Here is a 126,883-nt window from a genome sequence, read left to right as displayed (position 1 = left end):
ACACATACATGCACACACACACAAGCTTGCACACACACATGCATGCATATGCACACACTTAAGTAGATACATATACACACATACACACCCACGTATATAAGTACACGTGTACACACCCACACATACACACATGTATACATAGATGCACACCCATACACATTTGCACGTGCACATGCACACACACATATGTATGTGCACATGCACACACATAGATAGAAAGATGCACACATGGACACATTCACATGCTCGCATACACATATGTACACACACTCACACATGGACACACATAAGCACAAACATACACACAGTCACATAGTCACACCATACACATAGACATGTGCACATACACACAATCAAGACACTTGCACAATGCATGCATGCATGAAGTTGACATTACACAATCATAGACACGTGTGTATGTACACACACAGTCACAGTGATGAGCGTGCAAGTGTGTGTGTGTGTGTGTGAGAGAGAGAGAGAGAGAGAGAGAGAGAGAGAGTTTCTATGTGTGTGTGAGGGGGTGTGTGAGAAGAGAGAGTGTATATGCATGTATATGCATGAGAGAGAGAGAGAGAGGGGGGTGCAATGTGTATATGTGTATGTGAGGATGTTTGTATGCACGTGCATGGGAGATTGAGTGTGTGTCTCTATGAGAGACACACACACACACATGCACACAAACATGCATACACATGCATACATGCACACACATGACACACACACATACACACTTGCACATATATGCACACACATGGCATGCACACACACTTAGAAGTAGACACACTCGCTCACATGTACACACATGTATACACATACATTCACCTACACAAACATATGCACAGAGTTGCATGTTTGTATATGCACACGCAACACTCACCTACACAATCGCACACACACTCACATGCATGGACACATGTGCACACACAAAGATATGCACACTCACACTCACACACACTCAAGCTTGCACATACACATACATGCATATGCATGCACATAAGCACAAACATATATACACTCACATACACAAGTACACATGCACACATATGTATACATAGACGCACACACATACACTTTGCCCGTGTACATGCACACACACACACACACACGTATGCACATACACATGCACACACATCTATATCTATACACAATAAAGCAAGGTTGCCTACCCTATAAACCTAGCCTTTATGTGGAGAAAGGAGAGGGAGAACTTTTGGAAAGGAGAAATGAGAAGAGAAGATAGTCTTTGGGCACACACATGCACAACACATAGACACACGCACATGCACATGATACACGCACACATGCACAGAAACATAGGCATACACACACACTCTCACGCATGGACATACGTGCACACATAGAGATATGCACATGTACACACTCAGACACACTCAAGCTTGCACATACACATACATGCGCATAAGCACATACATATACACATACATACACTCACCTACAAAAGTACATGTGCACACACATGTATACATAGATGTAAATGCATACATATTTGCACATGGTATGTGCACACTCACACACACACATATGCACGTGCACGTGTACACACATAGACAAAAAAAGATGTACACACGGATATCACATAGACATACATGCACACACTCGCATATGGATACACATAAACACAAACATACACACCACGTACACACACTCACACCATACACACACTAGCATATACGTAGAATCAAGACATTTGCACGATGCATACATGCATGTAGTTGACATCACAGAATCACACATAAGTGTGTATGTGTACACACAATCACACACATTAACGTGCAAAAGAAAAGACAAAAGACATTTTATGTAAGATACACTTATCTAAGAGTAAGGACACCTCACCATGCATCCCCACGTATTAAAATTTAATATTGATTAAAAATATATGTGTATGTGTGTTTATTTACTTTATAAAGACATATATAGGTATATGTCTTTAAATATAATAAAACATAATGTTATAGATAATATATATTTACATGTGTGTGTGAGAGAGAGTGCATGTGTGCATGAGAAAGAGAGTGTGTGTTTGTGTGTGTATGCGTGCGTGTGCATGTATGTATGTAAGAGAGAGAGAGAGAGAGAGTGTGTGTGTGTGTGTGACTGGAGGAGAGAGAGAGTGTGTGTGACTGGAGGAGAGTGTGTGTGTGTGTGTGACTGGAGGAGAGAGAGAGAGAGAGAGAGAGAGAGAGAGAGAGAGAGAGAGAATGGACATGGAGGTCTATGTGTGAGAGTGTGTGTTCGTGGGGGAAGAGTGTGTGTTTGCATTGGTGCATGTGCAAGTGTGTTCATGTGTGTGTGTGTGTGTGTGAGAGAGAGAGAGAGAGTTTCAACATTTGACAATGTGTGCGTGTGTATGAGAGAGAGAGAGAGAGAGAGGGTGTGCATGTGTGTGTGTGTGTGCGTGCGAGAGAGAGAGAGAGAGAGAGAGAGAGAGAGAGAGAGAGAGAGAGAGAGAGATTACATGTAAGATGCATTTATTTGAGAGTGAGAACACCTCACCATGCATCCCCACCATTAAAATTATTTGAGAGTGAGAACACCTCACCATACATCCCCACCATTAAAATTATGTGTGTGTGTGTGTGTGTGTGTGTGTATGAGAGAGAGAGAGAGAGAGAGAGAGAGAGAGAGAGAGAGAGAGTTTCTATGTGTGTGAGAGAGTGTGTGTAAAGAGAGAGGGAGTGTGTTTGTGCATGAGAGAGAGAGAGAGACAAAGAGAGAGAAAGAGAGAGAGAGAGAGAGAGAATTTCTATGTGAGATAGTGTGGGATAAGAGTGTGCGTTTACATTAGTGCATGTGTGTGTGTGTGTGTGTGTGTGAGAGAGAGAGAGAGAGAGAGAGAGAGAGAGAGTATGCATGCGTGTGTATACATCTGCATCTATGTTTGTGTGCTTGAGAGAGTGAATGAGTGTGTGTGTGAGAGAGAGAGAGAGAGAGAGAGAGAGGTGTAAAGAGGGAAAGAGTGAAAAGAGAGAGAAAGAGAGCGAGAGATATAGAATAAAAAGTAGCTTTTGATAAAATATAAATAAATTAAAATATATATGTATATGTGTATACATGTGTGTTTTTATTTACACATGTATGTATGTATGTATACACATATATATATACATATATATATGTGTGTGTGTGTGTGTAATATATCTATCTATATATTTAAAAGTGAGCACACCTTACCACCCATCTCCACACATAAAATTTCATCAAAATTAATTAAAATTATGTATATGTGCGTGTACTTATATTTACACATACATACATACATACGTATATATATATATATATATATATATATATATATATATATATATATGTATGTATGTATGTATGTATGTATGTATGTATGTATGTATGTATGTATATGTATGCACACATATATATATATATATGTGTGTGTGTGTGTGTGTGTGTGTGTCTATGTGTGTATGTATGTGTGTCTCTATGTATGTATGTGTGTCTCTATGTATGTGTATAATATATCTATCTATATATTTAAAAGTGAGCACACCTTACCACCCATCTCCACACGTTAAAATTTAATCAAAATTAATTAAAATTATGTATATGTGTGTGTATTTATATTTTTAAATACATGTATATATGTATGTATAAATAAATATACGTGTCTATGTATCTAAAACATAATATTATATATACTCATATTTACATGTGTGTGTGTGTGTGTGTGTGAGAGAGAGAGAGAGAGAGAGAGAGAGAGAGTTTCAACATTTGAGAGCGTGTGCGTATGTGTGTGCATGAGAGAGAAAGGGAGAGGGTCATGTGCATGTGCATGTGTGTGTGTGATGTGAGAGAGAGAGAGAGAGAGAGAGAGAGAGAGAGAGATGGTTGTAGAGAGGGAACCAATTCTTTTCTGGAACCTTGGTCGCTGCAGCAATGCGCGGGTCCAATACTAGTCTCTATTCTATTCTCAACTCTCCCACTCTCTCTCTCTCTCTCACACACACACACACACACACATCAAAGAGCAAAGAGCAAGTAGAAAACTAGAGGACATGTTTAGCACAAAGGGGGATTATGTCCATTTATTATGAGATATTGTGTTATATACAACTTGCCCTTATTCAAACATGGGTGCCCAAACTTCTAAGTTAACTAATTGAGTTTGGTGTGGCTAGATTTCTCACAACTATTATAACTTTTAACATTTATTTTCACTCTCATATACAGCTGGAGAGCGTCTAGTTAACCCAAAATGGGGTTAACATTTGGTTATGGTGATACCTTTAAATATATCTGCTCTTGTTTTAGGATTGATCAGAGTGTGAACTTCAACTCCATAGCTATAACTATGTTACCTTGGTTAGTGCCTTCTATTATATACATTGTTGATACTTGAATAGTTTCATGCACCTTCCCTAGTTTACTTTTACTTGGCCTGTTTAAAGAATGCTTACTTTTATTTGGCCTAGTTTACTTTTACTTGGCCTGTTTAAAGGATGTTTTTCGGTCCCTTGACTTGAGATCCTTGGTTTTTCCCCTATCAAATCTAACATTTCAAATGGAATGCATGGTCCTAGGCTTGGGGATCTTCTAGCACTCTCACTTTGAAAGAGATTGTTCCTTGTTCCATCAGCTCTTATACCTAAACTATCATTCCCTTGACCTCTTATGATGGAGAGAACCATCCATGGTACTCTCCTATGAACTTCATACAGGAGTACTATGGATGGTACTCTCCTATGAAGTTCCTTGAGATTGACTAAGGATTATCCTAGGATTAGTGTGAGATTAGCTCTCCCCTCACCTAGTGACCTTCTCTCATCGTGTCCATGTACCTCCGATACGGTTGACACTATATTGACTAAAGAAGGTGGTCAATCACTAGCTTTTGAGAGCAAAAAACTACTTAGTTACAACAAAAATTAGGCATCCTTATAAATTAAGGGCTGGTTCAATGGTTAGAGCATGTAGTTCCATCGAGAGGCACTCAACTTTGATGCTTTCTTGTCGCACTCACAAGACATGTTAGTGACAAAAAAGGCACTCATGAATTGGAATGATATGTTGTAAATCATGTGCTTAAAGTATGGACGTATTATATATATAGAACCTTTAACCAAGTTTAAAGTATATATAGATTATCATACATAGAAGTACCCATGTGTTACAGATTAGCCAATTAGATAAGTTAAGTGGGTAGATAATTTGCAAGAGTTTCATATGGTCTTTATAAATGTGATAAGGGGAATGTTATCTTATGTGCAATATCTTGGATAATGTTTCGCATAAGCTTTAATATCGTAGAGAATGAGAGCAATGGATAAAAGAAACTTGAAAAATTTATAGTTATGTAGAGTATATAAGGAGTAGGATTCTCTCTCCCCCCGCGACAAGCGAGTTGCAAATACCCATTAAATGCAAAAGGGTGTCCTACCACTATGCAATGTTTCAATTGTAAACAATAACTGTATCCATTTGCAAAAGGGTGTCCTACTACAATGTAGTGTTTTAATCGAAAACAATAACAATACTTTTATGAACAATAAATACTACTCAAAACTTATCTATACCAAAATCAAATTTATGACATAAATAATTATTCACCCTTGCTTTACTTGATGATTGATTTCTTATTGTGACAATAACTATACTTACACAAACAATAAATGCTAATCAAAACATATTTACACCAAATTTAAAAACAAAAAGTTTTTTTTTTCTCGATCACTTTGCACTCACTTCTCATGAAGCTAGACAAATAAAATTAGCGTCCATGGAAAGCCCCCTCATTTCTGCTCCAGCCCAATCAAGTACAATAATTAACGCTAATCAAAGTATGATTACTCAACCAAATTAAATATATATTTTCAGAAATCTTTTAAAATATTTTGTTCTGAGCACGAAAGTTAGAAAGTCAATTCGAGTGAGAATGCGCATTGAAAAGCTCCGTCGCACAAAACTTGGTACTTCACAGCTTCGAATCGACCGAAAAAGAAGAAAGCCATGGCAACTGCAGCTGCAGGTGAGAATCAAACCGCGCAGCCAGAAATCGGATGGGACAGGTACATCTATCCCCATTCTCTCCACACATCACTGTAATCTGAGCAATTCTCCATCAAGGAAGCCGGATTATCTCCGTTAGTAGCATTGATGGAACTCTGACTTGCAACACCTTTCCCTCATGTGATCTTGCACATGGATTATGACATGGGTTATCTCCACACATCCCTGACAACGCATTGTTATGTCCCTGACAAGCCACATGCCACATTGGCTTTAAAATACATGGAAAAATGACATGAACCCCCTCCACTCATCCTTGAAGGCCTTATTGATATGTTACTTACGTTAGTGTCATTGTTTAAACCCTAATTTGCACCATGGGTTATTGGAAGTCATGGAAAATTTAACTTAATTCTATCTTGACATATCGCAAGTCCTGCTTGCTGGCTTCACAAATCAATTTATGTTGTTTTTACATACCATACCGGAGACTAAAGGTGGTGTTGATATATGGCAATGTCTGCTTGCAGGCTTGACAAGACAAAATTTTATGTGGTGGGTGCTGGACTTTTCTCGGGTGTTTCCACACTTCTGTACCCAATTTCTGTGGTGAAGACTCGGATGCAGGTTGCAACAAAGGAGCAGATGAATCTCTCTGGTCCTGCTGTTTTCAGAAACATATTGAGGCACGATGGCATTCCGGGACTGTACAGAGGCTTTGGCACGGTCATAGTGGGGGCTATTCCTAGCAGGATGGTTCTCCTGACAAGTTTGGAGACCACTAAGTTAGCGACTTCAAAGCTTACAGACAAGCTGAACATCTCAGAAGCTATGCAGGCTGCACTGGCAAATGGGATAGCTGGCCTGGTCTCCTCCTTGCTCTCGCAAGCTGTTTTTGTGCCACTAGATGTGGTATGTATGTCTTCGTGTCATGTTTAAATGCCATTCCATGCAGATCCATTATGTGCATCACATGTGAAGTTAGTCTCAACCATCCACTTGTTTTTGATCTCCACCTTTCATCTTATTTTTAATCTCTCCCCTCCATGTGCATTTAGTCCTAGCCCTCCACTTTTATTCAAGCTCAGCCCTACACTTGTACTTAATCTCCACCTGACATGTGGCAAAGATCTCGACCTTCCACTTGCCTGTGACATCATGTTTACAAGTAGAAAAACATTTCATATCTTCTTCCGTCTTGTTCTCAGGTCATGGGAAGTTGCTCTAAAATCAAAGATATCGTTGGAGTTTGCTGATGATAAACCACACATTCTACAGGCTTCCAGAAATAGCCACATATCCTACATGTCATGGGGGTGACAGCTTGGCTTTAATCAAAGCCCCCCTAACAAAGTTCATGGAGGTGACAGCTTGGCTTTGGTCAAAGCCCCCCTTACATAGTTCATACCTTTCATTTCTTGGCTAAGTCCATTTTTCATTAGATGAGTTGAAGATATACTAGATTGGGGTGGGGATGACTCTCCCCTCCATAGTTCCAAAACAAGCATGAGAGATTTCACATGTATTGTCCCTAGCATGTGCCATGAATACTAGTGTCATACTAGGGAATTCAGGAGTGATTAGGAGAGTTTTCACCATTTGTGAGCCTTGTTTGAAGCGGGAGTAACTATGAGGTTTAGAGTTTGCGCACATTTCCTCCAATGCTGCTGACGTTGGACAGAGATTCTGGGGCTGGTTTAAGGGCTGAGGGCTGGAGGGTGCTGTATGCTTAAATGAGGGGTTAGGGTGTGAAATCTTCCCCGCCCCCCACCACAAACCAACAAAACTCCCCCCAACACCCCCCCCCTCCCGTCCTCGTCCCCGCGGCCCTTCTGCTAGCAGTCATCTCCTGTGTGTATATTTACACCAGGGCCTCTGTTGTGGATGTGCCCGCCCGATTTAGGTGTTTTCTCATTTTTCCCCACTCTCCATATTTTTCTCTATTTTTTTTCTATTTTTACCAGGTGTGGGAGGTTGTCTTGTGGTTCTTGGAGTGATCTAGGTGATGGCCGAATGGTTCTGCTGCTCCCTGCTTCTCTCTGCTGCTGGCCGACTTCACAAGTGTGATGGCCGACTCTCTGAAGCTGGCCGACTGGAGTTCAGCAGGTCGGGTGTTATTTTGTTGCTGTCGGTTGTCATTACGGCTGGCCGACTGGATCACAGGGGCCATATAAAATGGCCCCTTGCTCCCCCACTTGTATCATTTAGTTACCGGGATTTTCTTGTGTATATATAGTAGAGTTACATGCCTCTCTCTCTCTCCTTCTCTATTGCTGTATTTTTCTGCAGTGCACTTGCTCTTGTGTTCTCAAATTTTGTCTTCATCTCCGTTGCATATTCTGACATGGTATCAGAGCTCTAGGCTCTTGATAGATCTTGGGAATTGTGTGAGCAAGAGGGGGGCTGTTTTGTTGCTGATTGGTGGACTGTTTTGGACTGTTCGGGAAGAGGAGAAGCAAGAGGAAGGCGGACTGATTTGCTGGACAGCCACTTGCAGGTTTAAGTTCTTCTTTTTTCCCACCCAGCCACCCTTTTCAGTCACGTCCCCATAGTGGTAGATTTACTTGAGATGGCTGAGAAGCTTGTGAAGATCTCGACACTCCATGTTCCCAGAGTGGACCGTCAGTTGGACGGGAACAACTACGGCATATGAAAGGTAATGATGGAATCTGTTCTGGAGTCTCACGACCTTGGTGATTTCATTGTTGATGGGGTTCCAAGGCCGGAGTTAGAGGAAGGGGAGTTACTCTCGATTAGGAAGGAACGCGAGGTATAGGCACAGTTATGGGATCGTGTCAATGCCAAGGTCCGTTCTTTCATTTTCCTCAATTGCACACCGCAGGTAATCAATCATATGACGCTGGCCAGAGGTATATGGCAGCATTTGGCTTCTCTCTGCGGGTGATGAATCCTGCAAAGTCATCGACGATGCGGGAGCATATTAACAAGCTGCAGGCTCTTCAGCAAGAAGTTCTTCAGGCTCATTGGGACGCAGGATTGCGGATCTTGCGGTATCTGCAGGGTACGAAGGATCTTGGACTCTTCTACACAGGAGGGGGATTGATGGATGGAGTCAGACTCCAAGGATGGAGTGACTCAGATTGGGGAGGAGATCCAGACACGAGGAGATCAACATCAGGCTACAGTTTTACCCTCGGCTCAGGAGCGGTTTCATGGAGCAGTAAGCGGCAGCCAACTATTGCCTTATCATCGACAGAGACAGCGTACCGGGCTGCTTGTGGTGCTGCTTGCGAGGTTGTGTGGCTGCGGAGGTTGCTTTACGAGATTGGGTTTCCACAGAGGGAGCCCACAGTCATCTAGTGTGATAACCAGAGCTGTATAGCTATTGCTCGGAACCCGGTCTTCCATGTCCGCACCAAGCACATAGGGATACAATATCACGTTGTACATGAGAAGATCTTGGCTGGTGACATCTTGCTTCTTTATTGTTCGTTGATAGAGGACAATGCGGCGGACCTCTTCATGAAGTCTCTACCTCAGGCTATACACTGGCGGCACTCCATCTCCCTGGGGTTGGCTCCACATCATCCAGGAGCTGAGAGGGGGTGTTAGTAGTCATCTCTTGTCTGTATATTTACACCAGGGCCTCTGTTGTGGGTGTGCCCACCCCATTTAGGTGTTTTCTCATTTTTCCCCACTCCATATTTTTCCCTATTTTTACCAGGTGTGGGAGGCTGTCCTGTGGTTCTTGGAGTGATCCAGGTGATGGCCAACTGGTTCTACTGCTCCCTGCTTCTCTCTGCTGCTTGCAGACTTCACACGTGTGATGGCCGACTCTCTGAAGCTGGCCGACTGGAGTTCAGTAGATCGGGTGTTATTTTGTTGCTGTTGGTTGTCATTACTGCTGGCCGACTGGATCACAGGGGCCATATAAAATGGCCCCTTTCTCCCCCACTTATATCATTCAGTTACCGGGATTTTCTTGTGTATATATATAGTAGAGTTACACCTCTCTCTCTCTCCTTCTCTATTGCTGTATTTTTCTGCAGTGCACTTGCTCTTGTGTTCTTAGATTTTGTCTTCATCTCCGCTGCATATTGTGACACCTTCCCCTCCTTTCTCTCCTACTGCTGGTCTTCCTCTTGGGGGTCCCAAAAAGGAGGAAAATCCCTTTATTGGCCCTTTCACACGCCCAGCTCTTGGCCCGGCCTTGGGTGCTTGGCTGGTAATTTCATCATTTCCCATCTTGTAATTCTCAAGCATTGAAGCCTTATGGAGTGTTTCTCTGGAGATTGGGCTGGCCAAGGAGAACCTAGGCAGGAGTATTGGGCTGAGGCCACTGAGTATTGTGGTCAACATTTTCAGTCACATTCTGTACTTGAGAATTCAGTTGTAAACATCTTCTTGTACTTAATACAATACAATAGATTTAGAGCTTTTGTGTGTGTTGTTTATTTGAGTTTCGCTGCTCTCTTCTCTGAAAACCCTAGCACATAGGCACAAGAGCTCTATAGGTGGTGTCACAGCTAAGGGAACTAGCAATTTTTTTTGTCTAGCACCCATGTGCGTTGATTGCTTGGTTAGGGTAGAGCCCTAGTGTCCCGGAGTGCACAAAGTTGGGTTTGGGGAAAGATTTCATTTGGGATCTCTCACTGATTACTAGTTCTAGTTACTCATCCTGGATGCAAATGCACTCGTGTTTCCCACCTGGAGGAGTGGCTAGCTACTTGTATGGATGCGTGATTTGCTACCTTGACTACCATCTTGGCAGGATGGCTATGGCACCTCATCATCTTCTGTTTGCAGATTTGGTGTCTACATAGGCTTGTGCTTCTTAGCAAGGGCTAGGCGAATTTGAGGATGAGGTGGTGCAATGTCCCAGGGTAGAAGCGGCAGGTATGGATAAGCCGGATGAGCTTTGCTTGTGGTTTGATAGCCGTCATTTCGAGTGTGTGTGTGTGGATTTTTGTGCTTGGTTGCAGCATCTCTCCAACATTTGGTATCAGAGTCTTATGCTCTATGATTATGGGGACTCACATCTACAATAGGCAACAGTCCGTTTTTTAATGTGGTGGCAGTTTGCAGCTTCAACCACCTTCTCTCCCTACCTTGGTCTCTTCAGAAGACCCCTTGGGGTGCCTAAAGGCCTTTTCATTTGCAAGGAGGCAAAGCTCCATTGGAGCTAGGAGAAGCAGGAAAAATAGCCGCTACTCTACAGGCCAGCCTAAAGAAAACAAAGATTAGAAAACCATTAAAAAGAAAAAGTAGGATTTCTAGCTTACTTGAATTTCTGTGAGCTTTCCTTTGGCTTGATGGTTTGAGGGATCTACTCTTGTTTGCAACAAGAGTGGCCACCAATTCTTTTGAAGAGGGAAAGGTCAAAAACTAATGAATTATCAATAAATTCATTGTTTTTGGTTCTCTTCTTTTGCTAAAAGAGGATATGCAGTGAATTTTGAGGACGACATGTGCACAGCTAGAGACCATGAGAGTGGCTATGCATTAGTCACATCTGGCACATTGTACCATGGATTATACCAGCTTGATAGGTTTGACAGGAGAGCAACATGATACTCATGTGGTTTCCACTCTAACACTTGCCATGCAAGAGGCAGAATTGTGGCATGCCAGGTTTGGACGTGTGAAGTATGGCAGTTTGATGCGATTGCTAAGGCATCAAATGGTGCAGGACATGCCTCGTGTAGAGCTGCCACCAAAACATGTATGTGAAGGGCGTATATTGGGTAAAATGCACAGAAATGCATTCTCAAAAGATGGATCAACAAGGGTTGTCCGGAAATTATAGCTTGTGCACAGCGATGTGTGTTGTTCTATGCGGATACCATCGATTGGGAAGCATGTATACTTTGTAACCTTTATTGATGACTACTCCAGATTTGCTTGGGTATATCTTTTGAACGCAAAATCTGATGTATTTGCATGTTTTCAGCATTATATGGCTCAGGCTGAAAATCAAATGGGTTACAAAGTGCAATCCCTCTGTACAGATCGAGGAGGGGAATACATGTAATTAAAGCAGCCAACAGAGTCGTCAGCAGCCGACTGGCATTTAATGCAGTTGTGGGAAAAATCGAGTAGGCTGACAGCCTTCTCAGGCAGTCAACTAGCACGAGGAGGCCATATAAAATCAGGCACTTCAGGTAATTCCACACAAAAACATTCAGGTAATTCAGCAAAGCGCAGAAGCATACAACATCTAGTCGACTCTAGGCATCAAGGGAGCTCCTCTTCACATTCGGCCAGCATATGTGCAGTCCTACAGCTATCTGGACTTGCATCAGTGGCCAGAAGAGTCTTCAACAAAGCCTTGGATTAGGTGGATACTCAGCCGACGTACGATCTTCCTCGTCCTTGGGTTGGGCATTCACATCGCTTGTTTTCTCAAGCATTGTACATCATTCTCCAAAGAATAATATAAGCAAATACTCTTGCTTGCAGGGAGGGGGGGCCCTTTAGTGGGTATTTGGGACCCAATACTGTGTTGTCTTCTACATTCTCATTCTCTTCTCTCTCTATTCTCTAAATTGGATGCTAAAGATTCTCACCACATAAAGGTATAAAGAAGACCCTGTTGTGCGTTATCACGGTCAAGCTCAGTGCATGTAACATTGGTATCAGAGCATCAGACTGGTGACCGAACTCGGCTACCTAAAGAAGTGAGCATCCGGTGGATGGTAAAAATACGGTCTGGAAAAAACACCCAGGCCTCCACCATGTCAGGAGAGAAGTCACATCAAGCAGAAAGCCAACAAGAAGTGATGGAGGCACAAATCTTCCAAATAGAAAAAACGCTTCCACCAAGCACAGAAGAGCTCCTAAGAATAATGATGGGGCAGATAAGTTCTCTGAAGATGCAGCTTGCCGCTGAAAAAGAGAAGCCCAAAGAAGGCATCTCAGATCTGGCATAGGTCCTTCTCCATATGGAGAAACAAAGAAGAAAACACGAAGATCGACATGAAGAACAAAGAAGAAAAGATGAAGAAGCAAAAAGAAAAGCAGAAGAAGAGAAAGAAGTGAGATGTGTGGAGGAACAAAGGGATAAGGAAGCCACACACAAATATGAGGAAGACGAGCGCCATAGAGAAAAAGCCGACCGAGAGTTCCAGCAAAGACTTGACTGGGAGGTTGTGCAAATCCAGCATTAGCAAACGATGGCACAGATTCTGGCGGCCCTCCCTCAGTAGGCTCCAAATTCCTCGTCCTCCACCCCCCCTACCACCACCTGCTGATGGTAAGTGTGACCATGCTGCTATTACTCAATTTATTCATCAATTTGAAGCTTATTTTCCTTTAGCTAGAATTACAGATCCACAAGGCAAAGTCCATGTAGCAGCACCCTAACTCATTGCGGAAGTTGTTACCTGGTGGCAGCATTGGTCACAACTTCACACGGACCCCATCACAGGCCAATTCCGTTTTCATTGGACCACCTTTGTGGCTGACCTCAAAGCCCATTTTCTTCCACCACAGTACATGACCAATCTTGAGGACGAGTTTTACAAACTCACTTAGGGTGGTTGCCTTGTTTTGACCTATTCCAACAAGGTCATTACAATGGCCCAACAGTTGGGCATATCCGAAGAAGATAAGCTCAAGCAGTTTATTCGAGGTTTAGACACTACAATTAGGTACCCAATGAGGAATTTTGAGCCTCAGACCTATGCACGGGCACTAACCCTCACTTATAATCAGGAGCTGATGCTGAACGGAGGTAAGCTCAAGCAGGTACAATCTTTCCCAAATCCCTAACAACAGTCATCTACCTAGCAATCATCTACCCAGGGTAAGGGGACTCAGAACATCAAAGACCAAAAGGAAAAATTCTCTGGGTCAATCGGAAAATAGAAAAGATCCTACGTCCAAGAAGGCTCCTGAGGAAAAAGCTAAGGAGGGCATTAATGGAGGTTATCTCCAGCCAGATGAACAGACACGGTACATGATTGAGAACCATTGTTTCTTCTGTCGCACTGTGAGACACGAGAAGAAAGATTGCACAAAGTTTAAGGCTGAAAAGTCTGCTAAGGCATCCACTTCCACAGTAGCAACCGTAGCATCCTCATCCACACCTCTGCCATTAGCCTTGAAGGCCGTTCAACTTTTACCCTCTTTGAATTCAGTGTGCCACTAGTGGTATATGATAATAAGCAGGAGGGTGAGGCCGAGGGAAAGACAAAGGCTCTCATCCGTGCCTATGGCACAACAAAGGGAAAGCGATTCATTGTTCTCTTTGACATGGGCAGTTCTGAGGATGCCGTCTCTCCACAGTTGGCCACCAAGATGAGCTTTACGTTGGTTCCTTATCATCTAGATGTGGACGGGTTTACCCCTGGTCTACATATACACATTACTCATAAGGCTCAACAATTTGAGTTTCAGGTTCAGCGAGTCACATTCCAGCGGGATTTCATTGTCTCCCCTCTTTTAGGGTGTGATATGATCCTCGGGATCCAGTGGTTTAGATAGTATCCACCCATTCCTAGTTGGAGGCAGGACACTTTCACTATCGTTGAAGGTTTTCCTGAGCCTCTCATGATTTGCAGGGATCGGAGCATTCTCGGAATTCCACTCATTTCCCACATTTAGGCCCAACGAGCCATCCGAAAAGGAGCAGAGTTACAGCTACAGGATGATTGTACCCTTGAGGATGATGTTGCGCATTCACATTGTCATGGTACCTCTCCAGTTTTGAGGACTAGCCTTGGCTTTTCCCTGGAGAGGGAGAGAGGTAAGGTTTACATCGTCAGATTTTGCCTCCCTTACCTATGCGAGACGTACTTCTGCCTCTAAAGGGGGTCCTTCGTCGACCACGAGATCTGGTCGTTCCTACTCTGAGTCCTTATGAGGATTGTCTCTTGGAACACTCAGGGTCTTGGGGGTTTTTTTCCGCGTCGGCGGAAACAAATTGTAAAAACCCAGCTTCATTGTGCAGTCACAGGTGGACCTATGGATGTATTGCTCTTGCAAGAGCATAAACTGGATGCTATCCAGTGTGGGAGATCAGGCAAGCTTCTCTTAGGACACACCTTTTGGTCACTAGCTGTTGGTACCAAGGGTGGTGTCTGTATCTCTGTTTCAGCTTTGATCTTGCCTTGCATCATTGGACATGGTGTCATTTTGCCTGCGAGAGCGCAGTGGATCCTTCTTATGCAAGGCACTACACGCATTGGTATTCTCAACCTCTATGCTCCTAACCATAGAGGTGAGAGGGTTGCCTTTTGGAAATCTCTCACTACAGTGATGCCTCTTGCCGACCATTGGATTATTGATGGGGATTTTAACATGGTTGAGATGCCAACGGATAAAAGAGGTGGACATGAGGGCTTGGTGCATCCTCTTGAAAGAGTGTCTTGGGAGAGGTTTATACTCTCCATTCATGGCAGAGATTGTTGGCATGAGGATGACATTTCGAGGAGACCATCCACTCTTCCTTATTCATGGTCTAACAGGAGAAGGGATGCAGGATGTATTTATGCACGGTTAGACAGATTTTATGTGGATGATTGGGTGCTTGACAGAGGTAGGCATACTTTTATTGCTACAGGCACCTCTAAATCGGATCATTACCCAGTGGTTTTATGTATTAGAGATCCGAATTGCCATGGACCAGCACCCCATGTACACATCCCTGATCATTTTTTTCCAGATGCAGAGCTATCACGTCGTATGCTTGATATTTGGAGAGCTCATGATTTCTCACAGGCCTCTCAAAGCTTGGCCTCTGCTCTCTGTGATATTAGTGACTTTTATCACGCGTGCCCTGTCTAAGAGACAAGAGGCCTTGGATTTAGAAAGGGCTATTAGACGTAGATTGGTTGCCTTACAGAAAGAGCACGAGAAACATCCTCATGCTCAATGGGTTGCAGATTCTTTATGTATTGTTAGGGCAGAACTTCATCACTCTCTTGAGCAGCGCGCGGAGTACCATTTCCATGCCCAAGAATCCTTTTGGACCCAGATGGGTGGCGGATGTAACAAACATTTCTTTGCTACTCACGGCCCATCTCATGCCAGAGATAGTGTCAGGCAGTTGGAGGATTCACATGGCACTCTTCACTTAGATGCTCTTATGGCTAAAGAGATTGCCATTGATTTCTATCGCCATCTTCTTAGTGCTGAGCCGCACTCTGATTTGAGACACAGGGCACGGAGGAAGGTTTGGAAAGCATTGCCACATTTGATCACTGAGGAGATGTGTGTCGCTTTGGATGCCCCTTTTTCTATGCAGGAGTTCAGTCATGCTCTTCATGCCTTACCTCATGGTAAGTGTCCAGGGGAGGATGGTCTCTCCCCTGTTTTTTTCATTACTTTTTGGGATGAGATTGGGGCTGAGATCACATGGACTCTCCAGGAGATGTGGGACACAGGTTCTATGCCTTCTTCTCTCACTGAGGGGCTTATTTATCTTATTCCTACGAGTGGGGATAAGCCATTGATTGGCTAGTGGAGACCTATCACCTTACTTGGGACTGCATATAAGATTCTTGCTAAGACAGTGAGCATCAGATTGTAGCCAATTTTGCAGGATGCCGTTCATGATATTCAGAATGGATTCTTACACAGTAGGAGCATCTTTGATAACATTTTCTCATTTTGGGAGGCCGTCGAATGGGCTAAAGTGAGCAATCAGCCCTTAGCCATTCTGCTCTTCGATTTTGAGAAGGCCTATGATAGAGTGGATTGGGACTTCCTTGAGGGTACTCTTAGCCATATGGGCCTCTCTTAGAGATGGATCAAGGGAGTTTCATGCATGTATCGTGATGCCCACAATAGAGTGCTCGCTTGCGGTGATAGAGGAGAGCGGTTTGAGATTTCTCACTCAATACGGCAAGGTTGCTCTTTAGCCCCATTATTATATATCATAGTTGCAGAGGCCATGAGCTTCTTTCTCTGCTCCATTGCTGGTATTTCTAGATTGAGGTTGCCTCTTCGTAGTCAAGAGGAATTGGTTGACTCTGAGTTAGCTGATAACACAGCCATGTTCTTGGAGGCTTCACATATATGCTTATGTTCCTTCCGGGTAGCACTAGAGGAGTTATGTTTGGCAGTAGGGGCACTCACTAATTGGCACAAATTTGTTGGTTTTTGGGTTAGTGATTCACTGAGAGTTGCTTGGGGTGCAGAGCTTGGTTTTACTTGGATCAGTAGAGGATGCACTGCTAGATATTCGGGATGCCAGGTTGGGATTGATATTTCTCCTACACAATAGTTTGCTCCGGTACTTATGAGTATCTGTTAGAAGCTCCTCCATTGGAGCTCCAAGAGATTAGATTTAGCTTCCAGAGCGTTGGTGGCTAATCAGGTATTGCTTGCCTCAGCTTGGTTTATTGCCTCTTGTTGGTGCTTCTCTCGTGCGTGCATTGGTCAATTGCGGAGATTGATCCGCAATTTTCTCTGGCCGGGTTTGGATGGCACCTCAGACACTCATGCTAGGGTAGCTTGGCTCACAGCTATTCAGCCCAAACGAGAGGGGGGCTTGAATATTATCGATCTGGATGTTCAGTGCAGGGCGTTGCTCTGCAAACTTGTGGTCAGAGGTTTCCTACCAGGCACTTAGCCTTGGAAGGATTTTTTCTTGTCTCAGATTTCCGGATGTACACCCTGGGTCGGGAGAGATTGGATGTCCAGCACACGATTTTTGTTCACAGAGGCTGATATCAGGGCACCATCTTCCCCTCTTATTGCAGCCATTGTCAGAGCATGGAGAAGCATGAGATCTTTTTTGCGACAAAGGCTTCCTAGGTCTTTGGATGAGGCTGACCGACAACCTATTATGTGGAATGAGCTCATCAGGGATGAGGCCGGTCGGCCACTTGGTGCATCTCGTTATATGCAGTGGTCAGGATGGGAGAGATGTGTATACATAGTTCTTGCTTGGAAAACCTTTAAGAGTCTTCCGGAGGATCGGAGAGCTGCATCCATTCAGCATCTTAGGGGCTCTCGCATTCGTATTGATCAGATTGATGTAGCTATTCCGCATGAGTGGCTCTCTGGGACCTTTCATGGAGACTATCATCCGAGTTGGCTGGGAGTTTTTTGGAGGATAGGCATACCTTTGCAGGTCATTGCTCTCCCGGGCCAGGAGGCTACAGATTGCATCATTTACTCTATCATGCCTAGAGGGAGATTGAGGAGATGTATGGAGGAGATCATCCTAGATACTAGGCTTAGTCCAGTGAGGATTGTTGGTCGTTTCGGGGAAGCATTGGTTCATTGACCCTTCTCCTCAGATAGCGACTCATGGCTCTTGGTGTTTGTGGTTATATGGTGGTAGTCCTATCAGATATCTTCAGTGGGATCCAGGAGAGTGGGAGTGGATTGATGCCTTCGATCCTTTGAAAAGCCTTCCCTTTTTCAGTTTCATTGTTCGGAATGCTATTCTTCTCCTCACTCCACAGATGCATAGGATCCCTACTCTCAGGCCTCATTGTGGTATCAAAAGATTGATGTCTTCTTGTTTTCTCTTGGCTTTGAGAGGGCATATGCAGACAACAATCTCTGTGTGCTTCTTTCTGATGGGGATATTTGTGTCATTGTTTTGTATGTTGATGACCTCATTCTTTCTGGCTCTGATACTGAGTTGGTCACACAGGTTCAGTCCAAGATTTCAGCGACGTTTGAGATGACTGATCTTGGCCTTCTTCATTATTTTCTTGGGCTGGAGGTTTGTGGCAGAAAGCTGATTGTATCTTCATTTCTCAACAGAAGTATGTGAAGAAGCTGCTCTCACTTTATGATGGGTTGTCAGACTGTACACCTCTCAATTGTCCCATGGATCCCAATGCCAAGTTATCCAAGGAGGATGATACACCCTTGGTGGATTCCACAGAATACCGGTAGATTGTTGGCTCATTGCTTTACCTAGCCAACACCCGTCCAGATATCTCCCATGCTATGAGTGTTCTTAGCCAGTTCTCATCAGCCACTCGAAGGTCTCATTGACAGGCAGCCTTGAGAGTTCTTCGTTATCTTTGAGGTACTTCAGATTATGGCATCACCTATTCCAGTGGTGCTGATTTGGTTGGTTTCACAGATTCTGATTGGGCAGGCTGCATTGATATTCGGAGGTCTACATCTGGATATTGCTTCATGCTTGGTACTGGATTAGTTTCTTGGTTCTTCCACTGAGCCTGAGTACAAATCCTACCTTCTCTCCTCCACTAAGGCACTTTGGATTCATCAGATTCTGGAGCATTTGTGCTGTGTTGACACTTCCCCAGTTACCATCTTCTCGGATTCTTGGAGTGCTAATTCTCTAGCTTAGAATCTTGTGATACGGAAACGATCCAAACATATTGAAGTGCATTATCATTTTGTACATGACTGGATCGAGTTGGGACTTCTTCGGCTCGCCTACTATAATACTGTTCTACCAAGGACAGTGATACGGAAACGATCCAAACATATTGAAGTGCATTATCATTTTGTACATGACTGGATCGAGTTGGGACTTCTTCGGCTGGCCTACTATAATACTGTTCTACCAAGGACAATGTGGCTGATTTCTTCACCAAACCACTTCCGAGAGCTACTTTGGAGGTGTTACTTCAGCGTGCTGGTATTGGACCCATAGTCACAAGAAACAACCATTTCAGACCCTAGAAATGCGTTTCTCCATTTCAAGACCCCATCCGTTTCCATGGCCGTTTATCGTTTCCCAAGTGATATTGTCACAAGAAACGGCCGTTTCCACCCCTAAAAACACGTTTTCCCGTTTCCATTCCTCGAATGTTTCTGTTCCTGTTTCTCATTTTTGGTAACTATGATTGGATTGCCCCTCTGGCGCTGGCGCTGAAGAGGACGTGTTGGAATATATATCATCTCCAGAGGGTTTACATGTACCTTTTCATGCTTGTACTGGTATAACATGCAGTGGAAGTATTCGTAACTAAGGATCTTGTCACACAAGTCTCACACCGCCTTTTGTATCCTGAGTTTCGCGAGTTTAGCAATCCACTTTTATGACTTCATTTGAGAGAGAGAGAGAGAGAGAGAGAGAGAGAGAGAGAGAGAGAGAGATGAGATGAGATGAGATGAGATGAAATGATATATTAACGTCTTCAAAAGGCCAAAATGACCTATGAGACCAAAAAGGTTACAACAATTGGTGGATCTGATACAATGTCTGTGTAAGAAAAGCTAAAACAACTAAACAACTAATTGAAACTGAAACAACAACTATGAGGAAAAGTAAGGTACTAGGAGCTCCTAATGGATAACATATGGGAAGGAAAACTCCGGCAACAAAGGTAAGCATCATATACATCACTATCCAAAGATGTCTCTCATCGGTCGATGGCGGATATCCTCAATGTCCTCCATGGTGATAGAGTACTCTGACTGGACGTCTCCCATGCCGTGCTAGTATGGTCCTGATCCTCTGTTGTAGTCTCTGCCGGTGTCGAGATGGGCCTCTCATCTTGGGGCGCCTGGACCGCCCCAGCTCTATAGTCCGATCAATCAGTGTACCTCTGGTGCGGCTATACTCTGGGGCTAGCTGCAATGCCTGCTGGCGTAACTGCTCAATCTCTGGTCGAAAGAAGTCTGTAATCTGCCTCTGTAGGTGTCTCTCCCTCTTTGATCCCCTCCCTCTCAAGAGACCCTCTCTATGTCTACGCAGCTCCAACAAGTATAATTTGAGGCATCTCTAATCCTGATATCTCATGACTCTGGAAAGTGGTCCGAAACCCTCTCTGAACAGGTAGTGAAAACGGCCTCGTATCTCATAATATACTGGACAGTGGCATATGTAATGTAACTTTGTCTCTGGCTCCATCTGGCACAACTGACAAATCCTGGCCTCAGCTGGTACTCCTCTGAATCTGCCAATCTCAATCTCTAGCTGGTGTGAGGATGTGCGCATTTGACCAATAGCACACTGTACCCCATGAGAAAGATGAGTATCCATGTAGCTGGGTCTAATCACAAACCCATCCTCCGTGAGCTAGAGAAGATGATCTCTATAGAAAGCCATCTTTGTACCAAGCTCGTGTGTCGGTTGTGTCCATGTCCTCCTAGTGTCCAGCTGAGTCAAGTCCTGCCTCATAAGTCTGGTAATCTCTGCCCGTGTGAGAGAGAGGGAGGGTGCATCCAAGGAGTACTGAAATGGAGGTAGCCTGTCCATACTAAAGCCATGCAGTTGGAACCAAGCTGCCATCTGTGCATACCAACATGATCTGTCTCCTTGTGATGCCAACTGTCGTGAAGGCTAAGCGAGCATATCTGTCTCTAGGGAGAGCCCAAGTGCTATGTATAAAGGAGACTGATTGAGTGAGTGCCTCTACTACCAATGGGGGGGGCAGCCATCTCTGCACGGATAATATCATGTGGTACAGAGGCCTTGGCCCTAATCATCTGGGAAATCATAGAAACCAAGGGCCTCTCTATACATCTCTATCCATCAATGCTACCAGCTCGGCTGTGGTGATCCACTGAGGGTCCCCATATCTCCACTCCATACAGCATGGCTGACGTGACCAAAGTGTCAAAGAGCCAAAGCTTTGTTCAAGGTTCCTGAAACTGAACCTGCGAACACATCCTCTCTAGTCTCCCCAATGTTGCATAAGCTCTGGTCAATCTGGTCTCCGCTGCTCTCCTCAAGGAAAATAGTGGGCCACTAAAAACCACAACAAGGTAAGTATATGCATCTGTATACTCCACTGTCTCCTGACCATATGTAAAGGTGGGTGCTGACCTCCTAACTCACTGTGCTGTGGTGTTAAACACCATCACCTTGGTTTTACCAAGGTTAACAGACAATCCATTGTCCTGTGCAAACGTGTGCAATGCATCCAAATGACGCTGCATCCCCTCTGGAGAATTTGAGATCAACACAATATCATTAGCATACAATAACAGCGGAATCCATGTCCCTGCTAGCTGTGCTCCTCTGTCACCCTCCCGCTCTACATAGTCCGAAACCTCATCCACATACATCCCAAATAAGGTGGGAGAAAGGGGGCAGCCCTGTTTCACCCCAAAAGTGGAGTGAACCATCTCAGATATACCCTGAGTAGTACGTACTTGCCCCACAACTGTCCAGTATAAAGCCATGATTCCCCAAATCAGCTCTGTGGGCACTCCCATCTCCTGTAGTCTGCGCATCAGTTTGGCTCTCGGTACTGTGTCAAAAGCTTTGCGGAAATCCACAAAGCAACAATAAATCTTCCTGCCATATGATCTGCCCTCCTCAATAATAGCTCTGAGTGTCAAGATATGGTCAAGAGTGGAGAAACCTCTCTTGAACCTTGCCTGCCTTGATGCACGTATGCCCTCTCTCTCTGCCCATCTACTCAACTCTTGCTCAAGAATAGATGCATATAATCTAGCCAATGTGTGACCAATCATGATGGTACGATAATTCCCAGGAAGCATGGGATCCCCTGACTTGAAGATAGGCACAATCGTGGACATATTCCAAGTCTCAGGAAAACCCTCACACATGGCTCGGTTAAACATCATAGCAATAAGCTCTGCAAGCATATCTTTGGCATGAATAAAGTGCTCTACTACCAAACCATCATGATCATATGCTCTCCCAATCCTCATCCTGTCAATAGCTTTCCTTACCATCTCAGCAGTAAAGAAAGCACATGTCTCTGGGCATGGCTCCAATGGGTCTGGCAGGGGTGGCTGTCCTGGTGCTGTGTACAGGGATGCTGCATACTCACCCCAAATCTCTGTGGAGGTAATGGCTGGTGATGGTGAATGCTCATGGAATAGTCTCCATGCCTCGCCTGAGCCCTGACTCATAAATAACTGATACAAATCCCTCTCTAAATGAGCAAGATAAGCCCTCTTCTTCCGTCGCACTAGGCGCCGAAAGGTAATCCGTGACTGTCTGTGAGTGGTAACACCCATGAGCACCTCTCTCTGTAATCTGATCCTCATCTCTCTGCACTCCTCATCATACCAGTTGTTCTGGGGCATGTTCCCAGACCGTCTCCGTGTAGGTTGACTAAGGGGATATGCCTCTGATGCTGCAGCATGAAGCGTCTCTATCAATATCTGAGTGACCTCATCTAATGGCCGTCCCGGCTCCTCGGCACATAAGCGTCTGTATATCTCATCCATGTACACGGTGTCAGTCTCCCTCGTAAAGGTATAACGAGTGTGTGTGGAGACCTGTCCCGATGGAGCTGTACTAAACTGAAATGTCAGAGTGAAGGACAAGATAGCATGATCCATTGCTACTCCAACCGGCCTAGTGCCTACCATAAAATCCTGAAAAGAGGGAATGAGACTGGGCTGAGCCATAACATAGTCCACTGTACTAGCACCATGCCGATGTGGAAAGCAAGTGAAACCGAATCTCTGTAGGCCATTCAGGATGGCCAATCCATGTGCAGTCCCCATGTCTATCAAATACCGCCCATACTCAGTGTGTTCCTCATCCTGTGAGAGTCTAGATAGGCCCATATCCCTAACATCAAGCTCCCTCAACATCTCCTTTGAGGTATCATAAAATACTGTTTGGTTATAGGCGGTCCTGGCATTGAAGTCCCCGAGGAGAATGATGTCACCATCCCTGGAGAACTCCCAAATGTCATCATCCAAAATAGAAAAGGGAGACTGCCCTCTAGGTGATGCATACACTGATGTACTAGGAGAAAAATAGCATATAGCAATGTAGAGATATCTGCCCGTCTTTGCCCTCAGTCTAACCCACATGTACCTAGCCGCCTCATCTCTGCGGACTATATGTATCAGTGGCTGCAGCTCCTCTCTAAACAATACTGCCACTCCTCCTGAGCCCCGTCCTCTATGCTCTGAACGAGTCTCCTATCTACAAGCTGTCTCCCATCGGTATCCACTAACATGTGGCATGGACTGTCCAGGATCCTGATGCGTCTCAGAGTAGAAGATGATGTTCCTCCCAATGAAACTATCCTCAAAAGCCCCTACATCAAGGCGTAGAGATCCATTACAATTCCAAGTAGCAACTTTGAGTGTAGTCCCATAGGTCTCGCGCCGTCATGAAGAGCGCCTCTCCATAATCACCACTCTACCATCTCTATAGAAGGCCACTTTCCCTTTCTCTCGGGCTGCCCTTATATCGGGCATAACTTCTTTCATGTGGGCAAGCTGTGAGAGTGTAAGGTCATCTCCAAGAAATATTCCCGTCTTCTTGAGTGTAGGACGTCTCTTCAAGAAGTCCTTCTTCGCTTCCATGGAGGGGAAACGAATGATAAGTGCTCTCTCCTTAGAAGATTCGCCACTACCTTCTCTCTTCTTTCCCACTCTCCATGCCTTTGTGTGAGGTCATCTCCAAGAAATATTCCCGTCTTCTTGAGTGTAGGACGTCTCTTCAAGAAGTCCTTCGCTTCCATGGAGGGGAAACGAATGATAAGTGCTCTCTCCTTAGAAGATTCGCCACTACCTTCTCTCTTCTTTCCCACTCTCCATGCCTTTGTGTGCGTGGCTTCAATGCCCATCATAGAGAAGAGCTCCTTGGTTTCCCCTTCCGCATCATCACGGTCTTTTAGACGGGACACTCGTACATGTAAGGCCCGGGTCTTCCTCCTTTGCTCCTCTTCAAGGGTCATGTTGATGATGGTGGGAGTGGGGATGGGTGGCAATTCTTTACCTTTCCCTTTCCCTTTCTTGGCGACCTCGATCCATTTCTCCGCCTCGTCCATCTTCTTTTGTGTCTTTGTGATCACCTCCACCCATGAAGATGTCTTCTCTTTATGTTGCTCCTCCTCCTCTCGAATGATCCTCATTTGTTCCTTGATGGTATTCAACTCTTCAATCAAGGAGGGCTGAAATTTTCCATCCTCAAGCTTGCCTTGTGAAGTGGCTTCCAACTCCTTTTTGAGGGCTGAGATTTCAGCTCCATTAGTTCCTCCTTTAGGGCTGAAATCTCAGCCTCTTGCCTGGATGTTCTCTCTTCGAGCTCTTGGATTTTGTCAAATCCCTTCTCGAGTTTGGAGAGGCGGTTTATGATTGCGGTAACGGAAGAGTCGACCATCTTCTTGTTTTCTTTGATAATTGTGCTGAGCTTGTCCTCCACCTTCACGAGCTCCTCTTTAACTCCGGTCTTGGCCATGACTTTTTGCAGTACTTCCCACAGCCAATGGACTGGAATTTAATCCATGACACTTTGAGTGACTTGAGAGAAAGAAAGAAAGATTTTATTAACGTCTTCCAAAAGACCGAACTCGGCTTATGAGACAAATCGGTGTACGTGTATGGGGTATCCTCTGTCATCCCAACAAAATGAAAAAGTACTGAACTAAAAAGCTGAATCTGGGTGTGCAATAAGTACAGTGAGTGGGGGAGGGGATGGACCTCTACTACTAGGAGAACGCAAATCATGATATGCAACCTAGCTAGCTCCATCCTGTACCATACTGGGGGTATAAAATGGTATACATTAGTGAAGGGGGTGTCCATATGATCTCTGTCATCTCTCTCTGGTATAGGCGTGGTGACCGAAAGCCAGGTGTCCTGTGTCTCCTGCGGGCTCTGAGTGTCTCTGCTCTCTGGAGAGTAATTCCCTGCCATGTAGGGGCTGGGAGTGGGATGGATCTCTGAAAAAATGTAGTAATATGTGTCTGTCGTCCCCCCTCTAGAGCTGTCTGAGCCTGTAATGATGTCTCTCTGTGACGCTGTATGTCTAGAATGAATCTCCCCAGTATGCGCTGGTCTGTCGCCTCAAAGATCTGGCGTAGGGAATGTGGCTCTCTGAATAAAATGGGATATCTCTCTCTCAAGGCTGTATATGCTCTGCATCTGCATACATAATGCTCCTCACTCTCCACCTCCTCTCTGCACAATCTGCATACCCTCTCCTCTCGGGGGATCCGTGCTGCTCTGCCAGTCTCGATCTCCAATCGATGTGATGAAACTCTAAGCTGACCAATAGCCACTCGGGAGCCGTGTGGTAAAAAGCCCTCCATGTATCTAGGCCTCTCTATAAATCCATCATCAGTGATACTCATGAAGTGATCTCTGTAGTATAGCATCTTCGGTGGAAGAGGCTGTGTAGGCGATATCCATGTCTCTCGTGTATAGAGCTGCCATAGGTCCTGTCTCAATATTGTGTTCCTCTCACTATGAGAGAGACGGATATGTGGTGCATCCCTGTCATACTGGAATGGTGGTAGATGATCCATGTCTAGGCCATGCTGTGAGAACCAATGTGTGACCTATGCATACCATGATCCTTTGTCTCCTGCCTCAGCCAGCTGTCTAGATGCCTCAAAAGCTCTGTATGACAATCTGTCCTGTGGCATCTCTCTGAATCTGTCTAGCCGGCATATAGTCTGGAATATGGCCTCTACCATCATAGGAGGCGCAACAAACTCTGCTCGGATAATGTCATGAGGTACTCACGGTTTGCTGCGTATCATGCGTGCCATCATGAGGGCCTGTGGTCTCTCTATCTGTGTCCACCAATGGGTAGCAAGGCCTGGTGCCCATACTGCTGCTCCATACATCATTGCCGGTATGACTAATGTGTCAAATAGCCACCCCTTCGTCCGGGGCTCCTGAAAATGCGCCTGGTGGCACTGTCTCTCTAGCATAGCCAATGCTGCATATCCCCGTGTCAATCTAGCTCTGGCTGTTGAACCCATGGTGAAGCGTGTGGCTGCTGCTGCTGCAGAGAAGGTAACCCCTAGGTACACGTATGATGTCACCACCTCCACCTGGCGTCCTACGAGAGTGAATGGCAGCTGACTTCTGCCCTGTCTCGATGTATGAAAGACCATAACCTTGGTTTTCCCAAGGTTCACAGTAAGACCCCTCTATGTGCAGAAATCATCGAGTGCATGTAGATGCTGCTGTAGACCTCCTGGAGACTCAGACACTAATAGAATATCATCAGCATAAAGCATAATATGTACTGAGGTACCTGCTAAATCAATTCCATCTCCGCCTCCCCGTGTAATGAAGTCAACCACCTCATCAATGTATAACCCAAATAGCGTACATCGTGTGGGGTCCCGAATTACCCACTGAAGGGCCCCCTATTCCGTTACCGGAATAGTATTTGCTTTATTACTTTGAAGAGACTGATTTTGGACTGACGATAAGCCAAACGCGAGATCTCGGAGGAGCAAGAGTCGGGCTGAACTGTACACGGTTGGAGAAGCACCAATGATGACCAATCTCGAGCCTATGCACTCTTCCCAATGGAATGAGGGAAGGCTGCAAATCTGAGGTTGAGGTAGGGACTGATTGGGACTGTTTCTAGGTTGTGAATGAATGCCGAGTTTTACCTTCACCAAAGTGCTGTAGCAAAACGATGAAGATAGGTATGCTGAAAACTGCTCTTATGCAGAAAACGCAAGGTATTCTGATGGCTGAATGCTGTATGCTGATGTGTTTTGATTATGGATGCTGAATGCACATGCGTTGATGCTCCTAGTTGCTGAAGGATGAAACGCTGGTTGAAAACGCTGAGGGCTAAAGTGCTCTAGATGCTGAATATTCAATCGTTGATGCTCCTTAGGCTGAAGACTCCAATGCCTGATGCTTGATTGCTGAATTATGATATGAATGAATGAAGGGTGCAAAAGCAAACCTATTTATATGAGTGCTAGGGCTGGTCGGTTGTAGCTAATTTGCTACACGACTTGTCCAAAATGATAAATGGTATTAAATGCTAGAAATTATGAGAAAAATGCCAAATAAATGCTAATAAATATCCTAAAAATAATAGATGCTATTTCAAGGCTTCTGCAATGATCTATGTGCAATGGATGAATGATATGCAATATGTAGAGTGCTTTCTAATGCAAACCCTAAGGTTTCTACGGACTCTACATGCATGAATGAATCTCTTCAAGTGGGTTAAGGGACTTGACTGACTAACTGACTTGTTAGCAGTCATTTCCTGTCTGTATATTTACAGCAGGGCCTCTGTTGTGGATGTGCCCGCCCGATTTAGGTGTTTTCTCATTTTTTTCCTATTTTTCCTTGGTGTGGAAGGTTGTCTTGTGCCAGTCAGGCTGATCCAGATGCTGGCCGACATTATTTGTAGCTGGCCAACTGATTGTTGCTGGCCGACTGGAGCAGATCTGGTCGTGAGCTTTTCCGCCTGCTGTCGGCGGCTGTTTTTCAGCAAGCCGACTGGTCTTCTGGGGCCATATAAAATGGCCCCTTGCCCCCCACACATCTCATTCTTGTATCCGGGATTTCTTGTGTATATAGCAGAGTTATACGCTTCCTACACCGGAGGATTCAGAGCATCATTGCGAGGCATCGGGCTCGTCCGACCAGGCATCTCACTATGGCAGATATCTAGGCCATCTGGCAGAGACCCATGCTAGAGCTCCTAGGATGATTACGACTCCAGCCATATCACTGTCACTTTTGTACTCCCCCATATTCATGTATTCATGTATCCATGTACTCATGTACCCCATTTTGACTAGTAGCATTAGCTTCCGCCCTTATCTCTTTTCTTTTCCAGACAGTGTATCAGATGTCACATGGTTGTAACTTTGGTCTCATAGGTCACTTTGGCCTTTTGAAGACGTTAATATAACATTTCATTTCATTTCTCTCTCTTCTTTGCATTTTTTTGCTGTGCACTTGCTCTAGTGTTTTCAGATCTTGTCTTCATCTCCTGCATATTCTGACATGGTATCAGAGCTCTAGGCTCTTGGAAGATCTTGGGAACTGTGTGAGCAAGGAGGGGTCTGTTTGTGTTTCTGATTGGAGGACTGTTTTGGGCCGTACGGGAAGAGGAGAAGCAAGTGGAAGGCGGGCTTATTTGCTGGATAACCACTTGCAGGTTTAGTTCTTCATTTTTTCCCACCCACCTTCCCTTTTCAGTTACACCCCCGCAATGGCAGATTTACTTTAGATGGCTGCTGTGAAGCACGTGAAGATCCCGACACTCCTCACGTTCCCAGTGGACCATCAGCTGGACGGGAACAACTACAGCATATGGAAGGTAATGATGGAATCTGTTTTGAAGTCTTATGACCTTGCTGATTTCATTGTTGTTGGGGTTCCATGGCCGTAGTTAGAGGAAGGGGAGTTACCCTCTATTCGGAAGGAACGTGAGACACAGGCACAGTTATGGGATCGTGTCAATGCTAGAGTCCGTTCTTTCATCTTCCTCAATTGCACACCACAGGTGATCAACCACATAAAGCATATGACGCTGGCGAGAGGTATTTGGCAGCATTTGGCTTCTCTCTACAACAAGGTATCGCCCATGAAGAGGAGAATCCTACAATGAGCAAACTGCCTATTTATAGGCTCTTGGACACAATGAGAACTGGCCGACTGCTGGTCGGTCAGCAGTCGTGGTATTTATTCCATTGAAATGCAGCATTTCTGATCTGGTCCAGCCCGCCTCTGATCTGGTCCAGCCGACCACTTTTGCAAGCAGCCGACAGCACAACCAAATCCTTCCATGCCTTGCTGCAAGTCCACCCTTGACCAAACTACACCTTGTGTCCCAAATTCTAACTCTAGGATCTTTTTCTTGGCTGCACCTTCTGGATTAGCTCTGGGAGTGTCCATGGCATTTCATGCACATGACAGTTTTTTTGCTGTGCACTTGCTCTAGTGTTTTCAGATCTTGTCTTCATCTTCGCTGCATATTCTAACATGACTCACTATGGCTGAGGAATGACCTACGTAGCTTGTGCCTGACATATCTTGGATTGAGGACTACAATGGGATCAAGGCGTACGACAATTATCATCCTAAAGGGTACTAATACTGTACAATATTGCACTAATGATGATGAGCCGTCTTGTCACCATGCACTACAGTGCAGAGTGCATGTGACATTCCCTTTTGCTTAGCTTGGCGGCAGGTTCATGGCTTCCAAGTAGTCCGCCAACAACTGGGGTACTCTTGAAAGAACTCCTCGTCTAGCCAAATGGCTTTGTGGGTAGCTCGATCTCGGAACTTCGTATAGAATGGACGTATTTGTCGACCGGAACCATGCTTCCAATGATGAAGAAAAATCTGCTCAAGCTCGATAACTTCTGCTTCGTCTACCACGTCTGGTTGCTATTCATCTGAAACATCACACACTTCTGGTCCAACATATGGTTTTAGCCAAGAAACATGGAAAACATCATGCATTGTCCAACTGTTAGGCAACTTCAACTTCATGGAGACATCAATTATCTTTTTAACTATTGGGAAAGGTCCAAAACTACGGAAAAAAAGCTTGGGACAACGTTTGTCCACTTGTTTCAATCTCTGTTTCATGATGCGCAGATAGACCCAATCCCCTTCCTTGAAGTGGACATCTCGTCTAGACTTATTTGCCTGTCTACTATAAGCTTCCTGTGCTTTGGTCAAGCGGTCCTTAACTGACTCAATGATTTTGGAAAATGCCTCCGTCGTTTTGTTAGCCTCAAGAGATGGAGACACCACTCTTGTCAAAAGAGAAGAGAAACGGCGACCAAAGGCTGTTTTATACGGAGTCCGTCTGACACTGGATGAATGAGTATCGTTCAAGATGGCTTGGACCAATAGAAGATAATGTTTCCATTTGGACCGCTAGTCATGACAATATGACTTGAGAACATCAAAGGCCAATTGGTTATAGATTTCTGTCTGGCCGTCTGTGTGTGGATGGAATGCACTAGACAACTGTAGCTTGGTTCCAAAGTTTTCGAATAATGCCCTCCAAAAATGCGAGGTAAACTTGGAATCTCTGTCTGAGGTGATGGTGCTAGGCAAACCACAAAGGGGTACCAATGTCTGAGAAAAAGACGGGCTACGTCCTCAACTGTGGCCGTATGCTTGCATGGGATGAGCATGCAGAACTTATTGAAGCGATCTACAATGGTAAAACAGTGTTATGGGATCCGGTGGATGCCGGTAGAGGCCCTACAAAGTCCATAGAGATGTCGATGAAAGGTCCGTCAGGGATAGGCAAAGGTTGAAATAACCCAGCCTTCTTTGTATGTGGAACCTTAACTTTTTGACAAATCTTACAAGCTTGAACATGTGAATATACATCACGCCTCATTTTTGGCCAATAAAAGGATCGTTCTAATTTCTCGAGGGTACTGTTGATACCTCTATGTCCTCCAACTAAGGAGTCATGGGCATCATGGAGAAGAGCTGGTCGCTTTTCCCAAATGACACAGAGACGATTCTTGAAGAACAACCAACCGTTCTGCATTGAATAATGGCCAAGCTCAGAAGTGGGCCAAATTGTATTGAGTACCAAACTTAGGGGAGTCGACATACTGATCTTTCATGCTATCCAAGTCTTTTCCTGTGATTTCGAGAATAGTAGACTCTTGCACTGCCTGGATGCTGGCCTTTCGACTAAGAGCATCTGCAACAACTGGGTTATGCGTACCAGGGATGTACTCGATCATTCCTCCAAATTGATGGAAGAGCTGATTTCATCTGGCTTGCCGATCACTCCACTGGGCACTTGGCATGGTTTGAAGCCACTTTAGTGCTTGGTGGTCTGTTTTGACTGTGAAAACTTGTCCATAAAGGAAAGGCTTCCAATGTTTGAGCATTGTGATCACACCCAAAAGCTCTTTGTTATAAACTGAATAATTCTTTTCGGTGACATCAAACTTTCTACTGTAGTAGGCCACGGGTCTATTGTCCTGCGGGAGAACTGCACCTATGGCTACATTGCTGGCATCGGTAATGACCTCAAAAGGTTTATCCCAAGATGCTAACTTCAAAACAGGCGCTTCAGCTTTCTGGAGTCCACAGAATGCATGAAGCGCCTTGCCTCTGACTGGGACTTTTTTGTTGCGAGTCTTCACCCCCTTGAGCAAGTCGGTGAGAGGTGCTGCGAGGTTGGAAAACTAGTGAACATGGGTGCTGTAGGCTTGACAAAGACCTACGAAAGAATGGATCTCTTGGGCGGTCTGAGGGATGTCCCAATCCAAGATCTCTTGAACCTTTGAGGGGTCCAATCGAATCCCATCGGAACCGATGATATAGCCCAAGTATTGAACCTCTTTAACGCCGAAGATAGACTTTTTGGCGTTTATGTAGAGCCCATTATCTCGCAAAAGTTGCAAGACTCTTCACATCATTCTCATGTTGCTTTGCAGTGGCTGAGAATACAAGTATGTCATGAAGAAATATGAAAACACACTTACCAATGAGGACTGCGAAAATCCTAGATATCATTTTATTGAAGGTTGCGGGTACATTGATAAGCCCAAAAGGCATGACTGGCATTTATGTAGAGCCCATTATCTCGCAAAAGTTGCAAGACTTTCTTCACATCTTTCTCATGCTGCTCTGTAGTGGTTGAGAATACAAGTATGTCATCAAAAAATATGAAAACACACTTACCAATGAGGACTGTGAAAATCCTAGACATCATTTTATTGAAGGTTGCGGGTGCATTGGTAAGCCCAAAAGGCATGACTACGAACTCATAGTGACCACGCTCTGTTCGGAAAGCTGTTTTCAGAATGTCAGCTTCGAAAATGCGGACTTGATGGTAACCACTCTTGAGGTCAATCTTAGTGAAAAATTTTGTACCGTCTAAATGCTCCAAAATGTACTCAATCCTTGGCATAGGAAACTTATTCTTAATGATGAGTTTATTCAATGCCCTGTAGTCTACACAAAGGCGTGCAGACTTGTCCTTCTTTTGGACAAATAGGATGGGTGCAGCGAATGGTGAGGAAGAAGGCCAAACGAATCCGGCTCGGAGGAGCTCAGATAACTGTCTTTCTAGCTCACCCTCTAAAGTCTTGGAAAGATGATAGGGGAACCTGCTAGGAGGTTCTGATCCAGGGACCAAATCGATATGATGGTCCTCAGGACGTGATGGGGGGAGACTGGGTGGGAGATCTTCCCTAAGCATAATGTCCTGATATCTAGACAAGAGGTCTGCTAACTATGGGACGAAGATGAGATAGCTGCTACCAATGAGGTAGAGGCTGTCTGAGCATGAACATAAAGTAGTGTCCCTTCCGCTCCCTTGCGGATAGCTCATCGGGCTTGGAGGTGCGAAATCAATGGGATGCCAAGAATGCTTCTATCCCCACGAATCATGACGGGCTCAGGAAAACCTTTACAGATAGTAAAAGTGTTCTGCTCCCAATCGGGAATAGGCTTATATTGACGAAACCACTGGATTCCTAAGATCATCTCACACCCCAGAAGAGGCGAGAATGAAATCTCGTTCGAATGAGGCTTTTTGAACGTCAAAGGCAAACTGTTGTGCCTTCTGAGATATGTGGGTGCGAAGACCAGGTGTGAACCCGTCCACATCCAAATGATATGGCACTAATGTGGAGCTCATTTTGTTAGCCAACCGAGGAGAGATGGCGTCCTCAGAACTGCCCATGTCGAATAGGACTACAAACTGTCAGCCCTTGGCAGAGCCATAAGTTTGGATGGGGCTTTTCTGTGCAGCATCGCTCTCACCCTCCTGCTTAGCATCAAATACCACGGATGGCATAGGATGCATAGAAGGTAAAAGCTGAACTGCATTTGTGGCAGTAGGCGGGGCTGGAGGAGCTGGAGATGCTGTGGCAACTGTGGCAGAAGGAGCTTGCTATTTGTGGCAATCCTTCCTACCATGCCTGATGGTATGACAGAAAAAGCATCTATTTTCTGACTAGTATTTCCTTTGCTCCTCTGGAGGAAGATAACCTCCAGTGATGCCTGCTTTAGCCTTTTCCTCGGGGGTTTTCTTAGGTTTGGATTCCTTATCCTTCTTACCCGCTGAACTAGAGCTATTACTGCCGTCCTCCTTAGCATCTTTAGAAGATGCATTACCTTTTCCTGGTTGCGCAGCAGATTGCTGCTGTTGGGGTTTGGTACTAGATTGCGACGACTGCTTAGGCTTGCCTCCGTTCATCTTCATTTCTTCATTTTGAGCCAGAGTCAAAGCCCGGTCATAGGTATTGGGTTCAAAGTTACGAACTGTGAACCGGATATTAGGATCTAATCCACGAATGAATTGATCCATCTTGGCCTGCTCAGATAACCCTAACTGCTGTGCTAAAGTTATAACCTTTCTGGAAAAGTGAAGCACAGGTGATCCGTTCTGTTTGAGTCCATAGAACTCATCTGGTCATATACTTGGGGGGGGGGGGGGGGGGGGGAGGGGAGCTGGTCTTTAGGTCATGGACAAATGTATCCCAGCTAAAAGCTGTGACACCTGTGGTTTGGTTTGTATGAAGACTAGACCAATGCTGCCACCAAGTGACTGTCTCACCCGTAAGGTGGGGAGCGGCTACGTGGACTCTATCTTGTGGATCTGTAATCCTAGCTAAAGGAAAATGAGTGGTAAATTGATGAATGAACTGATTAACTGCCAAATGATCACACTTACCATCATACTTACTAAAATTTGGTTGCGTTCGAATGATGGTAGTCGATGTTGCGGGTTGTTGGCTGGTGGCACCTAAGGTTGGAGAAACTAAAGAGAGGTGCTGATATCTAAGATGCATAGCCCCTTTTTCCCTTTGGTGCTCGAGTAACATACGTTCTCGATCGCGCTCTTGTTGGTGCTCCCGAATGGCAAGTTCAGCCTGACGCCGGTCTTCTTCGATCCTGCGTTGGGCTTCCTCATAGTCCCGTCTCTGCTTTTTCTTGTTGCTTTCTTGCTTCAGCTTCAACTTTTTCTTTTCTCCGTCGAACCTCGTCTTCTCTTCTTTGTCGTTCCATCTGAAAGAAGAGGGAGATGTAGTCGGAGGAGGAGGTCGTGCTGCTGTTGCCTCCAAGAGTTGGAGACGAGGCTGGTTCTGAGCTCTAAGTAGAGCTATGGTATCTGCAGTAGTTGGAAGCGCAAGGTCTCCTTCGTGGGAGATGTCTTCTGGTTGATGTGTACTCTCCTCTGTAGACATGATGCTGAAGTCGGTGGTCGTGCCGAAACGCAATTTGACCATCCAAGGATGCCCTCACGCTAGGATGCGGTGTGTGTGGACGAGCTGAATCTAACACCAATGTAACATGCAGTGGAAGTATTCGCAATTACTGTCACACAAGTCTCACACTGCCTTCTGTATCCCGAGTTTCGCGAGTTTAGCAATCCACTTTTATGACTTCAAACTTTAAGAGATTGAGAGAGAGAGAGAGAGAGAGAGAGAGAGAGAGAGAGAGAGAAACTGTACACCGTATGGGGTCCCGAATTACCCACTGAAGGGTCCCCTATCCCGTTACCAGAATAGTATTTGCTTTATTACTTTGAAGAGACTGACTTTGGACTGACGATAAGCCAAACGTGAGATCTCGGAGGACCAAGAGTCGGGCTGAACTGTACATGGCTGTAGAAGCACCAATGATGACCAATCTCGAGCCTATGCACTCTTCCCAATGGAATGAGGGAAGGCTGCAAATCTGAGGCTGAGGTAAGGACTGATTGGGACTGTTTCTAGGTTGTGAATGAATGCTGAGTTTTACCAAAGTGCCGTAGCAAAACGATGAAGATAGGTATGCTGAAAACTGCTCCTATGCAGAAAATGCAAGGTATTCTAAAGGTTGAATGCTGTATGCTGATGTGTTTTGATGATGGATGCTGAATGCACATGCGTTGATGCTCCTAGTTGCTGAAGGATGAAACACTGGCTGAAAACGCTGAGGGCTGAAGTGCTCTAGATGCTGCATATTCAATCGTTGATGCTCCTTAGGCTGAAGGCTCCAACGCTTGATGCTTGATTGTTGAATTATGATATGAATCAGTGAAGGTTGCAAAAGCAAACCTATTTATATGAGTGCTAGGGTTGGTTGGTTGTAGCTAATATGCTACACGACTTGTCCAAGATGATAAATGGTATTAAATGCTTGAAATCATGGGAAAAATGCCAGATAAATGCTAAAAAATATCCTAAAAATACTAGATGTTATCCTCCGAGATCTTGCGTTTGGCTTATCATCAATCCAAAGTCAGTGTCTTTAAAGTAATAAAGCAAATACTATTCCGGTAAGGGGATAGGGGGCCCTTTAGTGGGTAATTCGGGACCCCATACGGTGTACAATTTCTCTCTCTCTAAATCTCTTAAAGTTTGAAGTCATAAAAGTGGATTGCTAAACTCACGAAACTGAAGATACAGAAGGCGGTGTGAGACTTGTGTGATAGGATCCTTAATTACGAATACTTCCGCTGCATGTTACACGTGAGTATCAATTTTGAGGCTCATAGTGATAAGTTAGTTATCCAAGGCACATAATTGGTGCGAGATTTCGTGGTTGCCCCTCTTATAGGAGCAGACATAATCTTAGGGATTCGGTGGCTTCACCAATATTGACTGGGAACAACACACTTCTTAGATTTTCCGGAATGTGTCCAAAGCTCCCGTCATCATCAAGTGTGAACCAAGCATTCTTGACTTTCCTCTCATGAGTCACATGTAGGCTAAACGAGAACTGAGGAAAGGCACACAAGACGTGTTGATCTATGTTCAGACCACCTAGACCGTCACTAGTGCTTCAAAGAAGTCCCAGGCCTTCCTTCGAGACAATCTCCTATCCCAAACTCCCCCGATCTTGGAGGATCACAAAATTGATCTCCTTCGAGGCTCGGATCTCTGAGTAAGTTTCCATATCGCGTGAGCAAGGCTATGGAATCAGAGTTGAAGTGCCAACTCCAAGTATCGTTGCAATCAAGATTCATACATTTGAGTGTCTCCTTCTGCACCGATCCTTTTTGTCAAGAAAAAGGATGGATCTTCCGGACTTTGTGCGGATTATCATGCTCTGAACAAGCTGACAATTAAGAGCAAGTTCCTGATGCCTCGGATTGACTATATACTAGAGAGGCTGAATGGAGCCAAGGTGTTTTCGAAGCTTGATCTAAAAAGTGGATACCATCAGGTATGGATTGTCGAAGGGGACATCCCCCAAGACTTGCCTTCCGCACTAAGCGGGCCTACTATTTGGTCCGGCAAACGCCCCGTATTCCCTTGGCACTTGCAACCCATGTGAAACTACGCCAATTTATTTTTGAATGGGTGGCCATTTTTCCTTAAGCAGGGTTCCCATAAACTCATTGTCTATCTCCACTTGCATGTGGAGGAGTGATGCATATGACAAGGGTGATCTCAGCTCACAATGTAATTGAATGTGGTATTATAAATGTGATGCATATGACAAGGGTGATCTCAGCTCACAATGTAATTGATTGTGATATTATAAATGTGATGCATTTTGGATGTGGTCCTTTTGTGCATGTTTTGGACTGGGGATTGGGTGACTTCTGCTTACACTTTCTACTGTCCAAGCAAGATGTCTTCCTTGTAGGGTATAAAAAGCAGTGCTGTTGATGTTGTTGAACTTTTTGTTATTTTTGTTCAATAGGTTAGTCAAAGGCTTATGATACAAGGCACGCCTAAAGCTACAAAGTATTCTGGCGGGCTTGATGCTGTACGGAAGATCCTGAAAGCTGATGGAATCCGTGGACTTTACAGAGGGTTTGGAATGTCTATCATGACCTATTCACCATCTAGTGCAGTATGGTGGGCATCCTATGGGGCCAGCCAGAGGCTGATATGGAAGTAAGAAATAAAAAAGTTGCGTATTTCTTCAAATGACAATGAAATTATATGATTAGAAGTAGAAATTAAAGGCGACTGCTGTAAAGTTTGTTTTTTTGCTGAGAGTTATATGTATATTATGATTATATACTGGGTAACAGTGATGGTTAGGGCTAGGGTTTAGCATAGTGCTCGCCATTTGTGAACCCTGATCTATAAAGGGACAGGTCCCAAGTGAAGGTGAGGAAACGGGGTGTACATGGATAGTTTAGTGGCATGCCTGTAAAGGGTTTTCAAGTCCTTGAGGCACATGGTATGTGGAAATGATGAGATGGGAAGAAGAGGAGCATCAAGGAAAGGGACAACTTGGGGCAGAACCAGACGGAGGTCATGGAAATCTGTAGTGGTTCCCAGTTTATGAAACACACGAGTGCACAGTGAGGTAATGAGTGAGATTTAGCCATTGTAACTTCATTCTCATATTAGTAAATCAAATCCTTTTTTTTTGGGGAACCCATTACATAAGATGAGAGTTACTCATCATAGATTCCCTTCCTCCTCCTCTTACCCTCGTAAAAAAGCATATTCCGTTGGAGCTTGTTGTTAGCCAAAAAGTACGCTTCCAAATGTACCCCACCGTCATCAAAATGAAGTTTCTTAACACCGTCTTTATCCACAAGTTTAGCAGGGACTCTATACATTTGAAGATCATTCAAATTGTCAGTTTAGGGGAAGGAACCTTCCTCGCCTAAGTAGTCCGAGAGGAGTCCTCCTCCCAGGTCCATTGTATCCTGACCCATATCCTCATGTTTCCATTGATGCATCCTCTATGATCTGAAATGATCAGATCCATCTACCCGAGCCTCAGCAATGTCCATCAATGTTTCCATTGATGCATCCTCTATGATCTGAACAAGATCAGATGCATCTAGCCTAGCCTCAGTAATATCCTGTAGAGGCAAGACCACCCCCGTCTCAGCCAAAGAATCCTTTCTGAAGCCTTGTGATCATTAAGTCTATGCCATGTTCTCCCTCTAAGAGGACCCTCGTTTATACCTTTCCCATTGATGTTACCTTACAGGCCATACCAAGAGGTGTCTTCTCTTCCCATGCCCTTTGCTCTTGCCAAACAATCACTTTATAGTGGCCAATTTTGTCACGTGCACCCTACACTGGGGTACCTAGTGACACACTGGCATGCTCATCAGTGCAGCATGTGTACAGAAGTAGCACCTTTTTTTTTGGAATATTTGTAGTCTCTGAGCCTTAGAGGTCAATCCTCTTAACCCACTTGGAGAATTCATCATACAGGACCATGCAGCTGACTGCCATAGCCATAGCTGCATGTGTAGGCATGTTTAGGATCATTGCGCATAGAAGGGGCCAGCCCTAAGGCCAGCCCCAAGGCAGCCCAACATGGGCTGCCTTGCAAGGGGTAGCAAACCCCTAGCCATACAAGAAGGCCATGCAGTCGGCCAGCCCTTGGTGGCTTAGGTGACTGGGTCAGGCCTCCAGTTGGCCAGCACCCGCCGACCAGCCCTACAGCAGCCGACTAGGCATTTATGCCAGTTGTGGGCTTTTACAGCAGCCGACAGGGTATTTACAGCAGCCAACCAGGTTCTCTAGCAGCCGACTGAGCATTTAAGGCAGTCTTGAGAAAAACCAGCAGGCCGACAGCCTTCTTTGGCAGCCGACCAGCAGTAGGACGCAATATAAAAGCATGTGCCTCAGTCCCACTTCAAAATATTCAGCAGAAAGTGCAAAAGCATACAACATCCAGTTGACTCCAGGCATCAAGGAAGCTCCTCTTCACATTCAGCCAGCATATGTGCAGTCCTACAGCTATCAGGACTTGCATTAGTGGCCAGAAGAGTCTTCAGCAGAGCCTCGGATTAGGTGGATACTCAGCCGATGTATGGTCTTCCTCGTCCTTGCATTGGGCGTTCACATCACTTGTTTTCTCAAGCATTGTACAGCATTCTCCAAAGAATAATATAAGCAAATACTCCTGCTTGAAGAAGGGGGGGGGGGGGGGGGGGGGGTCTTCAGTGGGTATTGGGACCCAATACTATGTCATCTTCTACGTTCTTATTTTCATTCTTCTCTCTCTCTACTCTCTAAATTGGATGCTAAAGATGCTCACCACATAAAGGTATAAATAAGGCCCTGTTGTGCGTTATCACACGGTCAAGCTTAGTGCATGTAACATTGGTAATAGAGCATCAGGCTAGTAACCCAACTTGGCTACTTAAAGAAGTGAGAGCATCCGGTGGATTGTTAAACTGCGGTCTAGAAAAAACACCTAGGCCTCCACCATGTCAGGAGAGACATCACATCAAGACGAAAGCCAACAAGAAGAGATGGAGGCACAAAGCTTCCAAACAGAAAAAACACTTCCACCAAGCACAGAAGAGCTCTTGAGAATAATGATGGAGCAAATAAATTCTCTGAAGATACAGCTTGCTGCCGAAAAAGAGAAGCAGAAAGAAGGCATCTCAGATCTGGCACGGGTCCTTCTCCATAGGGAGGAACAAAGAAGAAAAGGTGAAGATTGACGTGAAGAACAAAGAAGAAAAGATGAAGAAGCAAAAATAAAAGCAGAAGAAGAGAAAGAACTGAGATGTGCGGAGGAACAAAGGGATAAGGAAGCCACACACAAATATAAGGAAGACCAGCGCCGTAGAGAGAAAGCCGATCGAGAGTTCCAGCAAAGACTCGACTGGGAGGCGTGCAAATCCAGCATCAGCAAACAATGGCACAGATTCTGGAGGCCCTCCCTCAGTAGGCTCCGAATTCCTGGTCCTCCACCGCCTCTACCACCACCGTCATATGAACCTCTCCAAATTTTCGTAAGTATGATGGTAAGTGTGATCATGCTGTTGTTACTCAATTTATTCATCAATTTGAAGCACATTTTCCTTTAGCTAAAATTGCAGATCCACAAGACAAAGTCCATGTAGCAGCACCCCAACTCATTGGGGAAGCTGTTACTTGGTTGCAACATTGGTCACAACGTCACACAAACCGTGTCACAGGCCAATTCCGTTTTCATTGGAACACCTTCGTGGTTGACCTCAAAGCCCGTTTTCTTCCACCACAGTACATGACCAATCTTGAGGATGAGTTTTACAAACTCACTTAGGGCGGTTCCCCTGTTTTGACCTATTCCGACAAGGTCATTACAATGGCCTAGTAGTTGGGCATATCGGAAGAAGATGAGCTCAAGCAGTTCATTCAAAGTTTAGACACTACCATTAGGTACCCAGTGAGGAATTTTGAGTCTCAGACTTATGCACGGGCACTAACCCTCGGTCATAATTAGAAGCTGATGCTGAATGGAGGTAAGCCAAGGCAGGTACAGTCTTCCCCAAAGCTCCAACAACAATAATCTACCCAGCAGTCATCTACCCAAGGTAAGGGGGCTCAAAATAGCAAAGACCAAAACGACCAAAAGAAAAATTCTCCGGATCAATCGGGCAATAGAAAGGATTCTACGCCCAAGAAGACTCCTGAGGAAAAAGCTAAGGAGGGCATCACTGGAGGTTATCTCTCCGTGTATGACGAGGATTGCGTCTTATCCATGGGGCTGTCACTCCATGGTAGGACTGATATTTGTGCCGAGCTTTGTCTATGGGATTGTCACTCCATAGGAAGGCTCGTGCTAGGATTTGTGTTTTGCCTACGGGACTGTCACTCTATAGGAAGACTAGGACTTCATATTTCTGTCGCACCAATTTTGTACCCGACAAGAAATTCTTGTACAAGTTTCATGAAACAGAGATTTCGTCCATTACATGTGCACATGCATAAACTTGTTTTCGCATGGTTTGTTTTCGTGTGTTTGCCTAGTATGACGTGCTAGTACACTGGACGGGAACGCCCCTTTGTACCGTGGGTGTGTTGTCTGGTGACGAATTGGTGTGGCGTGTGAACAGGCGGTAAGTATTGCCCTTTTTTGGCCTTTTCAAATGTAAAATCCATAAAGTAATATAAACCTTAATGTTTATAAGGTTGGGTGTTCACACACATTTAAAATATTGACCGGACACCTTTTTAATGTGGGTGCCCAACTTAATTAAGGCTTAATATTTAAGACTAGGAATTGCATGGAAAACATTTCTTGCCCGCACGTGGATGGTAAGTGGGGGGTGGTTGATGGAAAGTAGGCGCCTCCTCCAACCTGCCTGGTTGCTGCCTTGAATCCATCTCCTCCAACTTGCTTGGCTGTTGTTGCAACAGTACTCGCCTACTGCCTAGTACCCGCCTGCACAACAGTACCCGCCTGTAGGACAGTACTCGCCTGCAGAACAATACCCACCTGCAGTACAGTACCCGCCGCTGCCTAGTACCCAGTACCCGCCTGCTGATCTGTACTTGTTGCAGTACTGCACCTGCATGTGTGCTGCAGTTTTGTATCTGCCGGTTGCATCTGTACCCACCTACTGTACCTGTGGTGGCTGCTGCCTTGTACCCGACCATTGTACTTGCTGATTGTCCTGCATGTACCTGCTGTTTGCACCAATTAGGAGTACATTAAAAGGGGATGGTCTTCTCTCGTGAGATCTGAATTTAAATCTTTATTAGGTACTTGTTTCTGTATTTTCAAATTCAGATAATATTAAAATTAAATGTTGTTTTTATAAGTCTTGTGTAGGCAAGCATCACTCCCAGTTGCCTTCACCATGGAAGGCCACCGGGATGGTGATCTTTCCCGTGATTACCCTGACCGCGCCCTCACATTTAGAAGAGTCAGTGAAGGTCATTGGGGTATGAGAAAAAGCTAGGAGCAAAGCTTACTTGAGAGCACTAGGTATCACTCCCTCCGCGGTGATTCACCTTGCTAGGCGTTAGTACGGGCGTGCCTGTTGTTGGTGCACGGTCCCGGAAGACCAGTGGGGAGCGGGTGTTCACCCAGTGAAGGTGGGAGATTGCGTGTGATTTGGTCTACTCTAACAACCGATTCTTCATCGACAAACTTCTTATTGTTTTTCAGTTGTATTCACTCCATGTTATGGAGAAATCCGGCCTTGGGGCCCATGAACACTTGTACATATAAATACTCCAAGAAATACAAACTGTATTGAGGGGGGAGCCGGCCCTTTCTGGCCCCAGTGATGGTGTCAAGTGTTCTTTGTCAATTTCAGTTTCAATGTTGCAAGTATTGTCCATTATTTGTATTAGTTAAGTGATCTAAAAATGTGTATTTTATCTTCCGATTTGTAGGCCTCCTATAGGGAGCGGTTACATTGGTATGAGAGCCTGGACGTCTCTCTTTATCAAGAGGAGACACGGTGTTTTGAGATCGGAAGCAAACACAGACATTTGACTCAATGGACAACCAAGGCTACCCTTTGGAAGTGCCAAATTCAAGAGGTCAATCAAGTGCCTCTCGCGATTCCGATGCATTGCATGGAAGGCACAAGCCTCTTGAGAGAGTTTATGATAGTGCTTTGATGGGACAGCCATCCCGTGGGAAAGAGCCTATGCATGAGGATGAGCCTAATGCATTGAGGGCTGAATTGGAGCACATGAAGAAGCTTTTGCAGGCGAAGGAGCAAGAGCTGAAATTCTTGCATGAAGATCCCATGTACAAAGTGTCATTGAAGCAAGGAAAGCTGATGCTTTGGTGGATATGACCTTTGAGTCTATGGCTTGTGAAGTGGCCAAGAAGCCAAGGAAGTTGGCACTCTCCTATCTCATCCAAAGGGTGATCTCAAAGAAGGAGAGGATGGGGAGTTAGTGTTCAAGAATCCACCTCGTTTGAAGCATGGAGACCTAGCATCTCAACGGTTGAGGTCTTTTATACATAAGGAAGAGGTATCCGTCACTTCTCTCCATGCATCTACTCCTCATGGGACAGGAGGAAATAAATATGTGCATGTTGGAGCTAGTGGGCGACATGATGGCCTTGTGGATTCAAAGCATGTTTATCATGGAGAGAGTGGTCGGCATGCAAACCGAAAGACTTTGCCCATTGAGTTGCCTCGTGGTGAGACATTGCATCATTTGGGGAGGTCACATGCATTTGGGCCACAGATTCATAATGCACATGCCACCGTGTCTCGTGAAACATCTTTGGTTGCCCATGAAGCCCATGTAGAGAGGGCTGCCCCGTTGGATAGGGGAAAGAGAAAGAGGGAAGAACATGAATCACATCCCAAAAAGCACAAAGAGTTTAAGGCAAAAGAACAAGTTTGGTTTGACTCCCGAGCAAAGGGAGCAATATGCAAAAGAGGGGAAATGCTTTTCTTGTGGTAGTAAAGAGCACATGTTTAGACAATGCCCTACCCGCAAGCAAAAGCTAGAGGACAAGCCACCCACGTGAAACATCTTTGGTTGCCCATGAAGTCCATGCAGAGAGGGCTGCCCCATTGGATAGGGGAAAGAGAAAGAGGGAAGAACATGAATCACATCCCAAAAAGCTCAAAGAGTTTAAGGCAATAGAACAAGTTTGGTTTGACTCCCGAGCAAAGGGAGCAATATGCAAAAGAGAGGAAATGCTTTTCTTGTGGTAATAAAGAGCACATGTTTAGACAATGCTCTACCTGCAAGCAAAAGCTAGAGAAAAAGCCACCCAAGGCTAATGTGCATGCCATTCCCGATGTACAGGGTAACATTGAGCATGATGGCAAAGTGAGGGTGGTATGCAAAGCTTCGGAGCAAATCAAGGATCAGCTTGCCTTGTTTATGTTTGATGATTGTGCAACAGATAACTTCATCTCTACATAGATGGCAGCCGCCTTGGGCATAGAGATTGGGGACATGGGACCCCAGATTGAGGTAGAGGCCACTTTAGTTGGCAAAGAGGTGCAAGTGACGACTCTTATTGGGAAGTTGCGCATACATATACAGGATCACGAGCATTTCTTGATTGCTCCATTGAATGGATGTGATGTATTGCTTGGTAAGCCTTGGCATCATAGGCTTGAGCCCCGCAAAGAATATAAAACCAACAGGATCTTTTTTATGCATAAAGGCCTCATGCATGTCATTGATGCTGGCAAAGAAGGGGATTCCATCCCAGTTGTATCTCACATCCAAATTAATAAGGCAATGAAAAAGAGTCTTTCCGCGTACTTGGTTTTTGTTCGTGACAAAATTGAACAAAGAAATGTGAATGTGGATGTATTGGCTCAAAATAGGCTGAATTTTCTTAATGCATATAAAGATTGTTTTGCCGATGCATTTCCAAGAGAACTACCTCCTGAGCGGCCTGAGGATCATCACATAGATCTTGTGCCAGGTAGTTCCCTACCTAACAAATCCACATATCGTGTGAGTCCCACACAACAAGAGAAGATCATGAAGCAAGTTAATGAGCTTTTGGAGAAGGGTTTGGTTCAGCCAAGCTCCTCACCCTTTCGTTCTCCTGTGCTTCTTGTGCAAAAGAAGGATAGATCATTCCGCATGTGTGTGGATTATCGAGCTCTAAACAAGTTCACCATCAAGAACGGGTTTCCAATCCCATGCATAGATGACATCTTGGATAAGCTTGATGGCTCGGCTTGTTTCAGCCGTATAGACTTAAAGAGTGGCTATCACCAGATTTGTGTGGTACCCCAGGATGTCCATAAATCTGCATTTAGGACTGCTTTTGGATTGCATGAGTTTTTGGTGATGCCTTTTGGTCTTATCAATGCCCCGGCAACATTCAACCGTATGATGGACATGATATTTTGATCCCATAGTAAATTCACAGGTGTATTCTTTGATGATATCTTGGTTTTCTCCAAGAATAAGGAGGAGCATAAGACTCATTTGGCTATAGTGTTTGAAGAGTTGCAAAAGCATAAACTCTTCATAAATGCTAAGAAAAGTGAGTTCTTTCTCTCAGAGATACACTATTTGTGGCACATTGTATCCAAAGAGGGTGTAAGAATGGATCCTACTAAGATTGAAACTATTCGAAATTGGCCAGAGTTGCAAAATGTACATCAGGTGCATAGCTCTCTTGGGTTATGTTTATACTATAGGCGATTCATAAGGCATGTCACTAAGATTGCCTCGCTATTGCATGATCTTATAAAGAAGAAAGCCATCTTCAAATGGACTTCCAATGAGCAAAATGCCTTTTTGCAGCTCAAAAATGCTATCATTTGTGGACCCATGTTGATTGTTCCTGACTTGTAAAAGCCATTCACGGTGGAATGGGATGCATGTGGGAATTGTATAGGGACTGTCCTAAATCAAGAGGGTCATGCAGTTGCTTATGAGAGCCGTCGATTGCATGATGCCGAGATCCATATGGACATTTATGAAAAAGAGCTCTTGGTTGTAATTCATGCCTTAAAAATATAAAAGCATTATCTTCTTGGGGCTGAATTTGTAGTCAAGACAAATCATCAAAGCTTGAGGTACTTTCTATCTTAAACAAAGCTCTCGGAGAAGCAAATTAGAATGGCAAACTTTCTTTCCATGTTCCATTTTTAGATTGTACATACTCCGGGAAAGAAGAATCTAGTGGCAGATGCTTTGTCCAGGAAGCCTTATATTGCTGCAGTTTCAGTGGCTTCTCATCGGGACTTATTTGCCATGCGTAATTTGTATCATTTGGATGTCGATTTTTCCCATATATGGACTGATTTAATGGCTAGTCACTCACATGGCTCTTATGTGATCAAAGAGGGTTATCTTATGAAGGATAATTGCCTGTGTGTGGTGAAGGATATGGTCCAACGGTTATGGAGAAATTTCACGCTCCACCTTATGTTGGTCATAGAGGTATTTTACCTACAACACGCATGATAGAAAGATATTTCTTTTGGCCAAGCATGCATAAAGACATTGAAGCTTATATACGCGCATGTATTACTTGCCAAAAAGTGAAATTTGATAGACAAAAGCCTCTAGGTTTGCTTCAGCCTTTGCCTATTTCCTCGTAGCCATGGGAAAGCATTACTATGGACTTCATTATGGACTTACCTAGATCCCAGCATGGGAATGATGCTATTTGGACCATAGTTGACAGGTTTAGCAAGCAAGCTCACTTTTTGCCCGTCAAGAAAACCATTAAAGTTGATCATATGGTAAGCTTTTCCTTGCTCACATATTCAAGCATCATGGTATGCCTAAGTTCATTATGGGGATAGAGATCCTAGGACTACGAGCCTCTTTTGGAGGGCTTTATTTGATAACATGGGCACTAAGCTTGAGTTCTCATCTGCTTATTGTCAGGCGTTTTTCTGAGTGGTATTCTGAGCTTGTGTACATGCGTGTGCATGGTGTGAATAAAGGATTTGTTTGGGAATACGTTGCCAGGTGTTCAGGGTGGATGCTTTTGCATTTGGGCTTGTTACAGGCCTGTCCGGAATGTAATCAACTGCAGATGATATCAGCTGCTCGATGGCTTTGATTGTGGGCGCGTCAAAAATAGAGTGGGCACTGGAGAGTTGCATTTGAAAAGGGTGTGGAAGCCTGGGAGGTAATTAAAGATTACGGGACCAAGGTAGCCTTGAAACATGGTGTGAAATCGGAGGCTCTAAGCATTGTGGCTATATTCCAAGAAAAATAAAGAAAATAATAATAGTAAACGTGGCCATTAATAAGAATGACCACGTGGAAGTTAATAGAGTTGCCAGCGCCTCTTCTGGAAAGATGGCGAAGCTGGCGAGTTCGAGAAGCTGGCGAGAGCCTGCAAACAGAAAAGGAGGTGATCGTGTGAAGGGGGCTCTCTGGATAGCCGCAGGACAGCGCAAGGGAAGCAAGAGCTGCTGGCGCTGGGGGTTCTCTTGGGCGTGCGCAGCTGCTGTGCAGGTGCAGAGGGGATGGTGAGCTGCAGCCAGGAGACAGGGCCGTCGTGAAGAGAAAGGGGGCTTCCCTTGTGAAGAGCCGCTGGTGAAAGCCGACAAGTGCTGGCGTCAAAGGTTGACGGGCAGACAGCGTGTGTAAAGCAAGGTTGGCATGGAGGCCTTGGTCGAGGAGCTAGCAGGCGCAACGTAAGAAGAGAGAAATGTGGGCTGACGTGTGGGAGCTAGTGGGACAGGCCGCCTATGGGCGAGGTCTGGCGCAGTTGCAAGATAAAGCAAAGGGAGGCTCTCTGGCGCAGCTATAAGGGAGAGTCCAGCGAAAGTGCGGAGGCAGAGTGTGGCCGCCATCGTGTAGACTGGGAGGGGTTTGCTGGAACGCTGCAGAGAAGCCAAAAAAAAAAAAAAGCCGACGAGAAGAGGTGAAGAGTGCAGAGGCTGGCGAAGATAAGGTAGTAGTCGCCTTGTTTCAAAAAGGACAGTGGGTTGGTGATTCCAGGAGGACCGCCTTGTGCGAGTGAAGAGTGAGGGGGTCACCGAATAGAAGGCTGTGGACCAGTTGTGAGGTGGCCCTTGCTGTGGGGAATTTGCAGAGACAGGCAGGGAGAGGCTTCTTCAGAAGACGGCGCAGAGGCTACTATCAGGCACAGGTGAGGTGCTTTTATTAGGTGGTTGTCGTGTAAGAGAAGGCGCCGTCTGGTGGATGAAGGGTCGCTTTCCAGAGCTGCTGCAAGAAGTGGGCCGTGTGGGAGCTAGCGTGGCAGGGCTGAAGTGAGGGTCGTCCTGGTGATTCTACCGCTGCAGTGAGTGAGTGATATAGCCGCCTCTGGACAAAAGAATCAAGAGCCGTGGGTGCAGGCAAAGAGCTGCAGAACCTGGTGAGATGCGAAGGTGGCCGAGTGGAAGGTCAGATAGCAACCAAGACAGTGGCCAGTTTTTTGTGAAGGAACAGGGCTAGTGATTGGAGCAAACAAAGGGAAAGCTATACGGGCTAAGGTGACCATCGGGTATATACATATATATTGTTGGAGTGGTCTTTACCATCATGTATTTAATCTTAGACTTAGGTTCCGATATCGATGAGATTCATTTTGAGGATCCTACACCCTTTGAAATTGTGTTCTCCAATAGTTGCTCTAGTTATTGGTCTGTAGTAATCTATATAGATGAGGGGGAATGGTCAAATTGTGAATGGGTTTTGGATGAGGACGGTTCAGAGGACATTTTAGATGTCCAACTCTGTAAAGATGAAGATTTTTACTAAAATATAGGATTTGGATTGTGTTGTCTGTCTGGTGTGGGAGAGTGGTGTAGAGTGAGAGAGTGATTTTCTTTCCAGCTAGAGAAGTTGGTGGTGCCCCCGTTGGTGTGTGTGTATTCCAAGTTTGCGAGGTGGAAGAGCTGTAGAGGCAGGGTTTTCTTTCTTTTTTTCACCTCACATCCTTCTGGTGCCCCCACTGAGGATAGCTCTGGCGTTGTTCTTTGCCAAGAAGGGCGTATGTTCCACTGAGGAGAGCTCAGGGATTGGTACAGGTTGTCATGATGTGGTCTTATCCGGAGTTTCATGGCACGAAGGATGAAGATGTGGTTGACTTTTTGGAGCAGATGGAGTTGGCATGCATTAGCAATCATGTCACAGATGAAGAGCAGGTTCTGAAGCTGATAAAGATTTTCTGGAAGGGAGATGCTCGAAGCTGGCTTAAGGATTTTGAAGCACAGGATGCTGGTGTTTTGACCTTAGACAGGTTGAAAGAAGGCCTTTTGGAGCGTTTTCAGCAAATGGAGGATGCTAGTGTGCTGTGGCAGGAGTTGAGCATCTTGAAGCAGGTACATGGGCAATCACTGGATGCTTTTGTACAGGTATTTACATGTTTGTGGGGTAAGTGGTGTGTGACATTGAAGCAGGAAGTTCCTCCTATGTTTCTGAAAAAGAGCTTGTTTATTGATGGTCTGTTACCCCATTTGAGGGTCAGGGTTGAGTTGAAGAATCCCAAGCCATTTGATGATGCAATTAGGGGTGCTAGGGAAAAGGAAGGCAAGGTTTTGAAGCAGATGGAGATGGGTATTTATCCGTATGAAAGTGTTGTGTCTGTGAGAGATATGCAGGTTAATTTGGTTGAGGTGGATAAGAGTCCAATGCAAAGTTGGATTAAACAGGAACCTCAAAGGCCGATACAGGTGCAAAGGGGGATGTTTTATGTGCCTTTTGATTTTTTTCCAAAGTCTTTAAAGCATGTGCAGGTGGATGAGAAGCCAGTTGAAAAGCCAAGTGAGAACGTATGCTTGGAGCATAATATGGATGTAGTCCAGGTTTTGCATGTTGATAGGTTTATTGAAAGGAAAGATATGCATGTTGGGAAGCCGAATGAAGATTTAGGATCACAGGCTGAGTCTTTTGCAGGTGAAGAGTTGTTAAGGGACTCTCCTTTGGTAATGGATGTCATGGCTACGAAAGGTAGCGATGTGGAAAGCTTGGTTGACGATCCTTCAACTGTTGAGAGTGATAGTATGCAGGTACATGAAAGTGAAGACTTGGATGATACTTTGGAATTTGCAGATGATGAGCGGGAAGATGAGCCGGACACAAAAAGTCCTGAAGATAACTCTAGCAGGGAGGAGGATGGGGTAGAGATTGCTAGTGAGATTGTTGTTGAGAATGTTGGTGATGTGGATGTTCAAAACAAGGAGGACGACCTTGTTATCATTGATTTTCTTGGGCAATTGGATGATGATCCGATATCTGTGATAGAAAAGGTGGATGTTCTGTCATGGGATGCTTCATGTGAAGAGGAGTCTTTGGACAGCAGTGACACCTGGGGGGTTGGCAATGCCGTAGAAGGCTATCAGCTAGAAGAGCGTGAAGATGAGAGTTCGATCGATAATGATGCGAAGCTCGATGCTGTCCTAGATGGTGTACTCCAAGACCTGGTATGCTTGGGGGAATTGGAAGCTAAGCAAGTGAGTGGGTGTTCTGGGAGTTTGAAGGTTGATGAAACTGTGGAGCAATTAGCTTGCGAGCTTGGAATTCCCTGTATGGATGCAGACATGGTTGTATGCATGTGGCTGAGATGTTGAAGACAAAGGCCATGGTTGAAAAAGATGCTGAAAAGATTGAATTGGAGGATGATGTTGTGATGCTTGTCTTGGAGAGCACTGAGGCACCTTTGGATGCTCCGGTGGTGGAGAATGATGATATGCTTGTGTGTGAAAATATAAAGGTTGAGACTTGGGCCTCTCAAATGTTGTTGAATTGGATGTTAGCTGTTATGATGCCGCAAGTGTTGAGAACTAAAATGTATATTGTAGGAGAAATGCTATATCAAGGTCTGTCTCGAGAGCAGGCGCCTATGGATGAGGATGTATGGAGAGAGACTATGGACGCTTATGAAGAGATGGATGAAAGTGATTTTGGAGCACGTGTGGTTGTGTGCTTTGATGCCACTTTTTTGGAAGAATGTTATGAAGGTGGATGATGGATTGAAGCAGTTTCCTTTTGATCCAGGTGGCTGAGTTTTTTGACAGCGATTTGGAATTTTGTACATAAGGGTGTACATATTGTGCGATGAGTGTAGATGCTTTTTGCTGCTGAGCATGAATGCTCTAGCAGATGGGGGGGGTTGGCAAAGTATGTCAGGCGTTTTTTTGAGTGGTATTCTGAGCTTGTGTACATGCGTGTGCATGGTGTGAATAAAGGATTTGTTTGGGAATACGTTGCCAGGTGTTCAGGGTGGATGCCTTTGGATTTGGGCTTGTTACAGGCCTGTCCGAAATGTAATCAACTGCAGATGATATCAGCTGCTCGATGGCTTTGATTGTGGGCGCGTCAAAAATAGAGTGGGCACTGGAGAGTTGCATTTGAAAAGGGTGTGGAAGCCTGGGGGGTAATTAAAGATTACGGGACCAAGGTAGCCTTGAAACATGGTGTGAAATCAGAGGCTCTAAGCATTGTGGCTATATTCCAAGAAAAATAAAGAAAATAATAATAGTAAACGTGGCCATTAATAAGAATGACCACGTGGAAGTTAATAGAGCTGCCAGCGCCTCTTCTGGAATGATGGCGAAGCTGGCGAGAGCCTGCAAACAGAAAAGGAGGTGATCGTGTGAAGGGGGCTCTCTGGATAGCTGCAGGACAGCGCAAGGGAAGCAAGAGCTACTGGCGCTGGGGGTTCCCTTGGGCGTGCGCAGCTGCTGCAGGTGCAGAGGGGATGGTGAGCTGCAGCCAGGAGACAGGGCCGTCGTGAAGAGAAAGGGGGCTTCCCTTGTGAAGAGCCGCTGGTGAAAGCCGACAAGTGCTGGCGTCAAAGGTTGACGGGCAGATAGCGTGTGTAAAGCAAGGTTGGCATGGAGGCCTTGGTCGAGGAGCTAGCAGGCGCAACGTAAGAAGAGAGAAATGTGGGCTGACGTGTGGGAGCTAGTGGGACAGGCCGCCTATGGGCGAGGTCTGGCGCAGCTGCAAGATAAAGCAAAGGGAGGCTCTCTGGCGCAGCTATAAGGGAGAGTCAAGCGAAAGTGCAGAGGCAAAGTGTGGCCGCCATCGTGTAGACTGGGAGGGGTTTGCTGGAACGCTGCAGAGAAGCGCAAAAAAAAAAAAGCCGACGAGAAGAGGTGAAGAGTGTAGAGGCTGGCGAAGATAAGGTAGTAGTCGCCTTGTTTCAAAGAGGACAGTGGGTTGGTGATTCCAGGAGGACCGCCTTGTGTGAGTGAAGAGTGAGGGGGTCACCGAATAGAAGGCTGTGGACCAGTTGTGAGGTGGCCCTTGTTGCTGTGGGGAATTTGCAGAGACAGGCAGGGAGAGGCTTCTTCAGAAGACGGCGCAGAGGCTACTATCAGGCACAGGTGAGGTGCTTTTATTAGGTGGCTGTCGTGTAAGAGAAGGCGCCGTCTGGTGGATGAAGGGTCGCTTTCCAGAGCTGCTGCAAGAAGTGGGCCGTGTGGGAGCTAGCGTGGCAGGGCTGAAGTGAGGGTCGTCCTGGTGATTCTACTGCTGCAGTGAGAGAGTGATATAGCCGCCTCTGGACAAAAGAATCAAGAGCCGTGGGTGCAGGCAAAGAGCTGCAGAACCTGGTGAGATGCGAAGGTGGCCGACTGGAAGGTCAGATAGCAACCAAGACAGTGGCCAGTTTTTTGTGAAGGAACAGGGCTAGTGATTGGAGCAAACAAAGGGAAAGCTATACGGGCTAAGGTGACCATCGGGTATATACATATATATTGTTGGAGTGTTCTTTACCATCATGTATTTAATCTTAGAATTAGGTCCCGATATCGATGAGATTTATTTTGAGGATCCTACACCCTTTGAAATTGTGTTCTCCAATAGTTGCTCTAGTTATTGGTCTGTAGTAATCTATATAGATGAGGGGGAATGGTCAGATTGTGAATGGGTTTTGGATGAGGACGGTTTAGAGGACATTTTAGATGTCCAACTCTGTAAAGATGAAGATTTTTACTAAAATATAGGTTTTGGATTGTGTTGTCTGTCTGGTGTGGGAGAGTGGTGTAGAGTGAGAGAGTGATTTTCTTTCCAGCTAGAGAAGGTGGTGGTGCCCCCGTTGGTGTGTGTGTATTCCAAGTTTGCAAGGTGGAAGAGCTGTAGAGGCAGGGTTTTCTTTCTTTTTTTCAACTCACATCCTTCTGGTAAGATACAGGGTTTTCTTTCTTTTTTTCACTTCACATCCTTCTGGTAAGATACCAGAAGGATGTGAGGTGAAAAAAAGAAAGAAAACCCCGCCTCTACAGCTTTTCCACCTCATAAACTTGGAATACACACACACCAACGGGGGCACCACCAGCTTCTCTAGCTGGAAAGAAAATCACTCTCTCACTCTACACCACTCTCCCACACCAGACAGACAACACAATCCAAAACCTATATTTTAGTAAAAATCTTCATCTTTACAGAGTTGGACATCTAAGATGTCCTTTGAACCGTCCTCATCCAAAACCCATTCACAATCTGACCATTCCCCCTCATCTATATAGATTACTACAGACCAATAACTAGAGCAACTATTGGAGAACACAATTTCAAAGGGTGTAGGATCCTCAAAATAAATCTCATCGATATCGGGACCTAATTCTAAGATTAAATACATGATGGTAAAGAACACTCCAACAATATATATGTATATACCCGATGGTCACCTTAGCCCGTATAGCTTTCCCTTTGTTTGCTCCAATCACTAGCCCTGTTCCTTCACAAAAAACTGGCCACTGTCTTGGTTGCTATCTGACCTTCCACTCGGCCACCTTCGCATCTCACCAGGTTCTGCAGCTCTTTGCCTGCACCCACGGCTCTTGATTCTTTTGTCCAGAGGCGGCTATATCACTCTCTCACTGCAGCAGTAGAATCACAAGGACGACCCTCACTTCAGCCCTGCCATGCTAGCTCCCACACGGCCCACTTCTTGCAGCAGCTCTGGAAAGCGACCCTTCATCCACCAGACGGTGCCTTCTCTTACACGACAGCCACCTAATAAAAGCACCTCACCTGTGCCTGATAGTAGCCTCTGCGCCGTCTTCTGAAGAAGCCTCTCCCTGCCTGTCTCTGCAAATTCCCCACAGCAACAAGGGCCACCTCACAACTGGTCCACAGCCTTCTATTCGGTGACCCCCTCACTCTTCACTCGCACAAGGAGGTCCTCCTGGAATCACCAACCCACTGTCCTTTTTGAAACAAGGCGACTACTACCTTATCTTCGCCAGCCTCTGCACTCTTCACCTCTTCTCGTCGCCTTTTTTTTTTTTGGCTTCTCTGCAGCGTTCCAGCAAACCCCTCCCAGTCTACACGATGGCGGCCACACTCTGCCTCCGCACTTTCGCTTGACTCTCCCTTATAGCTGCGCCAGAGAGCCTCCCTTTGCTTTATCTTGCAACTGCGCCAGACCTCGCCCATAGGCGGCCTGTCCCACTAGCTCCCACACGTCAGCCCACATTTCTCTCTTCTTACGTTGCGCCTGCTAGCTCCTCGACCAAGGCCTCCATGCCAACCTTGCTTTACACACGCTGTCTGCCCGTCAACCTTTGACGCCAGCACTTGTCGGCTTTCACCAGCGGCTCTTCACAAGGGAAGCCCCCTTTCTCTTCACGACGGCCCTGTCTCCTGGCTGCAGCTCACCATCCCCTCTGCACCTGCAGCAGCTGCGCACGCCCAAGAGAACCCCCAGCGCCAGCAGCTCTTGCTTCCCTTGCGCTGTCTTGCGGCTATCCAGAGAGCCCCCTTCACACGATCACCTCCTTTTCTGTTTGCAGGCTCTCGCCAGCTTCTCGAACTCGCCAGCTTCGCCATCTTTCCAGAAGAGGCGCTGGCAGCTCTATTAACTTCCACGTGGTCATTCTTATTAATGGCCACGTTTACTATTATTATTTTCTTTATTTTTCTTGGAATATAGCCACAATGCTTAGAGCCTTTGATTTCACACCATGTTTCAAGGCTACCTTGGTCTCGTAATCTTTAATTACCTCCCAGGCTTCCACACCCTTTTCAAATGCAACTCTCCAGTGCCCACTCTATTTTTGACGCGCCCACAATCAAAGCCATCGAGCAGCTGATATCATCTGCAGTTGATTACATTCCGGACAGGCCTGTAACAAGCCCAAATCCAAAACCATCCACCCTGAACACCTGGCAACGTATTCCCAAACAAATCCTTTATTCACACCATGCACACGCATGTACACAAGCTCAGAATACCACTCAGAAAAACGCCTGACATACTTTGCCAACCCCCCCCATCTGCTAGAGCATTCATGCTCAGCAGCAAAAAGCATCTACACTCATCGCACAATATGTACAACCTTATGTACAAAACTACAAATCGCTGTCAAAAAACTCAGCCACCTGGATCAAAAGGAAACTGCTTCAATCCATCATCCACCTTCATAACATTCTTCCAAAAGAGTGGCATCAAAGCACACCACACGTCAACCACATGTGCTCCAAAATCACTTTCATCCATCTCTTCATAAGCGTCCATAGTCTCCATACATCCTCATCCATAGGCGCTTGCTCTCGAGACAGACCTTGATATAGCATTTCTCCTACAATATACATTTTAGTTCTCAACACTTGCGGCATCATAACAACTAACATCCAATTCAACAACATTTGAGAGGCCCAAGTCTCAACCTTTATATTTTCACACACAAGCATATCATCATTCTCCACCACCGGAGCATCCAAAGGTGCCTCAGTGCTCTCCAAGACAGGCATCACAACATCATCCTCCAATTCAATCTTTTCAGCATCTTTTTCAACCATGGCCTTTGTCTTCAACATCTCAGCCACATGTATAGAAGCCTTTGATACACTCACAACCATGTCTGCATCCATACAGGGAATTCCAAGCTCGCAAGCTAATTGCTCCACAGTTTCATCAACCTTCAAACTCCCAGAACACCCACTCACTTGCTTAGCTTCCAATTCCCCCAAGCATACCAGGTCTTGGAGTACACCATCTAGGACAGCATCGAGCTTCGCATCATTATCGATCGAACTCTCATCTTCACGCTCTTCTAGCTGATAGCCTTCTACGGCATTGCCAACCCCCCAGGTGTCACTGCTGTCCAAAGACTCCTCTTCACATGAAGCATCCCATGACAGAACATCCACCTTTTCTATCACAGATACTGGATCATCATCCAATTGCCCAAGAAAATCAATGATAACAAGGTCGTCCTCCCTGTTTTGAACATCCACATCACCAACATTCTCAACAACAATCTCACTAGCAATCTCTACCCCATCCTCCTCCCTGCTAGAGTTATCTTCAGGACTTTTTGTGTTCGGGTCATCTTCCCGCTCATCATCTGCAAATTCCAAAGTATCATCCAAGTCTTCACTTTCATGTACCTGCATACTATCACTCTCAACAGTTGAAGGATCGTCAACCAAGCTTTCCACATCGCTACCTTTCGTAGCCATGACATCCATTACCAAAGGAGAGTCCCTTAACAACTCTTCACCTGCAAAAGACTCAGCCTGTGATCCTAAATCTTCATTCGGCTTCCCAACATGCATATCTTTCCTTTCAATAAACCTATCAACATGCGAAACCTGGACTACATCCATATTATGCTCCAAGCATACGTTCTCACTTGGCTTTTCAACTGGCTTCTCATCCACCTGCACATGCTTTAAAGACTTTGGAAAAAAATCAGAAGGCACATAAAACATCCCCCTTTGCACCTGTATCGGCCTTTGAGGTTCCTGTTTAATCCAACTTTGCATTGGACTCTCATCCACCTCAACCAAATTAACCTGCATATCTCTCACAGACACAACACTTTCATACGGATAAATACCCATCTCCATCTGCTTCAAAACCTTGCCTTTCTTTTCCCTAGCAACCCTAACTGCATCATCAAATGACTTGGGATTCTTCAACTCAACCCTGACCCTCAAATGGGGTAACAGACCATCAATAAACAAGCTCTTTTTCAGAAACATAGGAGGAACTTCCTGCTTCAATGTCACACACCACTTACCCCACAAACATGTAAATACCTGTACAAAAGCATCCAGTGATTGCCCATGTACCTGCTTCAAGATGCTCAACTCCTGCCACAGCACACTAGCATCCTCCATTTGCTGAAAACGCTCCAAAAGGCCTTCTTTCAACCTGTCTAAGGTCAAAACACCAGCATCCTGTGCTTCAAAATCCTTAAGCCAGCTTCGAGCATCTCCCTTCAAGAAAATCTTTATCAGCTTCAGAACCTGCTCTTCATCTGTGACATGACTGCTAATGCATGCCAACTTCATCTGCTCCAAAAAGTCAACCACATCTTCATCCTTCCTGCCATGAAACTCCGGATAAGACCACATCATGACAACCTGTACCAATCCCTGAGCTCTCCTCAGTGGAACATACACCCTTCTTGGCAAAGAACAACGCTAGAGCTATCCTCAGTGGGGGCACCAGAAGGATGTGAGGTGAAAAAAAGAAAGAAAACCCCGCCTCTACAGCTCTTCCACCTCGCAAACTTGGAATACACACACACCAACGGGGGCACCACCAGCTTCTCTAGCTGGAAAGAAAATCACTCTCTCACTCTACACCACTCTCCCACACCAGACAGACAACACAATCCAAATCCTATATTTTAGTAAAAATCTTCATCTTTACAGAGTTGGACATCTAAAATGTCCTTTGAACCGTCCTCATCCAAAACCCATTCACAATCTGACCATTCCCCCTCATCTATATAGATTACTACAGACCAATAACTAGAGCAACTATTGGAGAACACAATTTCAAAGGGTGTAGGATCCTCAAAATAAATCTCATCGATATCGGGACCTAATTCTAAGATTAAATACATGATGGTAAAGAACACTCCAACAATATATATGTTTATACCCGATGGTCACCTTAGCCCGTATAGCTTTCCCTTTGTTTGCTCCAATCACTAGCCCTGTTCCTTCACAAAAAACTGCCCACTGTCTTGGTTGCTATCTGACCTTCCAGTCGGCCACCTTCGCATCTCACCAGGTTCTGCAGCTCTTTGCCTGCACCCACGGCTCTTGATTCTTTTGTCCAGACGCGGCTATATCACTCTCTCACTGCAGCAGTAGAATCACCAGGACGACCCTCATTTCAGCCCTGCCACGCTAGCTCCCACACGGCCCACTTCTTGCAGCAGCTCTGGAAAGCGACCCTTCATCCACCAGACGGCGCCTTCTCTTACACGACAGCCACCTAATAAAAGCACCTCACCTGTGCCTGATAGTAGCCTCTGCGCCGTCTTCTGAAGAAGCCTCTCCCTGTCTGTCTCTGCAAATTCCCCACAGCAAGGGCCACCTCACAACTGGTCCACAGCCTTCTATTCGGTGACCCCCTCACTCTTCACTCGCACAAGGCGGTCCTCCTGGAATCACCAATCCACTGTCCTTTTTGAAACAAGGCGACTACTACCTTATCTTCGCCAGCCTCTGCACTCTTCACCTCTTCTCGTCGGCTTTTTTTTTTTTGCGCTTCTCTGCAGCGTTCCAGCAAACCCCTCCCAGTCTACACGATGGCGGCCACACTCTGCCTCTGCACTTTCGCTTGACTCTCCCTTATAGCTGCGCCAGAGAGCCTCCCTTTGCTTTATCTTGCAGCTGCGCCAGACCTCGCCCATAGGCGGCCTGTCCCACTAGCTCCCACACGTCAGCCCACATTTCTCTCTTCTTACGTTGCGCCTGCTAGCTCCTCGACCAAGGCCTCCATGCCAACCTTGCTTTACACACGCTGTCTGCCCGTCAACCTTTGACGCCAGCACTTGTCGGCTTTCACCAGCGGCTCTTCACAAGGGAAGCCCCCTTTCTCTTCACGACGGCCCTGTCTCCTGGCTGCAGCTCACCATCCCCTCTGCACCTGCAGCAGCTGCGCACGCCCAAGAGAACCCCCAGCGCCAGCAGCTCTTGCTTCCCTTGCGCTGTCCTGCGGCTATCCAGAGCGCCCCCTTCACACGATCACCTCCTTTTCTGTTTGCAGGCTCTCGCCAGCTTCTCGAACTCGCCAGCTTAGCCATCTTTCCAGAAGAGGCGCTGGCAGCTCTATTAACTTCCACGTGGTCATTCTTATTAATGGCCACGTTTACTATTATTATTTTCTTTATTTTTCTTGGAATATAGCCACAATGCTTAGAGCCTCCGATTTCACACCATGTTTCAAGGCTACCTTGGTCCCGTAATCTTTAATTACCCCCCAGGCTTCCACACCCTTTTCAAATGCAACTCTCCAGTGCCCACTCTATTTTTGACGCGCCCACAATCAAAGCCATCGAGCAGCTGATATCATCGGCAGTTGATTACATTTCGGACAGGCCTGTAACAAGCCCAAATCCAAAAGCATCCACCCTGAACACCTGGCAACGTATTCCCAGACAAATCCTTTATTCACACCATGCACACGCATGTACACATGCTTAGAATACCACTCAGAAAAACGCCTGACACTTATCACCCCCAAACAGATGGTCAAAGTGAAGCTGCAAATTCTGCTGTGTTGAATATGTTGAAGTGTTATGTGGCAGATCAAAAGAGTGCCTGGGAGAAGTATGTTCCACTTGTAGAGTTTGCCTACAATAACACAGTACATGCCTCCACGGGAAAGGCCTCGTTTGAGATTATTTATGGCAGAGTGGTCTTGTCACCCATCCTTCGTACAAAGGATGAGATTTTTGTAGCCGATGAGTATGTGCGTGACTTGGATGTAACTTTTGCTCAGGTGCGGAGAGCCATTGCAAGGTCACAAGACAAGCATAAGAGGGCTGTTGACAAGCATAGAAGAGACATGCAAGTCAAGGAAGGTGATTGGGTATTGTTGAAATTTAAGAAAGCTAAGGTGGAGAAGAGGCTAGGACAAGAGCGATCGTATCCAAAGCTTTCTACTCGATATTATGGACCCTTCAAAGTGATTGACAAGATCAATGAAGTGTCATACAGGCTTGCTTTACCCTGTCATTGGAAGATTCACAATGCTTTTCACGTGAGTCTTTTGTGGAAGTATGTGGGGCTAGATCCAAAAGAGCCTGTCACAGAAGATCCGCTCGAGATTGATGCGCTTGAGGAGATCCCCCAACCAGAGCAGATTGTATTTCACAAGGAGAGAAAGCTACCACATGGGAAGCTTTCCAGGAGATACCTTATGAAATTTAAGAACTACTTACCCATTGATGCAAAGTGGGTAGATGAGGATTATTTTATTGATTACCTGCAGCTTTTGTAGGCATATCTTGAGACTTTTCAGTTGAGGTCAACTGTTTAGAAGCCGGGGGGATGTTGACATTTGGTCCATCTCCATTTCTGGAGCCACTTCTATGGGACTGTCACTGTCACCAATTGGCCGACCATTTGGTCCATTCCTAGTTTTTGCGTCTCGTTTACTTGAGGCCAGGCCGGTGTCTCATGTGAAGAGGCCAGTATTTTGCTGACATGGACGGGAGCCAGACTGGTGCCACCCGTGTGTTAGCAGGATGGTGTCGTACGGACGAGAGCCAGATCAGTGCCACCCGTGTATGACCTGGACTGTGCTCGATCCATGGGACTGTCACGCCATGGAAGAGCCAGTATTCGTGCCGTGTTTTACCTATGGGACTGTCACACCATAGGGAAACTCGTGCCTGGAACTGTGTCTTACCTATGGGACTGTCACTCCATAGGAAGACCAGGTTTTTATGTATTAAATGTCGTGCCAGTTTTGTGCCGACAGATATTTTGTACTTGTTCCATGAACGGGAGATATGTCCATGTTACTATTTGCACATGCACACATGATTTGCATGCTTGAAACTGTTTTCGCATGATATGTATTCGTGTGTTTGCCTGCTTGACGTGTTACTTACTGAGCGGGGACGCCTGCCAGTGAGTCGTGAAGTCTGCCCTGTATTCTGACGAGTTTTAGTGCATGTGAACAGGTGGTAAGTATGTTACACATGTTGTTTTAATGTTTTAAATTCTAACCCTTTAATTTATAAGGTTAGATGTTCACATTTATTTAAAAGTGGGCACCCCCTTTGGGCACCCACTTAGGGGCCAAGGTGGGGAGCCCCACTTTTAAGTGAGTGTGGGGGTGGGCATGGTCACCAACCCCCACTAGTTCCCCCACATGCATGCGTAGAATTTACTAAGGTTAACTACACATTAATTTTATTAAAAAAAGGCCCCCCTTCAAGCGTAGAATCCATCGCTTCCCTCTTACGTAGAGAACCGGCGACCACCATATCTGCGCATGTTTCCTGAGGCGGCTATTGAATTGGCTGCACATACTCTCTCAGTCGGCTGCATACTCCACGCCTTCTTCTCCTCATGTTGAAGCCAGGCGGCTGTTTACAGCAACCAGACGGCTGCTCACTTTCCATCCAAGCAACTGCCTCAACATCTCCACAGGCGGCTGCTTCATCTCCTATATAGGTGACTGCACCTTCTGCAGGCGGTTATCACCTCCAGACTGCTGCGCTAACTTCTCATACAGACGGCTATGTACACTACTGCAACCAGTCGTTTTCCCTTTTACAAGTTGGTGCTACAGTAGGCGGCTGTGATTACTTGTACCAACGACTCTTCTCCTACAGCACTGCTGCACCTCAGGCTGCACCTCTGTAATCACTATTGGTGGCTGCCCACTATCTACAGGCGGCTGCCCCCACTTGAAGCAACCAGTGGATCGCTGCTATTCATCTCCTGCAAGCGCCAGTTCTTTTCCCCATCCTCCTACGCAGCCTACCAAAGCTAACTGGCTGTGTGTCCATCACTCACAGGCTGCGTGTGCATCACCAACAAGTGGCCTCTTGCTTCTAGGACATTGTCCACCACCAGTAAGTTGTGCTCCTTCTCTCACAGCAGGCGGTGGTGGTCTTTTGCGGTGATTCTTGTCTTGGTGGTTCACCACAAGGCAACTGTTTCTTCAACAAGGGTGGCTTCATCTTCTTCAAACACCACGAGTATGGGTTTTCTATCAACCATCCACAAGTAAGTGACTTTCAGATTTGAATAAAGTATTATATGTTTAAATCTGATAAAGGATTCATCCCGCTCGGCCAACACCCGTGCGGTGCCGGGTTGTCCAAGCTATATTGGCGAACCTCGGTCCAAAGGTGCTGAGATCGGGAGAGCCAGGCGTTAGTACGAGAGCGCCTGTTTGTGCGTGGTCTCGGAACACCAGTGAGGCGCTCTCCGCGGAGTCCAGTGAAAGCACAGGACCGTAGCGATTGGGCCACATTAGTGGTCGTTCTGCTTCGAGCTTCTACATCGAAATTCGAGCCTACTTGTTTGGTACTGTTTTCATATGTACATGGACATTATCTGGTTCTCAGAACCCATGGAGCATTGTATTCATTAAATACTCCCAATAAATATATCATATATTGAGGGGGGGGGTCGGCCCGTTCCGGCCCCAGTGTTGGTGTCCATCTTTCCATTTCTGTTCATTTAAATTTCAAGTTGTTTTAAGTTGTCCATTTCATATTTGTGGTTTTAAAGTTGTGCTATTAAGCGTGTGGGTGTCCAACGGAGTCTTTCCCACTCGACGGGATCGGTTTCATTGGTATCAGAGCACGGTAGTTTCCCTCTTCCTAGTGGGGAAACGAACCTGTGTACTGGACATCCCGCTTTTAGCAAACTTAAAACACAATGGACAGCCAAGGCAACCCTTTGAAAGTGCCAAATTCGAGGGGTCCATCTAGTGCTTCTCGTGGGTCTGATGTCCTGCGTGGTAGACACAAGCCCCTTGAAAGGGTTATGGATAGTGAATCCAAGGGTCAACTGTCTCCAGGAAAGACAGTTATGCTTGAACAAGAGCCTGATGCTATGAGGGCTGAAATGGAACATATGAGAAAACTTTTGCAGGCTCAAGAGCAAGAATTGAAGTTTTTGCATGAAGATCCTCATCTACAAAGTGCTATTGAAGCCAAGAAGGCTGATGCTATGGTTGATGTAACCTTTGAATCAATGGCTCGTGAAGTGGGCAAGAAACCAAGGGAGTTGGCACTTGCCTATCTCCTTCGCAAAGGTGATATCAAAGAGGGGCATGACGGAGAGCTGAAATTCAGAAATCCACCTCGTTTGAAGCATGGAGATCCTGCATCCCAGAGGCTGAAATCTTTTATGCAAAAGGAAGAGGTGACTGTCACCTCTCGTCATGCATCCTCTCCACAAGGCACAAAGCCTGATAGATTTATGTATGCCAGTGCTCATGGAGGGCACGAAAGTCACATGCATGCAAGATATGTATCTCATGGTGACAGGTCTACTTCCAGAAAAATTTTGCCTTCTGAGTTGTCTCATGGAGAGACCATGCCACATGCAGGTAAGTCACATGCATCTGAGCTTCGAGTTCGTGGAGCACATGCCACCGTGCCCCATGAAGCTTCTATGACGACCCATGGAGCCCATGCAGACAGGGCTATCCCGTTGGATAAGGGGAAAAGAAAAAGAGAAGATCATGAGCCTCATGCCAGGAAGCTCAAGGAGTTCAAAGCAGGTGATAAATCTGTCAAATTTGATGTCTTTCATGGTGAACATGATGCTTCTAAGGTGCTAGCGTTTGTGGCACAGTTCGACATTGCTTTTAGCGATGAGGATTTCACAGAAAAATCAAAGGTGCGCCATGCTAGCATGTTTCTAAAAGGGACTGCTGCCCATTGGTGGATCACTGAAAAGATCACCAAGGATCCTATCTCTACTTGGAAGGAATTCAAAGACAGATTTTATGCTCAGTTCTTGCCACCCAATGCAGAGCAAACTCTCACTCAAAAGTGGGATAGGCTGGAACAAAAAGATAATGAGAGTGTGCAACAGTATGTTAACAAATTCTGGAAAGTATTGCTGGAAGTGACTCCCTTCATGCTAATCACAGAGGATGAAAGAAAGAGGAAGTTTCGTTCTGGATTGCAACCAGCATATAGATCGGGTATTGAATTGCACCCAAAACATACGTTGCAACAGAGCAATTGGTGCTCAAGATCAAGCAGGATCAAGGAGGTTCCAAGGGAAAGGACAAGGGTGGACAGCCACCTAAAAAGAACTTCCGGGAGCCTTACAAGGGTGGTAAAGCTGAAAATAACACATCTAAAGAACAGGGCCCAAGGAAGAACAAATTTGGATTAACCCCGGAGCAAAGAGAGCAATATGCCAAGGATGGAAAATGCTTTTCTTGTGGTAGCAAAGACCACATGTTCCGACAATGCCCAGATCGCAAATCAAAGCACGAGGACACCAAAGCAAATGTTCATGCAGTTCCTGATGTGCAAGGTAATACAGGTCATGATGCAAAAGAGCGTATGGTTTGCAAGGCTTGGGGACAAATCAAGGATCAGCCCGCACTCTTCATGTTTGATGACTGTGCAACTGACAATTTCATCTCTATGCAAATGGCAGCTGCATTGGGTATTGAGGTTGAAAACATGGGACCTCAGATTGAAGCCGAAGCTGCATTTATTGGTAAAGAGGTGCAGGTTACCCCTTTGATTGGGAAGTTGCGTATCCATATTCAGGGCTACCTTGATAATGAGCATTTCCTAGTTGCTCCACTGAATGGATGTGATGTATTGTTGGGCAAGCCGTGGCACCATAGGCTTGAACCCCGCAAAGACTACAAGTCTAATATGATTTCTTTTATGCATAAAGGCCGCATGCATTTTATTGATGCTGGCAAAGAAGGGGATTCCATCCCAGTTGTATCACACATCCAAATTAATAAAGCAATGAAAAAGAGTCTTTCAGCGTACTTGGTTTTTGTGCGTGATAGTCTTGTGCCAAATCATCAAAATGTGGATGCTATATCTAATGATAGGCTGAATTTCCTTAATGCATTCAACGACTGTTTTGCTGACTCGTTGCCAGGTGAATTACCTCCCCAAAGGCCCGAAGATCACCGCATAGATCTTGTGCCAGGTAGTTCTCCTTCTAACAAACCCGCATACCGAGTGAGTGCTGCACAACAAGAAGAAATTATGAAGCAGGTAAACGAGCTTTTAGAGAAAGGTTTGGTTCAGCCCAGTTCCTCACCTTACTGCTTTCCTGTGCTTCTTGTCCAAAAGAAGGACGGATCATTCCGTATGTGTGTAGACTATAGAGCTTTGAACAAGCTTACCATCAAGAACAGATTTCCTATTCCACGTATTGATGATATCTTGGATAAGCTTGATGGTTCGGCTTGCTTTAGCAGACTTGATTTGAAGAGTGGTTATCACCAGATCCGAGTGGTGCCACAAGATGTCCATAAGACTGCATTCAGAACAGCCTTCGGATTATATGAATTCTTGGTAATGCCTTTTGGTCTCACCAATGCTCCTGCTACCTTTAATCGTATGATGGATAGGATATTCCGACCCCATCGCAAGTTTACAGGAGTCTTCTTTGATGATATCTTGGTTTTCTCCAAGAATGAGCAGGAACATAGAACTCATTTGGTCACAGTGTTCGAAGAGTTGCGGAAGCATAAACTTTTCGTTAATGCCAAGAAAAGTGAGTTTTTCCTTTCAGAGATTCATTATCTGGGACATATTGTATCCAAGGATGGAGTTACAATGGATCCTGCAAAGATAGAGACTATTCGGAATTGGCCCGAATTGCAAAACGTACATCATGTACGTAGTTTTTTGGGATTATGTTCGTACTACAGGCGTTTCATAAGGCATTTCGCTATGATTGCCACTCCTCTACATGATCTCACGAAGAAGAAAACTGCTTTCAAATGGACTTCAAAGGAACAGGATGCTTTCTTGCAACTCAAGCATGCGATCATATGTGGTCCAGTATTGATTGTTCCTGACTTGCACAAGTCATTCGTGGTTGAATGTGATGCTTGTGGTGATTGCATAGGAGCTGTCCTAAATCAGGAAGGGCATGCAGTTGCATACGAGAGCCGTCGTTTGCATGATGCTGAGCTTCATATGGATATCTATGAGAAAGAGCTCTTGGCTGTAATTCACGCCTTAAAGATTTGGAAACATTATCTTCTTGGGGCTGAATTTGTAGTCAAGACAGATCATCAAAGCTTGAGATACTTTCTATCTCAAACCAAGCTTTCAGAGAAGCAGATGAGAATGGCAAATTTTCTTTCCATGTTTCATTTTCAGATTGTGCATACTCCAGGAAAGAAAAATGTAGTGGCCGATGCACTATCTAGGAGGCCTTATGTTGCTGCAGTCTCAGTGGCCTCTCATGGAGATCTATCTGCTATGAGAGATTTGTATCATTTGGATGCTGATTTTTGCCATATATAGACTGATTTGATGGCTGGTCATTCACATGCCTCTTATGTAATCAATGAGGGTTATCTCATGAAGGATAATTGTCTATGTGTGGTGAAGGATTTGCATCCAAAGGTTATGGACGAATGTCACGCTCCACCTTATGCTGGTCATCGAGGTATTATGCCTACTACTCGCATGATTCAGAGGTATTTCTTTTGGCCAAGCATGCGTAAAGACATTGAGGCTTATGTGCGTGCATGTATTACTTGCCAAAAGGTGAAATTTGATAGGCAAAAGCCTCCAGGTTTGCTTCAGCCATTGCCTATTCCCTCGCAACCTTGGGAAAGTATCACGATGGATTTTATTATGGATTTGCCTAGATCCCAGTATGGGAATGATGCTATTTGGACTATTGTGGACAGGTTTAGCAAGCAAGCTCACTTCTTGCCCGTCAAGAAAACCATTAAAGCTGATCATATGGTAAAGCTTTTTCTTGCTAATATTTTCAAGCATCATGGTATGCCTAAATCCATTGTTGGGGATAGAGATCCCAGGACTACAAGCCTATTTTGGAGGGCTTTGTTTGATAATATGGGTACTAAGCTTGAATTTTCATCAGCTTATCATCCCCAAACGGATGGCCAAAGTGAAGCTGCAAATTCAGCTGTGTTGGATTTATTGAAATGTTATGTGGCAGATCAAAAGAGTGCATGGGAGAAGTATCTTCCACTTGTTGAGTTTGCCTACAACAATACGATCCATGCTTCCACGGGCAAGGCTCCGTTTGAGATTATTTATGGCAGAGTGGTCTTGCCACCCATCCTTCGAACAAAGGATGAGATTTTTGCAGCTGATGAATATGTTCGTGACTTGGATGTTGCCTTTGGTCAGGTGCGGACAGCCATTGCAAGATCTCAGGATAAGCATAAAATGGCTGCTGACAAGCATAGAAGGGACATGGAAGTCAAAGAAGGTGATTGGGTATTGCTGAAATTTGAGAAGGCTAGGCTTCGGAAGAGGCCAGGACGAGAAGGATCATATCCTAAGCTTTCTCCTCGCTATTATGGACCCTTCAAGGTGATTCAGAAGATCAATGAAGTGTCCTACAGGCTTGCTTTACCTAGTCATTGGAAGATTCACAATGCTTTTCATGTGAGTCTATTTCGGAAATATGTGGGGCCAGATCCTGATGAGCCTGTCACTTACAGAAGATCCGCCAGAAATTGAAGAGCTTGAGGAGATCCTCCAGCCAGAACAGATTGTTTTTCACAAGGAGAGAAAGCTACCTGCAGGAAAGCTTTCTAGGAGATACCTTGTGAAGTTTAAAAATTATTTGCCTATTGATGCCAAATGGGTAAATGAGGATTATTTTGCAGATTATCCGCAATTGTTGCAGGCATATCTTGAGGCTTTTCAGTTGCGGTCAACTCTTTAGAAGCCCGGGGGGATGTCACCAATTGGCCGACCATTTGGTCCATTCCTAGTTTTTGCGTCTCGTTTACTTGAGGCCAGGCCGGTGTCTCATGTGAAGAGGCCAGTATTTTGCTGACATGGACGGGAGCCAGACTGGTGCCACCCGTGTGTTAGCAGGATGGTGTCGTACGGACGGGAGCCAGATCAGTGCCACCCGTGTATGACCTGGACTGTGCTCGATCCATGGGACTGTCACGCCATGGAAGAGCCAGTATTCGTGCCGTGTTTTACCTATGGGACTGTCACACCATAGGGAAACTCGTGCCTGGAACTGTGTCTTACCTATGGGACTGTCACTCCATAGGAAGACCAGGTTTTTATGTATTAAATGTCGTGCCAGTTTTGTGCCGACAGATATTTTGTACTTGTTCCATGAACGGGAGATATGTCCATGTTACTATTTGCACATGCACACATGATTTGCATGCTTGAAACTGTTTTCGCATGATATGTATTCGTGTGTTTGCCTGCTTGACGTGTTACTTACTGAGCGGGGACGCCTGCCAGTGAGTCGTGAAGTCTGCCCTGTATTCTGACGAGTTTTAGTGCATGTGAACAGGTGGTAAGTATGTTACACATGTTGTTTTAATGTTTTAAATTCTAACCCTTTAATTTATAAGGTTAGGTGTTCACATTTATTTAAAAGTGGGCACCCCCTTTGGGCACCCACTTAGGGGCCAAGGTGGGGAGCCCCACTTTTAAGTGAGTGTGGGGGTGGGCATGGTCACCAACCCCCACTAGTTCCCCCACATGCATGCGTAGAATTTACTAAGGTTAACTACACATTAATTTTATTAAAAAAAGGCCCCCTTCAAGCGTAGAATCCATCGCTTCCCTCTTACGTAGAGAACCGGCGACCACCATATCTGCGCATGTTTCCTGAGGCGGCTATTGAATTGGCTGCACATACTCTCTCAGTCGGCTGCATACTCCACGCCTTCTTCTCCTCATGTTGAAGCCAGGCGGCTGTTTGCAGCAACCAGACGGCTGCTCACTTTCCATCCAAGCAACTGCCTCAACATCTCCACAGGCGGCTGCTTCATCTCCTATATAGGTGACTGCACCTTCTGCAGGCGGTTATCACCTCCAGACTGCTGCGCTAACTTCTCATACAGACGGCTATGTACACTACTGCAACCAGTCGTTTTCCCTTTTACAAGTTGGTGCTACAGTAGGCGGCTGTGATTACTTGTACCAACGACTCTTCTCCTACAGCACTGCTGCACCTCTGTAATCACTATTGGTGGCTGCCCACTATCTACAGGCGGCTGCCCCCACTTGAAGCAACCAGTGGATCGCTGCTATTCATCTCCTGCAAGCGCCAGTTCTTTTCCCCATCCTCCTACGCACCTACCAAAGCTAACTGGCTGTGTGTCCATCACTCACAGGCTGCGTGTGCATCACCAACAAGTGGCCTCTTGCTTCTAGGACATTGTCCACCACCAGTAAGTTGTGCTCCTTCTCTCACAGCAGGCGGTGGTGGTCTTTTGCGGTGATTCTTGTCTTGGTGGTTCACCACAAGGCAACTGTTTCTTCAACAAGGGTGGCTTCATCTTCTTCAAACACCACGAGTATGGGTTTTCTATCAACCATCCACAAGTAAGTGACTTTCAGATTTGAATAAAGTATTATATGTTTAAATCTGATAAAGGATTCATCCTGCTCGGCCAACACCCGTTCGGTGCCGGGTTGTCCAAGCTATATTGGCGAACCTCGGTCCAAAGGTGCTGAGATCGGGAGAGCCAGGCGTTAGTACGAGAGCGCCTGTTTGTGCGTGGTCTCGGAACACCAGTGAGGCGCTCTCCGCGGAGTCCAGTGAAAGCACAGGACCGTAGCGATTGGGCCACATTAGTGGTCGTTCTGCTTCGAGCTTCTACATCGAAATTCGAGCCTACTTGTTTGGTACTGTTTTCATATGTACATGGACATTATCTGGTTCTCAGAACCCATGGAGCATTGTATTCATTAAATACTCCCAATAAATATATCATATATTGAGGGGGGGGTCGGCCCGTTCCGGCCCCAGTGCTGGTGTCCATCTTTTCATTTCTGTTCATTTAAATTTCAAGTTGTTTTAAGTTGTCCATTTCATATTTGTGGTTTTAAAGTTGTGCTATTAAGCGTGTGGGTGTCCAACGGAGTCTTTCCCACTTGACGGGATCGGTTTCAGTCACTCCATAGAGTGGCCAAATTTGTACCATGTTCACGTGGCTAGGCGAGTGTCCCATGTGAAAGGGTCAGTCATCTTGTGTCACATGGATGGGAACCAGTTTTGTGCCACCCGTGTGTGACCAGTATTGTGCCATATGGATGGGAGCCTGTTTGCTGCCACATGTGTATGACCAGGATTGCGTCTTATCCATGGGACTGTCGCTCCATGGTAAGACTGATATTTGCGCCGAGCTTTGTCTATGGGATTGTCACTCCATAGGAAGGCCCGTGCCAAGATTTGTGTTTTGGCTATGGGACTGTCACTCCATAGGAAGACGAGGACTTCACATTTCTGTCGCGCCAGTTTTGTGCCCGACAAGAAATTCTTGTACAAGTTTCATGAAAGGGAGATTTCGTCCATTACATGTGCACATGCATTTATGTTTGCATGCATAAACTTGTTTTTGCATGGTCTGTTTTCGTGTGTTTGCCTGGTATGACATGCCAGTACACTGGACGGGGACGCCCCTAGTGTACCGTGGGTGTGCTGTCTGTTGACGCGTTGGTGTGGTGTGTGAACAAGTGGTAAGTATTGCTCTTTTTGGCCTTTTCAAATGTAAAATCCATAAAGTAATATAAACCTTAATGTTTATAAGGGTGGGTGTTCACATACATTTAAAATATTGACCGGACACCTTTTTAATGTGGGTGCCCAACTTAATTAAGGCTTAATATTTTAGACTAGGAATTGCATGGAAAACATTTCCTCCCCGCACGTGGATGGTAAGTGGGCGGTGGTTGATGGAAATTAGGTGCCTCCTCCAACCTGCTTGGCTGCTGCCCTGAATCCATCTCCTCCAACCCGCCTGGCTGCTGCTGGCAGTTGCTACAACAGTACTCACCTGCTGCCCAGTACCTGCCTACACAACAGTACCCGCCTACTGCCCAGTACCCGCCTGCTGCCCAGTACTCGCATGCTGATCTGTACTCGTTGCAGTACTGCACCCGCTTATGTGCTGCAGTTATGTACCTACCGGTTGCATCTGTACCCGCCTACTGTACCTGTGGCTGCTGCCTTGTACCCGACTACTGTACGTGCTGGTTGCCCTGCCTGTACCTGCTATTTGCACCAATTAGGAGTACATTGAAAGGGAATGGTCTTCTCTCTTGAGATCTGAATTTAAATCTTTATCATGTACTTGTTTCTGTATTTTCAAATTTAGTTAATATTAAAATTAAATGTTGTGTTTACAAGTCTTGTGTAGGCAAGCATCCCCCCAGTTGCCTTCACCATGGAAGGTCACCGGGATGGTGATCTTTCTCGTGATTACCCTGACTGCGCCCTTACATTTAGAGAAGCCAGTGACGGTCATTGGAGTATGAGGAAAAACTAGGAGCACCAGGTATCACTCATTCTCGAAAAACATGGAGTCAGTTAAGGAGAGCTTTGCCAAAGCTCAAGAAGCATATACCTAACAAGCCAACAAATCCAGGCGAGATATCAACTTCAAGGAAGGGGATTGGGTATATCTCCGCATTATGAAACAACAGCTAAAGAAAGTATCATTTTGAAGTTTTGGCCCATTTCCAGTCATTCAGAAGTTAAGTGATGTCTCTTTAAAGTGTAAGTTATCGGAAAGTTGGACTATGCACAATGTCTTTCATGTTTCTTGGTTGAAGCCATATGTAGGTCCATTGTAATATCAGAAGAGCAACAACCAGATATGATCGATGAAGCTAAAGTTATAGAGCCAGAGCAAATTCCCCTCCACAGATGGAAGCATGGTTTCGGTCACAGAATCCGATAGTTTTACACGAAGTTTAAAGACAACGGAACCCATGAAGCAGTTTGGCTCAATGAAGAGTTCTTTTAGGACTACCCCCAGTTGTTGGCGGACTACTTGGAAGCTTTGAACCTGCCGCCAAGTTAAGCAGGAGGGAAGGTCACGTGCACCCTGCACTGGGGTACACAGTGACACACTAGCATGATTGTCAGTGCAACATTTGTCTCCCCTCTTTTAGGGTCTAACATGATCCTTGGGATCCAGTGGTTTAGACAGTATGCACCCATCTTGATTAGAGGCAGGACACTTTTAGTATCGTTGAAGGTTTTCCTGAGCCTCTTATGATTCGTGGGGATCGGAGCATTCCTGGAATTCTACTCATTTTCCACATTCAAGCCCAACGAGCCATCCGAAAAGGAGCAGAGTGTATGTTACTATATGTTTGCTCTCAGCGTAATGCAGTTCGAATAGCACCCGTAGGGGAGCAGCCAGATGGTTGGTCTTTTGTCTCAATACAACATCATGTTGTGCGACGACCTTCCACTAAATCTCCCACCCAGTAACCCTGAGGACCATCAAATAGAGTTGGTTCCTGGTTTTCGAACCTCCAAGCAAGTTCCCCTCCCACCTTTCTAAGGCATTGGAGAGCGAGCTGGAGCAGTAGTTAGCCCAGCTACTCCGATCCGTATTTATCCGACCATCTTCCTCACCTTTTGCTGCTTCCATTGTGTTTGTCCAAAAGAAGGATAAGTCCGCACACTTATGTGTGGATTACAGGGCGCTCAATAAGCTAACAATGAAGAATAGATTATACATGGAATTCTATTGTCATGGAAATTTCTCTTTTATTATAAAAATGAATTACTAGAAATTCTCATTTTTTCTAATTAACTATTTATGTATAAACATAAAAATAAATTTTTCCATGGTTATGATGAGAATTATTCAATTAACCTAGGATGATTGATCCTAAAATATGGTAGGAAGTCCTCTTTTTATATTATGTATAAAAATAATTTGTGTGTTAATTTTTCAGAAATTTTATCATAGCTCCGCTGCTATTACTGATAATTTTTAATAATTTTGAAAGCATAAAGTTTTAGTAATACAATATGATAGAATAACTATGATTTGGATCAATATTCAATTATGGACTTGATTCTTAAGTTTTTCATAAATTAAGTAGCATAAAAGCATTAAAAAGCCACTTCTTTGGCCTCTAATTTGACAAGCATAGAAATTACTTTTAGATTTGAGAATTGCTTCATGAAAAGCATCATTTGAATATAGAATTGGTCATAGGAATGACCATTCTTTGAGAGAGAGAGAGAGAGATATGCTTAAAAAATATTTTAATTTAAGCATAAATGTAAAATTTATATGATTTATTACTAAAATTCATCAGAGAGCTTCAATTGCATTAAAGAGTCATTCAATTAAATACTTCTCAAGCTTGAAAAGGGTTGAGAAGTGAGAAATATTTAGAGATTAAGAAAAAGACCATAAAGTCACACTTTACCTCTTATTTTACTTGATTTTTTAGTCTAAGGAGAGGCTCCCAACCAATCAATTGGTTTAGTATGTTGATGAAGACTCCAAGGAAGGTTGAAGAGAGAGAAGCTCCAATCTCTCCAATTTGTAGAGGATTTTTAGAGGATAATAGAAAATATGCTTATTTTAGAGTAATACTGGCATGGTCTAGTTCACAGATGAGAATACAAAAGAATGAGGGTCTATTTATAGGTGAGGGAGGCCACTAACTGAGTCCAACTAAGCTCTAGGTGGCCACCAAGAGAGAGAGAGAGTAATCTCCAAGAGAGGTTGGAGGAGAGAGAAGCTCCAAAGCTCTCAAGAGAAGAGGGAAATTAGAGAGAGAATAGAATTAAGCTAATTTAGAGAAAATACTAGCATGGTAATGCTCCAATATGAAAATACAAAGGAATGAGGGTCTATTTATAGATGAGCAAGGCCACTATCCTATTGTCCCTCTGGAACCTTATTTGGATCTTAATCCAATTTTTTTTAAAAATGTGAACCCTTAGGCTAAGGTCCTTAATATACATATTCAATTAATTCCTAATGCACATTGAAAAATTTATTTTGAACTTCTATTTTAGGGAAATTTATCTTAGAGGTTAGGAGAAATTTTATATTCAAAAATATCTCAATTCTAAATCACCTCTCTCTAGAACATTTTCTCTTTCTGGGCCAAAACAAGGAAAAACAATATTTTTCTTGCATTCTGAAGTAGGGCATGATTACAAGAAATTGAGGTAAAAGCTTATATTTTATTCAGGACTGAGGAGGAATCTTACATCCTCTCCCACTTGAGAAACGCGAGATGTCCTCATCTCGCAAAGAGGGGATAATCCTTTACTAACCCTTCTTCTTTCTCCCAAGTGGCGTCCTCTAAAGGTAAGAACTTCCACTTGACCAAAAATTCTCTGAAGACTCTGCTCTTGAGAATCTTCTCCCGAACGTCAAGGATTTCTTCGAGTTGGAGAACCAACTGGCCTTGAGTCGGAGAAATCAACTGTTTATCATCAAGCACGTGACTCGGACTGGGTACATACGTACTTTTTAAGTAAACTGACCTTGAGATGGGGAGGCAGAAGGAGTTCATAAGCTAGATCTCCTATTTTCCTAGTGACGGCGTACGGCCCACAGTATCTTGGAGACAGCTTTTTGTACTTCCCTAGAGATAAAGAACTTCTCTTGGGTCTTACACGAATGAAAACCATATCTGCTTCTTCAAACACTCTCTCCGATCTCTTCTTGTTAGCATATTGCTTTTGTCTATCCTGGACAGACTTAATATCTTTGCGGATTGCCTGCATTTGCTGCTCCATATCATCATCTGTCTGGACATTTCGACCCTAATCAATGGGTCGGACTATGTTAATGGCGTGAGGCAATCTTGTCCGTACAGAGCTTTGAATGGACTCATCCCGATACTTCGGTGATAAGATGCATTATAAGCAAACTCCACTAGATGTAAGTAGCTTAGCCACTTTTTGGCTCTCAGCCGCAGCATGACCGAAGAATATCTTCAATTACCTGGTTTACTCTTTCAGTTTGACCATCTGTCTTTGGATGATAAGCTGTACTGAGATCTAAGGAAGTTTCTACTGCTTCGAAGAATGCAGTCCAGAACCTTAATGTGAACTTAGAATCTCTGTCTCTCACTATTCTTCTGGGTAAGCCATGCAGTTTGAAAATCTCTTTGAGGAAGACTTTGGCAACATCCACTCTGCAGAGTAGGTTTCTTTTACTGGAATCAAATGGGAAACCTTGGTCAATCTGTCAACTACCACAAAAATGGAGTTGTAACTTGATTGCACTAACGGTAATCCAGTAACAAAATCCATATTGATACATTCCCACTTCATCTGTGGAATGTCCAAGGGATGTAGCTTACCTGGCATCTTGACTCTTTCTTCCTTAACTCTCTGACACATTAAGCACTGACGTACATTATTGAGTACATCCCTTTTGAGTCCTGGCCAGAACAAGCTCTTCTTTACAGACATGTAGGTCTTTATGAACCCTGGATGCCCAGCTATCAGGCTATCATGGGCTTCTCTCAGAATGTTTCCCTATCAGGCTATCATGGGCTTCTCTCAGAATGTTTCCCTTTGCTTCCTCATCATTAGGAATGCACAACCGATTATTGTAATACATGCATCCTTCGTCCATTTTGTACCCAAGAACTCGACTCATTTCCTGAGGAGTCTTGCTTTCCTACATCAGTAGGGTAGCAATGGGGGCAAAGAATCTGTCATGCATGATTTTCCCTCTTGCTTCACTGGTCAATGGATTTGATACTAATGTAATTGCAAGCAAGGAGACTTTCCTACTGAGGCTACCACATTTTCTTTCCCTGGCCGGTACTTTATCTCAAAGTCAAATTCCTGCAAGGTCTGCATCCACCTTCTTTGACGCATGTTGAGATCCCTTTGGGTGAAGATCCACTTCAGACTTTGATGATCTGTCATCAAGGTGAATCTCTGTCCCAAGAGATAATGTCTCCACAACTTCAGAGCATAAACGTCTGAGGGTAACTCCAAGTCATGGACGGCATAATTTCTCTAATGCGTTGTGAGCTTTCTGGATTCATAGGCTACTGCATGACCTTCCTGCATAAGTGCACCACCTAGGACAAAACCACTGGCATATGTGACTACCTCAAAGGGTAAGGAAAAATCTGGCAATTTTAGGATAGGGTTGGTTACTAAAGCTGTTTTCAGCTTATCAAAAGCACTCTGACACATAGCAGTCTACTGAAATAGGGTGCTCTTCTTGAGAAGGTTAGTCAAAGGGGATGCTATCTGAGCATACCTGGGTATAAAGATTCTATACCATCCAGTTAGTGCCAAGAATCCTCTGACTTCTTTCACTATTTTGGGCTCTAACCACTCCACAACTACTTGGATTTTAGCGGGGTCAAGAGAAATCCCGTCTTTAGATACTATGAATCCCAAGTATTCTACATGGTCAGCAGAGAAAGTGCACTTGCTCTTCTTTGCAAAGAGTTGGTGCTTCCTTGGGATCTCCAAGACTTTGCGCACATAATCTTCATGATCAACTGCATTCTTGGAGTATACTAGGATGTCATCAAAGAAGACAAGAACAAATTCATCCAAGTATTCTGTGAGAATATCCTGCATGAGACGATTAAACGTCGCTAGGGCATTAGTTAATCCAAATGGCATGACTGTAAACTCATAATACCCATAGCGAGTATTGAAAGCTATCTTCAGGATGTCTTGTTCCTTGATTCTGATCTAGTAGTACTCGGATTTGAGATCTATCTTCGTGAACATTTGGGTTCCACTTAACCGATCCAGAAGTTCATCGATCCTAGGGATAGGATACTTATTTTTAATTGTTGGCTGATTTAATCCTCTGTAATCAATACAGAGTCTTAATGTTCCATCTTTCTTTTTCCGAAAGAGAACGGGCGCACCCCAAGGTGAAACACTGGGTCTTACGAATCCTTGCTCTAGCAGTTGCCTTAACTGCTCCTTAAGTTCTATGGCTTTTGGAACTGGCATCTTGTATGCACGCTGGGCTACTGGCTGAGCTTCGAGGGTTAACTCGATCTCATGATCTACTTCACGAGTTGGAGGCATCTCAGTCAGCTCTTCAGGGAACACATCGGCATACTCACTTAACCACTCTAGTTTCTTAGCCTTGCATTTTATGTCTATTGGATTCATCTTAACGACATAAACAGCTTGCCTCTTTCTGAGTCCCTTTAACAATTTAGAAGCTTTGACTAATTGCAGCACTGGGGATCCGGAAATTCCAGTTCCTTGAACTTTATTCCTGTGAAGATCAAGGAAAGAGATGGTTCCATTGTGATAGTGAATGTCAGCCTGATTCTTATGGAGCCAATCTGTTCCAAGGATTCCATCATAAATTCCCAAGGGTAGGACTCTGAACTGGCAATCTGTTACGTTTCCATCTAGATTAAACTGAATATGGTCTGTCTCAAGGTGTATGAATTGGTTTTTGATTCAGGACTAACTTACGTAGACATCTTGGGGAAATAAAAGAATGTGTACTGCCCGAATCAATCAAAAGCTTGAATTGTTTACCCTTGTACTCTGCTGGAGTTTGGAGAACTGAGAATTGACGATTTGGCCCCTGATGCTCAATGGCGGCATAGATCAGTCCTTTTTCTTCCTCCACTTTCTCAGCTATTGTGACGGCTCTAGCTGCTGCAGTTTGAGATGGAACTCTCTCTCTTTGGTTTCCCCAATTCTAGGAGGGAGTTCTGAGGCTACTTTGCATTGAGGTTGCAGGTTGAGCTGGCACACTTCTGGGGTTGCCCTGGTTTTGGCGAGGAGGATCGTGATTGGACTAATACGAAGGAGTCGGTCTCTGAACTCTGGGACCTTGGCTTTCCTGAGCCCACGACGAGTGCGAGTAGGTCGTTGATCAAACGACTCGAGCTCTCGATAGATCTCTGCATAGATCCTCTTCTCCTCCTCATCTTGCACTTTGTTTACACTCTCAAGAGTGCCCCCAGTGAGCTTGAATGCATCCACATTCACCTACATTGTACAATGATCAAGTGACAAGCAATGTATTAGAATTTGGTTCCAAATTTCAATAAACATTGAAGTTTGAAATTTGAATGCTTATAACTTATAACTTATAAGTTCTAACTTATACATGTCTCGCCGATTCCATCTTTTGCATTGCGCGCACCATGCGCAAGTTAGCGCGGCAATACACTAGCCGCTCTAACTGTTGCGTGCTCAAGCGATTACGTAACTTTGTGTGTACAAGTGAGTAGGAACTCCAGTTCCTCTCACATGCACTTGAAGAGCAATCCTGAGCTAGGATTCCCAAAGCCACCTTTTGGAGGCTTGAGAGCGCATACCCAAATGTCTCCCACCAAAAGGTGGGCTTCACAAGGGATTCCCTCTTCCAACAGGTAGTAGATGCAAACGCGGCTCCTCCCCTTTGGTCATTGTAGCTTATGAGCTCCTCAAGGAACTTCCCATGGTGATCCTCCGGCAATGCTTTGGGCAAGTAAGCATCTCGGGCTTCAAGTAGCTCCATGTTGGTAAAGAGGGCGGGTGATTTGTAAGCCGGATGCAATAAAGCGGCAAGACCATGGATAGGTCTTTGCATCCACTTCCATCTCTTCTCCACAATGGCCAACATACCATCGCGCTTCTCCTCGTCGATGGAAGGAGAAGCGCGTAACTCTACTATGGCCTCTCTCATGAAGTGAACAAGAAGGCCCATGGTGGCTCCCTCCATGTCGGTCATCCGCAATACCCTATAGAAGGGCGTGACCGCAATGACAATAGTGCGGACCGACTGCCAAAACTCCTCCTTCAGGCAAAGCCGTTGCATGGCTTTGGCCTCGGCCGATTCTCGCTCATCCCACTCATTCCACATTGTGGAGACCACTATTTGGCGAAGGGAGGATTTCACATCGTGGAGGCGCTCCAAGAGGAGCCACATGTAGGCGAAGCGTGTAGATGAAGGCTTCTTCAATTCCAACTTGCTATGTTCGCGGAACATGGCAAGCACCTTCACCTTTGTGGTGAAGAAGGTGACAATAGAGATAGCTTCGGTCATTACTTCCTTCATCCACACTAACTTGCCCATATCCTCCATGAGCAAGTCAATGCAATGGGAGGCACAAGGCATCCATACTATGGAGGGATAGTCCTCCTCGAGCAACTTCCCCATCTGACGGCAATTTGAAGGGTTGTCGGTGATTACTTGCACCACGTTCTTCGATCCAACCTACATGTCACAATGCACATGAATGGATGCAATGAGCGTATGCGGTATGAGACTTGAGTCATGATATAGCCACATATGATCATATCACATATACTAAAGCCTAAACTTTAAAGACTTGAGTGCAATTTGAAAGTTGAAACTTACCTCCATGATGGCTTGCTTGATATGGCGATATATGAATGCACCTGATGTTTTCCTCCCCGCCTTTCCGGAATCCACGCCCCGCACAAAGTATGTGCCAAGAGGGCAAGAGACAAGTATATTGATGATGCCTCTCTTCTTCCGGTCACTCCATCCGTCGGAGAGGATGCTACACCCATACTTGGACCATGCCGCCCGCACCGGATTGAGAGATCTATCGATTCTCTCCCTCTCATCCACAAGCCTCTTCGTGTGCATGTCATGATAGGAGACGCCGGTCCATCCTTCACATGGATCCACATTTGCAATGGCTTTCACCATTGACTTCCATTGATCTACCTTGAGCACATGGAATGAGAGGTTACACTCAATAATGGTGTGTGCAATCTCTATATCCGCTAGCCGTTGCCGTTCTCGGAGATGTGATAGAGAAGAAGAGAACCCCCCGGTGGCTTGGGCTAGAGTGGCTTGCCTCATGGGAGACTCAAGCCTTTGTCTTTTTGAGGAGGCGGAGGCGGCACCGATGGAGGTGGCGGGGGAGGATGTATCACAAGGCGGGGAAATGACCTCATCATCCGCCCTTGAGCTTCTACCACTATCATAGTGAGCACCCAATCCACCCTTGATCTTGTTGAAGATCTCATCGGATATAGCAAGGGGAACTTCCTTGCATGGCGCAACTTGCCCCCCCACCTTTCCAACATGTTGGAGAAGCCTAGTAACTCCACTTGTGTATTGTTTGCCACAATACTTACGAGTCCACCTATATGACTTGGACTTTCCATCGGCTTTCTCTACATGGATAGCATGCACATTGAAGGCTTCATTCTTCTCCCTTGTCATTGTAATAGAGAGAGAGAAGTTAGAAGATTCAAGAGATGGATAGGCTTGAGAGAGAGAGAGAGAGAGAGGCTTGAGAAAATGAGAGAGTGAGGCTTGAGTCTTGACTCTTGAGAGAGAGAGAGCCTAAAGGCTTGAGAGAGGGCCTATGGGGGAGAGAGTGGCTTGAAAGTTGAGAGTTGAGAGTTGAGAGAGAGAGAGAGAGAGAGAGAGAGAGAGGGGCTTGATGGTCACTTGAGCAAGACTCAAGAGAGGGGGGGAGGCTTGAAAGTTGATTGTCATGACTCACTTGAGTAATGAGAGGCTAGAGCTTAGGGGGTGGGCATTTTATAAGCATGTAGCATGTCCAATGGGCCAAGCAAACACATGGGCCACAAAGCAAGCCAAAAACAGCCAGCAAACGGCTATAAAATGGCGAAAGAAATGACGCAGGCGGCAGCGAAACGGCTATAAACGGGCATATCGTACCGTACGATATCGTACCATACGAACCGTACCATACGAACCTGTTCGTACGCGTACGAGAAACAACTATGGCCCAAACCCTTGACAACCGAAACACCTGTTTTCGCTTCTAAGCTCTTCCCTCTGCATTCTAGAAAGAGCCGGAGTTCTCGGAAAACAACTTCGAGGAAAAGATTTCCTTCATTCCTGAAATTTCCCGTCTCCTGATTCTGATTGGAACCTTGGTGTCTCTTTGGAGGCGGAAGGTTGGAAGAACTTCTCGGTGTTTGGAACCTTTTGAAGGATAAGGGAGCTGGCTTTGGCGGGACCTTAACAATAAAGGCCTTGGCGAAGTCCTTCGCCATTCTTACTGCTTCAGCCATTGAAACTGGCTTGGCATTCTTGACTAGGGTATCCAAGGGTTCGTTCATTCCCCGAATGAACCAGGCCATCAGCTGTTCTTCATCTAGCGCGGTGGCGAGTATTTGAGGAGGAGAGCGAACGCTTAGTGATACTCTTCAATAGTTTTGCTCCCTTGGGTTAACTCCAAGAATTCATTCATCTTGGTTTTCAAAAATCCGGGAGGACAAAATCTCTTCCTTAAGTAAGTCTTGAGATCATTCGAGGTCTGGGTGTTCCGATCCAGATGGTTTGTCTCACAATGATTTCTCCATGCCACTCTGGTTGTTTCGACTATCTTTAGCCTTACAAGAGCCATTTTGCTCCTCTCGTTATATCCGGTGACATCGAAGTATTCTTCCATTGCTTTGATCCACTTCTCCACAGCCTCGTCCAAGTTTTCCCCTTCGCTCTTAAAGGGACCTGGTTGAGTTTTGTGAAGGGCTTTGCGAACATGGGGGTCAAGCTCTTCATCATCTCTGAGAGGATCTAGCTGGCAGCCACTGTTCGTGCGTCTCATGATTCTGCCAGAAAATGATACATCATTAAATTTCTATTTGATTTCGTTATCGAGATCCTAAGACTTAAGAGGTTCAGAAATAATTACTTAAACGATCTTATTAGAGATCTATGGCATACGTCCGAGGGATAGATCTTATTTCTTCACTTATATAACTGGAAATTTTCCACAAAACACTTCTTTATTTATATAAAGGTTGTAATATGTACATAGAGCATCCAGGCTTCGGAAAGTCAAAACCTCCACGGAAAACGCATGAGATGGTGATATTGGGCTACAAACATGCCACGGTACAATTGTTCCCTTACTTCTAAGGGTGCTACTATCTTTCTTTTCGGAACAAAATAGCTAAGAAGTCTATAAATATGGCAAGATAGTCTGAAATCTGGAGGCGTGGGGCGATACAGGATCTGTAACTTGGTTGAACACAATGCTAATCAATACACTTAAATACACTAAGATTTGAAGGACACTTGCTCATATACAAGAAGTAAATTGCTGAATTGACAAGAGACACACAATGAGCCGGAACGGCCGACCCCTTCCTTGAGTAAATTGTATTACTATTGGAGAAATTCAATACATAGCTTCACGGGCATCCATTGCCAAATCCTCCATGCCAATGCATATGAAATTCAACATTTAGAAAACAATGGTATGTCGATGTAGATCACCAAGGAGCTGCCTTGATGCCCGGCCCGACTTCAATGCCCATATTCTCTACCATTGGCTCTATGTTCTACCAAGCAAGGTAGCAACATCTTCAAGAGCACATAGGACAAGAGAAATACTACACAGGGCGGCTAAACAAGGAGTCCTGCTCTTCTACTGAATAAGTAATGACAACACATTGTCCAATTAGCTTACTAGTCTTCATAGAAGTTGTTGCAAGCGGAAGCCTTCGCGTTGGAAGCTTTAGAAGTGTTGATATCTTCGATTTGCCGAAATCCTTCGCGACAAAAGTCTTCAAGAGGATGAAGGGAACCCTGGGAAAGCTTCCCCTATGGTTCAACTTGAGAAAGGAAGGCTGAAATTAGGGTTTTCAGCAAAAAGATTAGAAATTATAGCAAAAATGAGAGCTGTTTTACTGAATTTCAGTCATTGGGAGTGAGTAGGAGAGTGATTAGTACTTGGAAACACTCTTGGGGTCCAATCATGGGGAGATGCCCATTTATGAGTAAAAAGGAAGATCAGGTCCTGGACATTGAGTCTTGTCCGCCTCGAGACTTCAGTGAGTGTGAACTTGGAAGTGGTCATAATTTATAAGTGACTTTTGGGCGCCCAAACTTTAATGAAGTGGGAACGCACTCACTTATAAATATTGGCTAAGTCCTAAGGGCTATTTGAGCCTAGATTGGGTAATACTTACCACCTGTTCACATGCCACACAACCATGTCAGCAGACAGCGCTTCTAAACAATTGTCCGCAACTGAAATGCATCCAAATATGTCTGAAGCACATGCGGGCAATCTTTGAAGAACTCTTCATCTACCCATTTAGCATCAATGGGAAGATAGTTCTTAAACTTCACAAGGTAACACCTCACAACTTTGCCTGCAGGCAAGCTTGCGTTCCTTGTGATACACAATCTACTCTGGCTGCAAGATCTCCTCAAGCTCATCCACTTCTGGTGGATCCTCAATGATCATTTCATTGGGCTCCGGCCCTACATATACTTGCGAAGGAGACTCACATGAAAAGCATTGTGTATGTGCCAATGAGTAGGTAATGCCAATGTGAAAGCCACTTCATTGATCGTCTCGATCACTCGAAAAGGCCCATAGTACCTGGTTGCAAGCTTAGGATATGCACCCTCTTTGCCAGGCCTCTTTGCAAGTCTTGCTTTCTCAAATTTCAGCAATACCCAATCATTCTCTTTAACATCCAATTGCCTTCTATGCTTGTCGGCGGCAGCCTTTTTATGCTTGTCTTGTGACCTTGCAATGGCTGTCCGCACCTGAGCAAAAGCAATATCCAAGTCTCTTACATACTCATCAGCTGCAAATATCTCATCCTTTGTGCGAAGGATGGGTGGTAAAACCACCTTACCATAAACAATCTCAAACAGGGCCTTTCCCGTAGATGCATGCACTGTGTTGTTGTATGCAAATTCCACAAGCGGTAAGTACTTCTCCCAAGAAGACTTCTGATCCGCCACATAACATTTCAAGAGATGCAACACGGCTGAATTTGCAGCCTCACTTTGCCCATCCGTTTGAGGGTGATAAGCTGATGAGAAGTCCAATTTGGTGCCCATATTATCAAATAAGGCCCGCCAAAAGAGACTTGTAGTTCTGGGATCTCTATCCCCCACAATGGACTTCGGCATTCCATGATGTTTGAACACTTGTGCAAGATATATTTTAACCATATGCTCAGCTTTGATGGTCTTTTTGACTGGCAAGAAATGAGCTTGCTTGCTAAACCTGTCCACAATTGTCCAAATTGCATCATTACCCTGTTGGGTACGTGGCAAGTCCATAAGGAAATCCATTGTAATACTTTCCCATGGCTGCATGGGAATAGGCAATGGCTGAAGCAAACCTGGTGCCTTTTGCCTATCAAATTTGACCTTTTGACGGTGATACATGCACGTACATGTGCCTCTATGTCCTTCCGCATACCTGGCCAAAATAAATACCTGCATACCACTTATGCTGGCGTCTCTGCGCTGGGTCAGAAAAATATAATTTCTCAAAATGATTCACGAGCCTTGCTCTGCTCCTTCGAGACGTAGCGGAAGAGTGGATATGCTCAAAGGCAAAAGCAGTCATATCCTGAGATGGAGTGAGATCGGGAATACTAGATAAACATGGAACTTTCATCTATAAAATCCGATTCATCGATTAAAAGTCTTCATTAATGAAGCTTAAGGAATGAAAAAACAATATGTAGATGCTCTTTCTGAGTTTATATTATAAATCTTTGATAAAATTCATTTTTCCTTCTTAAGCCTTCAACAAAGCTTTGATACCAGCTTGGAGACCTCTGCCCCCTTCGCGCGGCCTCCTCCGGGGCGTTGGCAGCGGAAGCAGTAGCCTCTCGCGCAGAGCAGGGATTCCCACTCGAGGACTCACTCACAAATATCCGAACAAAAGACTAGCCCGGCAGTTCCTCTGGAACCGAACCCAGAAAAACTTCCCTCGCCCGGAAGGCACGGGCGATTCCGCTAGGAAAATCATCTAACGGGAGATTTATCTAACGGGTCAAGGCCTTAACTATCCAATCTGATCCGACCGAACCCATAGGTCACATGGCCAGATCAAGGAAGAGACTTGTACTTGGTTCATAGAATCACCGCTCTTTTTCCCCTTAAGCGAGACACAGCTGCTGATTCTTTCCCACAGAACAAGAATCTTCTAGAGACTTAGATATCTGTGGGACTGGAGATGAAGACGAGATGGCCGCTACCGATGAGGTAGAGGTTGTCTGAGCACGAACATAAATCAATGCTCTTGCCGCTCCCTTGTGAATAGCTCGTCGGGCCTAGAGATGAGAAATCAATGGAATGCCAAGAATACTTCTATCCCCACGAATCATGACAGGCTCAGGAAAACCTTTATAGATAGTAAAAGTGTCTTGTCCCTAATCAAGAATAGGCTCATACTAACGAAACCACTGGATTCCTAAGATCATGTCACACCCCAAAAGAGGCGAGACAATGAAATCTCGTTGGAATAAGGCCTTTTGAACTCCAAAGGCAAATTGTTGTGCCTTTTGAGATATGTGGGTGTGGAGACCAAGTGTAAACCCATCCATATCCAAATGATATGGCACTAATGTACAACTCATTGTGTTAGCCAATTGGGGAGAGATGGCGTCCTCAAAACTGCCCATGTCAAATAGGACTACAAACCAGCGGCCCTTTGCAGAGCCATAAGCTCGGATGAGGCTTTTCTGTGCAGCATCTCTCTCACCCTCCTACTTAGCATCAAATACCACGGATGACATTGGATGCATATAGGCTCCTCTGGGAGTAGTCCCGTATATGGTTCCAATAATCTGGATGGAAGGCATTATGTGTCCTCCAATGATCTAGAAGGTCCAACCGATCACATACATGGTTGATCTTCTTGGTAACTTGAAAAGACCCATATACCATTATTCCCATTTCGTGACTTAGGCAATCCAAAGATAAAATCCATAGCAATACTCTCCCAGAGAACATTCAAATGGGTGCAATAGTCCTGCTAGTGTTTGTCAATCAAACTTGATCTTTTGATAAACCAAACATTCTCGAACATAAAGCTCAATGTCCTTTCTCATACTTAGGCCAATAAAAGTAGCTCTCCAAAGCTTGAAGTGTAGGCAAGATGCCTCTATGCCCCATGTAGGATGGAGCATAGTATTCTTCGATCACTTTTGGTCTCAAATCCTTTGTCTCACGTAAACGGGTTTGAATCATAAGAAAATTCTCTTTGATGACATAAGAAATCACCAAATCTCTATTCAGCAATCTATTCCAAATATCCTAGAAATCCTCATCGATAGCATAAAGATCTTTCATAGGCCACAACATGGCCCTCTTGGTTCTAAAGCAATCTTCCTGAGGCATCACATTCAACCATAAAAGGTTTTGACAAATATGAAATAATCAACACTGGGCCTTTGCTAGCATAAAGTCTCAGTGCTTCAAAGGATTCCTTTTCAGCTTTGGTCCACAAAGATCCCACGACTTTCTTTGTCAAGTCTTGTGTTAAAACCCTAAGATCTCTCTAGATAATTGTTATGCATAAACATGCAAAAATCAGGCATTAACTCATCCACCCGACCACCCCCGAGCCCAAGGGATGTACACATGAAATATAATGAAGTACATCATACCTTTACTTTGATGTCCCATACCATCAAAAGGTATAACTCCAATCCAATAGCATGTAGCTATAGTGTGAAATGGTAGGGGAGTAGATATGATCCTCTACACAAGAGACCACAGCCTAAGCCTCCAAGCCCCCAAGCCCCCAAGCCTCCCTTGAGTGTGCCCCATGCCCCTATTATATAGGAGGGCCCTCAAGCAACTCTTGACTCTCCATTTCCCATGTGTGACCCTTGGATGCCTGACCCTAACCTTAACCCTTAAGGTTAGTCCTAACCCATGCTCCACTAGAGCTTGCTCCCATGCTCCCATGCTCACAAGCCTAATGTGGGTTAGCCTCCTAGTATATGTACACATAATGTGCATATAACATCTTGCTATGGGCTAGCCTCCACTGCAAACCACTTGACGAACTTCTTGGCATGATGTCAATCTGATGATCTTCCAGTCCCTCTGGCTTCTTGCTCTGGCTTGTCTCGAGACAATTTGCAGCCATATGTCTCTTCTTTCCATATCGGAAACACTTCTCTTCTTTGGCGTATTCCTCACATTGCTTGAGGGACAATCTTCTTCAAAAGAGTGGAGGTTTGTCCCCACTCTCATCCTTCTCTAGAGACTTGGCTCTTGATGGGATCAGCCTTTAAACTTCTTCTTTTGAGGTGGATCCCGATTGTCGTTCTTTGTCTTGCCCTCCATCCAAGGAATGCACAAAGCCTCGGCTTGCAAAGCTTTGTCTTGGGCTTCCTCCAAAGATTTCGGACCAGCCATATACACTGCTTGCATAAGCTTTGGTTGAAGTCCATTCACAAACTTTCGCATTTCCATTAGCAATGGGATAAGAGTATATGAAGTAAATTTCAATGAAACAACTGAAAGGTTGTTAAGGTAAGTAGCCATATTCTCATCGACTTTTTGATTTACCTCATCCCACTCTTTTGCACATCTGCTTCAAAGTTTGTGGGTATAAACTTCTTGTTGAATATAACCTTGAAGTTGGTCCATGTCTTTGACTGGGTCCCTTCTTGTACTACTTTTGGCTACCAATTCATCCTTTAAATGCATGTGAACCATACAAAGCTTGGACTTTGCAGAGAAGACCTCTTCTCCAAAAGCGGCATCAAACTGCTTAACAAGTTGTACAGTCAGGCCTGTAGGAGCTGTATAAACTGAACGATCAAGCCTGATATGGTTATGCACAGTAGTGTGGTCCTATTTGATAGCTGTCGAACAATTGAAGTACAATTGCAGGACAATTATACTACAATGGCTCTACACTGTAGTACAGCCCTATCAGATAGCTATCGTACAATTGTAGTACAATTGCACGGCACTATTTGTATAGTCTGTAAGTGTGAAACATGCCGTACACCATACCAATGCCTGCACTTGCTGACTGTGAGGCTGTTGGAAACTCTCGATCTGCTCATTCTTCACTTTTGTCGCATAGAAGTGTGCCAGAACACCTTGTACCACACCAGAATGTCCATACATAGCCCTAGAAGTAGGCTACCAGCTGAGGGGAGCACTTGGGAGCAATTGACTAGCCTCCATGCGCCTACTATATCCACATCAGTCCCTAAGCCACCTTTTTATAGTAAACTGGCCTTGCTTTTGCTGTTGCTTTCCATATTTTAAAACAAGAATTTGATTCTCAATATCTTGGTCTTCTTCCAATAGGCACCTAGCAAAAGGGTGTCCACATGAATAAGAGTTGTCCTTGGTCCAAAAGCACTTTAATAACTTGGTGTGGACGCGTGCAAACGCAAGTTTAGTGGTGACATGTACAATTAATGCTTAAGCAACAAATATACTTACCACCTGCAAAATCCATGAGAACACCATGTTAGTTTGTGCTCACACCTGTTCACATGGGTGTCCAAGCATCCCTAGCCCCATGGACAACACATGCAGTAAATGTTAAGCTTTTAGCTTAATTGAATATTCTTAAATATAATTAAAGAGATTAATACTTAAATACTTGAGTAAATATGAGGCAAAGAGCGGAAAGCTGTGTTGTGTTGCATTGAAACATAAGGCCTTGTTAAAATAGAGTGTGAATAGGTACGAATGAAGAGGCACATCCTTGACGAAATGGTGTGACTCTTGAATGAATAGTCATGTCCTTTGGGTGTGGAGATGCGTCCTTTGATCAATAGATGTGTCTCTTTGAAGAGATGTGTCCTTCGGTGATGACCCATGTGATAGGGTGTGACCCTTCACTGGTGTCCTTTCAATGATTGAAAGCTAATCAAGAGTAGTTAGAGAGATAAAGTCACAATCGTGACATTCTCTCCCGCTTAAAATAAGACTCTGGCTAAATAAGCGACTTCTGATGTTGCTAAAGATCTTCGTCAGCAGCAGGCCATTTATGCTTGTGGTGAAACTTGCATTAAGAAATATTGAAAAAGTTTCCTCTATTGTCTTGTTGTCATGCTTTCAATGCTAAATCCCAAGTCATAGCATCATTCTTTAATGTCTTCTCTTTGTCTGCTTCCAAATGTTGGACTTGAAGTTGACTTGGCTATGTTGCGCTGTAGAAGAATCTGAAGGTTCAACCATGAATTCTGTCAATGATACCTGAATAGTATCTGCTGGAGTGTTTGGCTTGATAGTAGTGAACTACTCATCCAATTTGTTAGAAGAATGTGTGAAATTCTCAGCAAAGCAATGTTGAAAACATTATCCTATTGCTTGATGTCAACTGTGTCATCCCGTGTAGGTAAGGTTGAAACAAGCGTTATATCCGCTTTGGTAGTCTCTGTGTCTTCAAAGAAGTCCATTGTTGGTGACTCATTATGTTGAGATAAAGAATCCAAGGACTTTTTAATATCATCTTGCTGTTCTTCTAAAATCATACTAGAAGAATCCTCGATGTTGTCATCAAGTGACTCAATTAAAGTTTGCCATAGATGTGTCAAGGTTAGGACTAACATGAAGGCCATGAGCTACTATATGTTTTCCTTTTAAATTAACAGAGCACTCTTTTGAAGTTGAAGGTTCCACATTATGGTTTTGAGGAGCATTGGTTTGTTTAGGGCCATAGTTGCTCCCGTACGTCGTACGACACTGTCGTACGGTACGATACGATATGGTACAGCACCGCATGGACCAGTTTTTTTTCTTTCTCCCTCTTTTGTTTTTGACTGTTGTTGTTTTGACTCTTTTTTTTTTAATTTTAATAATGGTTGTTTGGCTGTTTTTGATTGTTATGGGGCTTGCTTGATTTTGGTGTTCTTTTAGGCTCAGCAACCAAGGATCTGTGGATTTGACTTTTGGTGTGGATGCTAAGAATCAATTCTCTCTATTCTTCTGATCATTGCTCCGTATTTGGAGGGTTGAGGTGAGGCACCTTCCTTAGTTAGGGTAAAAAGAAGCAAAGGCTTCTCCTCAACTACTCTCTCTCTCTCTCTCTCTCTCTCTCTCTCTTCGCAGACCGTCTTCCAACAATTGGGCCTTGGTCCTTGGCCTTGGGTGGGTGCCTTGGACTCTTTGGCCTCCCTTTAAAAAGCTCTCCTCCAACCTTCTCTCCATCACAAGTTTCAAGCTCTCAAGCTCAAGCTCTAGCCTTTGAAGCTCAGGCTCCCATTGCTCTCAAGCTCTGTAACAACTCTTGAGCTCTCTATATGTTCAAATTGATAATCCATAAATTTACAAGTGTTAAAAAAAAACAAACCATACGGTACGGTAAATTCTCGCATGATATCGTACTACAGCGTATCGTATGATCGTGTCGGAATACGCAGCGGATATGAGACAAACAACTGAGAGCACACGCACGCAGCAAGACTCCATGATGAAGATGAGAGAACCACGAGCCTGAAAACGCGGGACTAAGTGTGGAAGAACAAACGCAGAAGATAGAGAGTGAGAAGCTATATGAACTCTGCTCTATATACAAGATCTAGTACAATGTGGGAGATGGGAGCAAGGGTAAATACCACCCCATAACACCAGTCGGCTAGCTCTAAATCAGCCGACAGGCTGCGAGGGTGTCCACGACTAGCAAATAGCCAGTCGGCCAGGACACATACAGCAGTCGGCCACCACAGATAGAGTCGGCCAGGACACATACAGCATTCGGCCACCACAGATAGAGTCGGCCAGTGCAGACAACCCTCCACGGCCCATAAAAATGGGGAAAAAACATGGAAAAATAAGGGAGAAATGGAGAAAGACCTAATGGGCGGGCACACCCACAATAGAGGCCCTAGTGTGTAATGTACAGGTAGGAGATGACTGCTAACACCCCCTCTCAGCTCCTAGATGTGGAACCAACCCCAATGAGCTGGAGTGTTGCCGGAGCATAGCTTGAGGTAGAGACTTCGTGAAGAGGTCAGCCGCATTGTCCTTCGTCGAACAAAACTCTAGCAAGATGTCATCAGCAAAAAACTTCTCACGAACAAAGTGACTTTGGATGACTGTGGGCTCCTCTTGTGGAAACCCAATCTCGCCAAGTAACCTCTGCAACCGCACCACCTCGCAAGCACCACCACAAGCAACCCGGTACTCTACCTCTGTAGACGACAAGGCAATAGTTGGTTGCCTCTTGCTGCTCCATGAAACAGCTCCTGAGCCAAGGGTAAAACTGTAGCATGATGTAGATCTCCTCCCCAAACTGAGTCACTCCAATCGTGGAGTCCGACTCTATCCGTCGTTCCCCCTCTAGTATCATAGAAGAGTCCAAGATCATTCGTACTCTGTGTTGGAAATAAGTGCACACTAGGTGTACTATTTCTCTAGTCTACATTTGTCTAGTCTCAGTTTTTGTCTTGAGTCTTGAGTGTGTGCCATGTGGCACCTCTACATTTATCCCATAAGCACTCTTGCTCAATGTCTTGTACTTGGCCCTATTTATTTAGGGGTCACATCAATGGAAACATCTCTCAGTTTTGCTTCATTCCTCTTGCACTCTTCTCCATGTTCTAGCTTAGTGTGATACCATGCTAGATTTCTAACATGGTATCAGAGCCATGCTCTAGCAGCTGCCCCCTCTAGATCTGGCCGCACCTCTACCTCTGCCCCGCCATTCTCTGCGCCATCTTCTCCTGCATCTGCTCTGCCATTTTCTGCTGGATCTGCCCGCTTCTCCCCTCAACCTACCTCTCCAGCTGCTGCCCGTGCTGCCCCTATCCTCAGTCTGCTGCAGCCATAACTGCGTTTTTTTTTGCCCGCCATACCAACCTGCCCCGTTTGCCTCTGCTCGACTTGTTGATTCTGCTCCAGCTTGCAACTCCAGATCTGCGCCAACAACTGCCCGTCATATTGGAACTGCTACAGCCTGCTGTACTGTTGCTGCTCTCCTTTGGCTGCCTTCTTCATCGAACTCAAGGGACTGTCTCTGCCTGGGATTTATTGCGCATCATCTAGAGGCAGCTGCAGATCGACTTTCTCCTGTTAACGAGCTATTTGCTGCATTCAGTTCTGCCATCGCTTCCTCTTGAAGAGTCTACAAGGTACTGTGCATTGTCTCCTTTAGTTTGCTGGTCAGTCCTTTTGTTATCCTCATATCTGCAAACTGCGGGTTCCTCATGCTTCGATGGGCTGTCACATGCTATGGCCTTGACAAGTGGTGAGAGAGCCGGCTTCTAAAAACAATTTGATCTCTTCTTTCATTCATTTCTGCAATCTTGTAAGGGAATAGACACTGCCCTTGCATTTTAGCAAGAGGTAAGACCTTCCCTTCTCCCTCATTTACTTCTCTATCTTGTACGGGATTAGACACTGCCAAATATGGTAAGACCTTCCCATCTCTCTCTCATATTTGTCTATGCTTTCATGCTATCTACCACCATTGATCACCAATGATGTAGATCATGGGATAATTGTCATGTCTACATGGACCTTGAGGAGGGATTATCTATCAAGGTCCATCTCTCTGTCTATCTACAATCAGTCAGTCTCTCTGTCTATGTGTCTATCTTGTGTGATCTTACAATCATATGTCTCTGACACTCTGTCTATCAGTCTATATGCCTCTCTTTTGTGGATTAGCTACCCACATTCTCTGGGCATTTTTTGTCAAGGTCCCCATTTATCTTCTATTTGTCAGACTCTCTCATGTCTATCTGACAGTCTCTCTCTGTGTGGGACCACTGTACTGGCTGATTGCCTCTCTCTCTCTCTGTCTATGATCCACTCTTGTCCCTACCCTTGTGGACCCATATGAGGATATCACTTGAGGAGGGATGTCTCAGGATCTTTGTCTGTCATGTCTTCTGTCTTGTCTCTCAGTCTATCAGTCTTTATGTCTGTCTTCTAGTCTTGTCTTTCTGTCTTCCTCCTAGTGTCCACTTAAGGAGGGTGTTGGAAATAAGTGCACACTAGGTGTACTATTTCTCTAGTCTACATTTGTCTAGTCTCAGTTTTTGTCTTGAGTCTTGAGTGTGTGCCATGTGGCACCTCTACATTTATCCCATAAGCACTCTTGCTCAATGTCTTGTACTTGGCCCTATTTATTCAGGGGTCACATCAATGGAAATATCTCTCAGTTTTGCTTCATTCCTCTTGCACTCTTCTCCATGTTCTAGCTTAGTGTGATACCATGCTAGATTTCTAACACTCTGCAGATACTGCAAGAGCCTCAATCCTGCGTTCCAATGAGTCTTCAAAGGCATCTGCATGAATGAGCTCAACAGCCCCACCGGGAAGCTCAAGTCCAATTTGGTGTTCAGCAACCAAATTAATGAACCAAACCGCTTCCGAAACAAAGAGGCATCAACCTGCTCACAAGGATCATCAATTGTAACTTTGGTATGCCAAGTTTTGGGAACCTGCTGAAGACCATACAAGGCCTTCCGAAACCTGTAAACCACCCCCTCTGAACCTGGAACCTCAAAGCCTGGAGGCTACTCAACATCCACCACCTCCTGCAAGTCACCATCTGCCACTTGCATGGCTTTCCTACAAGTCCTCTAGGAAAGAGCTTCCTCAACTGCAAGAGGCTCTTTGTCCCAACTAATACGAGACATCGGAGCATAGTTCACCTATAAAGGCTCCTCTGACTGACGAACGCAAGAACTAGAATGTTCCTGCCTACTGCTGCCAATATCTGGCAAGCCATCCACCATCTGGTCCCAGAAAGCCTGTTGCAGCGTATCGACATTCAAGTGGTCATGACGAAACTGCCACACATCACCGAATCTGTAAGAGAGAGTGCTGAGAGTTTGTAGATCCCATTCTCCACTCCTCCTTCCCATACAATCTAGCCTGTTGCTTTGTCCCGGAGAGCAACAAAATGCTCCTCAAACTCCACCCGTACACCAGTATTGCAAACCTCATGCACTGACAATAGATGAAAACCAAGAGATGGGACAAAAAGAACCTAGGAGGAATGCTTCCCCCCTCTGCCATCGGGAACGATCTCTAACCTGCTCTCACTGTGAATAGGTATAGTGGACTCATCTCACCAATCAGGATGTGACCTACGTGCCTTCGAAGATCCTGTAATAACTCCCGGGAAGGAGTTATGTGCCTGGAAGCACCACTATCAAGAATCCACTCCCGAGTGTCCCTAGCGGTGAGTCCAACCGCCTCCCTGCTCGAAGAAGATGAAACGCCAGTGTGCATAATCTCCTAGTGCACAAAAGCTGGAGTCTTCACGATTACTGTTGAGGAATCTGCACCCTTCTCGGTGCTCTGCTTAGACATTTCCTCCAATAGTGGCCTTTCTTGCCACAATTGTTATAGGTCCTCTTTGCCTTCAAGGCATCACGATCCAAGTCGGGCTCCTGCTCGCAAGACTTCTCGTGTGAAGACTTCCCTTTGCCCTTAATGCGGCCTTGCGACCGCTGGCCAGTCTAGGCCTTAGAACCTCTGCTCTGTGGAGGGTTCGTAAAACGTTGTTCCTGGTCCAAGACCATAGGCACAAGTTCCTTCCACATGATGGTGCTGAGCCTGCCACTGGTGATCAAAGAGGAGTAGAAAGCTGAGTACTGAGAGGTCAGATGAGACAGCAGAGTGATGGCCATGTCCTCTGAAGTTATCTCCTTCCCACCTGAAGAACCTCCTGTCGAAGAGCCTGCAACTTGTTGATGTGCTCCCGCATCGTCGAAGACTGTGTAGGATCCATCACCCGCATCTGCACTTCCAAGGAAATCCGCTTCATGGGTGATACCCTGTTATACAGAGAAGCTAAATGTTGCCAAATCCCTCTGGCCAGCGTCATATGTTTGATATGATTTATCACCTGTGGTGTGTAATTAAGGAAGATGAAAGAATGCACACGAGCATTGACATGATCCCACAACTGTGCCTGAGCCTCCCATTCTTTCCGAGTAGAGGGTAACAGCTCCCCGTCCTCCAACTCTGGCCGTGGAACTCCAACAATTATGAAATCAGCCAAGTCATAAGACTCCAATACAGACTCCATCATAACCTTCCAGATGCCATAGTTGGTTCCGTCCAAGTGTCGATCCACCGGGAACGTGGGGAGAGTAGGGATCTTCACGTGCTTCTCAGCCATCTTGTCACATGCACTCTGCACTCAGTGCATGGTGACAAGATGGCTCATCATCAGCAGTGCAACAGTTGTACAGTATTAGAACCCAGTAGGATGATATTTGTCATACGTCGTGACCCCATTGTACATCCTTAGTCTAGGATAAGTCAGGCACGAGCTACGTAGGTCATTCCTCAGCCTTAGTGGGTCAATCAGTCAGTCAAGTCCCTTAACCCACTTGGAGAGAATCATTCATGCATGTAGAGTCAGTAGAAGCCTTTGGGTTTGCATCAGAAAGCACTCTGCAGTCTGCATAATATGCATTCATATGCCTATGCATCATTTAGAACATCCCAGAAGCCTTAGAGAATTTACTAGGATTTATCTGGTATTTTTTCCATATTTTATAGTATTTATTTAGCATTTATTGTCATTTATAAATATAAACTTTATTAAATGACCAGCCAACTTGACCAACCTCTAGTTAGTATAAATAGGCTTGCATAGGGCTTAGTTTCTCATTCAATCTTCAGTGTGCTAAGAGCTTTCCTCCTCAACCCTAGGAGTTCCCTTGCCTTCAGCACTAGAGTAGTCTCATCCAGCCCTTGGAGTGCTTGAGTTTGCTTCAGCCAACCTTGGTTCTCCAACACATGCATGTGAACAGCCATAAGCGCATCAGATCAGCCCCAAATCAGCATAAGATACCTGCGTTTTCTGCATTTGAACAGTCGCCTGCTTTCAGCATCTATTCAGGCCAGAATTCAGTCTACAGCCCTGCGTCTTCTGTCCAGCATCAGCATTCAGCTTGCGTTTTCTGTCCAGCATCAGCATTCAGCCTGCGTTCCAGTCCAGCATCATCCCTACAGGTCTGCGTTTCAGTCTACAGCAGTTCTCAGCCCTGAATCAGTTTACATCAGTATCCAGCCTTCAGTACATCATCCAGTCATACACCAGCCCTCTGGTGAAGGTAACACAGCATTCATAAGCATTTACAGCATTCTAACGTAGCTTAGAACAGTCCACCATCTCCTTTTCTCAGCCTCAGGTGTGCAGCCCTTCCTCATGCCCTTGGGAAGAGTGCATAGGCTCGAGATCAGTTCATCAAGGTGTTTCTACAGCCGTGTACAGTTCAGCCAAGCTTCCGATCCTCCGAGATCTTGCGTTTGGCTTATCTACAGTCCACAGTCATTCTCTCTAAAGAAATAAAGCAGATACTATCTCGTTATCGGGATAGGGGGCCCTTCAGTGGGTAATTCGGGACCCAATTTGGTGTACAGTTCTCATATCTCTCTCTCATATCTCTTCAAAGTTTGAAGTATTAAAGTGGATTGCTAAACTCACGAAACTCAGGATACAGAAGAGGGTGTGAGCATTAGTGTGACAGGATCTTCCAATACAAAGACTTCCGCTGCATATCACACATCTCAAGCAAGTCTGCCATCTTGGGGGGGGTTACTTTGGTCTTGTGAAGGGAGGGTGGGTGGGAAAAAAATGAAGAGGAGGCTGCAACTAATATGCAAGGTGGCTATCCAACGGTGATGGCCGCCTTCTACCCAATCTCCAAGTCCCGAACAACCCAAGAGATCTCCAATTAGCACCAAAAAACCAACAATCCCGCAAGCTCTTCAAATCTCTGCAAGCTCCAAGGTCTTCAAGAAACATTCCCGCAAGCTCTCCAAAGTCTCCAACCTTCAAGCCACCTGGGGCTCTGATACCATGTCAGAATATGCAGCGGATATGAGACAAACAACTGAGAGCACATGTAGCAAGACTCCACGATGAAGATGAGCAAACGCAAGAGAACCACCAGCCTGAAAACACAAGACTAAGTGTGGAAGAACTGATAGCAAATGCCTAGAGAGTGCAGCCACACAATAGTGAGGAGAAGAGGGACACTTGATAATGAACAAGAGAATCAGCATGAGATTATGGGGATTTATGGGAGTACAAGATGTAGTGGAAAGCATAAATTCACTATACAAGTAGGTCCTTTTTATAGGAGAGACCTCATTACATATTCTAAGCATATGCTAGATGTGATGCCACCACATATGCCTGTTAAATAAGATTCCACCACATATTCTAAGTATGATGCCACCACATTTGCTAAATATTGTGAGGATTATGTTGTTAATCCTGCATATTGTGTACTAATTACTACTTAAGTAATTAACTTAGAACAAGAACCTTCAGGAGAACACTTGAGACAAGATTGAATTGACTTGTTGTTATTAAACTGAGTACAATAGGTCTCTTATATAGGAGATGAAGAGACACATTTGAAGAGGCATGTCCTTTGATGAAAGGACATGACCTTAGACGAAAGGGTACAACTTTTAGGCTAAGGGATGTGTCCAGTCGATGTAGAGGCACAACCATTCACTAAGGGATACAACCATTCGTCGAAGAGATGTGGCTATTCGATGAAGAGGTACATCCTTTGACGAAGAGTCGCAACCAGTCGAGGGTAGGGGCTCCCTTTGGCTAGTAACTCTTTGTATCTGCAACAGTAATCAGCAATGAAGAAGTCTTCAAAAGTCTTCAAGTGTTGTCGTAGGTTGAGAAGAAATATCTTCCATATGCTTTGCTTTGCTCAGAAAGTTGTTCTCGGAACAAGTTATGTCCAAAGATTCATTTGCACCACTGAAGGTAAGGACTGGAGTCTTCATTTTTGAAGAAGAAGCATCATTTGCCACGGCGTCAGGTATCTGATCAGAGGTAAAGACTCCGTTTTGCACGGGCGGTGACGAGGCTATTGCTTCTGCCTGGGTCACGGCAAGAAAAGGGGTTGTGGACATTGTATTTGTCACACATGTACCAGAATCTTCTGAATCTTCAGCTTTCTTAGCAGGTATTAAGGCTTCCAATGTAGAAGGGGGAGGTTGAGGTTGTTTGCGCCTCTTAGACCTCTCAAGGATCCTCTTGCACAACGTGAGAATGAGTAAGTCTTCAACACTGCCACCAAGAGCTTGCAAGGACTTGAATGTAGGGCATTGCTCGCGAGGGGAAACTTGTCCAACGTCGCGGCGTTCACGACCGAGTACTCGACTAGGGTCGGACACACGTGCCACTAAGTAAGCCCATCTTGATATGGCTGATTTCTTTCCAAGATGTGATCCCTTGGAAGCTTCATGTTGCTGCTTCTGTTGCTGATGATTCCAATAAGAAGTTGGTTGCTTAGAACCGTAACATTTCCAAGAATATCCATGTTGAGGCTTGCGTTGCTCGCACGAAGATACTTTGTATCTAGTTGTCTCTGAAGAACCATGCTGAGGGTGAGAGAATTTTTGTTGAGAAACACGTTGAAGCTCATCGATACAAGCTTTTGGTTGTTGATGGAACATGGCTTCAAACCGCTGGAATGCAGCTTGTTGCTGTGCATTTTGCTGCTCCAAGGATTTGTTTATAGCCATCAATATGGAGACCATCTCTTGATCATAACAGTGTTCACCGCATCTATCCGGCACTCAGATAATCTTGGGGCAAATGTGCTGCCTATGGTGTAGGAATTGGAACTGGTGCGAGAACTGGTTCGGGGAATCGGGAATAATGATCACCTCTGGCTCGGACATGGGAGTGGATCCGCCGGCAGTTCGTCTTTGGGAACCTCGTCTACATACGAGAGATACGGAACGGGCACATCGAAAACTTCGTCTGCCATTGCGTGCGCAAGATGGTGCTTGCAGATGGGCCAGCGCTGGAGGAGAGAGAGCGAACTTGGGAAGTGGCTAGCAGAATTCGCAGATGAAGCCACATGCTGCCGTTGGTCCCTTTTTTTTTTTTTTTGAAAGATTGTGCTGATCGCTGGCCGTGGGGTACTCCTTTGGTTTTTTTTTATTTAAATGCGCTGGCCGGCGGCTTCACGTCGGGTTCTCCCTTCGTTTTTTTTTTTTGTGTGCGCGCTACTGTTCCTCGCTGGCGGGTTTCCTTGCGTGCGCTGGCGCTGGCTGCCGGTCGCTTCACGTGGCTGGTGAAGCCACGTGTCATAAGGCTTAATATAAGCCTTAAGTTATAAGGCTTGTGGTTTTTGTGTTGTTTGTATATGAAACGTCACGTTTTTTAAAAGAAAAACGTGAAGAGGCAAGATCGAAGGGTGGCGACCCTGCGTGGAGAGGTATGCAGCCCGAAAAGATGCGATGAAGGCCTCCAGTAGAGCACAGCATACTACAAGCACTTTGATGTGAGTTTCTGCTTCTTTGCTTCTCTGCTTCCCATCGTTTTTTTTTTTATAGAAAATTGGAAAAATGCTTAATCAAGCAAAATTAGTAAAATTGGGTAGAATTAAATGGAGCATTCTCTCCTGCTCTTCCATTCAACACTTGCTACACCCAATTTTAGGGTTTGGACGGGCTGATGTTAGGGTTAGGGTTTGGACTGATTTTAGGGTTACCTCATACTCGTAAGAGTAGGTTCCATCTTTCTTCTGCTTCCATACAACGCCGGGTAGGGGAGTAGAGCGGAGAGGGTGAGAGGCTCACAACCGTAGGCCCGGGAAAAAATTTTGCTCTGATACCACTGTGAGGATTACTGTTATTACTTAGTATTTCATCCACTTATCTGTGTATTTAAGACTGAAACTGAAAGTAGACTTGAACACAGATGTTTGATTGATTGATTGATTGAATTTGTGATACAACAGGCTCCTTATATAGGAGTCCAAGAGACACGAATGAAAAGACACATCCCATGACCAATAGTCATGACTCTAGGCGAAGAGACACATCCTTTGGACGAATAGCTGCAACCATTGGATGAAGAGTTGCAACCCTAGAGCGAAGGGGTGTGACCAGTCATCGAAGGAGTGTGGCTCTTGATGAAGAGGCATGTCTCTAGAGTGAATAGTCGTGACCATCCAAGTGTAGGGGTCCTCTGTAATCATGTCACTTCAGTATCTGTAATCATGAGGAGACTGTGTATAATGAACTAAGTCACAATCGTGACAAATATGATGCCACCACATATGCATGTTAAGAGGCTTCTCCTACACAAGAGACTTATACAAACTAGCGGTTGTTCACACACATTGGAACCGCTTTATTTAAGACTTACATTCAGTGCTAGTTTACTCAACTACCTAGCACTTGTTTATTTCCACATTAATCACTATTAATATTTAACATTCCCCCCCATAGTGATAATGTGGCTAGAAAGCCCAATCATCTTGGACTTTTGAGAACTCGGATTCATAGCAAGGTTGACAGGGTTGTACTTTTGCACATCGGTACAAAGTGTGGGGTTTAAACCTTCAAGGCATAAAGCTCGTCTGCGAGGGACAAAGAATCAATCTCCAGTATCAGATTAGTGAACTGTGAGATATAAGACGCCAAAGAACAAGTTTGGTCCAAGTGGCGTAAACGAGTTTAGGCTTGAAAATCTGCATTGGCTGGGATAAACTGCTTATGAATGACCCGCTCAAATTTTTCCCACGTCGTAACCATTTTTCCAACATGCTGTCACCATTGCCACCAAAGTAAGGCAATATCCTTAAGTAAGGAGGCGGCAAATGTAATCTTTTTGGCATCGGTAAGGACCATCGAGTCAAAATACAGACGAAGTTTGTAAAGCCATTGTTCAAGTGTACGCTTATCTTGTTGTCCTCCATAAGCCTTGGGAGGTTTGATTTCCAATTTCTTTGTTTTACTAGCTTGCAAAAGACAATAGTCTTAAGATTGTTACCTTCCACCTTAGGAGGAATGTTGCCTTCATTGTCTGGTATTGATGCTATAATGTCGACTGGTCACTGCTGGTACAAAACTGGTATGAGAATGGCGATCCGTCTACCATTGTTGAATCTGAGAAGCCAATGTGGCCATGGATTCTTGAAGTTGTTACTAGAACTGTTGTTGCGTCTGCTGCAAAGCCTACTGCCAGTCGCCGGTCGGTTGGAGCCGCACTGCTAGGCTGGTGGATATGGTCGTCCATAGTAGTAGGCAATATCCTTAAGTAAGGAGGTGGCAAATGTAATCTTCTTGGCATCGGTAAGGACCATCGAGTCAAAATACAGGCGAAGTTTGTAAAGCCATTGTTCAAGTGTACGCTTATCTTGTTGTCCTCCATAAGCCTTGGGAGGTTTGATTTCCAATTTCTTTGTTTTACTAGCGTGCAAAAGACAATAGTCTTAAGATTGTTACCTTCCACCTTAGGAGGAATGATGCCTTCATTGTCTGGTATTGATGCTATAATGTCGATTGGGCACTGCTGGTACAAAACTGGTATGAGAATGGCGATCCGTCTACAATTGTTGAATCTGAGAAGCGAATGTGGCCACGGATTCTTGAAGTTGTTGCTGGAACTGCTCTTGCATCTGCCAAAGCCTACTACCAGTCGCCGGTAGGTTGGAGGCGTACTGCTAGGCTGGTGGATATGGTCGTCCATAGTAGTAGGCTGAGATGAAGACTCTGCAAGTTGAAGCACTGGGGGTTGTGTGTGTTGACGCCTTGGAGCCCTAGTGTGAACTGGAAACGCTAGGTTGCAAGCTGGGGAGGCTACTAGAAATCATCCTGTATAGGTAGGAAGATCAGGTTTTGGACCAGGCTCTGGGCTAGCCGACAGGCACGCAGGATCTCGGCTTTCCAGTGGCTGGTTGCCCACAGGGGCTCTGTAGTTGGCACTTGGCTTGTCTACAGTGGCCTTCCGCCGGCCTGCGTCCGATGCGGCCACCCATTGGAGACACAGAGACATTGCCTATGGGACTGTCCACAGGCGCAGCAGATTTGGCTGAGGATGCTGCGCATTTTGGCCCCCCTCTCTCCAGAGGGCATGTATACGTGGGGAGCTGCTGCTTGGTAGACTTCGTCAAGGCGAGCTCTGGGATACGAGACGGAGCAGGACAACCAGGCCATCAAATTCACTAGGGGCCAGCCTCGCCTTGTTCCTTCACCGGATTTCTCGACAACCAGCTGGACACAGGAGAGGGATTTACGATGGGAGCTCCTCAGCAGCCTCACCATGTGGTTCACGTGGAGAGCCCGTTGTTTCAGGGCCTTTGAGGGGAGACTGGAGCCACCAGCAGAGACTGTTCAGGCTATCCGGCACAGGAGTTGATTCACACCCTGCAAGGACAGTATGACCGCATCCGGGGCGACTCGGATCGAGCGATCTTGCGGCGTCAGGCCTTCCACACCACTTGGCGTAGCGGCCCTTTCTATACTCTACACGCGGGTACCTCCCGCTGGCACTACAGGCCACCTGTTTGGATTTTCCCCCTCCTATTGTATGATATAGCCTCTCAGTTATTTGTACTTTTTATTTGTACTTTTTTTGCACCTAGGGAGAGTCTCCCTAGCTGCCTTGATTGGATCTCTGCTCTGCCTTCTTATGAGCAGGAGAGGGTTTTGTAGCCCAGTGGGCGTTTTTTTTATAACTAATGAAAGGATCTTTTCTCGGAAAAAAAAAAAGTAGGAAGATCAGATGGAACTAAGAGCTTTGGGACTGGTGGTTGCCGATGAAGAGGGAGTAGAGGCGGTTTTCATTTTTTAAAACCATAGATCCCAATTTGCACACCTAAAGTGTGTGGTACCCATATGATGATGAATTGTGGCTTTCTTGAACATCAAAGTGCCACATTGTTTTGGTGGTTGTTATATATATATATATATATATATATATATATATATATATATATATGCGTTTTTGTGCTTTTTAAATGATGAAAATAGCAAGGTATATGGGCTGATCACACCTGAGATGTGTGTGTTTGAAGAAGCCCGTCTGAATATGCTGCAAATAATGAAGACTTGCGACACCAAAAGGTTGGAACACCGCCATGAACACGTGCAGGCTTGGAACCATGTGCAGAAGGGGGAGACCATGAGCTTACTTGCTCATGCATGAAGAGGAGGGAGACATGTGTTGTGTATGTGACAAGCCAGGGGCACACGTTTTTTTGAAATTTTTGAAGTTCATGTAGAAGCGCATGCTGGTCGGCTGCATGAGGGAGCCCCAAAATGCCGTGCAGGTGGTTTTTTTATATTTTTTCTTCTTTTCTCTCTCTAGGCTGGCCAAGTTTGCATACGTGAGGGTTGCTGGTCGTGTTTTTTTGTGTAGGCGGCTAGCCATTTTGTTGCTGCTGCTTTTTTTTAATGTGGGCTGCCACGTGGCATATGTGGAGGGCTTAATGTAAAAGCCTATGTTATAAGGCTAAGGCTTAATAGCCTTAATGTTTTTTTAAAACATTACGAATGTGGCTTATCCCATATGAAAAGGTGGCGACCCTTGAAGAGAACGATCCAAGCTGAAGAGGCGTGAATCGAGCAACCACACGCCTCTTCAACCAGAGTCCAGAGAAGATAAGGAGGAAGCGTGCTAGCATGAGTATGAAGGCCATGTGTGCTCGGGTAGTTCTCAGCTTCCAATCATTTGTTTTTTTTGTGTTATAGAAAACTGGGAAAAATCATAAATTAAGAAAAACTGGGCAAAGGGGCCAAAATTGGCTGGAGCATTCTCTCCTGCTCTTCCATACAACCCTTGCTAAGGCTGATTGTAGGATGCCCACATGCAAACGCTAACCCTAAAAATCAGACAACCCTAACCCGAAAAATTAGCTTTTAGCTTAGTTAAATATTCTTAAACATAATTACATAATTGCATTGAGACACAAGGCCTTGTTAAATAGGGCTTGAATAGGTACAAATGAAGAGGCACATCCCTGACGAAAGGGTGTGACTCTTGAATGAATAGTTATGTCCTTTGGACGTAGAGATGTGTCCTTTGACCGATAGATGTGTCTCTTTGAAGAGATGTGTCCTTTGGTGATGGCCCATGTGACAAGGTGTGACCCTTCACTGGTGTCCTTTCAATGATTGAAGGCTAATCAAGAGTAGTTAGAGAGATAAAGTCACGATCATGACATTAAATGCAGGCATAAAAGTCAAAACTCACATATGAATGCATGATGCACTGATGGCTTAGAGAATCACCCATCCACTTTCTTATACTTAAATATTCGGTATGTCATCTCAGTACACCAAGTGTACCCGGGCAGGAATCTCTTTGAACCTTGTCCATGATTGCTACATGGGCCTTACCGAGATCCAAAACAAATTGCAGGCCTTGCCTGAGGCTCAGAACAGCCTATGGGCCTTGCCCAATGTTCTCAAATAATCCTGCCATGTCCTACATCTAGACCCTCCAGCCGCAAGCTGCAGAACCAAGACATACTCCAGCGCCATAGAGAACTGCCAGCAGACATGAGGTGGACGTTGCTGCTTTATACCCCACTCAGGTGGATAGCGACACAACATGAGTTCTGCCTTTCTTTGTGGACCCATTTTTCTTTTGGCTGATGTTGTCCAATTATTCATGAATCGCATGTTCTCATCTTAGTATGATAGAGCCTTCAGGTCTTTTGTAGACATTTAACTCTCTCTCTCTAAATGGGTACAAATAGCTATGGAAGGTAAAACCCCTATGTTCTTTGGTGGGCATAAACTGGTGCCGCCCCTTGCGAGTTTCTCATTCTCAATAGCTCGTTGTTAATGTTTTGCAGCGCTTTGGGGTACAGCTGGGCTGATGGTGATCAGGGAAAACCTAAGCAATGGCAAATTGTTTCGGTTCAAGCTGCGGGAGGAGTCATGGCAGGTGCCATAGCATCTGTTGCAACCACTCCCTTGGATACTGTCAAAACGCGTCTTCAGGTAAAACAAAGTTTTGTTATCTTTGAACTGTTTCAAGGATAAATTAACTTTGTGCAGTGTGTTGTGTAACATTAAGGTTTATTTATAATGCTAATCTTTGTGGTCAGGTGATTGAAACGGCGGAGAGACCCACCATATCCTCAACTGTCAGAGCACTTCTGAAAGAGGATGGACCAAAAGGACTTTATAGGGGTCTTGGACCACGATTTCTGAGCATATCAGCATGGGGCACCTGCATGATTGTATCATATGAGTTTTTGAGTGAGTGAAGGATTTCTCGTTTTTGAAATGGTCTTTCCAGTTTGTTGTTCTCTATTATTTATTGGCATGTCATTCTAGTTTCTCTTTCAACTCAAACAACAATCATGCACACACAAATCTGGCAACTTTTTAAGGGCACCACCTTAGCTCTACATAACTTTATAAGGAGGTTACATTCTAGCTTATGAAGGCTTGTCTGGGGTAATCTGTGCCGTCGTACTTCCTTGTGTGCCCATGTCCATGTCTCTCTCTCTGTCTGTGTGTCGTGCCATCGTACTTCCTTGTGTGCCCATGTCCATGTCTGTCTCTCTCTGTCTGTGTGTCGGTGTGCATGTCATTGCTTGTGTCTCTGTCTCTGCGTCGGTGTGCCCCTGTGTGTATGTGGGCATGTCATTGCTTGTGTTGGTATCCATTTTTTTTTATGTGCCCCCATATAACTGTGTCTGTGTCTGTATGCTCATGTGTGGGTGTGTGTCTATGTGTGTTATGCCAGTGGCAGTCGCACATACTCGCACGTGAAGGTGTGTGTGTGCTGTGTGCTGGTGTGCTTGCTGGTTCCAGATGAATGCAATTCATATGAAAGCATTGCATCAGTGATTTATTTTGCAGGATACAATTTTTATTATTGGAAAATTCTCGTGATTGGCTAAATGCATGTTCTTTTGAATGTTTCTCCGTAACAGAGCGGCTATCGGCAAAACAGGAGGCTTGACATAGTGGCTTTTTAACCACAGTGGATGGTCATTTATCCATGGCAGAATTTTCATTCTATTTAATTCTAGTTTGTAAGTTGTTGCTAGCTAGAGCGCAGCTACAACAATCTGTATTAAGAAGAGGTGCATACAAACATATTTAAACTCGTCCCATCCTTGAAGAAGCCCAGAGCAGTTTTGATTTATTTTGAGCTCTGGATTTTTGAGGGCAAACACTTGTTTAGTCAAAAAGCATATCGACATCCTAAAGGTAATGCTCTGCACATGTGGCCTACAAGCTGGTTTGATTACTTCTACTGTTAACTCCAGTAAGGATTTTTTTACTTGACTGTCTCTTGCAGGCTGTTTCGAGGATTCGATAATGCAGCATTAAAGACATTCTTTTGTGAAGATGAGATTCAAGTCCTATTAAAAGGTTTGAACTTTCATCAAGTTTATGATGGAAGGGCTTTGAAAATTAAGCCTTGATAAGGCAACTCGATCCCTTTCTCAGTTTTTCAGATTCTTTTTACTCAAAGGATTTGCAGATGCATGGCAAGGTGTTGCAGTTACACCCTTTTATTTTTAATACACTTTTGTTACAACACCAAAATGATCGCTCCTCTCCCTTCTCTCACAGCTTTATGATGCCCTTTAACACTGTTGGCCCTTGCTATGTTGTCCTCAGTGTAGGTCTATTTCATTCCATGGATCAAATGCTACTTATGTTGTTTCTCCCAACCTTGTCGACCAGTGTTATAGCTAAGGATGGTGACATGAATGCATCTTAAACATTACCAGTCATGTTTCAATGACATTTGCCAGACTACTCTATACATTTGTGCTGATTCCAGGCCGTACTTTAGGGTAAGCAGAAGACTAAGCAATATAACCATCCTATTGAATATGTTTTTGGATTAGTTTAGTTCCAAGTTCCACTCCATTCCATGGTGTGTATCTCAAATTTAAGGCATTAAGTGCATGTGGAGCCAAATGACATAATAGTGAAAAGTGTCTAAAGCTAAGTATGCATCTTAAACATTACCTTGCATAAGCATTGAATCATCCAAGGCACAAAGACAAAGCTTACATAGCATGATGAGGGTATCTGATTGCCATTAGTTTGTCTACTTTGTCTTGGTGGCCCCTTTTCATCCTTCTGATTTTTCCATAGCATTTATCAACCTCACAAGGAGAAATATTGGAGCACCCCTCACCACCGTATAGCTAAGGTTGTCCTCTAAAGTAACATAAATAGGAAGCTTAAGTAATTTCTTCATGAAAAGCTTGTACTTTTGCGTGTAATGAAAGCAGAATCTGAGGGGCCAACAAAATTTAAAAAATCTTGTTGAGTAGCAATTCGGATAGAGCTTTTGGTTCAATAGCAAATGACTAAAAAGTTATCTTGTTCACATAAAACACAATGTGAACATGTGCATACTACCTTGCTAGAATAAATATGATCTGTCATGCCATACTAAAATATGGTCTACATTTGCAACACTGCCATTCATGTCATTCATGCATACATCATCAACCATTGTATGTTTCAAACACATGTAGAAATGTGACAATCAAGATGCTGCTGATTAAACTAAGATTTGATGGGTCTACCTAGGTGCCATCAATCATGTGGCATTCTTGGAATATATTGTTATGTCTGGTTCACTAGGCCATGCCTAAGGAAAAAATTAGGGGTTATTTTTAGTCCAATGGCTTACTTATGAGAGTCTCCTAAAAGTGTTTGGCTAATTACAAATAAGTATTTTAAAACTTATCCACAAGTGATTATGAAGGAAAAAATATTACGTGTCAAATCATAAGATATGAAATTTGAAAGGCTTGCTAATGTTAAAAATTCAAAAGCAAGAGTTCAGATGAGACCTAGGAAACTTCCAAGCACCATAAAACCTACAAATAATTGATAGTATATTACAATAGAGGAATAGGTACTCTCAATGAAAGCTTAATTAAGTATGCAAAGTTCATTAGAATGTAGAGAGAAATTGACTTGTAACAAATTGATGAGTTGATTGTCATTTATCTTTACCTTAATCTCCATCCAATTGAAGAGACACAATGTGTATGAGAAGGAGTCCCTCATGTGACCTATGATTATGCGTTTGCCTAATGTTATTAGGCGCAATGAAACTATGAATTTGTTGCAAGATATCTTTAGTTTTATTGTAGCCTTCGTGCCATTGCAATTTTACATTAGTCTTAACCAAAAAAATGATGATTAAATTTTGGGCAATTGATAATGAACTTTCTCTTGCTTTTGCAGAGTCTCACATAGTTGGTAACTCTTATCATTTGTGAGAAAAAATATGTATACTTGACTTTTGCATTAAGAAGTTGTAAGCAATGCATCACCAACACCTCTAGCATGTGTTCATCAACATGTTTTCTTTGAATTCTTTAAGCTTATTGCTTTTCTCTCCTCCTCCTCTTCTTCTTCTTCTTCTTCTTCTTCTTCTTCTTCTTCTTCTCTCTCTCTCCTCCCCTTCTCCTCCCCCCTTCCCCTTTTATATGTCCTTTCCTCTTCTACACCAACTTTGTGTTGGCAACATCAATGGATATCACAAGAAGAAAAGATATTTTTCCCCATTAAAGCAGTAAATCAAAAGAAAAAGACAAGGGATGGAATTTCAGTGTGGCTTGGTGATTTTGTGAATCCTTTTGCTATGTGCATCGTAGAGGGCACGAGGATAGTGACAATTTGGTGGTGTAGGGAGCTTCAAAGAGTGAGCATTAGCATGTTTTTACAATGCCCTAAGATGGTTGGGGTGATGCTCAGAAGTTCTTAACTATGTAGAGGTAGAGGAGGTGAATGAAGGGGTTAGGGAAGGCTTGAGTGGTGATTGTTTGTGCAAGAAGGATTAGGTGGAATATGGGGATGCTTAGGTTGGAAGGAAAAAAAGGAGGGTTTTGAGTTCACAACTTGCCTAGAAGGGGATCAACTAGGTATAGGGGAGCTTAAGTGGCAATAAGGGAAGACTTAACTAGCATGCCAAGGGAGAGACGGGAGGTGACTATTAAGGGAGGTTGATATGTGGCATCGATATGGTTTGAAAAGAATGTGGGGTACGGTTGAGTTGGCAACTCTAAGGAATGAGAAGCATAGAACCTAACAAGCAACACAACAACTCCATTCCATCTATGACATGTGAAAAAGAAATCGACTATCATCAAAGCATGGTTTGTTTATCCTTTCTAATGGTGGTGTAGGCAAATCCAAACAGGTACCACTTGAGTATTAGCAGGGTTTCTACCTTGGAGCTCTGGTATTAATGTGTCAATAAGTGAGACGGTTATAGTTATCAAATTGGAAATACGTATTCAATATGGATCTTATTTAAATGTATGAATATGCCCATTGTATAATGTGAACACCTTCTCCAATGCCTCTAGTGCTTGATTACCCTTGCTGATCCAACCATTGCCATCTCGAAACATCTGGGCATGGGCATGGGCATAACCATGTTTACCCCCGTAGGGAATTGGTGTGGTGCTCTATGTGCAGATTGAATCACACTACCACCGAATGTCCACAATTAAGAGCAAGGCCATTACTCTATTGTGCACCCTGAAAAAATAAGGGAATCATGACACTTCAATGTGCAGATATCCAAGATTCCAAAATGTTACACAACTACCAGCACTTAGAGCTCCATTGGCTTTACCAGCACCACCTGGACAGATCACTGCTACTGCAGGACAACCCAACTCTTCCTACTTAAACAAAAGTTAATAGTTTGTACTTATTACTTGTTGTTGGACTCTCCAAAGTATTTGACTTATATCCAGATCTCACTCTTGAGTCTCAACCCACATTGAATCCTTGGGTACACCAAGTTTTGAACACAAGAAAAAAAAATACCTTAATATTTTAATAATTATTATATGTTAAGTTTTAAAATTATCAATTATATTATTAAAAAAGTGGCCTTACCTTGAACTTAATGTCAAATAGGGAAAGTCTAAGGACTTCATGTATATACTTGCTTAAGACTAGTAAAACTAGTCATTTGTGTATAAATCATTTTTTTAAGTTTGGTTGGTCTAGTGAGAAAACACATATATGTGTGTGTATATATATATGTGTGTGTGTGTGTGTGTGTGTACATATAGATATATAGATTATATATATACATATATACACACCATCGCATGCTAAAATCAACCAAGTATTGTGATTGAAGAGCCGTGAGAAGATGTTGATGTGGTACGTGAAGTAAAACTTAGCAGAGAGTACTATGAGGAAGCTGCGGAGGGCCGCATCGAATCGCCGAGTGCCCAAATAAGAATATGGTTCATTCGCACCAACCCCAACAAGTGACTGTTGCCACGCCCAATGGCATGCTAGTACTTACTTGTACTAAATGTGGTATTGATCATTTAATCAAGTATTTTTCATATCATGCAAGTGGTTCGACTTCTACTGCCAAAATCAAGCCACCATCCGAACCATTAGTGTGTAGCCTGGAAATATCACACCACTCAATGTCCTGACACGATCCCAAGCTCAATTAGGAGACACGGGAAAGAACCGAGGAGATGCGACTATTTCCAGATTTGGTCGCAGGAGAAGAGTGAAAAAAGTGGGTAAGGGTGATACAAGGGTCACAATCCAAGATGGATTTGAAGAAGATACGATCGACACCAGATCCACCCAAGCGAGAGAAGAGGGGGATCAAAGGATCAACCACAAAGGGCCAGACCTAGAGGAGTAAAGGGAGCAACCACCAACTCCTAAAGGAGTCGGTGAGTATCCCAATGTCGATGAGGAAATAAGAAAGCTCGAAGACGCCAGGGCCTTAGTCGAAGAAAGCCAACGGCTTCATGAAGCCAACCGGGTGAGAGATACAATGTATCCATGAAACGAGCCAACAAGGGAAAGGGAATTGGACGTACCTACTCCAATTCCAGAAGAAATAGAAGAGGGATCTCAAGCAAACACAATGTCCATAATGTTTGAGGAATATGCGCTGGGTGAGTCCATCCATTCCTTCTCTAACGGATGAATGCGAGACACACACCTGGGGGAACCTTCAATCTCCAAAGAACCCAAAGACATAGGAAGTCTCATGGCAGCTGTACTGTCCACGCCTGTACAAATGCCATCAAGGCAATTGTTACGCAATTCACCAACCCTATGGACCGACATAAAAGAATGGGTAAAAGGCAGACTAAAGCCAGCCGATACTATAGAGGAGATTTTGCCACCTCTGGTAGAAAGAACCTTAAGACACACAAGGAAAACCCGAGTCGTTAAGATACCAATTAAGCGACAACACAAATGCTACAATCCCAATTCATCATAACCGGTACCAGGCACACTAGCTATCCTGGATGGTGGGGCGGGGGTTAGTATCATCTCACGAAACGTTGCTGGGAGAACTGGGGAAAACCCGATCTAAAAAAGGAAGATCTAATCGTTAAAATGGCTGATGGAACATCTTCAAGGCCCATTGGACTTCTGGAGAATGTGAAACTCAAACTCTTTACATTTCGCTACCATCATACATTTGTGGTCATGGACTTCCTATGCCAACCGAACTCATATGACAATATTGGGAAGACTCTTCATGAAGGAATCCAAATTGGTGCATGATTGGGCATTAGATCACGTGTATTATTGAAATATGCAAGTGTGGGGTGTGTGCGGGAACAAGCCCTTAGCTCTAGAGATTGTAAATGAGAAAAACTGAAAATTCGTCATCAATCCTTGGAATTAGAACCATTGGAGCTAGCCCAAGAGGTTTTTGGGTGTGCTGAACATGCTGGTGGCCTCAGAATCTTGAAATTTATCAAGGAGAAGCTACATCAAGATCTGGATCAAATCTTCAAGTGACTTTGGTAAAACAGAGATTAAGCATTCAATAGTTGGTCAAATCTTATGTTTTTAGGCTTGATCTTCTACTAGACTAACTGCTATTTATGTACTTAAAAAGATTTGAGCTCATTTGAACTCTAAGGCACTAGATTTGGCATCCCCGTACACTCTATTTTTTGCACACAAAATAGGAGACTAATCTCACTAATTAGTGATTAATTAGCAATAATCACTATATTTTGGTGCAATTGATGGTTCAAACTTACCATTTGGTATCTGATACAGATCTCTATCACTTTAGATTGCAATTTGAAGTTGGTTTGATGTCCCAACCATCTAGTACAAAACCAACTATCCTTGGCTTTATGCAAGTTTTGGTGTATTCATACTTGTAAACTTGTTGTAATCATCATTAAACACCAAATTGGAATTGTAAAAGGGTAGACACTGGCCTTGAATCTTGAATTAGATCAAGAGGTAAGATCCCCTTCACATCATTCAACGAGGAGCAATTCCATACATGGCAAACAAAGACCATGTATTTACTCATGAGGAAGAATCTATAGGGGCTTGTTGAGGGAAGAGATCAATGTCTAGAGGAGAATGGGGAGAATGAGTGGAAGAGCACAAATGAGAAAGCATTAGGACTCATTGCAGTTAGCTTAAATGATGAAATCATTCACCACATTGTAAGGGATACAACAAGCTAAAGATGCATGGGATGAACTTAACAAATTATTTTGCACTCAAGCAAAGAATTCAAAGATAAATCTGCTAATGCAATTCTACAAACTTGACATGAAATAAAGTGAACCTCTAACCACACACTTGAACAAATACAAAAGCATCAAACAACAACTTGTAGCCATTGGGAATAAATTAGAAGATAGCGAGGCACTAGCAATGCTTCTAAAGAGTGTGGACAAGGGAGAGTATGAGAACATTGTGGCAACCTTAAAGAATGTACTAGATTTGAAGTTGTATGAGATAGAAGGAGCTCTACTAGAGCAAGTGAACAAGCTCAAAGAGAAGAAAGGATTGGACCCAACAAGTGGAGAGGAGAAAGCACTCTACACCCGAGGAGGCCTCGCATGAGGACGAGGAAGAGGAAGGGGAGGAGCAAGAATCTTCGCTTGCCACAACTGTGGGAAGCCAGGACACATGGGAGACTACTACACAGTAAACCAAATGAAGAAGGATTGGCATCAGCAAACTTCATGGAGTCTCCTAAGGTAGAGGAGTCAAAATATCTTCTCTGAGAGAGAAAGAGAGAAACCCCACAACCCAATGTAACCTGCCCCAATAGAGGAAAACCACCTCTAAGCCACTGATGATGTAGGCCATGTGGTAGATGTATGTGTGAGCACTTTAGTCAAAGTAGCCTTGGACAAATAGAGAGAGAGTGTCAAGGACTATGAGTTAGGGACTTGAGGCACTGGTTGTGGGCTACCAAGTAAGAGGGATACTTGGTATAGGGTCCAGGTGTGCTAGAATTATTCACTTGAGGGGAGGTGTTGAAATATGCAAGTGAATGGGTGTGTGCGCAGGAACAAGCCCTTAGCTCTAGAGATTGTAAAAGGGAGTCAGTAATTGAGTGGGTAGCAGTGAAATGGTGAGAAAAATCATTGGATGAGAGAATCAAGGGTAGCATGAGTGAATATAGGGGTGTGGAAAGATTCTAGGAAAAGGTGCCCCTAGATGTAGAGGAGGTGGCACAAATCAAGGAGAAATTAGTGGGAGTGGGTGCTTGGCACCTTGTGGATGTAAAAGCTATAAATTGAGGCATTGACCTAATGAGAATTTGCTGGTTTTTGAGTATCCATGCCTACATTATACTATTAGATTAATAGTACACTAATCTTACCTTAATCACTTTTTAATTACTTACTAATCATGTTGATTCTTGCATTTGATCCACCATAGCTCATCACATTGCTGCAAATTCAACATGTATGTGCGTATGTGCGTAGGGATTTGCAAATTTTAAAGATAGATCTGAGAACATGGAAAGCACACCTCGCGGAAGGGCAATTGTTCGGTAATGATTCGTCACAACGTAACGGACCACATCTGTACAATTATGCCAGCACTTGGTGGGAAATTCCAAGGAAGAAGAGGAAACGGAAATGTATGCGTCATTTCCTCCTCTGGACTTCAGTAAATACTGGATGCATGTGTTAGCTACCATAGATGTGATGCAACCCAAGGGGGATCCAGTATGTGGAATCTGGAACTGTCCCCATGACCTCTTTCTATATGGTTAATTGGTAGACCATTGATGAAGCATCAGAAGAGGAGACCTCTAGTATGGAAGGGACCATAACACAAGGCCGTATCAACTCTCAACCTCAGGAGGTGGCGAAAACAGAAATGATATATTGCCCGACGAAATGCCCTATTATGAAGAAAACCTACGGATGCCCAGTGGCTGAGATACCTTGAGGCAACTAAGGTACACGATGAGTTTTCTAAGGATTGGGGTGAGGAGTTGAGTAAGATATCACTGGAAGGAAGACACAAGGAGAGAGTCACCCTTCAAGAGCTAGAAACACCTAAGCTTACAAAAGTTGGGCGTCGAAAACGCAATAAAGCCTTGGCAGAAGCAAAACATGAGGCTAGAAAGATCATGACTAAAACAAAAATGAAAATGAGGACAAACCAGACTTGCTCTCAGTACCTGGCCACTTCAAAACCTATATTGTTTTGATGAGCAAAAAGTGGTCCGCGACTGAGACGGCAACAAAGGTTAAGGAGGATGGGTTGTCCACATCATACGATGGTCCGGTGGAAGTCAAGGAAGATGATATTACAGGACCAGGGGAGGAAGCCAGACCCATATACATTGCTAAGGACTTGACTTCGGTTGAAGAAGATGAGCTCGTTGCTCTCAAGGAATTTAACAACTGTTTCGCTTGGAATTACAAGGAGATGAAGGGGGTAGTGTAGCATATGATTCCAATCATGGAAGGGTCAAGGCCAACCAGGCAGAAACCATACCAGATGAATCCTAAGTATGCAAAAATTATAAAGGAGGAAATAGACAAGCTCATTGCTGCAGATTTCATCTATGAAATCGAACATATGAATTGGTTTTGTCACCAATCGTAATAGTGCCAAAAAAGAATGGAAAAATTAGGGTATGTGTTGATCTTAAAAAGGTCAACCCATTATCACTATCCTATACGGAACATGTTTTGGAGAGAATGGCTCTGGTGAAGAAGCTTACAACTTCTTGGATGGACTCTTCGGCTACAATCAGGTGTCCATAGCACCAGAAGACCAACATAAAACAGCTTTCAATAAAATGTGGGGAAAATTTGCATACAAGGTTATGCCCTTCGGTCTCACCAATGCCCCAGCAACATTCTAACGTTTGATGTGCACAGCCTTCAAAGACTACTTACAGGTTGGAGGTATTCATTGATGATCTATGTGCACACTCTTGATGGGCGGACCATATAGCTTGCTTAAGGAAAGTCTTTGAACGATGTTGATTATATCTTATATCCTTGAACCCTTTAAAGTGTCAATTTTGGGTCAAACATGGTGTGATATTGGGACACATTGTCTCAAAGAACGGTATATCCACAAATGATAGCAAGGTCAAGTTGATATTGGAGCTGCCACTGCCTACTAATTACAAAGGTGTGCAAAGACATTAGGTGAAATATGGACTCTCATTTTCGCCCCTTAAGGATTTCCACACCTCCTCTCTCTAGAGAAATGGGCTCATGGTGAAATTTTTGCAAATCAAATCAAAAGTTGGCGGAGATTGCACATTTGGAATCTACTCATCGAGACGTTTTCAATGATATATAGTATGATGGAAATTTCTTATTATTCAAGAAGTCCCCAAATTGGTGATGACATGGCATGTTACATGCTACATCATCACCAATTTGGGGACCTCTTGAATATTCAAAATTGCTTATCATGCTATATATCATTGGAAAGGTCTCGAAGAGTAGATTCCAAATGTCCAAACTCCGCTCACTTTTAAGTTGATTTGTAAAAATTTCACCATGAGCCCATTTTTCTAGAGAGAGGAGGTGTGGAAATCCTTAAGGGGCAAAAATGAGAGTCCATATTTTGCCTAATGTTTATGGGCCATGTGGGGTATTGCCGCTGCTTCATAATTTTCTATGCTAAAATCGCCAGGCCATTATACAAGCTACTCATTGTCTTTGAATGGACTGAGGAATGCTAGGAAGCATATGATCGACTGAAGCAGGCATTGGCTAACGCACCAATTCTACGACCCCCCCAATTGGGATCTCATATTTCATGTGTATATTGATGCATCAAACTTTGCTATTGGATATGTACTAGACCAGCCTCGTGAGTTCAAATTGGACTATCCAGTCTGCTTCGCTAGTCGTTCAGTTAAATGATGTAGAGGTGAACTACACCACCGCAGAGAGGGAAGGACTGGCCATGATTTACGCTATCAAAAAGTATCGACATTACCTATTGGCCAACAAATTCGTATTCTTCGTGGACCATCAAGCCTTATTATACTTAGTGAATAAGCCTTGCACCATAGGGAGAATCACACAATGGTTGCTATTATTATTGGAACTCGACTTTACAGTCACGGTACGAAAAGGAACACAGCATGTGTTAGCCGATCATATGTCAAGAATTCCAAATGGGGAACTAGGACAACTGGTGTTGAAGATGATCTCTTTGATGCTTGTTTGTTCAAATTGGACATGGTATCGAATGGAGCGAGGAAATATCAGATTATCTAGCGCATGGTTTTCCTTAGGAAATACCTTTGAACAAAGATAAAATGTGGTGGCTTATCAAGCTTGCTGCACCTTATCAACTAGGAAAAGATAATGTGCTAAGAAGATGTGTGAGAAAAGATGAGTTCGTCTCATGATATTGGATGAAGATCATTTAAGGATAGTAGGCGGGCATTTTGTTAGAGAGATCATGGCTCACAAGGTGCTTCAAGCAGGATTATGGTGGCCTACGTTATTCAGAGATGCCATAGAATTTGTCAAAAGGTGTGAAGAATGTCAGCGTTTCGCTATCCCATAACAAAAGGACAAGATGCCGTTCACCCCTATTATTGTAAGACAACCCTTCGAAAAATGGGGAGTACATTTTGTTGGACCTATTAGTCCAGTGGCACATCCATCTCACAAGCCCAATATGTGATCATGGAGGCCACGGACTATTTCACAAAATGGACAGAAGCCAGAGCCTCGAAGCGAGCTGATGCACGAATAATAGCAAAATTCTTATACGAGTAAATTATCTCGAGGTTCAGCTACCCATTAGAATTAGTTAGTGATTGCGGCTCACATTTTATTAATAAGGTGATTGATCATTTACTTGCGACATTCTTAGTGGTCCATCGAAAATCATCACCTTGTTATCCATAAGCTAATGGTCAAGCAGAGAGTACAAACAATATTTTATGTACTATCTTAACAAAAACCTTGGAAGCAAGTCGAATAGACTGGGAACATAAGCTGATAGCAACCCTATGGGCGTATCGAACATTATATAAGGTAGCAACGATGGGATACACTCCATTCCGTCTAGCTTATGGTGTTGCGGTAGAAATGCTTATGGAATACCTAGTTTCGAGCTTAAGGATTGCAGTGCAAGAACTTCTGACGAAGAATGCATTAGCTGAAAGGCTAATTGACTTAAAGAAGCTTGATGAGACTAGGCTAATAGTATCGCATGGACTCATGGTTGAGAAACTACGAAGCATTATTTCGACAAAAATCTCAAACAAAAAGAACTGGAAACGGGGGACCTTGTCCTCATGTATGGTGTACGAAGCACCATAAGCTAGACGGAATGGAGAGTATTAATAAGGTGATTGATCATTTACTTGCGAGATTCTTAGTGGTCCATCGAAAATCATCACCTTGTTATCCATAAGCTAATGGTCAAGCAGAGAGTACAAACAATATTTTATGTACTATCTTGACAAAAACCTTAGAAGCAAGTCGAATAGACTGGGAAGCTGATAGCAGCCCTATGGGCGTATCGAACATTATATAAGGTAGCGACGATGGGATACACTCCATTCCGTCTAGCTTATGGTGTTGCGGCAGAAATGCTTATGGAATACCTAGTTTTGAGCTTAAGGATAGAACTGGAAACGGGGGACCTTGTCCTCATGTATGGTGTACGAAGCACCAGGAAAAAGAAACTTAAATACAGAGGCCTGGGACCATTTCGAGTGTCTGAGATCACACCTCAGGGGTCAGTGCGAATTGAGACGATTGATGGCATACAGATGGAGGGTTATGTCGATGGAAGCAAACTCAAAAAATCTTTTGGGCCACTGACCCAAGAGATGCTCTTGCAAGAACATCTCTTAAAACAACAGAAACAACTCACAAAGGAAAAAATCCAACAAGCTCAAGAAGAGGCTAAGGCAAGGGAGGCCAAAGCTAAACAATTAAGACTGTTACATGTCAACATGGCTTCCTTAACTCTCTCTCGTATGAAGAGGAACTAAACATTGAGCCAGCACGACTCAAGGTGGGACTTACTACTATAGCTAAAGGCCATGCAGCTAGCATTGCACTAATAGATACGGGATCAAGTCATAACTTGATCTCGTATGAAACCTGGGTAGCATTAGATAGACCACGCCTTGAACCCACTGATGCACAAGTACGTAGTGTGCACTTGATAACTACGAGAGCTGAGGGATTTTTAAGTGTTGATATTTCCATTAAAAATAATTCCTTGGTTTGGGAAGGTGTTTGTCATGCCTGTAGGTTCCATGGAAGAGGAAATGATTCTAGGACGATCCCGGATCTGTGCGCCAGCAAATGCAATATCCAATGGGAAGAGAGGACATCGTTGTTGAACAAGGGCGACAAGGTCATGTCCATACCCTTATGGAGCCGAACAAACAGAGGGAAACAGATCATGATTGACGAAAAAAATGACACCAAATATAGTAACCTCAACTCATAAAACAGAACAAGCATCAGTCCCACAAAACTCACACAAAAAATACCCAAAATCTCAAGGTACACAGAAGTGGGTGCCCAAGGTTCAACTTAAAAACCAACCCCACAAGAACGAGACGATGAATAATATGGGGACAGTAAGAAAAATTCACAAAAGAAATCAAAAGTCGGACCTCGCTTACACAAACAGATTGGCAGGACTCCAAGCATACCAATAGCCCACAAGGTTTCCATAAGCAATGGGTCCGAAAATACTTACTGCGAAGCACAAGGATACTACCAAGGCAATACGACAATATGGACACCCAAACCCCACTTAGTGGCCAACACCACAAGCAATTCAAGTAACAAAGAAAAGAGTAGTAAAAGCATACAACATCAACTCCCAACCCATGCGGGAACCTCGCCAACCTTGGTGTGGAGGAAAAAGACAACTCAACAAAATGGATTAGGAATTGCCAAAGCAATGACAGTAGCCACTTCAGTCACAGGGAACCTAAAGGTAGAAATAAAGAAGTTTAGCAAAGGGACTTGGATAAAAGCCCTCAACCACAGGACCCAGTAACAACATTGTTCAATTGGGTGGAAGGAAGAATTAAAAACTCCCACATAGAACTAAAACGACTGCATCAACAAAAACCCAGGAGTGCCAAGGTATCACCTTGGTTTTTGTGGCGATAAAAAATGAAAGTATCCAATGGTTGCGTAATGGGTACAAGATAAGCAGGGTATGATTCACTCATTATGTGCATGTTTGAATGCTTGAGCATGAAGAAGAAAAATAGAAAGTATCAAACTTATGCATTCATAATCCAAAAATGTTCACGTCATGAACTGATTCAAAAATGTTCATGTTGGGAACTGGTTCAAAAAGTTCACGCGTGAGCCAACCCAAAATAGTTCACGCCGTGAAAACTGATTCACAAAGTTTCACGCCGTGAAACGATCATTTCTCACTGGCCAATCGAAAGATGCCATGTGGTTTTCTTCATTAAGGCAGCCGCCCTGTCTAATGGTTGCGTTATAAAATTAAATTTCTTTCCTTTCTCGTCATTTTGCATTGTGTGACCATTGCTTCTCGCTTGCGCTCCCACTGCTGATCGTTGTGCATTGTCCGTCCCCGGATTTGCGTGCTATAATCAACTGTCATGTATCGAGGTGGGAGCTTGGTCCATTCCCTTTTCGTATTCTTTTCCCTTTTTTATTTTTTGATCTTCATGTTATGATCAATATCTTCTCGATAATAATTGTTGTACATAAATAACACCCAAATCATAGTTATTCTAAAAATTTCTTTATGGTATCATCACTTGCATGGGGCACAGTCTTTAATAACGAAAAAAATAAAAAACCAATACAATAACAATCTGCACCTTGACTAAGGTTTCACGAGATTATCACCCTGTAGTTTCACAAAACTGTAGTTTCACAAAACTGTAGTTTCACAAAACTGCAGGTTCAAGAAACCTAACTTCACAGAACCTCACAGGTTCACAAAACCTAACTTCACAGAACCTCATAGGTTCACAAAACCTAACTTCACGAAACCTCACAGGTTCACAAAACCTCACTTCACGAAACCTCACAGGTTCACAAAACCTCACTTCACGCAACCTCAGTGGTTCACGGAACCTCACTTCACGTAACTGTAACTTCATGGAACCTCACAAGTTCACGGAATCTCACAGGTTCACGGAACCTCACTTCAGGGAACCTACGAAACCTCACTTCATGTAATTGTAACTTCATGGAAACTCACTTCATGGAACCTCACCGGTTCACGAAACCTCACTTCGCGTAACTGTATTCATGAAACCTCACTTCACGGAACCTAGCTTCATGAAAATCAACGAGTTCCTAGCCTAGAAAACTACTTTATTGGTGATTTCCATGCAAGCGAGCTTGTTTTCTTTACCAACAATAAGCTTGCTAGTTTTTGTGAGAAAACTACCTATTACTCTCTAACTAGCTAGATGGTAGAAAAAAACCGGCCAGATGTTAGGGAAAAAGAGTTGGCTACTCTAGTAGGAAAAATAACTATGTGGCTCCCTTCCTAAACATCATGTTTCAATGAAAACCAGTTGGTTGGTAGGAAAAACAACCATGTGGCTCCCGTCCTCAACATCATGTTTCAATGAAAACCAGTTGGCTGGTAGAAAAGACAAATGTGTGGTTCCCTTCCTCAACATCATCTTTCCAAGTTGAATGTGGCTTGCCTCCTTTTGAGTTCTATGATATTAAAACCGTACCTCATGCAATGTGGGGAAAGCCACTATTATTAAAGACACTTGGCACCATATCTAGCGGAGATATTGATAATTTAATGAAACTAATACATTATTGATGGGATTATACACAAAAGCATGTTCGATGTAACTGGAAGAATTGTATATCTTCGCACTGAGATTTGATCTTGAGGACATTGAATAGGATCCGTACTCTCTGACCAGGGAGCTAATTTCCTGGCTACATTGATGGAATGACTCGAAAGATCCTCATGCTTTTTGTGGACAAAACTATAATATAAGAATAAATTTCATTGCATGATCTTGAATTACATTGATGGAATGTCTCAAAAGATCCTCATGCTTTTTGTAGACAAAACTATAATGATAAGAATAAATTTCATTACATGATCTTGAACTACATGTGGTTTAGGAATTAGTATACTAACTCATAATATATTAAACTTATAATCTCAATAATTTATTCAGTTAAATCTGCTTTCTTACTAGTTTATTAGTGATATAGCATGCATGACTGCTTCATTATTGTTGTATAATAATAGTATGTTCACACATTCTGTACATTTGGAATCCCCTCCTAGAGCTTAGGAATATTTTTGTTGTATAATAGTAGTCTGTTCACACATTCTGTACATTTTTAAACCCCTCCTAGAGCTTAGAAATATTTCACATTATGTATGGCCATGGGCCCAATGATGTAACAAAAGAAGCCAACCATACACTTTGTATATATGGGTAGAGATAGGCAACACGCACCCACTTAAGTTGGGCAGCCAGGCAAAGCCCATTTGTATATATACAACTTTTGATAATGTGAATAGGGAGAATTCAATTCTTTCACATGTGCAAAGCTTTCTTCTTCTCTTGAGATATTACCTTCTCTTGAGCTCTTACCTTCTTGCTTGTTTGGTTATAAGATGCATACTTGTGTGTGTGATTCGAACGTGTTGAGTGTGCATGCTTGCTAGCTTAAGTGAGAGTGTGATTGAGCAAGAGTGGAGAGGGGTGTGGTTTTTATCTTTTTTGGAAAAATCACTTAGAGGATTAAGAGTAGAGGAAGGCTCAAACAAGAGAAATTGACACACCTCTTGACCTCTGTTGCCTCTCCAATTGGAACTTCCATGACAAGTGGTCTAACCACTAACACTATATTCATTACAAGAGAGCAAGAAGGTTCTTAACATAGATAATGGTGCTACTGGTGGGGATCGAATTAGCCTTGGGGGGGATGAGAGAAGGAAGTAGAGCTATCATCTACTAAAAAATCTTCTATTTTTCTCACTCTATCTTGCCCTTGAATGCAAATCCTTGGTTGAATGTTAGGGAGATTTGTTAAAGAGTAGGATTTTAGTTTTTCTGAGTGATTGTGTGTGCTATTTGTATTGGCATTCATGATCACACATATGCAATTATGGAGGATGAAAGATATCCATGATAGATATGTAGAACTAGAGTGGAAGTAGAGTGATAAGATGAAAGCTCATGCCATGACAATGATGCACAACACACACACACACAACACAGCACAATGGAAAGAGATTGCACTACACAATGATGAATGAATCATATGATAATACTTCCATCATGTACATTGCTTTTATAGTCATCAAGCCTCCTCTCTTGACATAGATCTGAATAGCGATAAGGGGGTCTTCACACCAATGATAATACTTCCATCATGTACATTGCTTTTATAGTCATCAAGCCTCCTCTCTTGACATAGATCTGAATAGCGATAAGGGGGTCTTCACACCAATGGATACAATACTAAACTCTAAAATACCTAACAAACCCCCCTTCATAGTGGTGGAGGTAATATTTGGATAGAGTTCAATAGTCCCTATACTTCTACACTAACAAAAGAAACAAGACATGTTCCCCACTTCAAACTCAAACGCTATTAAGCATGGCTCAGAGGCCAGCGATGAGCATGGCTCAAAAAGGCTTAGAGTCTCAACAACCATGGCTCAGAGGCTTGACAGAGGCTTGGAGATATCCCAGGTAGAGAACCCATGACTACAAAATATTCAGATTTCAAGGGACATCTCGAGGAGAGAACCCTTGACTCAACTTTTGCATCGTCATTTCTATGCTAATGTGACTTGAGGTCTAAGAGTGGTTTATGAGATAGATGACCATATGAAGAGTCCATGAAGGAAGAATAAAATGTAGCCCATGTGGTGGTTGTCCCAACAACAAAGACCAAACAACTTTCTTGGCCTCTATGAATGTCATAATTAAGTAGCAAGCTTTCTATCACATCAAATATACTCATGGCTGAGTCTAACAACATAGCAAAACAAACAGAGTAAAACCACCTCTGAGCCACCGATGATGTAGGCCATGTGGTAGATGTATGTGTGAGCACTTTAGTCAAGGTCACAGGCACTTGTAGTAGCCTTGGACACATAGAGAGAGAGAGTGTGTGTGTGTGTCAAGGACTATGAGTTTAGGGACTTGAGGCACTGGTCGTAGGCTACCAAGTAAGAGGGAAACTTGGTATAGGGTCCAAGTGTGCTAGGATTATTCACTTGAGCGGAGGTGTTGAAATATACAAGTAAGTGGGTGTGTGCAAGAACAAGCCCTTAGCAAGAGGCTGTAAAAGAGAATCTATAACTGAGTGAGAAATAGTGAAAAGGTGAGACGTATCTACTGGGAGAGAATAAAGGGTAGCATGAGAAGATTTAGGATGTGTGGAGATATTCTGGGAAAAGTGAAGAGGTGGAGAGAATCAAGCAAAAGAGGTGGAGTGAATCAAGGAGAGATTAGTGGGATTAGATGCTTGGCATCTTGTGGATGTAAACTCTATAAATTGAGGCATTGGCCTAATGAGAATTTGCTGGTTTTTGAGTATCCACCATGCCTACATTAAGCTATGAGTTAATTGCTCACTAATCTCATCTTAATTATCATCTAATCACTTTGTTAATGATGTTGATTCTTGCATTTGATCCACCATAGCTCATTAGAAGGAACAACATCGGCAAACTTCATGGAGACTCCTAAGGAAGTGGAGTCAGATCATCTTTTCTGAGAGAGAGAGAGAAAGAGAGAGAGAGAGAGAGAGAGAGAGAGAGAGAGAGAGAGAGAGAGAGAGAAACCCTACAACCCAATGTAACCTGCCCTAAGAGAGTAAAACCACCTCTGAGCCACCGATGATATAGGCCATGTGGTAGATGTATGTGTGAGCACTTTAGTCAATGTCACGGGCACTTGTAGTAGTAGCCTTGGACACATAGAGAGAGAGAGAGTGTCAAGGACTATGAGTTTAGGGACTTGAGGCACTAGTTGCGGGCTACCAAGTAAGAGGGAAACTTGGTATAGGGTCCAAGTGTGCTAGGATTATTCACTTGAAGGGAGGTGTTGAAATATACAAGTGAATGGGTGTGTGTGGGAACAAGTCCTTAGCAAGAGGTTGTAAAAGAGAATCTGTAAATGAGTGAGAAGTAGTGAAAACGTGAGAGGTATCTACTGGGAGAGAATAAAGGGTAGCATGCTAGGATTATTCACTTGAAGGGAGGTGTTGAAATATACAAGTGAATGGGTGTGTGTGGGAACAAGTCCTTAGCAAGAGGTTGTAAAAGAGCATCTGTAAATGAGTGAGAAGTAGTGAAAAGGTGAGAGGTATCTACTGGGAGAGAATAAAGGGTAGCATGAGAAGATTTAGGATGTGTGGAGATATTCTGGAAAAAAGTGAAGAGGTGGAGAGAATCAAGCAAAAGAGGTAGAGTGAATCAAGGAGAGATCAGTGGGATTAGATACTTGGCATCTTGTGGATGTAAACTCTATAAATTGAGGCATTGGCCTAATGAGAATTTGCTAGTTTTTGAGTATCCATGCCTACATTAAGCTATTAGTTAATTACTCACTAATTTCATCTTAATCATCATCTAATCACTTTGTTAATGATGTTGATTATTGCATTTGATCCACCATAGCTCATTAGAAGGAACGACATTAGCAAACTTCATGGAGACTCCTAAGGAAGTGGAGTCAGATCATCTTTTCTGAGAGAGAGAGAGAGAGAGAGAGAGAGAGAGAGAAACCCCACAACCCAATGTAACCTTCCCCAACAGAGTAAAACCACCTCTGAGCCACCGATGATGTAGGCCATGTGGTAGATGTATGTGTAAGCAGTTTAGTGAAGGCCATGTGGTAGATGTATGTGTAAGCAGTTTAGTCAAGGTCATGGGCACTTGTAGTAGCCTTGGACACATAGAGAGAGAGAGAGAGAGTATGTCCAAGGACTATGAGTTTAGGGACTTGAGGCACTGGTCGCGGGCTACCAAGTAAGAGGGAAACTTGGTATAGGGTCCAGGTGTGCTAGAATTATTCACTTGAGGGGAGGTGTTGAAATATACAAGTGAATGGGTGTGTGCGGGAACAAGCCCTTAGCAAGAGGCTGTAAAAGAGAATCTGTAAATGAGTGAGAAGTAGTGAAAAGGTGAGAGGTATCTATTGGGAGGGAATAAAGGGTAACATGAGAAGATTTAGAATGTGTGAAGATATTCTAGGAAAAGTGAAGAGGTGGAGAGAATCAAGCAAAAGAGGTGAAGTGAATCAAGAAGAGATCAGTGGGATTAGATGCTTGGCATCTTGTGGATGTAGACTCTATAAATTGAGGCATTGGCCTAATGAGAATTTGCTAGTTTTTGAGTATCCATGCCTACATTAAGCTATCAGTTAATTGCTCACTAATGTCGTCTTAATCATCATCTAATCACTTTGTTAATGATGTTGATTCTTGCATTTGATCCACCATAGCTCATCACATTGCTACAAATTTAACAGTCGTTTCTAAAAAGGATATGATCAACATCACCCTTAACTCATTGCCTGAATCTTATCTGGGTTTTAATACTTCCCTCTTGCTTTCTTTGAGAGCCATTCTAGCCCCTTTTATCTATCAGGAGCTTATTAGCTTTTTAGAGGAACAATACATAATGTCTTTGAGAGTTCTAGTGGTGATCACGCTCTAGTAGCCAAGGATAAGGGCAAGAAATTTCAAATGAAAGACCAATTCCAACAAAACTTTTGAGGCTAAGGGTGATTCCAAATAGCCTACTTGCCGCTATTGCAAGAAGCCCAACTATGCAATTGAAAATTACTTCAAACTTCAAAAATAAGGAAAAGAAGAAAAAAGAATCCAACAAAGGCTCCAACAATTCTGCTTCTACTAATAACTAAAGTTTTAAGAAAGTGGATTATACTAATGCTATTGTCCCCATTAAGACTTCTCACTCATGGCTATTTACAGTTATAATCCTAAATCAGATGCATGTCTTAGTGCAATTGTCTCTGATAGTTGGTTTCTTGAGAGTGGTACTTCTAAGAATATAACTTCTCAAAGAAGTTTGGTCGAACATATAGAGACTATACAAAGTTGTCACATTGTTATGTGTTCTCACTACTATAAGTGGTGAGGAGCTTTGTCTTAAAAATGTACTTTTCATTCCAAGAGTTAAAAAGAATATGCCTTATATACCCACTCTAGCCATGGAGGGACTTAATGCTGATGATAAATACATTACCCGTGCGATATAAAACAAGACAAAGAGATTGTTCTTGTTAGATCTTTAACCACCAAGTATTTATAAAAATTGGACATGTATGATATGTGTGATATTGCTGGTCTAATGTAATGAAAGATGCCAAGTTGTGGCATGCTAGGTTTGGCCACATTTCTATTAGTGGTCTAATGTTTTTGTAGCAACATGGGGTGTTAAAGGATTTTATTCAACTTGATCAACCAAGATACGTTTGTGAAGGATGCAAACTTGCTTGGATTAGTGAGCAATTAACTCATAGCTTAATGTAGGCACGGATACTTAAAAACCAGCAAATTCTCATTAGGCCAATGCCTCAATTTATAGAGTTTACATCCACAAGATGCCAAGCATCTAATCCCACTGATCTCTCCTTGATTCACTCCACCTCTTTTGCTTGATTCTCTCCACCTCTTCACTTTTCCCAGAATATCTCCACACATCCTAAATCTTCTCATGCTACCCTTTATTCTCTCCCAGTAGATACCTCTCACCTTTTCGCTACTTTTCACTCATTTACAGATTCTCTTTTATAGCCTCTTGCTAAGGGCTTGTTCCCAAACACACCCATTCACTTGTATATTTCAACACCTCTGCTCAAGTGAATAATCCTAGCACACCTTGACCCTATATCAAGTTTCCCTCTTACTTGGTAGCCTACGACTAGTGCCTCAAGTCCCTAAACTCATAGTCCTTGACACACACACTCTCTCTCTATGTGTCCAAGGCTACTACAAGTGTCATGACCTTAACTAAAGTGCTCACACATACATCTACCACATGGCCTACATCATCGGTGGCTCAGAGGTGATTTTACTCTGTTGGGGTAGGTTACATTGGGTTGTGGGGTTTCTCTCTCTCTCTCTCTCTCTCTCTCTCTCTCTCTCTCTCTCTCTCTCTCTCTCTCTTAGAAAAGATGATCTGACTCCACTTCCTTAGGAGTCTCCATGAAGTTTGCCAATGCCGTTCCTTCTGATGAGCTATGGTGGATCTATTGTAAGAATCAACATCATTAACAAAGTGATTAGATGATGATTAAGATGAGATTAGTGAGCAATTAAAACCAACAAATTCTCATTAGGCAAATGCCTCAATTTATAGAGTCTACATCCACAAGATGCCAAGCATCTAATCCCACTGATCTCTTCTTGATTCACTTCACCTCTTTTGCTTGATTCTCTCCACCTCTTCACTTTTCCCAGAATATCTCCACACATCCTAAATCTTCTCATGCTACCCTTTATTCTTTCCCAATAGATACCCTTTATTCTCTCCCAGTAGATACCTCTCACCTTTTCACTACTTCTCACTCATTTATAGATTCTCTTTTACAGCCTCTTGCTAAGGGCTTGTTCTCGCACACACCCATTCACTTGTATATTTCAACACCTCCCCTCAAGTGAATAATCCTAGCACACCTGGACCCTATACCAAGTTTCCCTCTTACTTGGTAGCCCGTGACCAGTGCCTCAAGTCCCTAAACTCATAGTACTTGACACACTCTCTCTCTCTATGTATCCAAGGCTACTACTTCTCACTCATTTATAGATTCTCTTTTACAGCCTCTTGCTAAGGGCTTGTTCCTGAACACACCCATTCACTTGTATATTTCAACACCTCCCCTCAAGTGAATAATCCTAGCACACCTGGACCC

General features: G+C 44.2%; 1 protein-coding gene across 2 annotated transcripts; it reads left to right on the top strand.

Moving 5' to 3' along the window:
• Positions 1 to 5,864: 5,864 nt before the first annotated feature.
• Positions 5,865 to 105,261, top strand: LOC147613733 (uncharacterized). 2 transcript variants are annotated; one of them, XM_086781711.1, is made up of 7 exons: positions 5,865 to 6,044; positions 6,516 to 6,897; positions 37,189 to 37,385; positions 103,548 to 103,695; positions 103,803 to 103,956; positions 104,640 to 104,919; positions 105,011 to 105,261. In XM_086781711.1, the coding sequence occupies exons 1-6, from the start codon at positions 5,986 to 5,988 to the stop codon at positions 104,666 to 104,668; spliced, it is 969 nt and encodes a 322-aa protein (XP_086637837.1). In that variant the 5' UTR covers positions 5,865 to 5,985; the 3' UTR covers positions 104,669 to 104,919; positions 105,011 to 105,261. The 2 variants fall into 2 exon arrangements, with proteins under 2 accessions (XP_086637837.1, XP_086637838.1); XM_086781712.1 differs by having other exon boundaries at positions 5,868 to 6,004.
• The last annotated feature ends 21,622 nt before the right edge of the window (positions 105,262 to 126,883 follow it).

This window comes from Cibotium barometz, chromosome 43 (genome assembly GCF_041138505.1).
Source record: "Cibotium barometz isolate CiBa-2024 chromosome 43, ASM4113850v1, whole genome shotgun sequence".
NCBI lineage: Eukaryota > Viridiplantae > Streptophyta > Polypodiopsida > Cyatheales > Cibotiaceae > Cibotium > Cibotium barometz.
Note: the sequence above shows the minus strand (reverse complement) of the source record. Positions and strands in the feature narration are given on the sequence as shown.

Excerpts from the sequence above, each read along its gene's own strand:
- LOC147613733 (XM_086781711.1), top strand. The coding sequence starts at position 5,986 with ATGGCAACTGCAGCTGCAGGTGAGAATCAAACCGCGCAGCCAGAAATC. Across the intron at positions 6,045-6,515 it reads CCAGAAATCGGATGGGACAG|GCTTGACAAGACAAAATTTT; the intron begins GTACATCTATCC and ends GTCTGCTTGCAG. Across the intron at positions 103,696-103,802 it reads CTGTCAAAACGCGTCTTCAG|GTGATTGAAACGGCGGAGAG; the intron begins GTAAAACAAAGT and ends CTTTGTGGTCAG.